Genomic DNA, 140,834 nt, shown 5'->3' with positions numbered 1-140,834 from the left:
TCAAAGTCAAGAAACAAGTCTAAAGTCTGCAATTACTGTAAGAAAAAGGGACACATCAAAATTGATTGTTACAAGTTGAAAAACAAACAGAAAAGAGAAGCAGAAAAATTTGAGAATGCAGCAGAGGTTGGAGTTGCAAAAGATGAGTCCTATGATTATGTTTTATCTATTAATATTGACAGATCCAAGGATGAATGGATTTTAGATTCGGGTTGCTCCTACCACATGTGTCCTTACAGGGACTGGTTCTACACCTATGAGCAGATTGATGGTGGAGTTGTCTTGATGGGGAACAATGCTCCATGCAAGACTGTTGGGATAGGTTCAATTCGAATTAAAATGCATGATGGCATAGTGAGGACATTGACACAGGTTAGACATGTTCCTAACTTGAAGAAGAATCTCATCTCCCTAGGCACCCTTGAAGCCAATGGGTGCAAGTATTCAGCTGAAGGTGGAGTTCTCAGAGTTTGTAGAGGTGCTCTTGTTTTGATGAAAGCCAAAAGGTCCAGTACTTTGTACACTTTGATGGGCACTACAGTTACAGGTGCAGCAGCTGCTGCATCCCCTTCTATGTCAGAATCAGAAGTCACTAAACTTTGGCATATGAGTGAAAAGGGAATGACTATGTTGAGCAAGAGAGGCTTGCTTTGTGGTCAGAGTACAGGTAAGATGGATTTTTGTGAGCATTGAATCTTTGGGAAGCAGAAGAAAGTCAGCTTTCAAACAGCAATTCACAGAACCAAGGCTACTCTGGATTATATTCATTCTGATCTTTGGGGTCCTGCCCGTGTTCCTTCTAAAGGTGGTGCCCGGTATTTTCTAACTTTTATTGGTGATTATTGTAGAAAAGTTTGGGTGTTTATGCTTAAACATAAAGATGAAGTGTTCAGGCAATTCAAACAGTGGAAGGTTTTGATTGAAAAACAAACTGGAAAGAAAATTAAAAGGCTGAGGACAGATAATGGGCTTGAATTTTGCTCTGGTGAGTTTAATGAGTTTTGTAAAAATGAAGGTATCGTCAGGCACCGTACAGTGAAATACACTCTACAGCAAAATGGAGTGGCAGAGAGGATGAACAGAACTCTTTTAGAAAGAGCCCGTTGTATGTTGTCAAATGCAGGTCTTAGCAAAAACTTTTGGGCAGAGGCAGTGTCTACAGCTTGTTATTTAGTGAACCGTTCTCCAGCTACAGCCATTGCATGCAAGACTCCAGAAGAGATGTGGTCAGGTGATCCTCCTGATTATTCTGATTTGAAAATTTTTGGATGTCCTGCTTATGTTCATGTTAATGATGGTAAATTAAATCCAAAAGCTAAAAAGTGCATTTTTTTTGGTTATGCATCAGGGGTGGAAGGATACAGGTTTTGGTGTCCTGATCCTAAATCTTCTAAATTTTTGATTGAGAGAAATGTTATTTTTGATGAATCTGCAATGTTATCTCCTAGAGAGGAGAAAGTTGTTTCATCTGATGCAGGTCCTTCAGGTAATAGCATGAAACAGGTGGAGTTTGAAAGCGGTGGTTCTACTATTGTGAAGCATTCTTCCCAGCAACAACAGCAGATGACAGATTCAGCTCAGGTAGAGGAAACTCCACAAATGCAGCAGTTTTCTCTAGCTAGAGATAGGCAGAGAAGAGATATTAGACTACCTCAGAGATATGCAGATATGGTTGCTTATGCATTGTCAATTGCAGAGGAAACACTTGATGCTAATGAGCCTTCTGGGTATTCAGAGGCTATATCTCGTGAGGATTCAGCTCAGTGGATAGTTGCTATGCAGGAAGAGATTGAGTCTCTCCTGAGAAATAAAACTTGGGAGTTAGTGAAGGCTCCTAAAGGAAAGAAGATAGTTGGCTGTAAATGGGTCTTCAAGAAGAAAGAACGTATTCCAGATGTTGAAGATGCTAGATTCAAGGCACGGTTGGTTGCAAAGGGCTACAGTCAAGTAGAAGGTATTGATTATAATGATATCTTCTCACCTGTTGTGAAACATAGTTCTATTCGTGTTTTACTAGCATTAGTTGCTTCTCATAACTTGGAGTTAGAGCAAATGGATGTAAAAACAGCCTTTCTGCATGGTGAACTTGAAGAGCAGATTTATATGCAGCAACCTGAAGGTTTCCAAGTTGAAGAAAAAGAGGACCATGTTTGTTTACTAAAAAAATCATTATATGGTTTGAAGCAATCTCCTAGACAATGGTATAGGAGATTTGATACCTTTATGACACAACATGGATACTCTAGGAGCAGTTTTGACAGTTGTGTCTACTTCAAAAAACTGTCAGGTAATTTTGTTATTTATCTGTTGTTATATGTTGATGATATGTTGATTGCAGCAGCAGATATTTTTGAGATCAATCAGCTGAAAGCTTTACTCAGCAGTGAGTTTGAAATGAAAGACTTAGGAGCAACAAAGAAAATTCTTGGGATGGAGATCCAAAGGAACAGAGGTGCAGGTAAATTATTTCTGACACAGACCAGTTATGTTCAGAAAGTTCTTCAGAGATTTGACATGTGGGATGCCAAATCAGTTTCTACACCACTTGCTGCTCACTTCAAACTTTCAGCTTCTTTATCACCTCAGTCCACAGATGAAAAGGTGTATATGTCACGTGTTCCATACTCCAGTGCAGTTGGCTCTTTGATGTATGCTATGGTCTGTACCAGACCAGATATTTCACAAGCAATCAGTGTTGTGAGTAGATATATGTCAAATCCTGGTAAAGTACATTGGCAGGCAGTGAAATGGATTTTCAGGTATTTGAAAGGTACTGTTAACACTTGTTTGGAGTTTGACAGGAACGGTGATGTTTTGTCTGTATATGTTGATTCAGACTTTGCAGGAGATCTTGATAGAAGGAGATCTCTTACTGGTTATATTTTCTCAGTTGGTGGTTGTGCTGTTAGTTGGAAAGCTACACTTCAGCCTACAGTTGCATTATCTACTACAGAAGCAGAGTTTATGGCAGCAACAGAGGCAGTGAAGGAAGCTATGTGGTTAAGAGGCTTATTTGGAGAACTTAGTTTGGAACAGAAAGAGACTATTATATATTGTGATAGTCAGAGTGCTATTCATCTCACTAAAGATCAGATGTTTCATGAGAGAACGAAGCACATTGATGTAAGGTACCATTTCATTCGAAAAGTCATTGCACAGGGTAATATTGTTGTGAAGAAAATTGGTACTGAAGACAATCCAGCTGACATGCTGACAAAATCTCTTCCAGTGGCTAAGTTCAAACATTTCTTGGACTTGGTTGGAGTCTACAGCACTTGAGGATATCCTTCGAGATTTTGGAGGAGATGAGAATTTTCTACTATTATTTTTGTGAGAATTTAAGTTTGAGGAGATCGATCAACATTGTGGAGAACATTAGTATTGACCAAGCCAAAGGTGGAGATTTGTCAGGTTGACTCGGCCAACAGAGCAGTCTCCCCTTTCCGTTTCTGTCCACGATTTTGGTTGTCAGGTTGACTCGGCCAACAGAGCAGTCTCCCATTTCCGTTTCTGCCCACGATTTTGGTGGGGCCTCTCTTTTGGCAATGCAGCGGGATTTCATTTTCAGCGAGATTTTCTTTCCCCACACGCGGGTCTCTCTTTTGGCAATGCAACGGGATTTTCTTTTTTTTTAATTCTTTCAAGAGATATTCTTCCTCTCATTCTGCTAATATATTTTTCACGAGAGAAAGAATTAAAAGGAGAGAAAGAGAGAGATTAAAAAAAAGCTTTTCTTTTGATGTACTATTGATTCTTACATAGTGAAAATTTTTCGCCTCCGCCCGTGGACGTAGGAGTATCTTTTTGATCTCCGAACCACATAAATCTGTGTGTTCTTCTTCTTCCTTATATTTTTTTTTTTTCGTTCTGTATTGAAGGTGCGATTCTGGTGTCCATTTGTACCAGTGACATTATTATTTGTGTTTGTGTGCGAGTTTATCCCAACATAGTTGTTATTACATAACTTAATTGTCACCAAGTTCCACATAGATATATGGACATAAAGAACTATAACGTTAAAACATAAGATCCGAGACATCCAAGTTCCCAAGAACAGGCCACAATCAACCTCCCTCAGAGTGTTATTCGCTGCTATCAGAGCTGGACTCGACGTCGGCGTTGTCCAGCACGTAGCGCCGGCAGAGCGGGCATGTAGTCGCGCTATCATACCACTTCGTTATGCAATCCCAATGGTAGCGGTGGCCACAGTGCGGAATACCGATCACACTGCCTTCTTGAAATCTCTCGAGACAGATGCTGCAGCTTTCGTCGGAGCTCGCTTCGGCGGCCGTGACCCAAACCCGTCGGAGAAATCCCAACTCCAACATCCACGCGAAGTTGCTTTGAGAAATACACTCGTCGATGTCGGCAATCACCGTTTTGTATCTTCTGTCCAGCCACTCAGGCAATGCATAGCTTCCGCCGGGGGGAAATCTGAGGGCTTGGCGGCCAACCATCCCCAAGTATCTTATTACTTCCACTGCTTGCTGGTCCACGGCTTCACTCGTTATCCTGTGGTTCTCATGTAAATGATCTAACATGAAAGAACGCTTATCATTGAGCATTAGCTTCAAAGTAGCCACGTAGAGCAGGTAGGTTCTCCTATCCATATATCCTTTTGCGTTTTTCTTTCTTGTATGATCTGAAATTAAAGGAGTTCAGGGCAGAAGTAGTACTGGATGAAAGAAAGCCTATGCTTGCTCGTCGTAGTTTATATTCCTGCAACTGATCAAGAAAGAAGAATATTGTGTGAAAAAGAATAGAATATAATTAATTGCTATGGGTTCTTGTTTTATTTTTATTTATTTTTTTTTGTTAAAAAATTAATAGTTGAATATAGAACGCACAAAAAAAAAAAAAAAAGTGAAACATTTTTGTTTAACCTATATACGTAATATATACATAAGAAAACATATGATAATCATCTTGACCTTGCGAAAAGTAGAGGCTAATATGTTCATCTCGTAGCTCGAAAGGAACAGCGGAATCTTCTTCGATGAGGTTTGAACACATGCAGTGATTATTCGGTCTGTATGTCATTATGTATGTAGGTATCTTCATCAACAAAAAAAAAAAAAAAAAAGTATGTAGGTATGTACATCATGGGCAGACGCATACAAAATCTAAATCTAAAATCACGGCACATGCAAATATATTTTGTACGTTCTTTTGGTTCCATAATAATTATTTGGAGTATTTAATGTTATATAATGTCATCTAAGCATGGCACTCCATGCAACCTGGCTGTACTTTGTCTCCAGCTAATTCACCTCCCCGTGAGGAAGATAAATTTATAATGACGGATTAATGCATGGAGCCATCGAGGGAAGGAGAATTTAAATATTAGATTTAGTAGGGATTAACGTTCCAATGTGCCAGCAAAGAACCTTCATACAAGATAAGACGCGTTATCTGCACCAAGTTTCTCCACAGTAATAAAGGACTTCACATAATTTCACAATACATAGAATAAAAGTACCGTAGCTGCAAGGTTGTGGGATGACACATTATCATTTTATCTCATTTGTTAATCGATGGATCAACAATTTAACATAAGTGATGACTTGCTAGGATGGTATTGTCCATAGCATGATGGATGGCTAGTAAATAATATGCATCGTGTATATGTATAACCCATGCCCATGTGCACATTTTTTGGTTAGCATGGGTCCTTTAGGGTACCCGTGATGCACTGTACAGTACGATACATCGCACGCACCATCCATTGCATGATGGATGGCTGCAGGTGGCCGCATTTAATCCCATGCAGTTGCTCATTGTGTGATGGATGGCGTGCGTTGTGCACCATATACCACATAGCAAAAGATCTGTGCTTTTTTTTTGCTGATCTTATATTCTGCAATGGACCATCCATGCGATGCACCACACACTACAATGCACCATAGAGGATCCATGCTTTTGTCTCTTACTCGTTCAGCAAAAAGATAGAGGTCGTACTAGCACTCCCTACAACTCTACGAAGTGAGTTGGATATACATGGAAAGTGGGAATCAATCCCTTCTGGTCAACAAGTATAAATATTATTTCAATATTTTTAAAAGCTCCTCATTTATCATTTTTTTTCTCCTCCTTTTTTTAAGAAGAATAAGAGAAATGACATCTAAATCAAATCAAGAAGTCAAGCAGAGAGAAAGATACCAACCAACATATATCAATCATATTCAATACCCAAGAAAGTCAAGCATAGAGAAAGAAACTTATGGCTAAAACTAAATCAGATCAAGATATATATCTATATCCATATTTATTTTATTTGATGAATACAAATATAAATATAGATATTAGTTGGATATAAAAATTCATATTCATATTTATTTTAAATGGATATAGGTATAAATTGGATAGTGAAAATATGGACATAAATATGAATATAAATTGGATAACTAAATTTTATGGCCATATAGTAAAAAATATTACTAAATGAATGGCAAATTAAGCTAGTATCATATTAATGGAGTCATTTTTTTTCCTCAAAAATTTGTGAGTGTTATATAAAATTAAATAGAATTTCAAATAAAATGAAAATTTGGATATGCATATGAGATAATTATCTATCCAAATTCATATTCATTTTCCTTGATGAATTATAGATATAGATATTAATCTAATATTCAATTTTTTTCTATATTTGGATAGATTCGGATACAAAAATAGATCGATATGGATATTATCTAATCCACTTTCAGTCCTATATATATGATCTAGATCTTCTATTATTTTGTTTTGATATAATCTTTTGCATCACTCAGAGAGATTTAGTAGGGATTTTTTTGTGAATCTATGAATATGAAATAAAAATTTTGCCCCCCACTCCCCCCCCCCCCCTCCTCTTTAAGGAAGGACTAAGATGTGATTTATACCTCTTTTAGGGGACTTTTGAGGGGATGCACACCAACACTCCCTGTTTATCTTGATTCTTACATTATATGTCTTTTTTCCCAACTTTTTGAGAGTCTTAATTAAGGAAATTATGGATAGTTTTGGCCTAAAAGCAACTACATTAGCAACAACAACAAAAAAAAAAAACACTCCTTTGTGTATCCTCATATACTTATAAATGAAATACTTAATGAAAATTTTGGAATTCCTCAAAAATTATTATTTTTTGAACAATCACTTTTACAAAAGATTAAGGTCCAAGGGTTTAGTGTAGAATTGATATAAATAACCAGCCATAAAAAAGGAAGAAACAAAATACTAGAATCTATCTCCTCTTCATCAATTTGTATGGAGACCGGAGGGGGCCAGTTCTCAAGGTTGGCTATCTAACTACTACATAGATAGCTGGCCTATGCTTCAACAAATTTAATGAATTCCAATCATCGATTTCCACATAAAATATGGAGCTTGCTCAAATCATATATTGTTCATACAGGAGGCGATCAAATCGACTTCAAGAATTTGCCCGAACCAGTCTCCTGTTACAAATTGATGAGGATCCTAATCTATGATGATTTGCATATGTAGAAATAATTAATAGAAATACTTACAAAATATTGTCGATAACCCTAGAAGAGCGAGCATACATAGAAGAAAGAAGAAGATGGGGTTGCATCGTCCAAAACCTTATAGTGGAAATTGTGCACATAAGATAATGGACCAAGGACCTTATTTAAAGGATTCGAACATTTATGATATTTGAACAATATCTAACGCAATCTTATAGGTTATATAGTTATTAAATTAGCAAGAGAAAAATCCAAAAAAAAAAAGTTAAATACACATAAGCCAGCTGTCAATATAGTAAGTGCTGATGGAATAGAAAAGCAATACAAACAAAATTGGCTAGCGATATATGGACCACCGTTAAGAGGTTTAAACACAAGAAACATGAACCAATGACACCAATATTTTCATTTTATGTTAAACATCAATTAATTGACTAATGAAGAGAAAAAAATAAATCAATGAGAACAAAGAGAAAAATGCAAATGTAGCTCAGTATATAGATTAGTAGGTTCTGTAACATTATTGATCCCTGTTCTATATGCACTTATGTGTTGAATATTTTAGTAACAAACTATTTTACTATTTAGGTTGGGCTTGTCATTTGCAATTAACCAAGTGGAATACGTTTAACCGGGGGTAGGGTGTTGTTAATGTTGGTATATTTAAGCGTATTTATTGTAACCAGAACAAAAATATTTAATTTAGAAATATTTTGTTTCTACGATAGATAAGAAACTAATGGGAAAGGTATTGCAACAATCTCTTGTTTCATCTTGAAATACATTCTATTAATTTATTTTATTTTTTGAAAAAAAAAAAGGTGGAACCCTATGGGTTCCATTCTATCTATTGTCTTGTAGTTATCAAAGGTGAAAATTGCTTCATTTTAACTAACTTATTAAGTTTATCAAATTATGCAAGTTTATGGCCCTCTCAAAGCCACTTGAACAATCCACATGGGTTCAAAATCTTGCACTCAACTTGGTAGTTCGCAGGGGTGAAAGTGGTATAGATATTATCCGTTCAAATTGATCTTCGCATCTGAATCAATCTGGATATGAATAAAAATTTGATGATTCACCTAATATCCATATTCTTATTTATATCCGTTAGAGAAAATATGATATGGATTTGGATAGATAACTATCCGATTTGTATCCAAATATCCAAATTTACACAATACCTTATATAGTTTTATATAACATTTGTTAATTTTTTTTAAAAGAATACAATCATATAAAAATATTATTAACTTGATTTATCATCTATTTAGTAATATCTTTGATATTGTAGTCATAAAATTTAATTATCTAAGCAATATCTGTAATTATATCATATTTTTAATATCTAAATTATATCCATATTCATTTAAAATAAATATGGATAAAAATTTTTGCATTCGAATAATATCCGTATCTATATTTATATTCATCAAACAAAACAAATATAGATATGGATATGGTGGTATCTGATTCATATCTAATTTGATTTCAATCCTGGTACTTCAGCTTGACTTGGCAATATTTGGATCATAAGAATCATAGATCGAGTTATGTTGATAAATACATAAACAGCTAGCTAGCTAGCTATACAGACGGATGGATCAATCACAGATAATTGAATAAATAAATAAAAGTGTACACGTTGGCCAGTGTCCTGAGCGAGCTTTCACCCAAGACCCAGCTAGTGGTCCATGGAGGTAAATTAATCCGAAAAGGGCAGTGGAGGCCAAATTCTGGAGCCATGGAAAGAAATTTCGGAGCTGCAAGTGGCCGGTATATGCTGGTTCTGCGTATGGATCAACAGTCTTTAACAAACAAAGACAGGAAGACAGTGCATGAGTTGCGCTTCAAAACCATAACATAAATATGAGACCACCTTTTCGCCACTTCAAAACGCTGCAACAAAGAGACTTGAGTCGAACACCAATTGCGCTATATTATTATCGCAAACAGAAAGAAAAATCAAGTCTAACTCCAAACAAGAACAGCCTATAAATCTCGTCGCCGGAGCGCACGCAAACCAAATCAATCAGAGTCGTCGTCGTCGGAGCTTGGCAAGACACGGCGTCGGCACGCCGGGCATGAAAGGCTTCCCATGCACCACCCAATCCCTCATGAAATCTGGGTGGAAACGGTGGCGACACCGCATCGCAGCGGCAACCGTGCTCGGCTCGAACTCCACATCGCATACCTCACAAGGATCGATTCTGTCTGCTTCTTCTTCGCCAATCCAAAGCTCTTCCAAATATCCGCAATCTAGTAGCCGCAAGAAGCTGGTTTCCCAACTTTGCACCAGGTTGATGATGACGTTCTTATATTTTTGGACCAGCCATGGTGCATGGAAACTCACAGGCTAGAGTGGCCCCCTTGAAGGCTGAGAGCAATTCGTCTGATGGTCATCAGGTCCAGAATTAAATCCATTGTTTGCCAACCCAGGCCGTGGCATCATCATCGTCGACAGCATAAGTTGCAAAGCCATGCATCCAGATGAGTTGGATTATCAAAATAGCCAAGAATTGGATGAAGCCTTGTATGTCCTGTAATTGAATAAAACTCTAAGTAATCAAGTATTCAGTATTTTTAAAAATACACAGCAATTGAAACCTGGGATAGCCTATGGGTTATGCGCAAATAACCAGCCATAACCGGTTTCCATGAGAAGGAATCAGGACCACTTCTTCTACAATGAGTGGTTAAAATGATTTGAAAAATTATCCTATATAGATCTTAGGAAGAACCTAAGCAATAATCAACCATCATACCAACTATTAAATTAATTCTCATATAAACATGGATAGATACATATATCATGTATTGTTAACATTCTCTATCTAATTATTATTATTCTACCAATGGGAAAACATAAAATAACCATTGATTAATGTAGGAAAGGAAGACAGATGTTCGATTTAGCAAACAAAAGAGCTTCGCTAAGCATGGAAAAGTTTTATAATCTAAACACAGTAAGCTTCGTTACAAACACAAATAATGCGCTGTAGAAAGTATGATTTTCACAAAACACCAAATATGGTATGGCCCGATGAAATATAGAAAAAGGCAGGTATAATATTCATATGCAGAATAATGGGGTAATGCATCATGCTCAGTTTTTTTCACCAGAAGATCATGTCACCAGTATAATTTCTTCAATACTATATAATTTTAAGTTTACTCTCTAATTTATCATGCAGAGTCTTTCAGCATATCTCACGCACCACATATACATAGAAAGAAGAAATTCCTGATACAAGTATCCGCCTAAGATTTATTCTTTAATCCATGGAGACACATATCAATAACTCTTGTATTTTGCTTCAAGAGATTGATTTGTGTCCCCAAAAAAGTGTAACTAGCTATTCGATAACTTGATGGAAAAAACAAAATTTTGCCTTTAAGAATATGAAATAAAAATTTTATCGCTTCATGACAACCCTAGACTCTAGTCTATAGCTTTTGGGGCTATAACTTTGCATCAAAAGTTGCCTTGATTTATAAAAAAATCAAAACAAGGCAAAAGTAGTATAGTAGTAAAGCACCGCCACCAAGGTTTGAAATTTAGATGTCCACAAAGAGCAGGGTCTTAGTAGCAGGACTCCAAGTATTGGAAATGAATGAAATACTTCGTGAATACATCAAAGAACCCTAAGTTTTCACAAGAAAATACTTTTCGAAAAGAATGCAATGTTAGAGTTTAGTTTGGAAGTTTAAATCAGCAATCAATGGAAGGAAAACCAAAATATACAAGCAATCGATGAAAATTCTTCTAAAAGATTATAGTAAACTTATGGGAGACACTATCTATGACGCACATACATAAAGAGGATAGGGTGGAGATGGGAGAGAGATGCATCTTACATTCCTATAAACTATTCAAGATAAACTATCCATTCAAGATAATGAATTATAGAAGCGTATATTTAAAAGGTTCGTGTATTAATAGAAATGGCTGTCCTTATCCCCATATCTTAGATTTTTTTTTTTTTAATGAGCATTAACAAAGTTGAAAAAGAAACTTTGAAAAAAAAGGTTAAAAACAAATGAGCCAGGTAAGCATGTGTCAATAAAATAAATTAGAAAATAAAATAAAATTGACTAAACAAATATTACCTATGGTACGATACGTGAGATATGGACTCATGATGTAATCATTTCCACAAGTATCCAATATAAGAAATAAGGAAATGTAATTTAACATGGATAAAAAGTTATGTGCAACAAATATTATGCCTCTATAGGCTAAATCTAACATTACCAAACTTTTTGTTTGTGAGTTTCCCAAATAACTATTAAGGTTTTGCATATATACCTTTGCACATATATATAGCTATTGCATATTTATTATCTGAAAATTATTATTTTTATACATGTATACATCCATATATACTTATACTTGACTATATTTAAGTAGATAAATTATATCCAATAATTTGGATTATGGATCAAAATCTTTATCATTCAATCTAATCATGATCAGATCTGAGTAGAGGTCCATTCAGATTCAACCAAATCTAGTGTATCCTATTTTTTTGCATGGATGTCCCTCCTATTCAATTTTTGACTTATGGTACAAAGAAATAATCATGTTGAGTATCATTTTATGCCAATATATATAAGTTGGTTTACTTTGAAACATATTTATTTAAGAAAGTAAATTGTAAAAGTTTATGGGAACAAAAACTTATGATTTAAGTTGAGTTTCGTACAGACCTAATCTGAGATTATGAAACTTAAAATTAGATCTCATTAGATCTACTATTAATTTTGAGAAATTGCTTTTCTGAAAGAAGTACAGAGTCGTTATGAAAAAGAAAAAATTAAAATTTTGGAGCTATATCAATGTGGAGCTTTCTTTTTCGGTTCTTTGGGCCTATAAGTGAGATACAATCACAGATATGAAAAATTATGCATAATGGATGAAAATTATAGTAGAATCAGAAGTTTAGAATGCAGGGGGAATTTGCAAAAAGTTCAAGAACAATTTGAATGCTTATTTATTTTAAATGAAGTACCAAAGACAAAAAAAGCCAATTACACATTAAAAAATGAGGTGGAAAAAGGAAACTTTACATTTATTTTCAAATTCAATGTCCTGAGTGTCACAAAAAAAAAGTCAAAATCATGTATTTTTTCTGCAAATTTCGTTAGCACATCAAACAATCCATAAGTCAACACGATATTTTTTTTACCACTGGCTATTAATTTGGTATAAGTTGATGAATATGAAAGAGATCTCTATCATATATTCAGTGATTTAAATCTTTATCTTACAAAATATAATTCCCCTTTTTTTTTTTGTTATTTTGAATTTCCCTTCAACCCTTTTCGATGGATAAAAACATTTTCTAATACCAAACATAGATCTTGTTTCATTTAGGTATCTAAATGTCTCAGAATCGTGGCTTTTTTTCCTTCGGAGTACGAGGACCGCAAAAGGTTTGCGAAACCGGCAAACGGCTCATACAAGTATTGGCAAGAAATGATCCTTCCGCGAGCAATACTTCGGTGCCGGCTTTGCACTTAAACCAATTTGAAAGAAATCCAGGTTTAATATTCGGGTAGGCTCGTGGTTGGAGTCCAATAATGTCGATAAAGAACGGCATGTGGTCCAACTTAGTCTGAAATTGTCACATTCAGACCCAGCCCACATGACAAAGCCCATTAACACCCACATGGTTCCCCAAGAATTGGTCTAACAATGAAACGTGATTTAATTAGGTTTTTTAGCAAGAGAAATTTTTTGTGTACCGTGGGTGGTGTAGAAAATTCGATATGGAGTATACCGCTCTATGTGATTAATCCATATATTCAATGCATATTTAATATATGCAGTTCTGCTTTTTCGTTTAAAAATTTTGTATGACAAAAATATCCCTATTCTTTGGAAAAAACTTATAACATCTTATGGTATATTGTGACTTTCTATACGCAGAATGTCATAATATAACTCAAAAAATTATGACATCTTGTAGCATATTAAGATATCGTATATCATATTATGACTTTCTGCATGCAGAATGTCATAATATAGAAAGAATATTTTTGTCCAACCACTTTCCAATGCGAATTTAATGTCTGCAATTTTACTTTTTCGTTTAAAAATTTTGAATGACGAAAATGTTCCTTTTCTTTGAAAAAAATTATGACATCTTGTGGTATATTATAGCATCCTGCATCAAAATTATAGCTTTCTGTATGCAGAATGCCATAATATGGACATAAGATATCATAATTTTTTTTCAAAGAGTAGGGTATGTTCGCTACTCAAAATTTTTAAATAAAAAAATAGAACTGTAAGCATTAAATATGCATTAGAAAATAATGGCTACATGAATCAATTACATAAAGCAGTGCACTCCACGTCGGATTTTCTACACTGCCCATGGTGCACAAAAAATTTTTCTTTGTGGCAATGATCTGGGTAAAGACTGGCTTGATTTGACTTCTATCGAGCATGATCACAAGTTTGGTGCTCAGGATCAAAAATTCAGTTAGCTAAAATATAGAGAATTTGAAACTTATTTGAAAACAATTTTAAGATTTAATAAAATTTTTAAAATAAAACAGCCAAACCAAATGATAAATTATTATTTCAATGTATTTTTGGGTAAAGTCATATTTATTCTTTTAAAAACATACAATTCATTAAAACCAACAAAAAGATAGCAGCACCATAGTGTTTCTTAAATATGTCCTTGCATAATATAAAATTATGAATAATTTAATAATTCTTGATTAATTTGATAACTTGAGAATACTTCCAATTACTCAGCCAGGAACACGATAGAGAATTCTTCAATAACATGGAGATCATGGTAATGATACATTTGGGTAGTCTGGGAAGGGATAGCAGGGGGAGTGAGGAATGAGCAGTTATTTTTAAGTTTATCCCCAGTATCTAATTATGAAACTAAAATATTATGAGATAGGATCTATGGTGTGTGCCATGAGCATTTTCTAGTTCTTTTCTTTTGTACATAATAACTTCTTGCTTCTCTTAATAAATAGGGGAGAGAGCCCTATTTCCTCCATTTATGCTAGAGAGAGATCACCAAACCAAAACAAACATGTAAACTTTAAAATCAAATTATAGGGATGAAAATCCTTCTAAAATGCATTAAAATATAAATCTTGATCAGTATATCAACATAAACAAAATCCCACAATGTTCTGTCCATCACATTTACAACACTCTCCAATCCAAGATTTAAAAAATAATAATAATAAAAAATCAAAAACCTCAAAAGCCTCGTACCTTCCTAGCTCACGAGCAGTGATCACGGCAGCCTCGCAAGTCAGATAAGAGGCAACCACAAAAGCGAAAGAGAAAAACAATGAGCAAAAGAAAATAAGGAGCCAACCCTGCCTTGTGATCAAACCAAGTCTACACGAGAAGCCATTAGTTATCACCTCACAAGAACATTGGATGATGGACAATTAAAGGCTATACTCTTGATGGTCCTGGCACAGCTCCTTCCTTAGCTTCTGAGAGAACAATTGGCAGGCGTCCATGCTGAGATCAACGGCTGCTGATAGTGCTATAAATAGTGCCACATCAGCCATACAGGAAACATGTTGCGCCCCAACCTGAACCGTTGGTTTGCTTACCTTTCCCTCCCCTTCTACGATGGATCCCATCACGAATCCCCCAACAGACGGCCAGGATCTCGATATGCCGTCACCAATGACGCCCGGAGCGATGCAAAACTGACCACCTTTGCGGACGCTCAAGGAGGACTCGGCGATCGGGATCCCGCCGGTGGGCCCGGAGTCGGTGACGAGCTCAAACCTGTAGCCCAAAGCGTCGACGGGGCCCCGCTCTCGCCAGGCCTCAAGCCGGCCCCATGGCTTCCAGTTGGGGGTCGAACCGGAGAAGCCGGTGGGCTGGAGGATGAGCCAAGCTCCCGCGTTGGACCGGGAAACCCGGTCCGAGCCCGGGGAGGGGACGAATGGGGTGACCATGGACGCGGCCGCCACTGGGGAGCCTGAGAGATCGTGGATCGTGACCGTCCATCCCTTGCGCTGCTCCCGCCTTAGATGATTTCTTTCGCTCCCGAACGAGCTAAACCAGCCTTTGATGGTGCTGTTGTTGGAGGAATTGGACGGCAGTGATCTGTGAATGATTTGGAGCGATTTAGAAAGGAATGTTCGATCGATATGTTTGATATCGAATTGATGTTCATGCAATCAAGTTCTTGATGAAGTATATTAGAACAGCATAATGAAACAATGCAATCAATAACACAAGGTTGAGACTCCCATAACGTTTTTTTCTTGCAAAACTTTGGTGAAGATTTGTAGAGATTTTAACTCACAAGCAATGCTAGCATTCCTCTTTTTTATTTTTCTGATGATACAAATCCTAGTATTACTAAGTGAAACTTTTTCTTCAACTTGATAGGTCAACCATAGGAGAGTTTCTGAAGTCCGAAATATAAGAGTAACACTTGATTAACACTTTCACGTCAGAATGAAAATATTTTTCAGAGGTTATGAACCTCTGTAATCTCAATTTCACAAAAAATAAAATAAACAAATAAATTTCAACCTGCTTTACATCAATTAAATTTTTCACACTTTGGTCACAGCAATAAATATAATTATATCCAACAACTGTATATTTGCATAGGATAAACAGATAGTAGTCATTATAGTGTTCCTTATGCATTTGCCATCGTGATTCTCGTAATATTTTTACTAACTTTTCACGGTAATAATCATATAGTTGATAGATTCTAATTTTTTAACAACAACATATTTATGGTGGCCTTGTGTGCATGTTCAGAGGCATATATTTGATTGCTAATAAAAAAACATGTTGTATTCCACCAAAAAAACGCAAACATATTGTATAACTAGAGGCATGTCACTGGAATAACATCTTCAGTAACACGCAGGAATATTTATAATTTGCTGCAACTTGTCCTATAGTTATCTTGATAATTAATCAATTCAAAATTTTGATTATATGTCGAATAATCACTATAAAACATAAAGCTCTCAAATCTCAATGTCTACGGTATCAGCTGTAACCTTGTAAACTCTAGCCCACCATGTGCTCAACCTGGCATCTTGCACACATCAACCTGTCACCTGCTTGCCCTCAGAAAAATACTTTTTTAAGAAAATGAATCGATCCTGGTTCCTGATCATAAGTATTCTGATGATAAGTGACGCATGACAACAAAGCTTACTATGCGAAGTGGAGGCGATTCTCACTGTCTTGTTTCTTTTTCTCTGAAAAAAATTCCAGTATATTGGCATTATTATATTTTAATGATATCTTTAGGTTTCTTATTTTTCTTTTGAAAATAAAATTATATTAATTTGTAATTTCAGCCTCGTTTTGCCCTTGCTATTAGAGTATGATTGTGAATATTACTGTTAGAAAATCAACTCTTATCAGAAAACTTTTAAAAAAATTTTGGTAATATAAATATGATGATTTAAGTTATTCAAGAAAAGATATATCCGTAACAATCAGAAAATACAAAATGACAAAACTTAGTAGGAAGATCAGCTGAAAATGTCCAGAAAGTAGATCACATATAATTTGCCACATGTGATGTCATCCAATCGTCAATTACTATCCGCTTTTCTATAAACAATACAAGATGTGAAAAGATAGTAATGATCGCAATAACCTCCAACAATCCGAAGAAGATGAAACCTATTCTCCTCAGCAGACAAATCCATAAACCATCTGATGACTATTAAAGAATCACCCTCCTACCATATTTGAAATTCTTGTAATATATATATATATATATATATATATATATATACACAGCGTAATCCCTCCCATACTGCCTGCAACTTTACATCATACATGAGGAAACTTTAAAACCTTTCATCCCTCACGATTTGAATAGTCTCCTATCAGATTTCCTCAGAAAGAGTTGGATGTATTTGGTGATTTTGTTGAAACTAAAAGCTTTCATTCTAAACGACTAAGGCCATTTTCGGCGAAAAAAAGATTCAAATCATACGACAGTTAGCAGCTTAAATATCCAGAAAATAGACATCTAGATTACGCGCGGCTGCTAAGCAAAAGCTGTTTCCTCGCCACGTTGACCTTACTAGAGATCACATAACCTGATAACCTAGATGTTTCTTCGATTCGCCACTAAATAAAAGTATAAAAGTTTGGAAAAAGCAAAAAAAGGGTATAATATTGTTAGGCTCACCCGGATCCGGTGTTCCGCCGGCGGTCGGCAGAGAAGCGGCAGCTGAAAACCGGTTGCCGAAGGCACCCGCTGTGTCCGCCGCCTTTCCCCTGTACCTGGTACACCACCGGGCTGCACTCCGGCTCGCCCCCGAACTGGAACACGAACCGGGGGTCCGGCTCGGACCGAACAACCAGGTGGAGCCGGGCCGCGGACCGGCCGCCTCCCACGCTCACCCACCCGCTCTGCATCACCATCGCCCTCACCGGAGCCGCCTCAAGGTCCACCCCGACCCGCAGTCGGCCCAGCAGACGGCCGGCGCTGAACCCGCACGTGCTCCCTGTCCGGCCGGCATAGACCGAGACGACGAGGCTCGCCGGCTTGCCAGAGAACTTCTGGAGGGCGGCCGGGTCGAGGCTGAAGACGACTGGGGCGGCGGAGACGGTGGAGGGGGTCTCCGTCGGGGTGGCGGAGGCGGCGGCGGCGGCGGCAGTAGTGGAGGGGTCGGAGGAGGAGGGGGTGGCGAGGGGGAGAGGGGCAGTTTGGGTAGAGGAGGGATGGTCTTGGAGTTGGATGGTACAGAAACACGGGGTGGTTGTAGGATGGACGCCCGGACCGGCTGGCTTGGACACCGTCGGTAGCTTTAGAGCGAGGGACTCCACGATGAGCCTAGCGAAGGGGCAAGGATCCATATCTTTCTATCTTCCTCTCCCCCTCTCTCTCTCTCTCTCTCTCTCTCTAGGGGAGGAAGGTTCCTCTCTCTTTCTCAAAGGGAGAGAAGGAAGGATATGAGTTAGAGGTTAGTGTTGTTGATGCCGTGGGGGAATTAAAGCAGTCATTTTTTTCGCCTTGGGAGGTTTCAAATGGAGCTGATGCATGATATATTGACGGGCCTGTTCCTTATGTTTTGTTTCAGCAAGTGTGTGGACACATACGATACAAAATGAGCGTGTTATATTGCTATATAAGAGAGCACTAATGGAAGACAGACCAGCACACTCGAAGACCCAGAAGCCACCCTTTTTAATTTCCGCCAGTGGGCCCAAAAGCATAGGTGTGGGTCCACCAGCGAGATTGGTGGTTTGTCGAACTTTTCCTAAAACCAGCACGAAGCAGATACGTTTCAAGTTACGACCGACAGGTACGCATCCTTGGACTCGAGCTACGTGGCGGAGTTTCATTTGTTAAGATGCAAAGCTTATAGCATGTTAATAAAGCCAGCAGTGGATGCATCAGTTATATATTTTTATATCATGATTTTGGGTAAGATTGAAGAGATCCAAACAATCAGCTCCGCTGTTGCATGATAAGCAGAACAACAGAATTTGTATACCATGGATGACACATGATTACGACCATTTTAAAAGTTTCAAGGAGCGAGAAAGAAATGGATGATTCTGGGGTACATATAATACATATTAATGGGGGCAAAATAAAGGAGAAATGAGAAAGAGATGGGACGGAAGAGGGGATTCGGCTAGGCTGGATATGGTCGGTATGGGTGCTGTCACGGGCCCACAAACAGCTGGATCCTGGCTGTGTCCAACATGTGAACATGTCCACATACGACGACATGCGGGGCGACATCGAATGGTTATCCGTTGTGTGGTGGACTGCAGAGAATGCTTAATATCCTGGCTAGCATCATCATCAATCGCCCCTCTTTTCCCTGAACGGGAAATTTGGGCGCTTTGATATCATCTGATTTGCTTTCTGGATGATGGGTTGGCGGCGGGTTGTGTGAATGGGATTACACCTTGCCATCCCACTGCATCCACCTAGCCCTTCAGCGCAGCTCGGGGCAAGTCAGACTCGGAAAGATTCCAGATATTGATGGTGGTTGTGCTTATTTTATGGACTTTGATATTTTGACCGCATGTATTTAGTAGTACTGGATAGAATTTAGAAAGATAAATAATACCACCAGAGAAAGAGAAGGTTATTGGTGTGGAAGATGTAAAGTACTTGACCTGCCGGATTATATTTAGAAAGATTAAAACTATTCGTGAAGCGGGTAACACTGATTAGGTTGGTTTAGAAAATTAAGTTGGTTGTAGTACTGCTGGACGACTGTTGTGAAGTTGGTCTGCTCTTATATGTTTGTTGAGAATAAATGATGACAACCCCTACGCATATCTGTTATAATTAATTATTCCTTTTCAGCAAGACCAACTTACATGGATACTGATTCATGATTTCAGTTCTCAATATACCACCAACTGGGGTCAACTTTAGCCCATATATTTAATCAGAGTCAGCTGATAGTTTCAAAACATAAGGATACATGATTATTACGTCTCGGACATTAAAAGATATATATTACATATATGTGTTTCAATGTTGATATCCAGGGGTGATAGCAATCGCACTTAATTCGAATTTTCCTATACAATGGTGTTATGAAGAAAGTGAATTGAAACTGATGCTTTTTGAACTATTTGGTGATGCACTGCACTGCAGGCCAAACATCGCTCTCATTTTGGAAAAGCATGGGATGCATGGTACGTTGGTCTGAGCACACCCTTCCAAGCTGACAGTGCATGCATGATATGCATCTGTGTGCTCTGAAGACTCGCAATACAGCGACTCATGATGCACCGGTCATGTATGAGGACAGACGACCGAGTGAGCATTGAATCTAAACTGTTCTCATTGAGGAGTTACTAGAAATATCCAAAGAATTAATAAATTTTGTATACCCATTAAAGACATTATAACATGGTGATAAGTAATTAGCTTCCACATGATTTAATGCCCTAGCTTCCTTCCATCTTAGGCGCTCACTAATGAATTTGGACGAGTCATTCTGGGTAGCTAGACTCCATGAAGACTCTGAATGTACATCCGTTGATGCATCTTTTCCACCGCTTCAGACCCAATTAACAAGGACAAGTTGATAGGTGCAACACCATCAGGCCCTCGAGTACAAAGAAGGGACGAAAAATGCTAATACAATGAAAACCCTCATTAACAACGCTAAGGAAGCAAAATGAGCACCCAATAGCTAATTGAAATTAGGAAGGAAAAGACGTGCTCGTATTGTGGATACCCTACAAGCAGAAACTTTCAGGATTTTTTTTTTTTTTTTAATTACAATAACATTTCGGGTTCTTTGCAAGATTGTTTTTTGATTTATTAATCTCCTAAAATCCAAACCATAAGCTTTTTATTAAAAAATAAATCCGATCCGACCCGCATAATCGATGTGATTAATACGTCAAATCAAGATAAATAGATACAATAAGTTTAAATTGGGTTAAGTAGGTCTTGAATGAGATTAATGTGTCAAATTAATTAAATAGACTTCAAATGGATTAAATGGATATTAAAAATGATTAAACGGACCGGATTATGATCTGGGCTAACTACTAAATTATTGAAATAGGTTAAATGGATCAAAAATCTAAACCTAAATTCAATGCATTTAATAAAGAGATCCAACAAGATTTATTTGTTTATGTTCCAAATCTATTTATGTAAATCTAAATATATTTAAAGCAAATTGATTTTTAGTTATTTTGATGGACCAGATCATAAAGTACCGCGCCTTATCATGGACACCGTAAGTCAAATATCACTCCATATTCTTTCTTGAAGAAGAGTTTAACAGCCTGGTAGTCTTCTAAATTATGTTCTAACATCCCACCAACAGCTTTTAGTATGATTAGGGTTTGCCTTTCAAGCTTATTCAAGCCAAATTTCCCATGTAGCCATGCAATACCCTTGAGTTCATGTCCCATTCCATCATTACTTGTACCATTCTAAGAGACTTATTTTGGAAGATTAGAGTGCCCCTGATTTAAGAATAGAAATGAGATCCTTCAACTGCATCATTTTTTTTGATTGAATGGGAGGTTGGTCCACCCGTCGCTTTATTTGCAGAGTCACATTCACATAGTGGGTTGATGATCACGTTTCGAGTCCCGTGAGCGTGACTACCGCCGGCCCAAACCCGTTGCTGACGAGAACAGGGACTGCGAAGGGGTGCAGGAAGGTGCAGAAACTAGGGCCGTTAAAAGTTGACGCACAACTTATTCAGAAGCTGATTGACTAATAACCTTGTCCAGAAAAAGCCGGTCGATCGAGGCAACCGTTTGGCCCTAGGTTTTCGATGGCGCTGCATGCGTCTTCCACCTTCGTCTTGTCCTATCATGTTACTTCTCTAAATATCTATGGGTTTGTCGAGTACGTGTGTGTTCTTTATTGCTGCGAGACTCAAAATCTGAGATTGAAGCAGGACAAAAAAAATTGAGCTGAAAGTCGGTAGCAGTTCGATCTGCAACGTCTTCGAAAAAAACCTACAAAATAAGTCAAAAATCACATAAAGATCCTCCGATTCTTAATCCTTCAATGCTTAGTCAGTCTTAAACCTGAGAACAGTAGGTGCAAAAGAGTAGTAGAGCACAAGAAGAGGGTTCAATAGAACTAAAGAAATTAGACTGAGTAGAAACTAGAGTCCTTGTTCAAGAACTGACAAAATTTTTACTGACATAATCTCATTTTAATTTTAGAATTAAGATTTAGAATTTACCATCGGAAGATCCTGACCCTCTATTTTTAGAGGAATTAATGAGGCTGTTACAAAATTTGTTAGACCGTTAAAGAAGTTTATTAGGCCATTAGAGCCAGCTGTAAGTGAGCTATAGTATGCTATATGTGTTAGCTAAAAGTGAGATCATACTTAGCTGCATCCACCAGCTATATATGATATCGTGGCCAGCTGTCCACGTGGCAAACAAGCTAGAATATAACTGGAAGGTAGTTATGGCTGAGCTGGATGACAGCTATCGGATAACTATCCGTACTACTGGTGGCACGTCGGTAACAGACCGATGTAGAAAGACTGATATCAATAAATATCTGAGCTGGGCACCATACCTTTGGTGCCAATAATCAGACCGGTTGACAATCGAAGTCAATACACTTTGAAAGATCGGTAAATAACCGAGGTAAATGTCCAGCTTACTAGCAGTTACTGGATTAAGCTGTCTTAGCAGATAATATTGGAGAGGTAAGTCGGACATGAGCGGACGTAACCCGAAAGTGTCATTAACTCAGATAATGATCAATTGCTACGTATCCAGATGATGATGATCTCAATTTATATATATATATATATATATATAATGCATCCAAAAAAACTGTCATCATTATTAACATCCTCCGTTGCAGTGATTCTCCTACCATTAGATTGAGCATTCTAGCCTACTTGCTGGCCTTTTCAAGCATGCATCTTCCAGTATTGCAATTCCATGGGCATCGCAGGTCATGCATTACATTTTTTGGCTCAATCTTTTACTTCTGGTCAAGATGGAATAACATACAACTCCTGCAACTCCAGTGGTTTCCTTCCTTCGACGGCAGCATGTAACAATTCGTAGATCCAGTCTGATGTACAATCAACTCAACATCCATGGAATCCTATGTGTCTCGTTTCAACTAACAAATAGAAAAATTTGTTATTAAGGCCTAGCAGAGATCTGGGTCCACAAGTGAGTGTGCCCATGTGAGTGCATGGGCTATCCAATTCATCGCACATGGAGTCCATACCTCCTCGCTTGACTGATTTGGTCCATGTGGGGTGATATCCCTTTTGATACGAGGCCGGCGTTGTAGTTTGTTCTCTATCGCTGATTTCGGCGTCGGAGCATGCATGGGTTTGGTCCCTTCCACTACCACCAACTACGAGAAACATGTGCAACCCGCAAATCGGATAAATGTTGTCAAGCCAAGGGCACGTGCAATCATTTGGGGACAACTAGAGGACATCCCAAGTGGAGTGTGCTCTTGGGAATCTGTTTTAGCTGTAGGCACTCATCTTCATGTGAAAACTTCATCAACACTAATTTTGGCACTTGGAATTTGTAATTCTAGCGATCTCTATCTTGCAAGAGAAATGAGCTGGTCATATACCTGATAATATAATGAGAAAGAAGCGCATCTCTTGGGAATCGTGCATGTTACAATGTAAAGTATGGGGAAAGCAAATTGGGTGATACCCCAGCAATTGCACGCATCTGCCATCCAGGAGGTGGTTTATTATATTTTTCTATCTATGATGTTTTCCCAAGAATTTAACATGCATTATTCTTGCATCAAATTTTTTAGAGTAATTGTAATGTTTCAATTTTATAATCCTAAAACCAAAAAGGGTGATTATTGTGGATTATTTGTATGCTATTACATTTTGATCACGAGCATTTGACACAATTAAATGTTCAATATAATGACACTAAAAGAGCATGGCCAAGTGGAACGACCTTGCTCTTTGAATTTCTTTCAAGGTTATAAGATATTTGGAGAACCAAATATTCCAAGCAGGACTGAAGTTGTGCAACAACCAGTCCATATTTTGCCCTCAAAAACCACCTCCCAGCAATATCATCAGAAATATTCTTTTTGCTTTAATTTTATCTCTTTTGGTACAACTTTTTCCTTTAATAATTCGCCTCGCCTTCTTTCAAAAAAGAAATATTGGAGAATTAAAAATGAACTTCAACAGATATTTCTTGGGGAGGAAATCAGCTTATAAATTGGGTTACTTGCAAGCTAGGGTTTAAGATGTATAGATGAGTGGATTGATTTGACCATACTGTCTGATGCTCTTTCTGATCTTGTAAAGGCAGCCAGCCATGGTTGCACCTTCATTATATTTTGATTTTGTTGGGACCTATTCCGCTTATTGACCCAAAAATATATATGTTGATGAGTGGATGGAGCAAGAGATAGACTACCTTATCGAATAAAATCAGGTATACGCAGAATAATGCTAGGATTCGATGCATGCAACTAGTGCTTGGGGTACGTGGAGTAAGTGGAATTTTTGAGAGAAAGAAGGTGTAAATTGCTCTATTCTTTGGCCCGATAAAGAATTTCTATTATTTGTGTTACTTTTAAGTACACTTGCAGTACCATAATTTGATCCATCTTTTGCTTTCGCATCCCGCAAGTGACTAATAATAGAAGAAAAAGAAATATATCCATTACTTATCCGAATGGCAGTAGATGGACTAATCAGTCCCCAATTGCTACGTGTATGTTCCAGCTAGCAGGCTCTCTGCTGTTCTAACATTTGTCATAGCCCTAAACTAATGATAGGTGGCATAATATAACTAAAAGTGTTGTGTTCGGGTGCCATTAGTGGGGATTAGTACTTGAATTTCCAATTAGTGTTTGAGATTGTGATTAATTGCTAGATGTAGCCTCTAGAGCAGTCCTACTCTCCATCGTAGGTGAGGTATTATTACATTGGGTTTGTCTAGGATCAATTTTATGATGTTTTCTTGACCAAAGAGGCCTTTTTCGTGTGAACGGTCACCTCTATCTCGAAACTAAGTGGGAGTATCTGAAATGCCCTCGAAGATGCTATCTCCAGAATGATTGGCCACATGAGAGATGAGTTGATCCGCTGTACCGTTCGTCCCATGAAGCCTTTATTTACAAGATGATGAATTTGACATGACCAACCACATGCGACCTTCAATACATAAATTGTCTATGAGAACTTGATCATCGATTTTTTTTGCACAACTTCTGTTTTTAGATTCTCTAGCACAAAATCTTTTATTAGAATGTGCTTTACATAATTACACAATATAAATATATACAAAAAAGTTAGGGTGCCTATCCTCTCACACCTAGCGGATCACATGATATGATTGGCTGAAACAAGGTTGAATCAAGTTAATTATTATTATATGCTTAATTTTATTCCTAAATTATCTTTCTCAGGGCAGCACTCATGCCCTAAAACATCCCTTATCCATGCTTACTACTTTTCTTTCTTTCAATTCTCGATCTGATCACTACATTTCTCTCATACATAACAAAAACACACACGCAAACATGCATGCAAACTAATCTATGAAAGATCTTAATAACTAATCAATTGATACTAAAGCTTAAGTTTTTGGACTCTAATAGCAAGTTAACATGATGTTAGAGTTTAAATTACTGAAGATCTTGATTTTTTAAAGAATCAGACTGTCAAATGTGCTGCTTCGAACTCTACATGACTGAGCATCAATCTCTTTGGGAGTCATCATGAAGGCTACTAAGCCAGCAAGTTGAGTTTCAATAGATAAATTCCATTGAAGTAGAATAATTTAAGCATGATAAGACGCAAATGCCTATCGTTAACAATAGCATACTCTGAATCATGGCTAACCTATACAAAACTTTTTGATCATATTTGTACCATCGGAATGCAGGTCAACTTCTTATGTCAAAGCCAACGCGCGCGCATAAAAGCCTCCTATGGAATAGGGGAGGACTTGGAGTCGGTCTCCTCCTGCAACTGGAACAAGAAAAACCCTTGTTTTTTGTTTGCCTTTTTATCAGATTTGGGCCATTTTGGATATTAGGTCGATCAACAGATGTGGCCTGGTTTAAGTGATAGGCGGGCCAAAGGACCGGCCCTCACTTTTTAAGTGTTACTAATGATCCACATGCCAACCGCACCAATAAATATATGGAAAACTCTTTGTGCACCACAAGCGATGTAACAAATCTAACATAAAAAGTACCATCTTATTTGATTAGTCCACATAGTCCCGCATATATTTAATGTCTGCAGTTTTATTTTTTCGTTTAAAATTTTGAATGACGAAAATACTCACGTTCTTTGTCAAAATTATGACATCCTACATTCAGAAAGTCATAATTTTTGTTCACAGGATATCATAATATAATGTAAGATGTTATAATATGTATAAGATATTATAATTTTTTCTAAAAAATAGGAGTACTTTCATCATTCAAAATTTTCAAATAAAAAAATAAAGCTACAGGTATTAAATGCGCACTGAAAAGTGGTTAGACAAAAATGTCCCTTCTATATTATGATATTCTAGACCATATTATGATATCTTGCATGCAAAAAGTTATAATTCAACACAGGATGTCATAAAATACACATGATATCATAATTTTTTAAGCCGTATTATGATATTCTGCTTATAGAAAATTATAATATATCACAGCATATCATAATTTTTTTCAAAAAAATAAGATATTTTCATCATACAAAATTTTAAATGAAAAAGCAGAATTACAAATATTAAATATATGTTAGAAAGCGATGACTACATGGACCAATCACATAAAATGATATGCTTCATATAAAAATTTCTATGCCACTCATGCTGTATAAAATTTTTTTCTAAATATATAGTTGTTGGGTATAAAATACCCACAGCCGAAACCCCCAGCGGAATCGACGACGGAACAGAACGGTTCCGCCCGGACTCCTACGGGAGCCGGGCTCCGCCTCCAACATCAGCTGCAGAACAGCTCCGCCCGGACTCCTACGGGAGCCGGGTTCCGCCTCCAACATCAACTGCAGAACGGCTCCGCCCGGACTCCTACGGGAGCCGGGCTCCGCCTCCAACATCAGCTGCAGAACGGCTCCGCCCGGACTCTTACGGGAGCCGGGCTCCGCCTCCAACATCAGCTGCAGAACGGCTCCGCCCGGACTCCTACGGGAGCCGGGCTCCGCCTCCAACATCAGCTGCAGAACAGCTCCGCCCGGACTCCTACGGGAGCCGGGCTCCGCCTCGGTATCAATTGCTGGTAAGCTCCGTTCGGACTCCTACGGGAGCCGGACTTCACCTTTAACTTTGATTGCAGAACAGCTCTGCCCGGACTCCTACGGGAGCCGGGCTCCGCCTCCAACATCAGCTCCGCCCGGACTCCTACGGGAGCCGGGCTCCGCCTCGGTATCAATTGCTGGTAAGCTCCGTCCGGACTCCTACGGGAGCCGAACTTCACCTTTAACTTTGATTGCAGAACAGCTCCGCCCGGACTCCTACGGGAGCCGGGCTCCACCTCCAACATCAGCTCCGCCCGGACTCCTACGGGAGCCGGGCTCCGCCTCGGTATCAACTGCTGGTAATCTCCGCCCGGACTCCTACGGGAGCCGGGCTCCGCCTCCAACATCAGCTGCAGAACGGCTCCGCCCGGACTCCTACGGGAGCCGGGCTCCGCCTCGGTATCAATTGCTGGTAAGCTCCGTCCGGACTCCTACGGGAGCCGGACTTCACCTTTAACTTTGATAGCAGGCGGCTCCGCCCGGACTCCTACGGGAGTCGGGCTCCGCCTCCAACATCAGCTCCGCCCGGACTCCTACGGGAGCCGGGCTCCGCCTCGATATCAACTGCTGGTAAGCTCCGTCCGGACTCCTACGGGAGCCGGACTTCACCTTTAACTTGCAAAGGACTCCGCCCGGACTCCTACGGGAGTCGGACCCCGCCCGCAGCTTCAGCTCTGGGAGGGTTCCGCCCGGACTCCCACGGAAGTCGGACTCCACCCACGACCCCAACCGACAGGAGGACCCCTCCCAGACTTCTACAGAGGCCGGACTCCGACCGCCGCCAAGCTTCAATCAACAGGTCCGCACCCCCTTGCAGGTCACAATAACAACCATGATCCTGTTCCACTTCCTGTAGCGGATTCCGTGCGGCTCCATCACCCCCTGCGGCGGACCCATTATTCTCTGACAGGCTGTGTCAACGGCCACGATTCTGCTCCACTCCCTGCGGCAGGTGCCGCGCGACTCCACTACTCTCTGACAGCTAGCGGCCACGGACGCCGCTCCACTACCTGCAACTGGCTCTACGTGGCAGGCCGTAACAATAGCCACGTGTCTACTCCACTATCCTTCACAATCAATTCCTCTGACCATGGGCGGCCCACTACCAGACGGTTACAAATGTCGCCATCAATCCGTTGTCTCCTCCGCCTATAAAAGGGAGACCCAGATACGTTATTCTCCAAGCTCATTTCTTATCTCAAAACTCTGCTAAATTCTTCGTTCGAGCACTCCATTCTTGTTGAGGCAGAGAACTGACTTGAGCATCGGAGGGTCTTGCCGGAGCAACCCCACCTCCGGTTTAGACTTCCCTTGCAGGTCCCGGCGGTGACCGCGGCTTCTCCGACTCCAGCTTCTCCGGCGCAAGCAGATTTTTGCACCAACAATAGTCATCACTCCAAAAGGCATTAGCGCTTCAAAGAGAGTCCATGTGGCATATAGAAAGAAAACAAAACCATATTTTTCATCACGGAGCATGATTTTCTAACATTTTTCAAAGTATAACAAATTTATGGCACCCTACACCAGCTAAGTACTTATTATTTGGGGTAGTTTGAATACATATTTGCACTTTGCAGCCAACTTTTACCTAACCAAAACTTTATTTTTAGTTAAAAAAATAGAATAAGTCTAATACAATAAAATTTAAACATTTTTGTTTGGATAGTTGTGACAGTTCAATTGACGCATACGACTCAAACTAATAATAGTAATCAATAAATCATAAGAAATTCAAATATGATTTATTGAGCATGCATGTAATTATAACTATTAAGTTTGTCGGATATATAATATTTCACATGTACTTTAAATTGCTTTTTAATCACCGCAACCATAATGACTCGATGCTATAATTTGTTATAATTTATTCCAGCATAGAGGGATAACTTAGCCTTAGCCTGCTATTATGGTGTTCACATTTTCAAAAACTAGTTTTCTCTAATGCCAAGTACGTCGGTAACTGAACGATAACCAAGGAGAGAATTCGCACACAATGCGAGTTACAGGAGTTTTAATTCACGCAAAACTTCTCAGATACTCTTCCGCCGTCACGTAATTGTGGTCAGGATAAAGCTCGCTGCTGTCGACACCAAGGGGGCCTTCCACCACAAAATCCAAATCACCGAGATAAAATATCTGGTACGTATGCGCCACCCCGACTTGACAATATGGAGACACATAGAAAGAACAAGCTAAACCCACAACCAATCTTTCCATGAAGCGTCCCACGGCTTGTCTGGCCGGGTGTACCATAAATAAGGTCCCTTCTGATTCATGAGAAATTAGTCTATGCATCGCATGCACCACATAACCAATTTCATGACCAGTCATTTCCATGGTCTCCACTCATGAAGTGCTCGATCATCTTGATGTATTGATACAGAAATGAATGACTATGATGCACAGTATGCATAATTATATGGTGCATGCGATGTAAGAAATATTTAATGATCTTTAGATTCAGACTCCCAGAAAACATGGATCTCCTATGGTGCGCTAGTGGCATCACATAGTATATATACTGTGGATGGCCGCAATCAAAGGATGAACAGCCATCAAACAGCGCACATGGCAATGTATCGCATGGCCTGTGTTCGTATATGTGCTGTTTGATAGCCATCCATCCTCTAATGGTGGCCATCATGAATACGCTGTAGCCTAACCACTAATATAAACAATAACGGAGCTATTTTGGTGTCATCGGACTGTTGACTGCTAAGCTAACATCACATGGCAAGTGAACATAGCAAAACGATGAGACTGATCAGTGTCCATGGTGGAAAGCCATTCCTCCGCTGAGAGAAATGTCATCTGGAGCTCTTGGCCTATAATCCTCTCCCATGTCTTGACAACTTCCATCTGAGTGAGGATGTTGGCCGGAGGACGGACGAAGAGGACCTTGTTTAAAGTTCGGGGGTCATCGACAGCTAGCATTGCATACATCGCTTTGTCCTCCTCGGCGACCCATATACATTTCTTGTCCCCATGGCCATGGATGTTGACACGCTCCCTCTTGGGCATGTAGGTGGCGAGTTGAGCTAGACCTGCAAGGAAGATGCTGGCAAAGCAGTTGGCCGAGACATACGTGTGGGGGATGTTAGCCTTCTCGATGGCTCGCCGGATGACACGCTTCTCTACAAATGTGCGATCGCCCGGGGAGATTGCATGCTCCATGCGGTCCACGTCCATGCCGAACTCCGAAGGGAGGAACCTCTGTACGTCGCCAATATTTTGTGTCGCCTTGATTTCGAAAATAAAAATGTACGTATAGCATCTTTTACGAGATGACAGTGAGGACAAATGGCCATATTACCAAACACAAACTCTAAAAACATGATCACCGATACGTGAACCCATTCATTTGGTCGAGACGGTCTCATCTTATTTGGTCTATGAAAACTTTTCACGAAGCTATATTGTGGTAAAGTCCAACTCCATTAGTGGAGAATCCAAGTTGCGGCAAATTTTCATCAGGCCTACTCAGCCTGCCCAAGCTCATCCGGTTTTAGATGGGCCGGGGACCTTATGTTCAAGCTTGGCAGGCTGAATCGGACCAACATTTCAGCTAGCTCTAGCAACAAAAAAAAACTGGCCTAAGTTCAGTATGAACCATTATTTAAATACACACACACACATACATACATACATACATACATACATATATATATATATATATATATATATATATATATATATGTGTGTGTGTGTGTGTGTGTGTGTGTGTGTGTACACACACATATACATGCATACATACATACATACACACATATACATACATACATACAAACACACGCGCGCGTGCGCGCGTGTGTATATATATATATATATATATATATATATATATATATATATATATATAAGCAAAAATCGAGAGAAAATAGATCAATAATTTAAATTGTCCATGTAAGCAGCAAATTCTCACCTACGAATACCATTTGGATCAAAATAAATCTTAAGTATGCTATGTGAAAATAGAGAGAGAGGGTATGAAACATTAAAAGCATCTTAAAAGCACTTATTAAAAATAGAGAGAAAAAATGAAAAGTAATTAAAGGATTGAACTAAAGTCCACTCATGTGAATTAAATTATATTACGAAAGCATTATGTTATTACACTCTTGCAATCAATGGTGTAGCCAGGATTTCATCCTGAGGGTTTAATGTACAAATTAAAATAAATAAATAAATAAATAAATAAATACAAACTTAATAACATCATATTAAGTGAAAGCAAATTTAAGTACATTAATATAGTTATCCTCGATAAGTTTTCATTTTTTGAAACCTATCCATGATGACATCATTAGAAATATCCCTAAATACATCTCTTTCTATACAAGTAATCATACAATCATTCATGAATTCATCTCCCATCCAGTTCCTCAAGTCATTCTTGATAAATTTCATTGTAGAGAATGCTCTTTCCACAGTTGCTGTGGCACAGCAACTGATAGAATCAATGCAAATTTCACAAGCAAATACACATGATGATAAGTCAAATGCTTCTTTGTCTCAACTAATTTCTTAGGAAGTTTACCAAGTCCTTTCAGCTTAAAAAATCTATCATCATGGCAGCTTACATCAATAATATAATTCTAAAATTGAATTCGAAGTTCCACTATACATTCTACTATACATTCTCCAAAATCATTCGAATACAATTTGGTCAATCTTAATATCTTCTTTCAATTAATGTTGGAGAACTTGTCAACTGAATTTAAACTAGCCACACCAAAAAGCAAATCAGTGTTCACCTCATTAAAGCGGCTATTAAGCTCCTGAAATTATCAATCAATAACTTTATAAAATATTTCAACATGAAAATGATGCGACCTTTTATGTTCAGAAACTCTACGTTTTAATCTCCCTTTAAGAATATGCAACTCATCCATGCTAGGAATCAAAATATCATATTTCATGCAAAATGAAAAAGCTACATCAAAGAGATCTTCCCATCCATCTTCTCTTACCTCTTGCAACCGAACTTTTGCCATCTTAACAAGTGTGATGGCATTCACAATATCCTGTTCTTTCTTCTACAAGGTTATAGTTAACTCATTTATGATACTCAAAATCTCTATCATCAAGTGCAACAAGAAAGTAAAATCAAATGTCTGACAAAAATCAAGATAGTCCCTGCACTTTAAAACTATCATCAAGGTCATGGGCATCACTAGCAATGTTATCAAGCACATCAATCAATGATCCAAATATAGCATTGAAATTGGCAAGAGATTTATAATGGGATCCCCAACAAGTGTCACCAGCTCTTTTAAGACCAAGCTGTTGATTTAATCCCCGTCCAATTTTAAGCTCACCCGCATGTAATGCCTCTTAAAGTTTTTTTGCTTGATCTTCTTGAATATCTTCTTTGTATTTAAAAGAAACTCCTAACACATTCAACACATTAGCAACCAAACAAAAAAGCCAATTAACATCCTCTTTTTTTTTTTTTTGCAACGGCAACAAGTGTCAATTAGAGCTGATTGGCAAAGCAATGAATCGAATAAGCTGATGAAGCCTCTCTTTAAATGAAAGTTTTAAGGCCATTAAGCTCACCTTGCATGTTAGTCGCTCCATTATAACATTGTCCATGTATATACGATGGACTTAGTGAATACTTAGAAAGTAAAAAATCAACTAATTTTTTCAAAGATAAAGCAGAAGTATCACGAACACGAATAATTCCAATGAACCTCTCCATCACGGCCCCCTTCTATTAACATACCACAAAGCAAGAGTTATTTGCTTTTTATGTGGCACATCACAAGATTCATCCATAAGTATACCAAAGTAATCTTCACCAAGGTCCTCAACAATAGCCTTAATTGTTTTTGTTGCATATACATTTACAATATCTTTTTGAATTTCAGGTGACCTCATTTGTTTATTTTTTGGAGCATTTTTCAATACCAAACTTGCCGCACTTTCAACACGATCTATAGACCATACCAAAATTTCACGAAATTCTCTTTATTTAAGGACTTTTCACTTTCATCATGACCATGAAATGCCAATCCTTGACACAAAAGTAATCTCACAACATCAACCGATGCAATTAAGAGAATTCGATACTCCAACTTAGCCTTATTGGATTGCTTATCAAGAATAGTTTGAATAGATTGCTTCTATCATACCAAATCTTCATAATTCTTAACTATTTGGTTATAAGTACTATTAAACCCACCAACATCCTTGGCAAACTTATTCTTTTTATGTCAATTCCTAAACTCGATGCTAGTAAATAAGTCTCTTTCACCTTCCTTCTTGAATAAATAACAACATAAGCAAAATGCCGTATCCTTTTTTATGCTATACTCCAACCAATTAGCATGTTCATCAAATCATTCTTTCTGAAAATAGTGATTATATCCAAAAATATTTGTTTGAGGAAAACCATGACTTCTAGGTTGACAAGGGCTATTTTGTATATATGCTCTCCTCGCTTCATCATGATTATTTGGATGATAACATAAAATTGAATTTTTTTATTCGGATCAAACATTAAAGCATTTAAATCAACTCCTCGATTTTATCTTTGAAAAGATTGTGATTATGGTTGTAATTGTGGTTGTGGTTGTAGTTGTAAAGTATTGCCACTAGATGAATTTCTCAATTGATTATCATTTTCTTGAATAAGAGATAAAGTTTGAGATGATGAACTAGATGGAGTAAATACATATGATATTTTTTTATAGTATTTTTTTATTTAAAAATTAAAAAAAAATTAAAATTTTATTAATTTTTAACACAATATAAATAATACAAATAAATAAAAAATACATAAAAATATAAAGTACACATCAAAATTCAACTTCACAATCACAAATCACTATTGACATTAATCAATCCAATATTTACCATCACAACAATAACAACTAATAATCAGACTAGCAACATTCCAAATGCAATTCAATATTCAATTAATCATTAATTTACCACTCAATTAAATAAAAAAAAAGAGATTGAGAAATTTGTAATTACATCACAATGTGAAATTAGAATAACTAGTTGAAGTTGAACTCCAATTGAAATGAATAAAGATTTGCAAATTAAAATATAAATATTTTAAAAATTTAAATTGTAAAAAAAAGAAAGAACAAATCTTTGTGATTCGGAGATGAACAGTCGCTGTTCCGCGGATGTGCGGCTATGAAAGGGAAAAAAAAAGATCGTGGACATGCAGCTGGAAAAGAAAAACACCTAAAAAGAAGGGGCTACTAGCATGGGTTTAAAGGCTAAAAAGAGGGGGTTTCCACTGGGCCCATGAAAACTTTGAATTAAGTTACATATTAAACTACAGAGGCTTGGGTAGGTATTGTAATTTGTACCAAAATTGAGGGTTCAATTGAACCCCCAACTCTAAATGTCACTCCGCCCACTTATGTTTAATATCTACAGGGCCTTGAGAGTTAGGTGGGTACTGTAATTTACACCAAAAATTGGGGGTTCAATTGAACCCCCAACTCTAAACGTGGCTCCGCCCCTGCTTGTAATAAAAGCCCACTCATGTATGTGACCGAGAATATGGATTGATACTAAGAATTTAGATGGTTGTTATTTTGTTATGGATTTATCGTTTTGAATCCAATGAATTTATTGTTGATAATGATTAGATATTATTTAGAAAAAAAAATTTATTATTAATGATATATAATACTTATCAATATTTATTTTAAAATTATTTTTTATTTTTTATTAAAATTAATAATTAATTTTAATAAATAATAAATTATATGATCTAAAATTCATGCGCAACGGACATGATATATTGCTAAGAATCCCATTCCATATTATACATAACACACGCACGTCATCCCCTCTCTCACCACTATCATGTCATCTGCTTTCTGTGTCACCACCATCGTGTCATCCCGCTCCCTCTCTCGCCACCACAATGATCTGAAAAGTTCGAGGCTCGGCCTGATGAGTGAAGCTACCAAGCTCAGGCCTAATAAGTTACCTCGAAGCTTGGGCTCAGAGTAATATTTTTCTTGAAAAATTCTTTGTACACCGCTCGTGGTGTAAAAAAATCAGATGGGGAGCGTATCACTTCGTCTTATTAAGCCACATAATCACTTTCTAATACATATTTAATATTTATAATTTTATTTTTTTATTTAAAATTTTGAACGATAAAAATATTTTTTTTAAAAAAAATTATCATATCTTATATCAATATTGTGGCATTCTGCATTGAAATTATAACTTTCTATATGATGTCATAATTTTTTCATAGAATATTATAAAGAAAGAAGGACATTTTCATCATTAAAAAATTTTCATAAATTTTTTAATTTTTTATCATTCAAAATTTTAAATAAAAAAGTAGAACTGCGGGTATTAAATGTATGTTGAAAAATGATGATTGTATGGTCCAATTGGATGAAGCGGTGTGCTTCACCTCAGATTTTCTACACCATAGACGTACAAAGAATTTCTCTTTTTGTTTTGGACTGAATTTTTAATTTATGTATGAGGCTATGCATGGCCCGAATGCGGTCCGGCCTGCCCAATAACGGGTCTACTTTCAGGTAGCCAACCTGGGGCTCCAAGTCTGCCACGGTCTCGTTGGGCTCCTTGGCCTTCTGTGGTTGGGGAGCTCCCTTCTTTGAACCTCCTCAATTCCTTTCTTCTTCTTTTTTTTTTTTTCTTCTCTCTTCTTCTTGATTCTTGATTTTCTTCTCTCTTCTCACTAACTCTTTCTCTTTTCTCTCTCTCTCCCTACCCCCCTGTTCTCTTGTGCCGAGGAGTGGCCCTTGTTCTCTCTCTCCCCGGCTCCTGCTCCTCTTCATCTCCACCACCCTTGCCTGCTCTCCCTCCCCTCTCTTCTTTACCATTATTTTCCCGTCTCCTCCCTCACAACCCCCCTCCCTATTTTCCTCTCCTTTTTTTCCATGGCTCTGTTTTTTTCTTGTCACGCCCCGAACCCAACACCGGGTCGGATACGTGATGGCGCACACTCCTTAGAGCAAGCCCTAAAGAATATGCAAGGCCAAAATAAATTATTACAATTTTAACATCCATAACAATTCATTTCAACAATAATTCGTAAAATCTTGTATAACTATAAATTAAATTTCTTCAATTCTCTGATCAGATACTATGACACTCTATTTATCCTTCTGCTCACCCATAAATCCAAATCATAACCAATCAAAAGCATCCTGTAACTCTGAGAAGAAAAAGAAAGATGAAGGGGTGTGAGCTTTACAGCCCAGTAAGAATTTCCATATCACACTGATATAGTAATATAATTTGAAAATAAGAATAAACAATAAAATATAAAATCTCATGTTCAATGTCCAGAATAATGCAAACATCCATAAATTTTCTGTCTTGTTAAAATAGATGCATCATCATATGTTAACAGGTAAAACACTTTTGTTCAACAATTATTTCATGTCTTATCTTTCATTTCTCTTTTTCATAATCACATGACTTTTAACCTTTTCTTTCTGGTTCTGGACTATCCAAGTCTATACCTCAGTCATCATCCGAATCAATTTCTACATAAAAGCCTTTCAAGACTGTCCCAAAATGAGCTCCTGACCGACTGTCCCTCGTATGAAAGTCCGTGAGAGACTGTCCCAGGCATAAGCTCCTGGCGGGCTGTCCTAGACATGAGCTCTTGACCGGCTGATCCACCTGTAAGCCAGTGGGGGCTGTCCCAGACATAAGCTCCTGACGGGCTGTCCCAGGCATGAGCTCCTGGCCGGTTGTTCCACATGACAAGGCTAGTCCATACCATATATCTCTTTCTTTTCATTTAATCATTATGTGTTGATTTCATCAAATCAATTCTGCTTGCATTATGATCAATTCAGATATGTCATATCCATATAATCATGCCATCAATCTCTGATACATATATATTGACATAACATACTCATGCTCAAAATCAAATAACAGTATCTCAGGTATAATAAATTCATCGATCTCAAATCCGACGATACAAAACCAATGATGCAAGACCAACAGTAAAATAGCATATATATAATAGTGATCATGTACAGGGATTCTTACCTTTATCGGTGACTAATCCAAGCACAGAAATCAATGTTCTTCTTTGATTTATGAATTTCACAAATAAGATATTCCACTCGACATCTTATGCAGACAATCATATCTCTTCATGATCCTGATCAAATATAAAAATCATATATAGAGAAAATTATCGATAATCGATCTTAATAACACAAATCTAGGATTTCTCCTAGGATTATCTAAAACTGAGATTCGTCTAAGTATCTAGACCCTCCATTGGTCCACAAGACTTTTAGAGAGAAAAAATCCATGAAGAGAGAGAAAATTCTAGAGAGAGAAAGTAGAGAGAGAAAGTGGAGAGAGAATTTTTGTATCCTTCAGATGAGGCAATCATGATCGAGATCATCAGAGGTCCTATCAGGATGACTCAATATGAATAAAATGTTATAAATTTCGAATAGGATCGGGCTGAGATCAGATCTACCGCATGAATTTTGGAGCAAACTCAAATCATCATTTTTTTATTTTAAATTTATCCTAGGATCCATGATGAAATCAAAGAGAGAAAGACACTAGAGAGATAAAATCCATAAAGAGAGAGAAAAAGGTCTAGAGAGAGAATCTAGAGAGAGAAATTAGAGAGAGAAGGTAGAGAGAGGAGAGAGGAAAGAGGAAGAGAAAGGAGAGAGAGAAAATTCTCTCTTTCTTTTTTTTCTATTTTCTTTTTCTCTTTCTCTTTTTCTTTTTTTTTTTTTCCTTTCTTTTCCTTTTTCCTTCTTCTCTTTTTCTTCTTTCTTTTTCCTTTCCCTCGTCCAAAACAGGGGCATCGTCTCCCTCCATCTCCTCTCACCCTCATGCGGCCAAGGAGGGCCGACCCCGGCCACCCTCCGACAGCAGCCAACGACGATGCATCCACAGCCTTGGTGACAGCCCTAACGGTGGCTGTTGCCGGTGGCACACAAGGAAGAAAAAAAAATAAGAAAAATAGGGATGGCCCTGTTCTTCTTCAATTCGACGGCTTGCCGTCAGTTGCCAATAAAAGAAGGATGCCTAGGAAGGAAGAAGAGTAGGAAAGGAGCTTACCTTGCTCCAACGGTCGAGAAGAATTCCGACGACCTCCTTTTTCCCCATCTAAGAACTCACGGATCCTCTTGAAAAAATCCCTCAAATTTCTTAAAATCTCTTCAAAATACCTTTTGTAGATACCTAAAGAAGGGAAGAAGGGTTTATAAGGAAGATTTCCTACCTTTACTCGGACTCCATGGGTCCGATTTCACCGAAGTCGGAGGGAAAAAAGACTCCGGTTAGGAGTCTTCCTCTTCCTCCCGTCGGCTCTGTTTCAGGCTTCTCCAAATTTCGCCAGGCCCAAGAGCCCTATGGGCTGGGTCGTGACATTACTCCCTCTTTCTTTGATCTCTTTCTTCCACTGTCTCCTTCCTCTTTCTTTCTCCGGTACCTTCCCCTTTCTGCCTCTCTCGATAGCATCTCTTCCTCCTCATTCCTCGGTTTGAACCTCTTCTCCTTCTTTCATGGTTTTCCCATATGATTTAAGCCCTTGAAGATTTTTTTCTTTTTCATATGATTTAAGCCCTGATTGTCCCTCTAAAACACACACACACACACACACAAAGAAATGTTTTTCCTGGCCCTTCCTACGGTGGAGAGCCACTTACTTCCCTTTGCTTCCCCTTCCTGACTAGACTGTGAGACTCTGACCGTCATCCTCGTGGTCACGAGACTTACGACACGAAGAGAAGAAAAAAATCCGGTACACCTATATCCCGTAAATACACCAACTCTGACCTCGCATCAAACATGAAGAACCTAAGCGTGGGATAGTTTAGGAACCTTAATGGTGCCAACTTCCTCGATGGCTTCGATGAGCTTGAGTTGTTCCATGATGCAGCTACCCCCGACCGCCGACACCACCACGTCCACTTGCTTCAGTGCTGAAACCATGCTCTCATGATCTTCCAATGAAGCCTACAAACAGTAACAGTCAGCTACGACAAACTTATAGGAGACATTGAAGTCAACGAGTCTGAACTTGACTTGAAGAAGATGAGCCCCTTCCATTTTGAACTCCATGAACATCTGACAACTCCCACGATTGGAGATATTCTCTGGCCAGAAGAGGACAAATGTGGGATGGCCTAGGTCCATGCTGGCCTTCACCAGCCATCTCCCAATTTTCCCAGTTGCTCCAAGGATCAAAACCCTGTCCTTTCCCTCCATAGCCAGCACCCAGAGAAGAGTTCTCTATTATTCTATCAAGATGAAGGATATGATTATTAAAGGAAATTAAACTACAGAGCTATAATTGTCTGCGATTGTTGAAAGATCACATCAACTTTTACCCCAAAAAAAGGAAAAAATCACATCAACCACCACAATTATAGTGATGTCCCCACCATTCCTGTTGAATGAATGATATTTTCAATTTTGCACGTGGTCTTATGTGCCACTTGCTGCTATACCTCTCTAGCCACCATTACTTTCCCCTTTGGTGGTTATCCATAGAGATCGATGATGTGATGATTATCCAAGCGTGACCGCTCTCTATGGTGCCACAAAGAATCCGAACTACAGATTAATAAACAGGTTTTCTTCTCTTTTCTTTTACTTTTCTCTCTTTTATCTGAAAAATAATGTCATTTTAATTTTGTCGGAAGGGCTACTTTTTTGTAATAAGGGTCATTCAAAAGGCAACCGTTTGGTTTGGGCGCCCTAGGTTTTCAATGGCGTTACGTCTTCCGACTTTGTCTTGCCCGACCGCCTTACTTCTGCAACTGTGGATTTGTCGAGTACGTGTTCGTCCTGCCCTTCAGCTGCATCAATAATTCATATGTTGATTTGCCCTTTGAGTTAATTACCCAGGATTTCACCAGGTGTAATGCATCCAGGAAAACCGCCGTCATTAACATCCTCCATTGCAGTGATTCTGCTAAGCATTCGAGCCTGCTTGCTGGGTTTTTCCAGCATGCATCTTCCATCACTGCACTTCAGTATTGCATTTCCATCGGCATCGTAGGTGATGCATTACTTTTCTTTGGCTCAATTTCTACTGCTGGTCAGGAAGGAATAATATACGACTCCTGGAACTATAGTGGTTTAATTTCCTTCCTTCGACGGTTTTCTTTCACGTCACACAGCATATAACAATTTCTAGATCCAGTCCGATGTACAGTCCAACTCAATGTCCATTAAATCCGATGTCCCGTGGCAACTAAGAAATGGAACAGAAAACCAAGAGCAGAGATCCGGGTCCACAGGAGAGTGTACCCATGTGAGTGTTTGGTCCACTCCATTTCATTGCCCATGGAGTCCATACCTCCTCGCTTGACCGATTTGGTCCATGTTGGGTGATATCCCTTTTGATGCGAAGCCGGCATTGTAGTTTGTTCTCTATTGCTGATTTCGGCATCCGAGCATGCATGGGTTTGGTCCCTTCAAGCCACCAGCTACGAGAAACATGTGCATCCCCGCAAATCGGATAAATGTGGCCAAGCCAAGGGCACGTGGTATTTATTATTCGGGACAACCAGAGGGCTTGTGTTCTTGGAAATTTGTTTTAGCTATAGGCACCGCTCATCTTCATGTGAAAACTCCATCAACATTGCACACCAATTTGGCACTTGGAATTTGTAAAATTTTCTACTAATTACTTGGTAATTCTAGTGCGTTCTATCTTGCAAGGGAACAGAACATGTCACATTCCTGATATAATAATGAAAAAGAAGCACATATCTTGGGAATCGTGCATGATCCAATATTGAGGGAAAGCAAACTGGGTGATAACCCAGCAAGTGCATGCTTTTGCCATTTAGGAGGTGGTTTACTTTTCTATCTATGATGTTTTCCCAAGAATTTGACATGCATAATTCTGGCATCAAATTTTTAGAAACTGTGATGTTTCAACTATATCACTCTACAACAAAAGAGGGTGATTATTGTGGATTTGTATGCCATTACATTTTGATGAGCATTTGAGACAAGATGTTCAATATAATGACACTAAAAGAGCGTGACCAAATGATCGACCATGGTCTATGAATTTCTTGCATGGTTAAATATATCTGGAGAACCAAATATTCCAAACAGGACTGAAGTACGACAACTAATGATAGGTGGCATAATATAACTGAGAGTGTTGTCTTCCGGTGAAGGCCCAGTCCACCGGGGACTAGTTCAATTTTCAATATGTGCTTGAGATTGTGACTCATTGCTAGATGTAGCCTCTGAAGCAGTCCTAGTCTCCATCGTAGGCGAGGGATTATATGAGCTGTGTCTAGGATCGACTTTAGAATATTTCTTGACCAAAGAAGCTTTTTATCATCATCATCATCATCAAACAACAATCTAGCATTTATACAACTAGAGCCGTCAAAAAACAAATACCTCGAATCCAAGAGGGAGTATATGAAATATTCTCCTAGATAAGATCTTCAAAACAATCGGTCATATAGGAGGCAACTCGATCTGCTATACTATTTACCTCAAAAAACCTTCATTTACAAGATGATAAATTTGATGACAACAACTACATGCAACCTTCAATACACAAACTGTTGATGAGAGCTTAATTTGATCAATAGGTTTTTCTTCTTTTTTTTTTTTTCGTAAATTCTGTTTGTAGGATCTCCAGCACAAGATTTTTTTTATTAGAATATGCTTCACATAATTACACGATACATGAGTATATAGAAAAAAGCCAGGTTGCCAACTTGGCCTCTCACACCCATACCGCATCACATGATATGATCGGCTGACGCCAAGTTGAATCAAGTTATTGTTATATGCTCAATTTTATTCCTAAATCATGTTTCTCAATGCAGCCCTCATGCGCTAAAATATCACTTTTCTATTCTTGCTGCTTTCTTTTCTTCCAATTCTCACTCTCCGTACATTTCTCTCACACATAACAAAAGCACACACAAACACGCATGCAAACTAATCTATGAAAGGGCTTTATAACTAATCAGTCTAATAGCTACTTAATATGGTGTTGGAGTTTGAATTATTAAAGATCTTAATTTTTTAATTAATTGGACCTTCAAATGTATTGCTTTGATCTCCACGTGACTGAGAATCAAGCTTTTCGAGAGTCATAATGGAGACTGCCACGCCAACAAGTTGAGTTTCAACAGACAAGTTAAATTCCAGAAGTAGAATAATATAAGCATGGTATAGTTTAATAGATGCCACTAGCTAACAATAGCAAACACTGAACCATGACTAACCCATACATAACTTATTGATCATATATATATATACTATCAGATAAACTTATTATCTAAATAAATTTAAAAAAACATCATAATAAATTTAATAATTACATATAAAATTTTATTGAAAATATTTTTATCAAGTATAAATTATCATTGTTGTGGCCAGTCCCCTGTCGTCTGTCACCGATGAAGAGCACCTGCAAAACAAAATCCTCACAGATCGAAATTATGTCCCGTGGAGACCCTCCGATGCTTAAGTCAGCAGGGAGCTGGTGAACAGTAGATAATGAGTAATCGAAATGGCAGGGTATTATCCCAGAATTGTCTTCCCGTGCTGTTTATTTATCTCCTTTTTATAGATGATTCTGGTACAACCATCGAACACGTGGTCCCACTTTTTATGGCGCTAAATTATCGAACCATAATAATGGAGTTAATGAATTATTTATGCCCACAAATGACCGTGACACGTAATCGATAACCGTTTATAACGGTTAGGTATGTTTAGAAGATAGGCCGACTATATGTCAATAACAGTGATAAGTCGGTTGTCTTGGAGACCCGAATAAGCATCGGTGGATTCTCTGATATGCCGATGATCTTCGATTGGAGGTTAACCGAGTTGTTCTTTGTTGGTTGATAATAGCCGACTGTCGATCAGTCAACTGATTGTGAGTCAGCGTAATGTGTTCATTTGATCGATGTAGAGTCGGAATCGGGGTTCGGTTGAATTGTCTCAACAGTTGCCCCCCACTCTCAAGTCCAAGGTGGTCCGACGTGTATATTATCACGTGGTCTGTCATGTTGGACGAAGGAAGTCGTCACGTGTTGCCTCGAGCCCCGATTCAGCTACTAGCCTTTATAATTTTTGGAATACGAAAGATCTCCGATCGTTTTGCTGTTTCGATAACTATGAAATCATTATTGGTCTGTCATTTTGATAAAATAATTCGGTGTCCAGGACATCCGGATGATTTGATTCTGACTAGTAGATCTTGACTACGTGTCCAAACATCATTGAGTCGGAGCTGTTCATACAGATAACAGTGAGGTGGCATGATCAGGAGCAGGTGCGTCGAACCGTCCGATTAATGGTCGGTCTGGATGTTGCCACATGTCATTATCTGATAAGATTCAGATTTGATCGATTTCATCTAGACCGTTGAGGGATCCTATATATATAGAGTCACTTTCAGTCAAATTTTACTTTTGCATTTGTCTGCATCCTCTGCAACGGAAGCTTCTACTGCCCCAGTACCAGGAGTTTTTTCGAGTATTCTTCTTCGCATCTTCTTTGACTTTTGAGTCAAGTTTTCTTGTCCTTCTCCTTTGGTCCTTCTCCCCTTTGGGTTTTTGCTTTAAGATTTTTTTCTCTAGTTTTCCATCTTTATGGCTTGGGCTTCTTCTTCTTGGGATAGTCGGTCAGAGAATCTGACTGACGACTCTCCTTCGAGTCCGGAAGTGGAGGCTTCTTCTCTATCCAGACCTAATGTTGAACAGCTCCGGGAGCAGTATCATATCCCGGAGCAGTATCAACTCTTTGCTCCTGGTGCGGACGGTCGGGTTAACTCTCCTCCTCCAGGCCAGATTGTATTTTATGTCTAAGATCTTCGGGCCGATCTTTGATTTTCGATTCTGAAGTTCGTCTGGAATCATCCTGACTATTATGATCTCTGTCTTGCTCAGCTGGCTTCGAATTTCATCCAGCTGATCATCAGTTTTACTTTGTTATGTCAGCTCATACCGATTGAGCCTCGTCCTTCTCTCTTTCGAACTTTTTTCGTCCTTCATTCTCATCCTAAGGTCAAAGATTGGTGGTTTTTCAACCCAAAAAAATGTCTTTCTTTCATCACCGATCTTCCATCGTCCATTCATGAATGGAAGAATCAATTTTTCTTTATTTCTTCTCCTTTTTTCTGGAGCTTTCTTTCGTGCTGAAGTGATCCAAGGACCGACCCCAATGAGAATAGTCAAGTGGAGATCGACGATCGAAAAGATTTTCATCGACTGAAGGATATAACAGTTTCACCATAGCGAGAGCTAATGATCGAATAAGCTCTCTACGATGTCGGACTTAGTTCGATCATCTCCTTAGGTATAGCATAGTTGACTACTTTCATTTTTTACTTTTGTTTGTTTCTGAACTGTACTGATTTCTTTGTTCTGATTGCAGCTATGCAGCCGAGGGTATGAGTGTCGGCTGCTGATATTCGTCAGTATGCTGTCAAGAAGAAGGCAGCATCTAAAGCTGGACCCTCCCGACCGGCGAAGAAGGGTCGGATAGTTACTCCATCTGCACCGATGAGAGAATCTAACATTCTGTCGGAGTCGGTTTTCAAGCCAATTTTGGCATTGTCGAGGCCGACAATGCTCCTTGAGGTGCCGTCCACTGAAGATAGGACGACAGGAGAAGATGGAGCTACAGTAGTACCATCAGTAGCTCCATCAATAGAAGTTCGGACTGAGGTGGAAGTCGCGGTCGAGCCAGAATAATCCATGGCTACTCCAGCTGTTCTGGCGGTGGAACATTCTTGGGTGCAATCGAGCGCCAACTTCCCTGCGTTCTCAAGCGCGGGGCAGCCAATAGGAGATCGAGAGAAGATGCCGGCGACTTCGGTAGATGATGGGTCATCGGTGGGCCATCCCGTTCTTTTTGACGTCAGAATTTTTGAGGGAGAGTCGGCCTTGGCCAATCCGGCAATGGCCAAACGGCTCATCCAGGTTGCTCTTCTTCCGACTGATCGGGAGAACAAGAAGAACAAGACGGTCATTGAAACATTTTCTTCCTTCTACCCAATGATACTCGGGGTAAGTTCTTCAACATATCTTTTTTTTTTATCTGATCTGACTTATCTTCTGCTTTCAGTTGGCGCACGATATACACGATCTGGTGGTGAACTACCGGAAGATTGCTAACTTTCGTTGGTCCTGGATGGACAAAATGGCGGCCGCCAATGCTGAGAAGACGGCTACCCTTGAACAACTTCAGGCGGTAACTGAGCAGGAGACGAAGCTTCAGGAAGAAGTCTCCCATTTGACCATCGATCTACAATCTTTTAGAGTCGAACTTGAGTCGACTTGCCAAAATATCGTCTCTTGAGTCATGGATCAAGAGCAAAAAATACTCCATCCATCGGCTTCGACGAGAAAGGGATGGGTGCATTGATGAACTTGAAGTTGAACATGAAAGATATCGGACCATCTTGGAAAGGTTGGCACTGGCCGATGCTGAGTTGGCCACCGTAAGAGCTGACGCAAAGTTAGCAAAAGTTGAAGCAGAGTCGGCAAGAAAAGCTCTGAATCAAGCCGTCAAAAACTTCAAGAACTTGAAAGAGTTCAAGGAAGAAATCCTCAAAGATGAGTTCGCCTCTTACTGCATCGAGTACGAGGACGGTCGAGATGAGATCGAAAAGTTATATCCAGATCGGGACTTGAGCAGCATCATCCCTCCCGCATCGGAAGATGAAGCTGCCGAAGAAGGGGCTGCACTGATTGAAGATGAAGCACCGACTACACCAGAAGCTGTTCCGATCGTCAAAGCTGCACCAGAGCAAGAAGACGAAGACAACAACTGATGATCGGTGTAACATTTTTACTTTTTTTTGTAATTAGAAACTTTTGTAATCGAAGTTCGATCTAATTTTATAATTTTTTTTCAATGAATGAAAGAAAATTTTTCAAAGTGCAGATTCTTTTTTTCCTTGTGTATACTTTCATTGTCGTAGAATTATAGTCATATAGTCGAATATCAATCAGCAAGTCGAACATTTGGTAGTAATCATAAGATTTATTCGTTAGTCGAATATTAATTAACATACTTTATTTTTTAAGTATTTGAATAAACGGTGATAAGTCAAATATCTTTTGACCGATCATAGTCATGTCAGTATGTCTAATTATTTGATAATCGGTGGTAAGCCGAATATCCTTCTACTGATCGTGGTCAAATCGATATAGTTCGAATTCAATCTGGATCGTGTTGGCATAGTATTCTGCTTAGTTAAAACTAAGTCGGTATAAATAGTCATTTGACTAGAGTTAGCTTTTATAGTGGAAAGCCAATATATAGTCGGTACTGAAATACAGTCGTTTTATCGGCTTTTACAGTAAAAGTTGAGATATAGTCGATGTGTCAGTTTTTACAGTGAAAAATTGAAATATAGTTGATAGGAATTGACCGTCCATTCATCAATTTAACATCACTTGGTAGTCGGCTGAAACTTTTATTATTCTGAAATTCAATGTTTCATTCTGAGTACTGTACATATGAATAATTTTATTGATGATACATTTATTTCTTCAAGAGTTTTCAGTCGATATGCGTCTGGTCTAAGTGTTTCAATTACTCTATAGGATCTTTTCCAATTTGGAGATAATTTTTCAAAGTCCAAAGGCTTTGAGACTTCTGCCTTTCTTAGGATCAGGTCTCCGGGACGGAAGATCTTCAGCCTAACTTTTGCATTATAGTACCAAGCTACCTTTTGTTGATATGCTATCATTCGAACTTGAGTTTGTTGTCGGACTTCTGAAAGTAGATCTAGATCGACTCTTCAACATTCTGAATTACTCGGCTCATTATATTGTTTCACCCTTGCTGATGGTAATTCGATCTCAAGTGGGATCATCGCTTCTGTTTCATAAGTCAGATTGAATGACGATTCTTTCATTGGTATGCGAGGAGTCGTTCGATATGTCCATAAAACTGGATATAGCTCTTCCACTCAGAGGTCTTTAGCTTCATTCAGTCTAATTTTGAGTCCATACAGGATTGTTCGATTTGTCACTTCCACTTCACCGTTGGATTGTGGATGGCCGACTAATGTGAATTTGTGTGTAATATAGAATTTCACACATAACTCTTTGAAATTCTGATTGTCAAATTATCGATCATTGTCAGTGATAATGGTGTGTGGTAGATCGATTCTGCATATGATTGATTTCTGAATGAAGTCTTCCATCTTACTTTCAGTGATTTGTGTCAGAGGTTCAGCTTCCATCCATTTGGTGAAGTAATCAATGGCAACCATAATAAACTTTCTCTAACCAAATATCGGAGGGAAACAACCAAGAATGTCAATTCTCCATTGTGCGAAGGATCTGGTACAATAATTGATGTCAACTGACTGACCGTTGGTATTGTATATTTGCATATTTCTAATATTGTTCATATCTTCAGACAAGTTCAGCTGTATCTTTCTTCATGGTGGGCTAGTAATATCCTTCTCGTAAGACCTTGTTAGCCAAAGATTTGCCCCCCAAGTGATTTTCACAAATTCTTTCATGAACTTCTCTAAGTGTATAGTCGGCATCTATCTGTCCCAAATACTTCAGTAAGGGGAGAGAGAACGACCTCTTATATAGTTGGTCATTCATCAAAATGTATTGCGAGGCCGTCCATCTGAGTCATTTGGCTTCTGAGGGATCCGTAGGTAGAGTTCCATCAGTTAAGTACTAGATAATCAAATCCATCCAGTTTAGTTCATCATTGATTTGTAGCACTTCTTCAACTTTATCAATACTCGACTGTACAAGGCATTCGACGAATGTCCAACCCAGCGAGTTGAAAGAAGTGGTTGCGAGTCGCAAAAGTGCATCGAGTATTTTCTATTCTTGAGATGTGAAAGATCTCAAAGTATCTTAAAGTCAACGTAAGATCTTTCACATTTTGAAGATACTTCATCATAACATAGTCTCGAGCTTCAAATTTGTCCTTAACCTATCCAGCATTCAACTGTGAGTCGGTGAAGACCTTCAGACTGTCAATGTCAAGCTCCTTAGTAATTTTTAAGCCGGATAAGAGTGCTTCATATTTGGCTTGGTTATTTGAAGCTTTGAAGTTGAATCGAAGGACATATTCAGTTATAACCCCTTCAAAATTGGTGAGGATGAGACCAGCTCCACTGTCCTATGTATTAGATGCTCCATTAATATGTAGCACTCATACTGACGTTAAGTTGGGCTCCAGAGTTGTAGCTTGCTTTATTTTGTCGTTGGATTCATCCTCAGGATTATTGTCTGGAATTGTACACTCGATGATGAAGTCGGTCAAAATTTGTACCTTCATCGATGGATGTGGATGATATTATATATTAAATTCACTGAATTTTATCGTCTACTTTGTCATTCGATCAGAAATATTAAGTCGGTATAAAATTATCTTCAACGACTGATCTGTCAAGACAACGATAGAATGTGCTTGAAAGTATGGGCAAAGTCATTGTGATGATATGATTAAAGCGTAGATCATCTTCTCCGCTCTTGAATATCTTACTTCAACATTGTGAAGAACCTTGCTAGTGTAGTAGATTGATCGTTGAATTCGATTCTCATCTTTCTGGACAAGTATCGAATTGACTGCTTCCGTCAAAGTCGCCAAGTAGAGTACAAAATTTTTTCGATTTTTGATTCTGTAAGTAATGGTGGAGACGTCAGATATCTTTTTAGATCTTCAAAGGATTGTCGGCACTCATCTAACCATGAGAAATCTTTTGCTTGCCTCAAAGTTTTGAAGAAGGGCAAGCATCTTTCTGTCGACTTTGATATGAATCGGCTGAGTGTGGCAATCCTTCCATTAAGCTGCTATATCTCTTTTTTGGAGCTTGGATGCTTCATATTGATGATAGTCTTTATTTTTTTAAGATTGACCTTGATTCCTTGCTGTGACACAAGAAATTCAAAAAAAATTTTAAAAGTTATCCCGAATGTGCACTTAGTCGGATTCAACTTCATTTGATGTCATCGAAGTGTGCTGAAGGCTTCTTTCAGATTTTTTCTTTCAAATTTTGAATATGATCAGTAGTTTGAGAACTTTTCACCAGCATGTCATCCACATAAACTTTCATATTTCGTCCAATCTGTGCCTTGAAGATTTTGTTAACTAGCCGTTGATATGTGGCTCTGGTATTTTTTAAACCGAAAGGTATAATTTTATAACAGTAGATACCTTTGTCGGTTATGAAGGCTGTGTTCTCCTCATCTTCAGGTGCCATCCGAATCTGATTATAATCGGCAAAGACATCCATGAAGCTCAGAAGTTGGTGTCTAGAAGTTGGTGTCTAGAAGTTGCATCAACCAGTTGATCAATTTTTGACAGAGAAAAACTGTCCTTCGGATAAACTTCGTTTAGATTTGTGTAGTCGATGTAGATTCTCTACTTTTTATTAGCTTTTCTCATCATTACTACATTGACGAGCCAATCGAGATAATTAGCTTCCCTGATGAAGCCAGTTGCAAGAAGCTTGTCGTCTTCTTCATTGATGACCTTCAACCTTTTAGGTGCAAAAAATTTTTTCTTTTATCTCACCGGCTTAAATTTTGGATCAATGTTTAGTTGATGGGTTATTACCTCCGAAGGAATGCCTGGCATGTTAGTAGCCAACCAACAAAAATATCGATATTTGCTTTGAGTAGATTTATTAGTTGTTGTCGCTCTGGATCAGGCAACTGCGATCTAATTTGGACCGTCTTTTTAGAATCTTCTTCTTTTAGTGAGATGAAAATCAGTTACTCAGTTGGTTCACCTCTTTCTTCATTTTCTTTTTGATCTAATTTATCAATGCACAAAAAATCTTCAGGTTGATTATTTTGTGTGAAAACTAGAAAGCAATGTCGGACAAGTTGTTGATCTTCACGCATCTCTACGACTCTATTTTTTATCAAAAATCAGACTAGCAGATGATATGTCGAGACTACTGCTCTCAAAGTATTAAGTCCAGATCGTCCGAGTATGGCATTATAAGTTGAAGAAACTCGAATAATCATAAATGTTAAGAGAATAGTACTCTATCATAGATCTGTTTCGACAGTTAGTGGAAGATTTATTTCTCCTTCCACGATAACTGCATCCCCAGTGAAACCGATCAATGACATCGAAACTCTTCTGAGTTGATCCGTCGGTAGTCGCATTCGGGAGAAAGTCGAGTAAAACAAAACATCCGTCGAACTTCCATTATCCACTAAATTTTTTTTTACATCATAGTTTGCTATCATTGCCGAGACAACGACAGCATCATCATGGGGAGTTTATATTCTCCGAACATCATCTTTCGAAAAAGTAATTACATTGTCGAGTCATCGCTTCTTCATCGACTCTTCTTCGAAAGTTGCCCTCCAGTTCTTCTATCGCCTAGAGATTATGTTGATTACTCCCACCGTTGGTTAATTGTTATCTCCTCAGCTTGCGGCTGAGGTTGTTGATCGATGGGAGATTGAATCAAACGATCACGTCAGAATTTTTCGAGGTAGCCTCATCGAATCAAGGCCTCTATCTTATCGCTGAACTAGATACACTGTTCGGTATCGTGACCATGATCAAGATGGAACCAACAGTACTTTTTCCTGTCTCGACTCCTCGATGGCGTTTTCATTGGTGGGGGGTATCGTAGGTACTCCTCTCCTTCAATCTCCATCAAGATCTACGCATAGAGAGCAAAAATAGGAGTATAGAAGTCATACCTGCCGTAACTGTTTGGCTTCAGACTCCGTCATCGAGGTGAAGCTCGTTTATTAATAATCGGCCTACTTGATTCGATCAGAGCTTCACTTTTCTTTTGTTTCTTCTTTTGACCTTTTTCGTCTGCCTGACGTCGGTCAAAAGCAGCTTCATCTGCACAAATGTACTTGTACGCGCACTTCAAAAATTCAGCATAGGTCCGAGGAAGAGTTTTATCTAGAGAGTAGATAAATCTCGATCCCCTCAGATCCCTCTTCATAGCCGATATGGCCATATCTTCATTGATGTCTCTGATCTCAAGTGTGGCTGCATTGAAACGAGTCACAAAGTCCCTCAACATCTCTGTCTTACCTTGCTTGACAGAGAAGAGACTGTCTGATATTCATGGCGGCCTTTGACTAGTGCTGAAGTGGGCCACGAAAGAATGCTCAAGCTGCTCGAAAAAGTTAATGCTTTCCAACTGAAGACCGAAATACCATGCTCGAGCAGCCTTCCGAAGAGTTATCGGAAAGTCAATACATAAGAGGGTGCCAGTTGCCCCCTAGATCATCATGAGAGCCTTATAGCTCTCAAAGTGATCGATCGAATCAATGGAGCCGTCGTATGGCTCCATCTGTGACATCTTGAATTGAGAGAAAATTGGTTCATCCAGGATGCGTCGAAAGAGAGGCTGGGTAGTGTGGAAGTCGTAGTCATTGAAAAACTTCCGACCTTTCATCTAAAGTCGAGCAAACTGACGATCAATCTCTTTGAACTTGCGTTCGTAGTCGTCAAGTCACCGTTGCTAGAAAACTCCAGGGGTGAAACCCCCTGAAAAGCTCGAAGAGGGAGAAGCAGAAGGTGTCCGCAGTCATTTCTCCTTTTTGATACTATGTGCACGAGAAAGAGAGAGAGAACACCGCAAATGATGGGTGGCATGATGGGAATACCAAGAATGTGATTGTCCGTCTCGATGAGAATATCGAGATGATCGCTGCTCTAGATATGAGGAGGGCAAGCACCTTGGTGGATGGAGACTGTGCCTAGATGGCACTGATTGAGCCACCGGCTGCTCCACCGATGGCTGCTACTGCTACTGGGTTTGCTGCTGCTGAAGGCTTTGGACCGTCTCTATCAAAACCTTCATTTGCTGCATGAGTGCAGCAATCTGTGCGTCTGTGATGACCACAGGATGTGAAGAACTGGACTCTGCCACTGGAGATGAGGGAGGAACATCTTCCCGATAGGAAGACTGCCTCGCCGATTCAGTCGAGCATGGAGCTCTAATTTTCGATATGGTTGATTATAGTTTTCTCCTACCTGGCACGTCAATCTGTTGCGGCCAATCTCCTGTTGTCTGTCGTCGATGAAGAATACCTGCAAAATAAAGTCCTCACAGATCGAAATTGTGTTCGGTGGGACCCTCCGATGCTTAAGTCAACAGGGAGTTGGTGAACAATAGATAATGAGTAATCAAAATGGTAGGGTATTAGTCCAGAATTATCTTTCTGTGGTGTTCATTTACCTCCTTTTTATAGATGATTCTAGTGTAACCATCGAGCATGTGGTCCTACTTTTTATGGTACTAAATTATCGGACTATAATCATAGAGTTAATGGGTTGTTTATGTCTACTAATGATCGTGACACGTAATCGATAAATGTTTATAATGGTTAGGTGTATTGAGAAGATAAGTTGATTATATGTCGGTAATAATAGTAAGTCGGTGGTCTTGGAGACTTGAATAAGCATCGGTCAGTAACTCTGATATACCAATGGTCTTCGGTTGAAGATTAACTGAGTTGTCCTTTATTGGTTGATAATAACCGACCGTCGATCGATCAATTGATTATGAGTCAGCGTAATGTGTTCATTTGACCGATGTAGAGTCGAAATCGGAGGTCAGTTGAATTGTCCTAACAATCATTATTCGAGAATTTATCAAATATCAATCTCCCATGGTATTTGTTTTACTTTTTGTCTTCAAAAAATAAATATGATGTCCATTATTTTTTTACCATCTCTCTCTTTCATGTTCAATACCAAACATGATAATCTGACATGGGATTCATTTTTCTATACCAGATTATCCCTAACCAAATGAATCCTAAGAGTCAATTGTGCATCCATATCTATATAAATAATATAAAAATACAAAATAACAAATAATTAATATTAAAATAAATACAAATATCATGAAATTGCATACCAACTATCTGATGGAATTCAAATAATTTACGTACATACATACAAATATGTGTGTGTGGAAGGATTTATAGATGGTTGAGGCTATTGTTTCCTGACCTCTAACGAAATTGTCAAGTAGCTAGAGTTAGTCTCCTCCAAATTGAACAGGGGAAACTTTGTTAGCTTTTTCTCTCAATTTTAAGTTATTTTTTATATTAGGTCAGTCAATGGACGTTGACTTAACCTACTTTAAGTATTAGGCTTCCCAAAAGATCAAGCCTCACAATAAATCATTCATCTTTAAAAGACTATTTGCATGGTTGGATCCAAAATTTTATAGGATTCATGGCTCAACTATCAAACATACAGAATTATAAACTAGATTGAATCTTTTTTATAACTATCAGGACCATCTTTTAAATGGATTGACTCTTTTAAATGGACTGACTCGCATCTCATAAGGAGAGAAAAATGACCTCAATAGATAATATTTTTCTCTCTACGGAATTCTGACCAACTCACTGGGAAAATGATCCTAAATAGTAATAAAATAAGCTTAATCTAGTCATAATTCTATATTTTTTTATGATTGAACTTTGAATTTCATAAGATTTTGAATCTAACTATCCAACTAAATCCTAAATATTACTAATGATCCAAATGCCAACCGCACAGATTAATAGTTCTCTCCAGTCTAAGAGGCTCTAGAGACAGCCCACATAGTGTAGAAAGAAAACAAAACCATATTATCCAGCTAACAGTGGGTGCCAAGCGTGATTCCAACATTTCTCAGGAGCATAGTAAATTTATGACACCCTACCAGCTAAGTAATTAATATTTTTGGTAGTTTGAATACATAGTTGCACTTTGTAGCCAACTTTCTGCTAACCAAAACTTTATTTTTAGTAAAAATGGAATAAATCTAGTGTGACAAAATAAATTTTGGTAGTTTTAACAATTTAATTGAGGCATACAACTCATACTAAAAATAGCATAAACCCAAATATGATTTATTGAGCATACAATTTTAACTATTAAGTTTATTGGATACATGACATGTTTTTCCCATGTACTTCAAATTGCCTTTCAATCACTTCAAGTACAATGATTCGATACTATTTATATAATTTATTCCAACGTAGAGGATAACTTAGGCTGAACCCGGAGATCTTATGGTGTTCACATTTTCGAAAACCAATCATCTCTAAAGAACATTTAGAACATCAGTAACCGAACGATAACCAAGGAGAGAATTCGCACAGAATGCCAAGTGCAGGAGTTTTAATTCACGCGAAACGCCTCAGATACTCTTCCACCGTCACGTACTTGTGGTCAGGATACAGCTTGCTGCTGTCGACACCACGAGGGCCTTCCACCTTAAAATCCAAATCACCGAGATAAAATATCTGGTACATATGCGCCACCGCAATTTGCTCATATAGCGGCACCCCTGCAAAGAAGAACAAGATAAAACCTTGATCACAGCCAGTCTTCCCATGAAGCGTCCAAAGGCTTGCCTAGGGTGAATCAAGAAATTATTTCACCAAACTGCATGCACCGGGTCACCCATATTCCTATGGGCCTCGCTGATCAAGCACTCATCTCAATGTACCACCACAAAAATGAGCAGCCATGATATGCAACATACTTAACCATGTACCGCACACAGTGAAGAGAATAAGTACAGGCTCCAAAGGAATATGCTCTAGCTTAACCTACTGCCAATATAAGCAATACTGGATTTATTTAAGTGTCACAAGATTGTCAGACTGTTGAGCGTGGGTTCTCTGTAATATATATGATGCATCGCATGATGGATGGCTGCTCATGACCATGCATGGCATGCATCGCACATCATACAATCGGCAGAATGCGTAATACATTGCTCCGTATGATGCACCATAGAGAATCCGCACCCCAGACTGCTAGGCTAACAATTCACATGGCTAGTAACCATAGCAAAATAATGAAACTACTCACTGTCCATGGTGGAAAGCCATTCCTCTGCTGAGAGAAATGTCTTTTGGAGCTCTTTGCCTATAATCCTCTCCCATATCTTGACAACTTCCATCTGAGTGAGGATGTTGGCCGGAGGACGGACGTAGAGGACCTTGTTTAAAGTTCGGGGGTCATCGATGGCAAGTATTGCATACATCGCTACGTCCTCCTCGGCGACCCATGTACATTTCTTGTCCCCATGGCCATGGATGTTGACACGGTCCCTCTTGGGCATGAAGGTGGCGAGTTGAGCTAGACCTGCAAGGAAGATGCCGGCAAAGCAGTTGGCCGAAACGTACGTGTGGGGGATGTTAGCCTTCTCAATGGCTCGCCGGATAACACGCTTCTCTACAAATGTGCGATCGCCCGGGGAGATTGCATGTTCCATGCGGTCCACGTCCATGCCGAACTCCGAAGGGAGGAACCTCTGTAAGTTGCCAACATTTCGTATCACCTTGATTACGAAAATAAAAAAGTACGTGTAGCATCTTTTACTAGATGACAGTGAGGACAAATGACCATATTACAACACACAAACTATAAAAATATGATCACCGATATATGAACCTATTCATTTGGTCGAGATGGCCTCATCTTATTTGGTCTATGAAAAGTTTTCACGTAGCTAAGTTGTGGCACAGTCCAACTTCATTAGTTGAGGATCCAAATTGCGGCAAACTTTCACCAGACCTACTCAAAAGCTGGGTGGCCTACCCAGCCCGTCCAAGCCCTTTGGATGGGCCGAGATCTGATTTTCTTTTGTTTGTCAGCTCAATGGGCTGGATTGGACCACAAAATTCAGCCCGTTCTTCAAACGCGCCGAGCTCCGGTTTACATTGATCTGACCCAAGCTAAATCCAAACATATTATTTAAATTAATAAATATATTATATATAACTAATACACATCATATATATATATATATATATATATATATATATATATATATATATATATATATATATATATATATATATATATATATATATTAAAAAAATAAAAATAAATAAATTCTAATAATATTTGAACAATTTAGATAAATACCACATAACTATCCAACTATTGTGAGGAGAGTGAAAAAGATAAAAAAGATATATAACTAATGCACATCATATATATATATATATATATATATATATATATATATATATATATATATATATATATATTAAAAAAATAAAAATAAATAATTTTTAATAATATTTGAACAGTTTAGATAAATATCACGTAACTATCCAACTATTATACGGAGAGTGAAAAAGAATTAAAAAAAAATACAGAGAGTGAGGGAGAAAAAAAAAAAAAGAAAGAGGGAGGAGGTAATTAAAAAAAAAAGAAAAGAAAAAGAAAGAAAAATGAAGAAGAAGGAGGAGGAGGAGGGAGCTCTATGAGCGTCAATCACTGTCTGTTTTACCACCTTTCCCTTTCGAGAAAATATTAGGTAGTATGGTCCTACATACTACGGTTACAAGCAAAGACAATAAGAACTTAATACTTAAATTGATTCTCATTAAATATATAATTATATAATTATGATTATGTAATAATTTGTAACGACCCAGAAAAAAAAAAAAAAAAAAAAAAAAAAAAAAACAGAGGAGGAGGAAGACTCCTAGCCGGAGTCTTCTTCCTTCACGATTCCGGCAAAATCGGACTCAAAGAGTCCGGCTAGGGTAGGAAACCTCCAGTATAAAGATCCCCCGTCCTCTCTTAGGAAACTACAACAAAAATTTTGAGGAAAATCGAGGTATTTGAGAAATTTTCTCAAAGGATACCGTGGATGGTTGATCGGAAGAAAAGGGGGTTCGCCGGAGCTCTTCTCAACCGCCGGAGCAAGGTAAGCCCCTCCCCTTCTTCCTCTCCCTCTTCCCTTTCTCCCCTGGCCCAAAGCCTCGCCGCCGGCCACCGTTTTTGCCGAAAATCAGTCGCGAAAGAATCCCCTGTTTTCTGATTTTTTTTCTTTGTTTTTGCCGCCGTCCTCCTCTTCGCCGCCGGCCGAACCCCATCGCCGCTGTTGTCGGATCTCCGGCCAAGCTGCCGGAGCCCGAGCCACCGGGGGGGGGGGACCTCACGGTCCTCCCCTGTTTCAGCCAATGGTGGCCGCGGGAAGAAAAGAAGAAAGGAAGAAGAAGAAGAAAAGAAAAAGAAAAGAAAAAGGAAAAAGAAAAAGAAAAGAAAAAGGAAAAAGAAAAAAAAAGAATAGAAAAAGGAAAAAGAAAAAGAATAAAAAAAATAAAATAAAATAAAATAAAATAAGAAGAAGAAGAAGAGAGAGAATTTTCCTCTCTCTCCTTTCTCTCTTCTTTCTCTCTCTTTTCTCTCTCCTCTCTCTACCTTCTCTCTCTATATTTTCTCTCTCTAGATTCTCTCTCTAGACTTTTCTCTCTCTTTATGGATTTTGTCTCTCTGGGATCTTTTCTTCTTCTCTGATTGCATTATGAACCCTAGAATAAACTTGAAGATGAAAATAAGATGATCTGAGGTTGCTCCGAAATTCGTGCAGTAGATCTGATCCCAGTTCGATCCTATTCAAAATTTGTAACACTTGATTCATATTGAGTTACCCTGATAGGACCTCTGATGATCTCGATCATGAGTGCCTCATCGGAAGGATACGAAAGTTTCTCTCTCCACTTTCTCTCTCTACTTTCTCTCTCTAGAATTTTCTCTCTCTTCATGGATTTTCTCTCTCTAGAAGTCTTATGGATCAGTGGAGGATCCAGATACTTAGGTAAATCCTAATTTTGGTTAATCCTAAGAGAGATCCTAGATTTGTGTTATCAGATCGATTATCGGTAATTTTCTCCATATATGTGATTTTTATATTGATCAGGGTTATGAAGAGATGATTGTCTGCATATGATATCGAGTGGAATATCTTGTTAGAGAAATTCATAAATCAAAGAAGAACATTGATTTCTGTGTTTGGATCAGTCACCGGTAAAGGTAAGAATCCCTGTACATGATCACTATTATATATGCTATTTTACTATTGGTCTTGCATCGTTGGTTTTGCATTATCGGATTTGAGATCGATGAATTTATTATATCTGAGATACTGTTATTTGATTTTGAGCATGAGTATGTTATGTCAATATATATGTATCAGAGATTGATGGCATGATTATATGGATATGACATATCTGAATTGATCATAATGCAAGACAGAATTGATTGATGAAATCAACACATAATGATTAAATGAAAAGAAAGAGATATATGGTATGGACTAGCCTTGTCATGTGGAACAGCCGGCTAGGAGCTTATGCCTGGGACAGCCCGCCAGGAGCTTATGCCTGGGACAGCCCCCACTGGCTTACAGGTGGATCAGCCGGCCAGGAGCTCATGCCTGGGACAGTCCGCCAGGAGCTTATGCCTGGGACAGCCTCTCACGGGCTTTGGTACGTGGGACAGCCGGCCAGGAGCTCATCCTGGGACAGTCTTGAAAGACTTTTTAAATGGATTCGATCCGGATGATGACTGAGGTATAGACTTGGATAGTCCAGAGCCAGAAGGAAACTGTTAAAAATCATGTGATTATGAAAGGAGAAATGAAAGATAAGATATGAAATAATTGTTGAACAAAAGTATTTTACCTGTTAACATATGATGATGCATCTATTTTGACAAGACAGAAAATTTATGAATGTTTGCATTATTTTGGACATTGAACATGAGATTTTATATTTTATTGCTTATCCTTATTTTCAGACTATATTACTATATCAATGTGATATGGGAATTCTTACTGGGCTGTAAAGCTCACACCCCTTCATCTTTCTTTTCTTCTCAGAGTTACAAGATGTCCATGGTTGGCTATGGTATGGATTTGTGAGTGAGCGGATGCATAGATAGAGTACCGTTGATACTTGATCCGAGGATTGAAGGAATGTTAATTGTAATTATACAAAATTTTATGAATTATTGTTGAAATTAATTGTTATGGATGTTAAGGTTGTAATATTTATTTTTGGCCTTGCATATTCTTTAGGGCTTGCTCTAAGGAGTGTGCGGCCATCACGTATCCGACCCGGGTGTTGGGTTCGGGGCGTGACAGAATGGTATCAGAGCATAGGATATGATCGTTAGGGATTATGATATGAGTGATTAGAATATTACAGAGTAATATCAGAGCTTAGGTTATGATCATTGGAGATTACAATATAAATGATTTGGATGTGATAGAATAATATCAAAGCTTAGGTTTAAGATCACTAGAGATTATGAAGAGATATTAAAACTTTATGTAAGATCAGTAGGATGTGACAGAGTGGCATCTGAGCTTAGAGCTTAGGTTACGTTCATTTGGAGACAATGATATAAGTGATTAGGATATGACAGAATAGTACTAGAGCCAAGTTTAAGATCACTAGGGATTGTCATATAAGTGATATCAAAACTTTGGGATTATAATCACTAAAGTATGATTGATAATATCAGAGTTTAAGATTTTGATCATTAAAGGTATGATAAAATGATATTAGAGTTTAGGTTATGATCACTAGAAAATATGATTTAAGTGGTATTTGAGTTTAAGGTTATAATTATTCAGAATTGTAATTCTAGTGATATCTGAACTTAGGTTATGATCATGAGGAACACGATAGATATGAAAGAGAAGATTTAATATTTAGATTTCGAATCAATAGATATTAAGATGGAATTTATGCATAAGTGGCATATGTTATCTATAATAAAATTGACGAGTTATATCTTGGATTTCAATTAGTAAGGTTGACCTAAGTATGAAAAGAGTTGACCTTGGAATGAAGTGGGAGGTATTGATAAGTTATGTTGAGAATACTAGATGATTTAATGATTGAAGATCATGATACTTTTCTAATTTCGATGATAATTATCTGATGCGTTATGAATTTTGGACTTATCAAAAGAAAGTTAATTAGGGTATGATCTAAGAAGAAATTTCATCATATGAGAGAGAAATATTTTTGAACACTGAACCTATAAGAGGTCATATATGAAACCCAATCTTAGATGAAAAAAAAAAAATATATATATATATATATATATATACTTGAATTTTATTATGAGAATATGAGATACACATCTTGATGAAATTTTTAGTTACTCAAAATATCATATTCTGAATATGATTCTTTGATCTTTCAAGTTGCATTGAATTTCAAGTCAATAGTTTATTTTTTAAGTGGATCAAAAGTCTTTTGATATTGTTGTTAAATTAAATAAGAAAATTTATTTTGTCAGAGTATGATATACAGGTTATGATGAAATCTTTAATAATTCGTATTATTATCTTTGGATTAGATTTTTTTTTTATGACTGTTGAAGATGATGAAGTGTATTAATTATTCAAGTCAAAGTTTGGATTTTTAAATTGATCTAAGACATCTTACTAGTGTTAAAGTTTGAATGACTTATACAAGGGACAAGATTTTGTATGGATTTATTGATTAATATTAAGGATTGTGATGAAGAGAACTCTATAAGAAATAATCAAGTTGATTCTACTCATGAGGATGTTGGCTTGAGTTCTTTTAGTTGTCAAGTTAGAATTAATTCTTTTAAAAAGAAAGATTGATTTAGAAATTATCTAAATGATTGTAAGATAAATCTAAGGTTAACTCTAATTGATTCTAGATATGTTGGATTCTTGAAGAGTGATGAAACTTATGCAATGATTTCAAACACAGAAAGTGGGTCAAGATTTAATTTTTATATACTATACCCGAAGGTAGTAAAGATAAAGAAACTTAAAATTTTATCCTAAGTTTTATCTGAAATTTGAAGGTTGGATCTATCTTGGATCGATCTAACATATAAGGATATTTTTATCTTTGATATAATTATATAATTTGATAAACCAAGATCAGAGTGCGCAGCAAAAGCATGGTGGGTTAAATTGATTAGAAATATTAATTCTTTGATTCTGAAGATATTATGGAATACATTAGTTGTTAATAAAGAATAATTTTAATCTGATCATAGTCGGATAATTTTTGTTAGTAGATTGTTTCATTATAGATAATGCCAAAAATTTTAGATATCTCAAGTTTATTAATAGCTTGATAGTTCTGATATTAGTTCAAATTTAGAATGTCCTGACATAGATCTCATATTTTTTTTTAAATTTAATATTGTTACTCAAACTGATATAGAAGATTGAGATTTTTCTTAAGATGAGAGTCTATATATAAAATTTGTTGGAAAATCAAGTGAAGAAAGAAATCGATGATGGTAAAGAGTGCTCGATGTTTGATCTTTATTTATCAGGGGTAGTATGAGATAATTATGAATTTCGAGTGAAATGTATTAGACAAATAACGGTGGTATATTAATACAAGTTTAAAATGTTACAGTTCTTCAAAAAGTTGAGAAATCAATAAGAAGGGATGAGTTTGAGATTTCAAATAATTTTTGTTATAACAAGATCATGAGAAATAAAAGACATTATTGTAAGCTTGAGAATGACATGAAGAATGTATACTTTGAAATAGATATTTCAAACGACATAACCTAATTTCGAGGACGAAATTATTTTAAGGAGGGGAGAATGTAACGACCCAGAAAAAAAAAAAAAAAAAAAAAAAAAACAGAGGAGGAGGAAGACTCCTAGCCGGAGTCTTCTTCCTTCACGATTCCGGCAAAATCGGACTCAAAGAGTCCGGCTAGGGTAGGAAACCTCCAGTATAAAGATCCCCCGTCCTCTCTTAGGAAACTACAACAAAAATTTTGAGGAAAATCGAGGTATTTGAGAAATTTTCTCAAAGGATACCGTGGATGGTTGATCGGAAGAAAAGGGGGTTCGCCGGAGCTCTTCTCAACCGCCGGAGCAAGGTAAGCCCCTCCCCTTCTTCCTCTCCCTCTTCCCTTTCTCCCCTGGCCCAAAGCCTCGCCGCCGGCCACCGTTTTTGCCGAAAATCAGTCGCGAAAGAATCCCCTGTTTTCTGATTTTTTTTCTTTGTTTTTGCCGCCGTCCTCCTCTTCGCCGCCGGCCGAACCCCATCGCCGCTGTTGTCGGATCTCCGGCCAAGCTGCCGGAGCCCGAGCCACCGGGGGGGGGGGACCTCACGGTCCTCCCCTGTTTCAGCCAATGGTGGCCGCGGGAAGAAAAGAAGAAAGGAAGAAGAAGAAGAAAAGAAAAAGAAAAGAAAAAGGAAAAAGAAAAAGAAAAGAAAAAGGAAAAAGAAAAAAAAAGAATAGAAAAAGGAAAAAGAAAAAGAATAAAAAAAATAAAATAAAATAAAATAAAATAAGAAGAAGAAGAAGAGAGAGAATTTTCCTCTCTCTCCTTTCTCTCTTCTTTCTCTCTCTTTTCTCTCTCCTCTCTCTACCTTCTCTCTCTATATTTTCTCTCTCTAGATTCTCTCTCTAGACTTTTCTCTCTCTTTATGGATTTTGTCTCTCTGGGATCTTTTCTTCTTCTCTGATTGCATTATGAACCCTAGAATAAACTTGAAGATGAAAATAAGATGATCTGAGGTTGCTCCGAAATTCGTGCAGTAGATCTGATCCCAGTTCGATCCTATTCAAAATTTGTAACACTTGATTCATATTGAGTTACCCTGATAGGACCTCTGATGATCTCGATCATGAGTGCCTCATCGGAAGGATACGAAAGTTTCTCTCTCCACTTTCTCTCTCTACTTTCTCTCTCTAGAATTTTCTCTCTCTTCATGGATTTTCTCTCTCTAGAAGTCTTATGGATCAGTGGAGGATCCAGATACTTAGGTAAATCCTAATTTTGGTTAATCCTAAGAGAGATCCTAGATTTGTGTTATCAGATCGATTATCGGTAATTTTCTCCATATATGTGATTTTTATATTGATCAGGGTTATGAAGAGATGATTGTCTGCATATGATATCGAGTGGAATATCTTGTTAGAGAAATTCATAAATCAAAGAAGAACATTGATTTCTGTGTTTGGATCAGTCACCGGTAAAGGTAAGAATCCCTGTACATGATCACTATTATATATGCTATTTTACTATTGGTCTTGCATCGTTGGTTTTGCATTATCGGATTTGAGATCGATGAATTTATTATATCTGAGATACTGTTATTTGATTTTGAGCATGAGTATGTTATGTCAATATATATGTATCAGAGATTGATGGCATGATTATATGGATATGACATATCTGAATTGATCATAATGCAAGACAGAATTGATTGATGAAATCAACACATAATGATTAAATGAAAAGAAAGAGATATATGGTATGGACTAGCCTTGTCATGTGGAACAGCCGGCCAGGAGCTTATGCCTGGGACAGCCCGCCAGGAGCTTATGCCTGGGACAGCCCCCACTGGCTTACAGGTGGATCAGCCGGCCAGGAGCTCATGCCTGGGACAGCCCGCCAGGAGCTTATGCCTGGGACAGCCTCTCACGGGCTTTGGTACGTGGGACAGCCGGCCAGGAGCTCATCCTGGGACAGTCTTGAAAGACTTTTTAAATGGATTCGATCCGGATGATGACTGAGGTATAGACTTGGATAGTCCAGAGCCAGAAGGAAACTGTTAAAAATCATGTGATTATGAAAGGAGAAATGAAAGATAAGATATGAAATAATTGTTGAACAAAAGTATTTTACCTGTTAACATATGATGATGCATCTATTTTGACAAGACAGAAAATTTATGAATGTTTGCATTATTTTGGACATTGAACATTGGATTTTATATTTTATTGCTTATCCTTATTTTCAGACTATATTACTATATCAATGTGATATGGGAATTCTTACTGGGCTGTAAAGCTCACACCCCTTCATCTTTCTTTTCTTCTCAGAGTTACAAGATGTCCATGGTTGGCTATGGTATGGATTTGTGAGTGAGCGGATGCATAGATAGAGTACCGTTGATACTTGATCCGAGGATTGAAGGAATGTTAATTGTAATTATACAAAATTTTATGAATTATTGTTGAAATTAATTGTTATGGATGTTAAGGTTGTAATATTTATTTTTGGCCTTGCATATTCTTTAGGGCTTGCTCTAAGGAGTGTGCGGCCATCACGTATCCGACCCGGGTGTTGGGTTCGGGGCGTGACATAATTTCTCTCTAGAAAGATAAGATTTTCGCATGCTACTTTAAAGTCATTATGTCAGCAGAAGACTTGGAAACCTGCAACCATACTTTTCCCTACTACAAGCTCCCTCGGATGCCCTTCTGCATTCGCTGTTCTCCTGTCAACTAGGTGGATTTTTAAGTGCACCAAGGGAAAACATATATGACGGGGCCCACCCCGAGTCCCCTAGGTCTTTATTTCTGGTGGGAGGACTCCGGCGTTATGGTGGCTAGCGGGGTGTCGGGCATGTCCTCGATCTCCGCCACCTCCTCCACCAGCTTGGATGGATCCGCCTTAGAATCGTAGCGTTGGATCACCAGCACCGACGCCGACGTCGAGAACTCCGAGCACACTAGGTAGCTTCCTACGGGACCTAGCTCCTCGCAGTCCGTCCGCTAGCTCCACGAGCCGCAGCACCCCGGACTGCAGCGACCTCCCCACCAGAAAGAGGCTGCACCACCCCAAAGCCTCGATGGTCCCCATGACTTCCGCTCGCTCCGCCACCGCCTGCTCTTCGTAGTTGACGGGCGATATGGGTGCGGGTTTGAAGCCTTCTGCTGACGTAATGGCTTTAAAGCAACACGTGGAAATCTTATCTTTGCAGAGAGAAATTGTTGGGTAACCATAGTTAAGCATGAGTATGTATTTAACGAAAATCAACTAACGTGTTAAACACTCATTGTCTTTGTCTATAATCACTATTATCCGATTATTTATAAAAGAAATAATAGTTAGATCATCGTTGCCTACCACGTTTCTGAAACATACCACACGTACCTACACGCATGCATTAAAATATTAAAAAAATAAAAATAAATAAATTTTAAAAATATTTAAACAATTTTGATAAACATCACATAATTTTTTAAAATTTATTTATTTTTATTTTTTTAATATTTTAATATATATATATATATATATAAATACGTACGATATGTTTCGAAAACTTGACTGATGATAATAATTCGGTCATATTTTTTTTTCATGATGATCAAATACGTACGATATATTTCGAAAACGTGACAAACGACGATGATTCGATCGTATCTTTTTCTTCTCTCTCCTTCTCCTCTCTCTCTCTCTCTCTCTCTCTCTTCCCCTCCCTCCGCCTTGCCGGGCCCCAAGCTGTTCTCCCCTTGCCTGCTCCCCCTCCCTCTCTCGTCTCCCCTTGCCTGCTCCCCCTCCCTCTCTCTCTCTCCCCCTCCCTGTCTCCTCTCCCCTTTCCTGCTCCCCCTCCCTCTCTCCTCTCCCCTCTCTTCTTTACCATTCTCTCTCTCTATAGATCTTTTCTTTTTCCCTGTTTTCATCTCCTTTTTTTTTTTTTTCCCATGACTCTGCTTTTTTTCTCCCTCTTCCTCTCTTTCTGATCTCTTTCTTCCACTGCCTTCCCCCTCTTTCTTTCTCCTGTACCTCCCCCTTTCTGCCTCTCTCTCCTCATCCTCGTTGCTTGGTTTGAGCCTCTTCTCCTCCTTTCATGGTTTCCCACACGATTTTAAGCCCTTTTACCATATTTTTCATATGATTTAAGCCCTGATTGCGACTCTATTATATTTATAAAAAAGAAAAAAGATAAGAAATGTTTCCCCTGGCCTCTCCCTACGGTTGAGGGCCGCTTACTTCCTTGGCTTCCCCTTCCTGAGACTAGATTGTGAGATTCTATTTGACTGTCTTCCAGCTCGTGGTCACGACACCAAAAAAAAAAAAAAATCCTGCCCAAGCTCTGCACCACCTATAACACATAAATACACCGACTCTAACCTCGCATCAAACATGAAGAAGCCAAGCGTGGGATAGTTTAGGAACCTTAATGGTGCCAACTTCCTTGATGGCTTCGATGAGCTGGAGCTGTTCCACGATAACCCTGACCGCCGACACCACCACGTCCACTTGCTTCAGTGCTGAAACCAGGCTCTCACGATCTTCCAAAGAAGCCTACAAGCAGGAAAACTCAGCAACAACAAACTTAAAGGAGACATTAAAGTCAACGAGTCTGAACTTAACCTGAAGAAGATGAGCCCCTTCCATTTTGAACTCCATGAACATCTGACAATTCTCCCGATTGGAGACATTCTCCGGCCGGAAGAGGACGAAAGTGGGATGGCCCAGGGCTATGCTGGCCTTCACCAGCCTTCTCCCTATGTACCCAGTTGCTCCAAGGATCAAAACCCTGTCCTTCCCCTCCATCGCCAGCGCTCAGAGAAGACTTCTCTATCACTCCATCAAGGACCAAGGATGTAATGATCATTTACCAAAAAGAAACAGGACAAATGGTAGAATTGGCAAGGCGAACCTTTAGTGTTTGTAGTTGTTGAACGGTCACATCAACCAGCAAAATAATAGTGATGTCCCTACCTTCCTCTTGGATTATGCCTTCAGAAATACGCAGCGCCTTTGGCACCGCACGGTATTGTACGTCTTTGAAAAGCTACCATTATTACACCAAAAAAAAAAATGCTACCATTCGAATCTCCGCGACAAATGACAGGCAATCCGTATCCAGCATTGGTAGGATAAAAAAATTATTCATTGAAGCAGATCCACGTCATTTTTTTTTGATCAGTTCAGCACCGATAAGGATTTGGATTGTATCTTTCATACCAAAGAATGATCGCATTTTGCATGGCTTTCAAAACGAGACATCACCTTTGTGATCCGTGCTGCAGATTGAACGAATAGTTTGCCATGCTTTGAAAGTCGTATCAAACGTGATCCAATGGATGGCAATGCGAAAGAAGATCAATTTTCTTGCGCGCGAAAAATACAACCCGAACCCACGTCGACAGGTATTGGGGGAGGGAAAGGTGAATTGTCGATGGAAAAAAAAGAAAAAGAACCAATCGTGACTTTTGCGATTAAACCAGTGGAGGTCGAACCGTCGGGGGTCTCAAGCCACCCGACTGGGCTCTCCAGCTCGAAAAAATATTAGTTGCAACGGTGAAATCACAGTAAAAATATAATATATTAATAAAAATTTTTATATTTTATTAATTATTATATATTTTATTAATTTTTATAAACAATATTTTATATTATTTTTTATATTTTATTTTTTTAATTATAAATTGATTTATTACAACACTGACATAATATTACTGTTGCAACGAAACCTCCAATTCAGTGTTGAAGCCGATGCTATTCTCCAACCGAAAGTTGAGATGTGGAGGGATTGTGGCGCATCATAATGACAATGGTGTCGTCGATCGCGGTAGTGGCTCAAGTCACAACCATCGAGGGAGGAAAAGAGAGGAAGGGATGAAAGAAAAAATCACAAGGAGGAGATATATATATATATATACCAGTTGGTCCACACCACTAGCTCCATCGTCATGATGTCCAACCCTGGCTAGAAGGTGCTCACAATGGCGACAATGTTAGAGTCATTCGGCCCCAACATCGGCAAGTTGGCACCCTCGAATGCATCATGGATCTCTTTTCGGGCATGACCAAAGATAAGGAGGGACCTCAGTGGTCGGCATCCGAATGTGGAGTCCGTTGAAACAAGCTTGATCTCAGGGGATAATAGGAAGATCACCAACAATGCCATCATATAAAAGCCATCATGCAATTCAATGAAGATCTCTTTTGGATCTCAAAGTAACTATTCTTAATTGGATTAGGATTTGATTTTTTTTTTGTTACAGTCAATTTTGATTTAATTGAAAATTAAATAAAATATTAAAAAAAATCAATTTAATTAAAATTTTATCTCCTCTATTGAGGCAACTAATCCCACACGTCTCAAGAGCCAGCGCCCCTCCTTTGCTCTTTGCATGAGATTTTTCTCATGCTAAGAGGAAACACATGCCGCCCCTTTTTCTCCTTTTATAGTTTGGCGTGAAATAGGAATCTTATGAGACTGGCGCCGCCCCTTTTTCTCCTTTTATAATTTGGCGTAAAATAGGAATCTTTTGAGATTGGTATTCTCTTTCTTCCTTGCGCCAAAACTCTTCCACGCACATCTAGCCTCATGCAGCCCTTTTCTCCCTTCCATTTGATTTTGGGCGTTGGGTTCCCCATGTACTCACACACACATACAAAATTGGGCCAACAGCCAGTGGTCCTTGGTCATGGTCGGCGCGGGGCACGAGGCATATGATCTTTCTGTTCTTTTGGACCTCACAACGACCTTGGAGATCGGGCCACCGCAGTGGTGAGGCTTGTATAGTAGAGGACAGCAGGGAGAGGGAGAAAAGGATCAAACGGGAAGGGAGAGCGACAGGGGGGACGGTGGGTTCCACAGCACATGGTACTTCTTTTGCCCAGGGAGGGGAATTGGAGGTGAGGAGAGAGAGAGAGAGAGGAGGGAGGTTGGGAAAGGATTTCATTGGATGGCATTTTTTTATTTCATTTCCAACCAAAAAAATTATAATTTCCATTTTTCCACAGGTGAATTATCTTTTCCTCCACCAAAATTTGGTTGAATTAGTCTAAAAATAATGTGATAGATCTAATTCAACTAATAAATTTTTAAATGATATGATGGCTATCAATCACGTTAGGCGCAAAAAAAACATACTACATAAGGTTCCATATAATAAATTTTTAAATGATAGATTTTCTCTTCTTTTACTTTACTCTCTTTTGTCCCAAAGCTGATACCACTTTTTGCAATAAGGGTCATTTTGGAGACTCCTGTATGAACTATATGATGCATCATAGGTTCCATATAATAGGCCGCAGCCAATCAACCTAGGGATTCTTTTCGTATGAGATATTTTTTAAAAAATAAAATTATATTACTCATAAATCAAAAAATAATATCTTTTCATAAATTTTTGACCGCACCATACATAGATAATTATGAATGTATAGAACTTATCATCTCTAGTTGATCCCCAAATTTTAGGAGATCTGAATTTGAAAAATTCATGCATCATATATTTAGTCAAAAGTTCGGATCTCGTCCAGTCCGCTCTGGGAACCAGTTCTCGGATCATGATTGTTCATGATCAGAGGCTGCGATTAGATGAACTGACCGACACATTGCTCTATGAATGGCATGGGGCCATAGCACCAACCACAAACAGTTGTAATTGGAGAACTTATTCTCTCCAATCATCAACCAGAGAGTACCCCAATTCCTACATCAACTAGAAGCAACATTACATGAAGTTTGAGGGAAGGCCCTGCTTCACCAGGAGAGAAGATGGGTTCAGCAAGACAATAGAGGTAGGATTCAAGGTTTAGACTCTCGATAAAGAGCCTTCACAAGCCCAGTACTAGGCAGCCACCCATGGTGAAGCACCACCATCCACCCTGTTCCCCCTCCTTGCCCTACGATGAAACTTGATCAAGCAGGACGCTACTCGAAGCAAGCTGGCTTCGCATTCATGGGCCATTTAAGAGAACGAAATGTGATGATTCTCTTTAAAAAGATTTATGAATAACAAAATTTTTTGTGCACCACAGATGGCGTAGAAAATCTGACGTTCACGTAACCATGATTTTCCAATACGTATTTAATACTTATAATTTTATTTTTTTATTTAAAATTTTTAAATGATAAAAATACTTCAGATCTGTAGAATAAAATTATGACATCTTATGCCCATATTATGACATCCTGCATACAGGAGATCATAATTTTGATGCAGAATATCATAATTTGTTTAAAAGAATAAAAATATTTTTATCATTTAAATTTTTAAATGAAAAAAAGTAACTGCAGGAATTAAATATTTGTTGGAAAGTGATTAGACAAAAATACATCTTCTATATTATGACATCCTGGACCATATTATGACATCCTACGTATAGAAAATCATAATTTGACGCAGGATGTCATAATATACCACAGGATATCATAATTTTTTGGACCATGTTCTAACATCCTACGTATGGAAAGTCATAATATACGATAGGATGTCATAATTTTTTTAAAAAAATAAAAATATTTTTTTTATGTAAAATTTTTAAATGAAAAAATAAAATTATGAATATTAAATATATATTAAAAAATAATAATTATGTGAATCAATCATAAAAAGTGATGTGCTTCGCATCAAAGTTTCTACGCAGCTCGCAATGCACAAAGAATTTCTCTTCACGGACATCATGAAAACCATTTAATGGGTACCTTCCATTCATGCGAGAGCCTCCCATTGCTCTCTGAACAAGCTTTGCGATGGGTGATCGTACGTAAGAGCGCGTGATACCAAATAATCATATTTGATCATGACTCCCAAAGCATAATCGAACAATTAGGTGCACGTGAAAGAAGCCAATGGTCTTACACATGAAAGAGCCAACCCGACCCGTCTAACAGCAAAGCCGGTTTAGCCAACAGTCACAATACTACTCAAACTTGCAATTCAAAGGGATTCGGGTTGTATCTCTCACATGAAAGAAGGATTCATCTTCCTTCACGTGAATCCACAGTTTCATCACACAATGACCATACGGAGCCGAGGTGTACCCCACCAAGAAGAGGGAAAAGGAGAGGTGGGAGAGGGGGGGAGAGAGAGAGAGGGGTGGGAGCTTACAAAGAAAAGGGAGAGGGAGAAGAAGAGGGAAGAAAGAGATAGAGAAATAGAGGGAAGGAGAGAGACAAAGGGAATTCCTTGTCAATGGAATAGCCAAAGTTCCAAACCCGAACCTTATAATTGTCAATCAAGACCGGAGATAATTGCGAGGGCTTTCATAGCATCATTTGAGGACAATGACATCGTCTTCAATATCAACTGACGGTGATCACGTCGTCTTTGGTTATGTTCGAGGGCCACGACGTCTATTGGCAACGAAGAGAGAGGAGAGAGCGAGAGGGAGGGAGAGCAATCGGGTAGTTCAACGAAGACTTTTGAGGGTTTTTATAAGCGAAACATCCGTTTAGTTTGGTATGGACCGAACCATCCAGTTTGAATGGATTCAGTAAACACTACATGGGATAATCTGGTAACTACCCTTTTTTTTTGGTAAATTGGTGTAAAGACTGAAACAGAGAACAATTTGCATTCCAAGCTCATCCTGTACCTTGTCATGTAACACATTATTCCATTTCTATTTAAAATCTGTTACCACCAAGATGCAAGAACTTGGGAGGGTGTGTGCTGTGCCAAAACCCGGTGGAAATAGTAGATCATTTGTTTTTTGAATGCTCTTTTTTCACCAGAATCTGGAGATCAATTTGCGCCTTAACTGGAGTGCTTCAATCTCATGTCTCTTTTAAAGGATTTTGCCTCGAATGGAGAAGATGTAACTTCACCAAGTCTATCCAGCCGGCTGTGCTAATGTTAATTCCATTTCCAGCAATCAACCAGGCTTGTTGGAAAGAACGAATGCTTTGATATTCTGGAACAAGCACGCCTCTGTCAATATTGTGGCTGCTGAAAGAATCCACCTTTTCAACCTGTGGTCAAATCTTTGCAAACAGAAACTACTGCTGGAACGTCGAAGTATATGGCTCGAAATTAAAAGGCTGCTTGAATACCTGAATGGCATTTGATTGTTTATGGTTTCTGCTCCTCTGTTCTTCAATGCTACGCTCAAAACCATGCTGGCAGGAGGCATACAGTTCATGGTTGATCAAAGCTAAGAGGAACCAGCGGTGCTGCTTTAAATCTATACGGTTGCTCTGTCTTGACCTCACAGGAGTTTTTCATATCTACCTGCTTTGTGCTCTGTTACTTTTGATTCCTTTCTCTTCTGCACTGTGTAAATAGTGCTTAACCCATAATAAAAGCAGGGTGGCTCTAAAACCTCCTTTATTTTATCAAAAAAGAAAAAATCCCTCTGCACCCCTCAACTTGAGTCTCTCTTTTATTCTTACTCCCACTCGCAAGATCCCGCATCTATCCCCTTCCCACCAACAGATTAGGACCTCCCAACTCAGAAGGCAAGCAAAACACTTTTGTACCCTTAAAATACCTCTATTTCTTCAAGTTTAATTTTAAACTTAAAAACAGAATGCCCGTCCAGAATGGAATCAATTGAAGACGCCTTGAAGTTTATCTTTCCTCATCCAAAATTTTGTTTTATTTTATTTTAGAAATACATGAAATTATTTTATTTCAATGAATAATATTTTTTTTGGCCGGAAACTAGACTGATATCCATTACCATCATTAGCAGCGACTCTTTATGGTGACCAGTGACAAGAAATCGGGGAATCAGGCATCCTGCAGTTTCCCCGCTTGTTTGGAGTCACTAGGTCGAGAGCAACTGGTGCAATGGTTTGAATGATCAAACCGCTTCCACAGGCAGTTCAAGATTTTTTGAATAAAGAAAACCAGCATCATCCTATTATTTCTCGGCTCTGCAGGTAGAGCAACCTAGAAAGAACATCAAAAACATTCCCTGAAGAAAAAATCTATAAAAATCAACAAGATCCTGGAAGTTCACATGAAACTTACTCTAGACAACATAGATATTATAGGAGTGTATAAAACAAACCAAATCTGGAGCATGTTTTTTATATCTAAATAATCACCTATGATAGCAATCCACATTTTCAACGAATTCAAGAAGGCTTAGACATTGCATACAGCAACAAAAAGTATAGAAAAGTCAATCCACATACATTACGGGAACAACCAATTCAAAGGTTTTTAGGTATCACGTTTATTTTTCAAGTCACAATGCCATCACAAAACATAGAGTCTGATTAGCAGACTCCCCCAATAAGAATCCACAAGATACAAACTGACTTTGCCCCAACATTGCAATGCAATACAGATGCATGTCCATGTCAAAGAACACAAACACAAAAAAGAGTATAAAATTTCCAAGACCACATACCAAACCTAAAAACCCTGATCAACGAGATAATCACCAAGCCTCTCAATGATCATGTTGCACTGTCCAGGTGTCATTGGCTCATCATAAATGCCTATAATCAAAGCCATATTGGTTTTCTTGATGGTAACACCCCCAGAACCCTGCAGGCAATTGGAGAATCAGATCCACAGTCAGGGGATCATCTAAATCAGTATCATTGATATTTCCTGGTGGACCAAGATAAGTAATATGAAGTACAAGGCTAGAGGCTCTTTCCACCGTCATAAATTTGGTGTAAGACAGTCAAAGTAGATAACCATCATTAAAAGTATTTTTTTTTAAAAAAAAAGACAATCAATACAAAAATGCAAAGCTTCCACCAATCACCTCGACAGTTGAGATGCAAATACAACAGCTCTAACTTATAAAAACGTTATATATAGCAGGCAAGCATTTTGAGAAGAAAGAATATGTCATGGGTCTTAAAAGGTGTTTTTGCAATGTCCTGTACATGTGCATTAGTCTATTACTAGCAAACAATTGAGCTATTAATCTCCGGCATTTAAACAATACCTATGACATGTTGAAATTACAAATAGATGGTCTCATGTGTGAAAAATATTAATTGAGAAGGAATTATCCAGTTACCTTTTTGCCTCGAATAACAGCCCCTGCTTCACCTTGGATCACCATGTATTTTGTATTCCCAAGGTATAGACCAGTCGGTGCAAGAGATCCAGGTTCCGCAAAGTCATTCATAATGCCAGATATCTCTTCAGGTTTGACCTACAATGATGGATTAAAGAAAACATGAGAAATATACAGAGAAACACCTAGGTGAGAATATGCTTGTGCATGATTGAGCCAATACACCTGATTTGGTTAACTAAGTGCCATGTATAATGGGGGAAGTGGAATGGCAGTACTGTATAAGGCCTCGAGTTTCAAAAATGCACATAGAGAGAGAGAGAGAGAGAGAGAGAGAGAGAGAGAGAGATGCTTTATGTGAAGTGAACATCTATCAAGTAGATCGATGCATAACATACGTGCAAAACAAATTTAGATATCCTAACAATGACTGCACAACACCAGATAAACTGAACTAGCAGCACACCAAAATGTCTCTAACTAACTGGCAATAAAAAGCATTTAGCAAGCTGTAGCATAGTGTATCTTATTAACTTTCTACCCTAACATGAGGAATTTCACCTGCATTGAATGCAAACAAGTATGCCATACACGGAAACATACCCAAGTGATAATAGAAATGATACAACACAAGTCAAATTAAGCACTATGACATGAACTCTCAAATAATCATATGGGGCATGTCTATCAATGTCACAACAAGAGATGAATCCATTGCCAACAGATCTTCCATGTCCATACATTATAATCTTAGAAGAAATTTAGTAAAACAATATACTATGACTAATAAAACAAGAAAATATAAGTCTATATCATGAAAAACAAACATTAGGGAAAAAGAATATGGTGGTAGGGCTAAAAGCCTACTATTATAATTGCCAGCAAAATTTAAAATTCCTGGATCAAACAGGTCTATTACTATGACTGCCAATGATGTTGGAATCCTGGATCAAATCCGTTGCAAAATTCAGGCTCATCATTATTGCTAGATATGAAATTACAAATTTGATGAGGCTGATAGTAATTGAAACAATAAAGAGAACAGCATTGAAACGGACTTTTCTTCACAGATAGTTAATTTCTACAGATAGAAGTTCAAGTAATCATAAATAGATATGACCTGAGGTATCTATTGATGGTAAATAGAACACTAAAGGAAAAAGTTATGTGGAGAGGAGAGGAGAATAGGCCTATAGATGGGATTTAGGCCAAAACTAGGACAGGCCTTTAGAAGAAAACAGGCTGAACAGGCTAACAGGCCCAATTCCTATAGGACATCCAGCCCAATTCTGCTGGATTTCCCAAGCAGGCCCTAAAACATATCATTCCACCACTCACTATTACAACCTTGCCTAAAAGGTTAATCAGCAATAAGTTCCCACACTTTTCTGTAAGGCTTTAAGAGATTACCATATGGCATCTTAGATTACAAAATTTTGGCAACCAGACAAGGACCAGAGTTACCATTCTGATTTCAAGAACCTTAGGTCCAGCACTACATGTGCTTCAAAATTGATTTTAAGCTAGATGCCAAAGCTGGCAAATACTAGTGTGGAGACATGATCATGAAATAAATTTATCCAAGAGAGAGACAGCACCCCTTTCAAATAACTCTTCAGCAACAAGACTGATAAACTCAAGACACTTTGATTCTGGATCATCCATATAATCATAAGGGCACCATAATTATGGAAACCACATTCATCATACCTGCCTAGAAAGCTGTTAAAAAGAAATAATCAGCTGCTTCAAGTAGTCATTCACTTCAATGTTTATCAACTCCTTGTTCTATTTAGGCTTAGGGCATGAATTATATAGCTAAATGATAAATCCTATTGTAGCAGTGTTCTTTTCAACTACCATTAATAGCTCAAAACAGGTAGTTTTGAAAGCACCAACTTACCACCATGGTTGGGTCTTTGTTTAAGGGTTCAAATAATACCACAGTCAATTGAATGCACAAAAAGGCCCATCACATAAAGTGTTGACAAAACCATATCTAAGAAACCTCCTATGAACCTATGCAAACTACGCAACTTGATGGTATTATCACCAGAAACTTGCAAATAATTGATGCGAATTAAGATGGGCGGAGTGCAAAAAATGAGCACAATACATGTCAATCCACGGTCCCAAATTGGCAACCCATCCACAAGAGCACATGGATATATTTCCACATATATTACAGGTAGACATATGATGTGAATTAAGATGGACGGTGTGCAAAAAATGAGCACAATACATGTCAATCCAGGGTCCCAAATTGGCAACCCATCCACAAGAGCGCACGGATATATTTCCACATATATTACAGGTAGACATATGATGTAGCATGCAGTTAGTTAGTACACAAACTGATGCATCTTATCTTTATTACTTAATTTTGTGCCTTTTTCTATCTCTGAATTAATAACAGCAATCACAATTTTCCAATGCTAAACCTGAGATTCTGGAATTCATTTTGTCTAAATTAAAAATATTTTATGATTTCCTTGATAAGCTTATTTTCCAGATATGCTAAGTACATCAAAACAACTTGTTTTAACCAATGTTATATTGGCCTGAAGCTGCAGAGAGGTAATTAGAGGTGATTAGAGGTACATCATTGGTTTAGATTGAAACTTGCTTTCTTAACATTTGAGTTATTATAGCCTACATTTGATGTTTCAAAACTTTAATGATTTTCAGATTTTTTATTTTTATAGGCTTTCTCCATTGGTGTTTGTTGTTTAGGCAAAAAAACTGGATCAGGCTAAAAATTTCAACAGTTTTAGTGTATCTCCCTGTCCAGCTATTTTAGTCCCACATCGGAAGTGTAAATGCAAGTGGTCTTGCATTTATCACTTCGCTAACTTTTGGATCTCAATTGGGCTTGTAGATTTTGGGCCAAAGACCACATTCATGCAGCCATCTTCGCTTGGATATGCATGAATGGCAGCATGGTCCAACAAGTTGCACATCTGAGACACACTCTTATCTTCCTTCTTTGGCCAATTTTCTTACTTGGATTATTTCCCGAGATAGCTGCAAGTTTGATGAGCAACTAGCCATGGAGGCCTACTGTTGGCATCCCTTTTCATCAGCCAGAAAGACATGCATCCCTGGCCGGATCACGCAATCCCATGGGCATGCCATCATTATCTAAAACCAAAAAGGGATAAACATGGTAGCATGTGTCCTAACACCTTGAGCTTCAAGGACTTTCACTACCAAGTTACTACCTTCTCGGAGAATGAGAAGGAGATAGCCGAGGCTACAGCCTACAGATCTAAGCTAAGAACTATGAGCTAAGGATAAACTAAGATAAATAAAGCTAAATAAAGGTAACTGCAAAGATAAGTAAAGATAAACAATAAATGTTTGATTGGCCCAAAGGTTCCTTTCCCGCACTACATTCTAGTATTAGTACAATATATCCTGCACGGTCAAATAACCACATCCACTCATCTAATGGTTCCAGTAGCTTAGTTGTCATCTTGCTCGATCAATTTTGGGTACCTGGTTTGGGATACCTTGATCATTGCTTTGTTCCAGTGCTACCATGTGGTCGCACACATGTGCATCCTCGGATGTCATCATCAATTAGGATGTGGTGTGGACACCTATATCCTTGGTTGTTGGTATAAGCTAGTCATTAGCCATATACAACAGTTAATTCCAAACTATTACTGTCCAGCTAATTCCACAAGGCTCCACAAGAGCCCAATATGAGTGCTTGGGAATTACTAGATTGAACCACTATATAAACAGCCTAGATCCAAGTTTCCCTATGAGAGAAGCTATTCTCCTTATGTTCCAAGTGTTGTTGCACTCAACCTATGATACAGCTCTCCTATTTTCTCCTCTCCTCTCTCTCTCTCTCTCTCTCTCTCTCTCTCTCTCTCTCTCTATCCTCATTTTCTTACTATGAATTTATCCTTTCCTTTTATCATTTTGAGGCATTCTGATCAATCTCTTTCAAGTATATCAAGGGAGTTACCAAGCCATCCGCTACCACATGCTTGTGCTGCACTTGGAGGCTTCCTGGACCAAATTGGAGATCACTTGTACCTTGAGAGTTTACTCACCAATATAGTAACAATATTCTCCAAACCATGCAAAAAATCTTTATTTATTCTCGATGCTACACTTGCTACAATTTTTTTGGCAAAAAAGTTAATTTAGAATTATTTAATTATTCGTGAATTATACATGGACTTTACAATTTACTACAAGCTGTTCATGACTAATTTAAGAAATATGCCTTTCAATGTAATAATACCATATTCTGGCCTGCATAGTTGCTTATCATTATTGTTTGCCTATCATCAAGTAAATAAATTTGTCTGATTTTAGAAAGTCTATATTTTTATTATTTTATTCCTATTTTTCGTGGTCTAAATTTTTGACTAGGTTGCTGGATTTCTTTTCCAAACTCCAAATTTTTACCTCTAGGCTAATTGTTCCCCTATACCGAAGTTGTGAGTATGATCAAACAACTTGCACAAAAGGAGAAAATATAGCTCTTAGAGCAATACCCATCACGCCACAGATTCAAGCATGTCTATCACTTTTCCTTATCTTACATATTTTATTTTGCAAACAATTTGTTACAAAATCCTTTTTTTTTCAAAGCACAATTTCTGTACTTTCTATATACATGACCAACAGCATATATAAACAACCAGCAGATCCTGAGGATTTGTGCTAACAGTCCAGCACTGCAACCAGTGGATCTAGACATTTGATCTCTAAATCCTTTACATCATCCACTTGACAAGAGCATTATGCAATATGGACCCTGAGGTCTCAGTGCAAGCTTTCGGAAATGGCTTAGTTGGCCATTCCTCTACCCCTTGGCATCAGCACTAAGCCTCACTACCATGGTTATGCATAAGAGGTAATAATTAGCAATCATGATAGTCTTATGCATTGTGATCTCAAAGAAAATGCCGAAGCAAAGTATTCTGTTCTAACTAATCATCACTTTGACTGCCACAATAACATAACCAGATTATTGTTCAAACAGCTCTTGTAGTATAAAAAACCATCATTTAGTGGACTCTTGTGAACTTGCCTCTAGCATGAGAAGACCTTCATTGGACTCCTCTCATTTTGGAACTCTATGGAATTACTGAAGCCAATATACCATTTTATGTCATCCCCTGCAAGGTAAGTATAGCTCGCTTTACCTTCAACGCACCTAGTATTTATGTGATTACACTAAGGGGAAAATACTGATCAAGAAAACCATCAAACTGGATCACCTTGCTATCATAAAGCAACATGCATCGTCACAGGGGGAGGCCCAAGACTCTGTTTCCAACACTAAGGTGCTGTCAATGGAGGATCACTGTTGCAAATCTTTGACACTTCATTAAACTAGCCCTGAAACTAGTATTGATTGCCAAACTTACTCAAGGCAGTTATTTTGACACAGTTCCCGAAAACTTGAGCGACTATAGCATAGAAAATGCTCTCAACCTTCCATTAGACGTTGACTCGAGCGTTACCTCAAGCTTAACCTCTAATTCCAAACCGCGATCTTCAATGGTTTATTGGAGATGATTTCCACGAACCATGGTGCAGGATTCTTGATCAAAGAAAAAAAAAAATCAAAGATTTTTCTCTCAATATGTATAAGGCCACACATTAGAAAACCACTCTGATACCAATTTGATAGGATCCAGGATCAACATTGACGGTATAAAAATATTTTTTTTACAAAAAAAGGAAAATGAGAGATAGTTTCATTCCACGACAAAATAAGAATTTTTTTTAAAAAAAAAAAAAAAGAAAAATAAAGAGCAGACTAAGCGGCACTAAACTAAGAAATCAAAATCAAGAAACAATGAATTTTACAGGAAACTCCAACAGAGATAACAGAACACATCAGAAATCTTTGATAGATCCATCTAAGATAAACCCAAGAAATTTAAAAAAAAAAATCCGATCCCTAGCCATGACACAAGACTGTAACAAAAGATCCGGATCAAGTAGCACTGGTAGATCAACAACAGATTCAATAGAAATTTTAGCACGATCTAGGTGAGGAATTCCGATCCATCAGTCAAACCCTAGCTGGATACCTGGGGGAAGCTCTCGCTCTGGGCCCAGACGCTGCCGTCGTGGCCGAGGATGGCGGCAGCCGTGAGCCGCTGGCCATCGATCTCGCACATCAGATGATCGTCGACGTACGTCTGCCACGACATCCTCTCTCCCTCCCTCCCTCCCTCCCTCCCTCTCTCTCTCTCTCTCACCGCCCTGGACTCTGCGTCGCGAGCACGCCAAAATGGCTCACTGTTATTAAGCCCTTCCTTTATAGCCCAGACTCGGAGGAGAAGGCGTCCGAAATCCAGCCAGATCAGTAATGCGGTGGGAGCCCAACGAAATAAAAAACTAGGGTACTAATTAGGTACTAGCCACATGGCGTCATGTCATTCGTCACAGTTTGGCGTTATGGTTTAATGACCAATGTTCGTGAAGCGTAAGCATAGAGATGTTTGTTATGTGCGAGATTGGGGCCTCGAAGCATTCCGCGTAGTTAGGCTAAGACCGCCGTCAAGTCCGCGGAGAGGACATCCAGAACGAGTGACAGCAACGACACAGCTCTCACTGGTGGGGATAAGGGCCCACCAACTAGATTCCCCCATCGAGAAAACGATGTCTGTCCGCGTTACGTACACGGGCGGCCCCCGTCACGATCAGGAGCTCAGGGGAAAATCCGATATAACGGCCGTTACATGATTTTTCGTTTTTTTTTTTTTTTTTCCTTTTTGCCGGCTTATACAACGCTAGCATTCTCTGGCCCCTGCAATGTACATGAGAAAATGAATGAGTGTGATCTCCTATTAAATTAATAGATTTTCTATTATTACATACCCAAAAAATTATTATTATTCAAGTAATATGATAAGTTAAAATTCCATACCAGCTTGAAAAAAAAATGTTTTTGATGACAGGGAGCTAAGCAAATAACATTGTATGTAATTTGTTAGATTGCATCTTTTATGGAATGAGATGGATGCTTGAAGCCACTATTGTTGAATTAAAAGTTAAACTACTTTGACTGGCATTGCTAGGTGGAGTAAACAGAAATCAATTATGGACCTATCTACCCTATCCTTTCTTTCTCTATGGGGTGATTGGTTGATACGTGAGACGGTATTGATCTATAAAAGGAGAATTTACAAAGAATTGGGACAGAGATCATTTTGACATCACCACAAGAATTTTGTCATTTATAGGGTCATAAAACTTCGAGTGTTTTATGTAAGCACACACGATCAAATGCTGAAGACAGACATGATTAAAGAATCACCAAATGAAGAAGTGCCAACTTGCTAACATCAATCAAGACGATAAACAAAGGATGCTCTATCTCAGGGTACTTGGAATTTCTCTTTAAGAAAAAAGAGATTTATTAGTTCCATACTAGATGTTATCCCATTTTTTGGAGTACTAAACTGGTGAATGGAGCGGTGATATGGCAGAGACCTCTAGCATTTTTCCCATCTCGTTGCTAATTGGCTAGTAAGTCACAAGCATGGCTTAACAGTTGATACCATTGGGGGCTTGACATTCATAGAAGGATACCAGTTGATATAAGCTCTCTCACTACAGCAGATGCATCCAAAATGAGGAATATGTACTCTTCTTTTAAACAAAAAACCCAAAAAAGGGATAGATTTTCCCATTTCATTTTGCAAGAATGCAAGAAACTACTTGTATACGTAACCATTGGCTACAAATGTGCAATGAACCACGGTAATGCAAATGGTTTGGCGCTAACTACATGAAACACGAGGGACTGATATGAAACTCATACCGAGAGCCTGGCAACATAGAACGAGCGAACTCGGTCATTTCTGAAACACAGAAATTTATCAACAGAACTCTTGACCCTTCAAGTTGTCGGCCCGACATAGCTCTCCACAAAAAGAAGCTCGAGACTGCTACTAAAATCATAATTAACGGTATTATTAACCCCAATAGAAAAGACAAAGACCCATTCCACCAGTCAGAGATAGCAGATTATGTCATGCTAGGAGCTTCAGAAAACCTTCTGAAAGGATCGAAGATGGATGTTTACATGCATGCAATTTTCAAATTTAATAAAAAGCCATGTACTGCTTTTATTCCCTTTGCCAATTCACCCCAAGAAGTAACATCGCACCGAACCATAGCCAGGCAACTTGAATAAGCGTAAATTTTGAAAGGGTGCCAAAGGAATTGCTTGCTTATAAAGTAAGAAGAGCATATATACCAAGACCATCATGCACTGATGGCAATATACTTTTGTGATAAGCCTGCTAAGGCAAAAACAATCGCAAGAAGGAATACACATAAAGAATCTGAGAGGGGATCAAAACAAACAACTCAAATACACCAACAATCCAGAATGTTCACAAGATTATTACCCAAGACAAATGCTGAAAAAACCCAGGATTCCGGTCATGCTCAAAACCGAGGAAACCAACAATCCCGTAAGATAGTTTGAAGGCAGGCACACAATGACTCAAACTATAGGCCCTGATCAATGAGGTAGTCACCCAATCTCTCCACAACCATGTTGCACTGGCCTGGAGTCATGGGCTCGTCGTAGATGCCAAAGATAAGTGCTTGGTTGGTCTTCTTTATGGTAATGCCCCCTGACCCCTGCAAAAGAGATTTTAGAAGACACTAATTTAAAAACAAGGTGAAAAATAAACAACAAACACTACTTATATAGAACAAGGGTAATATGGGGTGCAACACAATCATTGTGAAGCTAATGGAAGTGTGATCATCAATCATTGCTTCAAATGAGAAAATTCTGTTTTCTATTTTACTCCACTAAAATGCCAGTGTTAATTTTCCAATGATTAGATTTTTCAAAAAACTGCAATATATTAGAAAATATTAACATGAGCATCCCTGTTTCAAAGATGCCTACCTATAAAGACAGATAAGATTATGTTATAGAAAATGGATTATGAAGGAGGTGATGATGATTGCTGTGATCATAGCAACACTATCCAGATCATTATGTCTTTGCAGGCACGAGCGACAAGGAAAATGCCTTCCAAAAGTAGTACCATGAAGCTCAGAAAGAAGGCATTAAAAAAGGAGACAATAATTTGAAAATTAATATAGCAAATATAATACCAAAATCAACAATAATGGTGAGATAAAAGACCCTATATATATATATATATATATAATATTAAGTCAGAAACTTGAAAAGACCACGGAAAATGGAGAAAACAAACAAGTTAGGAAACATAGGAAAAGTACACCCAAGTCTAGGGCTAGACTTATGAGTTATGACTGCTAAGGATGTCTAAAGAGAGCATTTACATTTGTGGGGAGATGTAGAAGTCTAATAGCAAAAGCTGCAGAAGCATGATCCCAAATTAAAGTAAGCTGCACATGTTCTATGAACAACTTGGATAAGCATCAAGGAAGCTATATTGCAATTCAATATCCCACTGCATGGCTCAAATATAAATACCATACAATCACTATGTGCTATGTATCTTAAATAAGTTGTCATGACAACTCTTGAACATGAAAAAGTTCCCTAGAAAAACATGGTAAGATTTGTTAAGGTGTAAAATTCAAGCCACAAAGGATATGTAGGGCCAATGCCCTGGAGCATTTGTATGGAAAGATGCCAGCCTGGTGGAAACTTGTTCATGAATTTCAATTATTATCAGCATCTATAAGCGTATACAACCTCTTTGAGACATGGAACTATTAATATGCCAGGATGAAGGATGGAAGACATTGCAACTCCATATACAACAGTTCCCCTAGCATAAGGTTGTGAGGGTAAACCCTTACTAGAATATCACCAAATGAGAGGGGGAAAAGGGGGTGGGGTACAGGGGAGGGGCAATCAATTTCAAAAGCAGTGTAAAGAGAAAAGTCTAGGATTGGTAGAAAGCATTTTGACTAAGCACAAAGCAGAACTAGCTCTGGGATCACGACAATCCCAAAATGCTAGTTCTGCTTAAACAAAAATTTTGGGATCATAACATATTTTGGCAATCCTATACTTTATATATTTTAGGATCATGACAATCTTAAAATGTCTGATGGAAAACATGTGTTCATTGTTGCAGCAAACAAAAATTAGAGGGTCACAAGTCTATATCCAGCCTATAAAACGTGCTTTTCTTTCTCCCCCTTTTGGGAATTCTGCAGCTATGCTACAGCTCCTTCATTATGGTCGTCGCAAACATATAGCTGACACTGGCCCCTGAAAGAGCAACTGATTAACATTTAAGCACACGTGCACGGAATAAGCATTTGTTTCGCAATAGTAAATATTAATATCTACCTCTTTGGATAATCATCAAATGATGCACATTGATTGATATTTTGAAGATAAAACCACAAGAACTAGAATATCAAAGGAATTCAGCAATCAATGTAATTAAAATAAAAGATGGACATGGAAGTACCATAAAAATTGAAAGGCAATTATAAAAGCGAGATGAATAAAGATATAAATGCATGAAAATTGAAAGTGTAGAAAACATCTGGAAAAAGCCTCTTCCATTGTCCAGTTAACAGGGCATCAGACAAACAGCAGAGCATTTTAAACACTAAAACAAGCATGACTCATTTGTTAAAGAGTCATCCCACAGCAAGGACATTTGGCTTGCCTTGCAGCATTTTTGACCAATTGGATGGAAAATTTAAACAATATGCGACTTTCTACGAAATTCCAGCACATATACTAGCGTCTCTTATATTGAACAAGCATCAAAAAAGATAAAGCCAAACATGGCAACTTAAACCAACTCTAAGAAGAAACGAGGTCTAAAATGAGGATTTTGCAGCAGCAGCAGTGCATCATTAATGGTAGTGAGGAGTGTTAAGGATCTCAGGAAGCTGCAGAGGCAGCAATGCAAAAGGTGAAAGCAACCAAAAAAAAAAAAGGAAGGGGGGGGGGAGGGGGTAAGAAAAAGGATAAATGAGAAACAAAATGACCATCTTCAGTGAAACGTCTGTAGTTTTGCAGTGTTAATAAATTCAGTCGAACAACCTTGGCATCAATGACTTGAAAAAAAAGGCAAGATATAAATAGAACCAAGAAAATTCAATCCAACATCAACTTCTACACCAAATGAAACAACCTCTAAGCCACCAAAACAAGAAACCACACATAAAATTTATGTATAATTTTACATAAAATGTATGCCTTTGGCCTGTTTTGGTTGGTTGGGCCACATGGACTCACCTGCCACTTTTTTCTCTTCTTTTCCTTCATCTTTATTTTTGCCCGATCTCCTTTTTCACTTTTTAATTTTTTTCTCTGTACTCATTTCTTTTCTAATGAAATATGTGGCAGTCTCTTCCACTTTTTCACTCAAAAAAAATGTCAGGGGTATCAGATTTCTACTACCTTGATTATTTATTTGCATTAAGAATGGGTTAAGGTGGGAATATTTTTTTTTTTGTTAATTATAAGATCCGCTAAAAAGCACATACATCAACACATTTAAGAGGTGGGTGGATGCTCATTGGATTGCTTCTTGGCTTTTCCTTAGGTGAACAGTTTCAGAAAAAACACATAAACAAGTGATCCACATACTCCTCAAGGAAGCATATAAGAAAGAAAGTGTTCACCTTCTTTCCACGGATAACAGCTCCAGGTTCACCTTGGATTACCATATATTTTGTTGACCCAAGATATAAGCCAGTGGGAGCAAGGGATCCCGGTTCAGCAAAATCATTCATTATATTAGTGATCTCCTCAGGCTTGAACTACACACATGCAACAAGAAAAAGAAATTTCCCTCTTTATCAATGGAAGATAAAGAACACAGTAAAAAGGAGAACACTATTGAACGGCCATATACAAATTAGCAGAAAAACAAAACTAACACAACATCTTGAAGCAATAAATGTTTGTTGCAGCTGGAGAGGCAACAAGAAGCATCCATAATAATCAATAACAGAACACCAGAAAATCATATGATATAAAATTATTTCTCAATATAACAAATCACAATGAAGATATAAAAAATTTCTTTTTATAAAAATCAAATAGAGAGAAGGCGCAGTCACCATATTGCACGAGGTGATCTCATTGGATAACAAATCAACAAGAGGGGAAGTAACAGGCGATGCTGCAGCAGACTTTGGAGTTTATCAACTATCATGCCCAAGCCAAAAGTCAGGCAAAGCTTCCCAGATTACAGAAACTTGTATGGAGAACTGCTCCAAACAATGCAAAAGCAATGGTATCCACATAGATAGAACTTTAAACCATAAATTTGATCTAGATGTTCATGTCCCCGTCTTTAATTTTCCTTTCCCAAAGGAGAATAATTATGCCAACTACTGTGCATAAATACACCACTCAGGAGTGTTGATACGTATATATACAATAGATGATTCTCCTTCCTCAATTCTGTTGACATGCTAAAACTGACATTCAGTGAGCTTCACTAATGAATAAACAAACTTGTAAAAATGCCGATTACAGGAAATCAATCCACATTGTATCCTTTGCATCAGATCGACATGCTATATATGTTGTTTGAAACCTGCAACTTGCAATCAGGTCATATGCAGCACCATTTAACTTCAACATATGTGATATCTATAATCATCAAATAAAATACTGAAGAATTAATGATCAGAGAGAGAGAGAGAGAGAGAGAAGAAAATTGCACAGTTACAAAAACTTTAACAGAAACCTAAAATTCAAGAAGAAAGATTAAAATAGATTCGAACAATGAGATATAATCAAACTAAGAATGTCATAGAACCATATTTTTTAAAACAACACCCCTTAACAACAGAATAAAATAATAAATGCTGCCAGCAAAAAGTTCTTAATTTCTAAATGCATAAATCGCTATGTATATAATAGAGAATTATTCTTAGAATGCAACTTCTCATCTGTATCAGCCACAATGTTTGCCACATTGCCATATACAATCACGTCAACCGTCGGAAACCAAATCAACCAATCCAAGCATTGCATGCAAAATCTAAAATTACAGTTCCATCCGCATTGCCGAAACCATCACATTGAAACCATATGCATGCAGAACCGAAACTGATCATATTAATCAAAATCATTGCATGCAAAGAAATCGTGAATCGAAACCAAACAAGATTTATTCGATCCATCGGAAAACGATGATGGGAAACAAAAAAGAAAAACAAAGAAAAAGAAAAAAAAAAAACGAACGCGTCGAAATCCAATGCACATGGGATCAATCCTGTTGTGGATGCGAGCCATCGGAGCCGACTGATCTTCGGCAACCGGCTCTGCGATGTCTTCGGCTTCCGCCCTGGTGGAGAGACCATCCGACGCTGGTCTGGCCGTCTCCTCCGCAGCTGGGGCCTCCGACCCTGGCAGAATCATGTTGCTAAGGTCAAGTTCGGGGTACAAGCTCCGAACGGCTTCCCGGGCATCTTCGTACCCGACTTGGTACGAGAGGTAGCCGCTCTCGAGGAGCTCTTCGCGGTACTCCTCTGAGTCCCGGAAGACCTCGACCGCCCGACCCAAAGCCACCTTCGCCGACTCTGATTCGGCTTTGGCAACGTCTGCGTCGGCCTGAGCGGCGGCATGGCCCTCTTCAGCCTTGGCGAGGTTCTCGAGACTCGCCCGAAGTTGCTCGCGCTCGCCCTCCAACTCTTTGCCGACGCTATCTCGCTCGTGTCGGAGCCGACGGATGGTCCGGGACTTCTTGGCCGCGTCATCCTTCGCCGACTTGAGCTCCGACTCCAGCGACGCCTTGGCCTCCTTGAGTCCGGAGATCTCCTCCGAAAATCGGGAGACCTCCCCCTCGAGTCGGTTCTCCCGGTCGACCGACTGTTGAAATTGGTCGAGAAGGACGGCCTTCTCGGCTTCGAGGCCCGCGACCTTATCTCTCCAGGCCGCGCGCATGTCCCCAAACTTCCGATATCCGGCCTCCAGCTCGGATATGTTGAAGACCAGCTGCACAAAAAAGAGCCGACTGTTAGTAAGCCGAACTTGCGATGCTACGATTAAAAACAGAAGGAAGGGGAAGGCATGACAAAGACAAGAGCTCAGCGATCGAGAATCACTGGGTCGGCAAGGCGTTCTTCCCGTCGGGAAGAAGCCTCCCCGCCCCCACCGGCGGCGGAGCCTAGCTCTCCGCACCCCGCAGTAACCACGGAGGCCCAGATTGCGGCCATCGTGCGGCAGATGACCGTGCTGACCGACGCAGTCAAAAGCCTCCAGCAACAACCGGCGGCCCGACCTATGCCTTCCAGGAGCAGCCGCCGACGGTCGCGCCGACCCCTGCCGCCTCCAGGCGAGCACTCCCAACAGCGCTCCCACGGGGAGGAGGAGGGTCGACCTCGGCGCGACGACCGACGGTCCCAGCGGCCCTCTCCTTCCCCGTTGGAACGGGCGAGGAAGGAAAAGCGGCCGCGCACACCGTCGGCCTCTCTTTCAGAGTCTTCCGGAGGCTCCACTCCCGGGGTCTCCCAGCATCGACGAGCGGACGACTACGAGCGACGGTTCGAGGAGATCGACCGCCGACTCGCCCAACTGCAGATGGACGGCCAGAAGTCTTCGAACGACGTCGACTTCCAGACCGCCCAGCCTCTCTCTCGACTGGTCCTCGATGAGCCGATTCCCAGTCGGTTCAAAATGCCGAACGTGGAGCCATATGATGGCTCCACCGACCCGGTCGACCACCTCGAGAGCTATAAAGCTCTCATGACAATTCAAGGGGCAACCGACGCTCTTTTTTGCATCGGTTTCCCCGCCACACTTCGCAAGGCTGCCAGGGCTTGGTACTCCGGTCTTCGATCGGGCAGTATCCATTCCTTCGCGCAGCTCGAGCACTCGTTCGTGGCCCATTTCAGCACCAGCCGAAAGCCGCCGCGAACGTCGGATAGCCTTTTCTCCCTCAAGCAGGGGGAAAACGAGACGCTCCGACACTTCGTGGCGCGATTCAACGCTGCCACGCTCGAGGTCCGGGACCTCAACGAGGACATGGCGGTTTCAGCCATGAAGAGGGGTCTGAGGTCGTCCCGATTTACCTATTCTCTGGACAAGACCCTCCCCCGAACATACGCCGAGCTATTGGAGCGCGCATACAAGTATATGCGCGCGGACGAAGGAGCGTCCGACCGACGCTTGGTCGAGCCCAGGGGTCCGAAGGAGAAACGAAGAAAAGGTCGGGAGCCCGCCGAACCAAGCAGGCCCCCGGCCGGTAGTCGGCTTTCTCCACCTCGACAGATCCAAAAATCACCCGGCCGACAGACTCCGAGGTCGGTGCGTCCCAGGTATGACTCCTACACTCCCCTCTCCGCTCCTCGTGCGCAGATCTTGATGGAGATCGAAGGGAAAGAATACCTGCGACGGCCTCCGCCTCTGAAGGCAAAGGGCCTCGACCATCGGAAGTACTGCCGGTTCCATCGGAGCCACGGCCACGACACCGAGCGGTGCATCCAGTTGAAGGATGAGATCGAAAATCTCATCCGCCGGGGGTATCTCGGCAAGTTTCGAAAGGGACCACCGGCCCAACCGACTGAAGAGGCGCCGACTAACCAGCCGACGGCTGGAGTCATCAATATGATCTCCAAGCGGCTGGGATCGGGGACATCTACAGGGGGGGAGCCGACGAAAAGGCCGCGCCCGGACGACGTGATTACCTTCTCGGAAGACGACGTTCGGGGCATCCAGACTCCCCACGACGACGCTGTTGTTGTGTCGGCGACAATAGCCAATTATGATGTAAAACGAATCTTTGTTGATAATGGAAGTTCGACGAATGTTTTGTTTTACTCGACCTTCTCCCGAATGCGACTACCGACTGATCGACTTAGTAGGGTCTCCACGCCCTTGATCGGCTTTGCCGGAGACACCGTCACGACAGAAGGAGAAATCACCCTGCCGGTGACGGTCGGTACCGAACCACGGCAAAGCACGGTCTCCCTCATCTTCGCGGTCGTCCAAGTCCCTTCGGCCTACAATGCCATACTCGGGCGACCCGGACTGAACGCTCTCAGGGCGATCGTCTCGACGTACCATCTCCTTGTTCGATTCCCGACCAGAAACGGGGTCGGGGAGATGCGCGGAGATCAACAGCTCGCCCGACGATGCTTTCAAATCTCCGCCCAAAGCAACGAGACAAAGGATCCCCTGACAATCGACAAACTGGATCACCGGGAGGAGGAAGAGCGGGGTTCGCCGGCCGAACAGCTCGAGGCGATCCCGATAGGAGGAAATCCCGACAGAAAAGTTTGGGTCGGGTCTCAATTGCCCGACGCCGAACGCCACCGACTGGCGGAGCTCTTGACGGCCAACGCCGACATATTCGCATGGTCGGCAGCAGATATGTCGGGCATCCCTCCGGAAACAATGACTCACCGACTCAACATCGATCCGACGATGAAACCGGTGAGGCAGAAGAAAAGGTCCTTCGCCCCAGAAAGGCAGAAGGCCATTGACGAAGAAGTGGACAAGCTGCTCGAAGCGGGCTTCATTCGCGAATCCACGTATCCCGATTGGCTCGCCAATGTCGTCATGGTCAAGAAAGCCAACGGGAAGTGGAGGATCTGTATCGATTACACCGACCTCAACCGAGCATGCCCGAAGGATAGCTTTCCACTCCCAAAGATCGACCAGCTGGTGGATGCGACGTCCGGATTTCGACTGCTCAGCTTCATGGACGCCTTCGCCGGGTACAATCAGATCCGGATGGCGCCTGAAGACGAGGAGCACACCGCGTTCGTGACCCCCAAGGGCCTCTACTGTTACAGGGTGATGCCCTTCGGATTGAAGAACGCCGGTGCCACCTACCAGCGACTCGTCAATAAGGTCTTCAAAGACCAGATCGGCCGCAACATGGAAGTGTATGTGGACGACATGCTGGTAAAGAGCACGCAGATCCCGGACCATGTTCAGGATCTCGAGGAGACCTTCCGCACCCTTCGACGACACCGAATGAAGCTCAACCCGACCAAATGTGCCTTCGGGGTGACCTCGGGGAAGTTTCTCGGATTCCTCGTTTCTCAGAGAGGGATCGAGGCCAACCCTGAGAAGATAAAGGCGATCCTCGACATGCGTCATCCGAACACCAAGAAGGAGGTCCAACAACTGAATGGAAGAATCGTCGCTCTTAGCCGATTCATTTCCCGATCAGCTGAAAGGTGCCTCCCGTTCTTCAAGACCCTGCGCCAGGCGAGCGGTTTCTCTTGGTCGGATGAGTGTGAACAGGCCTTTGAAGACCTGAAAAGGTACTTGGCTTCCCCGCCGCTGCTCGTAAAGCCGCAGATCGGGGAGACCTTGTATCTCTACTTGGCCACATCTTCTGAGGCGATCAGCTCGGTGCTCGTTCGGGAAAACGAGTGCCGAACCCATCAGCCCATCTACTACACCAGCAGGGTCCTCCACGGCGCCGAAGCCAGATACTCGGAGACGGAAAAGATGGTTTTCGCCCTGACCGTCTCCGCGCAACGGCTCCGACCATACTTCCAGGCCCACGCCATCGTGGTACTCACCAACCAGCCCCTGAGGGCCGTACTGCGTCGACCCGACACATCCGGACGACTCGCTAAGTGGGCAATGAAGCTTAGCGAGTTCGACATTCAGTACCGACCGAGGCCTGCCTTGAAGGCCCAGGTCTTGGCCGACTTTATCGCTGAATGCCCGACGACCGACCGAAGGTCGGGAGCCGAATGCCCGGGACGAGAGTCGGTCTCTGAGCCAGACCCGATCTCCACCTGGGTACTTCACATCGACGGAGCCTCCAACGCTCAGGGAAGCGGGGCCGGGCTCCTGCTCACGAATTCGGATGGGGTAGTCACCGAGTACGCCCTCCGGTTCGACTTCAAGGCCTCCAACAATCAAGCCGAATACGAGGCACTCCTCGCGGGCTTGAGGATGGCGAGGGAACTGGGCGTCGACAGCCTCCGGGCATTCTCCGACTCTCAGCTGATCGTGGGGCAGGTCAAGGGCGACTTCGAGGCGCGAGATCCGACCATGATCAAGTATCTTCAGAAGGTAAAGGATCTCGTGGCCCGCTTCGGGCATTTCGAGATCTCCCACATCCCCAGGACGGAGAACGCCCGTGCCGACGCTCTCTCCAGATTGGCAACGTCGGCCTATGATTCTTTGGGTCGGACGTTTGTCGAAAACCTCCAGCAGCCGAGCACCGATCGGGTCGAAGAAGTGCAGCAGCTAACGTCCGAACCAAGTTGGATGGACCCGATCGTCCGGTACTCGTCCGACGGGACCAGTCCCGAAGACCCCACGGAGGCCAAGCGACTCCGATGGTCGGCGTCGCAATACGTGATCATGGACGGCCGACTCTACAAGAGGTCGTTCTCCCTCCCCCTGCTCAGGTGCTTGGGACCGACCGACGCTGACTACGCCCTCCGAGAGGTTCACGAAGGAATTTGTGGGAATCACTTGGGGGGCAAGTCCTTAGCCTTCAAGGTCTTACGACAGGGCTACTACTGGCCGACCATGAGGAAGGATGCGGCAGAGTTGGTCCGAAGGTGCGAGCCATGTCAGAAGTATGCCAATATTCAGCACCAACCGGCCAGCCAAATTGCTCCCATTGTCGCTCCATGGCCCTTCGCTCAGTGGGGAGTCGATATTCTCGGCCCCTTCCCACCGGCGTCGGGCCAAAGGAAGTTCATCGTTGTCGCCATCGACTACTTCACGAAATGGGTCGAGGCCGAGCCATTGGCGCAGATCACCGAGCGGAAGATGGAGGACTTCGTCCAAAAGTCCATCATCTTCAGGTTCGGATTGCCGCACACCATCATCACCGACAACGGACGGCAATTCGACAATCGAGACTTCAAGGACTTCTGCGCCAGGTTCCACATCCATCATCGACTAACTTCAGTCGGGCACCCACAGTCCAACGGCGAGGTTGAGGTGACGAACCGAACCTTGCTCCATGGACTCAAGACCCGACTGAACGAAGCCAAAAGTCTCTGGGTCGACGAGCTGGGCTCCGTCCTATGGGCTTACCGAATCTTTGTTGATAATGGAAGTTCGACGAATGTTTTGTTTTACTCGACCTTCTCCCGAATGCGACTACCGACTGATCGACTTAGTAGGGTCTCCACGCCCTTGATCGGCTTTGCCGGAGACACCGTCACGACAGAAGGAGAAATCACCCTGCCGGTGACGGTCGGTACCGAACCACGGCAAAGCACGGTCTCCCTCATCTTCGCGGTCGTCCGAGTCCCTTCGGCCTACAATGCCATACTCGGGCGACCCGGACTGAACGCTCTCAGGGCGATCGTCTCGACGTACCATCTCCTTGTTCGATTCCCGACCAGAAACGGGGTCGGGGAGATGCGCGGAGATCAACAGCTCGCCCGACGATGCTTTCAAATCTCCGCCCAAAGCAACGAGACAAAGGATCCCCTGACAATCGACAAACTGGATCACCGGGAGGAGGAAGAGCGGGGTTCGCCGGCCGAACAGCTCGAGGCGATCCCGATAGGAGGAAATCCCGACAGAAAAGTTTGGGTCGGGTCTCAATTGCCCGACGCCGAACGCCACCGACTGGCGGAGCTCTTGACGGCCAACGCCGACATATTCGCATGGTCGGCAGCAGATATGTCGGGCATCCCTCCGGAAACAATGACTCACCGACTCAACATCGATCCGACGATGAAACCGGTGAGGCAGAAGAAAAGGTCCTTCGCCCCAGAAAGGCAGAAGGCCATTGACGAAGAAGTGGACAAGCTGCTCGAAGCGGGCTTCATTCGCGAATCCACGTATCCCGATTGGCTCGCCAATGTCGTCATGGTCAAGAAAGCCAACGGGAAGTGGAGGATCTGTATCGATTACACCGACCTCAACCGAGCATGCCCGAAGGATAGCTTTCCACTCCCAAAGATCGACCAGCTGGTGGATGCGACGTCCGGATTTCGACTGCTCAGCTTCATGGACGCCTTCGCCGGGTACAATCAGATCCGGATGGCGTCTGAAGACGAGGAGCACACCGCGTTCGTGACCCCCAAGGGCCTCTACTGTTACAGGGTGATGCCCTTCGGATTGAAGAACGCCGGTGCCACCTACCAGCGACTCGTCAATAAGGTCTTCAAAGACCAGATCGGCCGCAACATGGAAGTGTATGTGGACGACATGCTGGTAAAGAGCACGCAGATCCCGGACCATGTTCAGGATCTCGAGGAGACCTTCCGCACCCTTCGACGACACCGAATGAAGCTCAACCCGACCAAATGTGCCTTCGGGGTGACCTCGGGGAAGTTTCTCGGATTCCTCGTTTCTCAGAGAGGGATCGAGGCCAACCCTGAGAAGTTAAAGGCGATCCTCGACATGCGTCATCCGAACACCAAGAAGGAGGTCCAACAACTGAATGGAAGAATCGTCGCTCTTAGCCGATTCATTTCCCGATCAGCTGAAAGGTGCCTCCCGTTCTTCAAGACCCTGCGCCAGGCGAGCGGTTTCTCTTGGTCGGATGAGTGTGAACAGGCCTTTGAAGACCTGAAAAGGTACTTGGCTTCCCCGCCGCTGCTCGTAAAGCCGCAGATCGGGGAGACCTTGTATCTCTACTTGGCCACATCTTCTGAGGCGATCAGCTCGGTGCTCGTTCGGGAAAACGAGTGCCGAACCCATCAGCCCATCTACTACACCAGCAGGGTCCTCCACGGCGCCGAAGCCAGATACTCGGAGACGGAAAAGATGGTTTTCGCCCTGACCGTCTCCGCGCAACGGCTCCGACCATACTTCCAGGCCCACGCCATCGTGGTACTCACCAACCAGCCCCTGAGGGCCGTACTGCGTCGACCCGACACATCCGGACGACTCGCTAAGTGGGCAATGAAGCTTAGCGAGTTCGACATTCAGTACCGACCGAGGCCTGCCTTGAAGGCCCAGGTCTTGGCCGACTTTATCGCTGAATGCCCGACGACCGACCGAAGGTCGGGAGCCGAATGCCCGGGACGAGAGTCGGTCTCTGAGCCAGACCCGATCTCCACCTGGGTACTTCACATCGACGGAGCCTCCAACGCTCAGGGAAGCGGGGCCGGGCTCCTGCTCACGAATTCGGATGGGGTAGTCACCGAGTACGCCCTCCGGTTCGACTTCAAGGCCTCCAACAATCAAGCCGAATACGAGGCACTCCTCGCGGGCTTGAGGATGGCGAGGGAACTGGGCGTCGACAGCCTCCGGGCATTCTCCGACTCTCAGCTGATCGTGGGGCAGGTCAAGGGCGACTTCGAGGCGCGAGATCCGACCATGATCAAGTATCTTCAGAAGGTAAAGGATCTCGTGGCCCGCTTCGGGCATTTCGAGATCTCCCACATCCCCAGGACGGAGAACGCCCGTGCCGACGCTCTCTCCAGATTGGCAACGTCGGCCTATGATTCTTTGGGTCGGACGTTTGTCGAAAACCTCCAGCAGCCGAGCACCGATCGGGTCGAAGAAGTGCAGCAGCTAACGTCCGAACCAAGTTGGATGGACCCGATCGTCCGGTACTTGTCCGACGGGACCAGTCCCGAAGACCCCACGGAGGCCAAGCGACTCCGATGGTCGGCGTCGCAATACGTGATCATGGACGGCCGACTCTACAAGAGGTCGTTCTCCCTCCCCCTGCTCAGGTGCTTGGGACCGACCGACGCTGACTACGCCCTCCGAGAGGTTCACGAAGGAATTTGTGGGAATCACTTGGGGGGCAAGTCCTTAGCCTTCAAGGTCTTACGACAGGGCTACTACTGGCCGACCATGAGGAAGGATGCGGCAGAGTTGGTCCGAAGGTGCGAGCCATGTCAGAAGTATGCCAATATTCAGCACCAACCGGCCAGCCAAATTGCTCCCATTGTCGCTCCATGGCCCTTCGCTCAGTGGGGAGTCGATATTCTCGGCCCCTTCCCACCGGCGTCGGGCCAAAGGAAGTTCATCGTTGTCGCCATCGACTACTTCACGAAATGGGTCGAGGCCGAGCCATTGGCGCAGATCACCGAGCGGAAGATGGAGGACTTCGTCCAAAAGTCCATCATCTTCAGGTTCGGATTGCCGCACACCATCATCACCGACAACGGACGGCAATTCGACAATCGAGACTTCAAGGACTTCTGCGCCAGGTTCCACATCCATCATCGACTAACTTCAGTCGGGCACCCACAGTCCAACGGCGAGGTTGAGGTGACGAACCGAACCTTGCTCCATGGACTCAAGACCCGACTGAACGAAGCCAAAAGTCTCTGGGTCGACGAGCTGGGCTCCGTCCTATGGGCTTACCGAACGACCCCCCGTGTCCCGACCGGAGAGTCGCCGTTCAGTTTGGCCTACGGGACAGAAGCTGTGATCCCGCTCGAGATTGGCCTGCCGTCTTCAAGGGTCGAGCAGCACCACGAGCCGGACAACTCCGAAAGTCGGAGGGCCCGACCGGCTGTCGGCCCGACTGACCGTCTCCGACTGAAAGCCGGGAGTGACCGACTAACGGACGCTACTGACGGCTTTCCAATGGCCCAATCGCCGACTGGAGGTATGTCGGGCGTATCTCTCCCGATTGACCGGACCCAGAGGCCGACTCACATGAAACTCGCCGACTGACGGAGGAACCCGACGCCACTCTGCTGGCCACCGACTAAGGGTCGGCCGTCTCCTCCCATCGCCGTACAGCCGCCGGACCTTGTCAGCTCTGACACGGACATGCGGCACAGTTCCCCAGGGGCATTGTCCCGCCGAGAGCGAAGTCAACCCTGGTGATTAGACGGCCACACGGCGACATGACATTTTCACGGCGGCTCTGACAGTCTACAGTGAGTTGACAGTTCCTCACTCGTCCGCGCCATTGATAACGGCGCCATACCGTGCTCCACTATATATACCGGGGAAGGCAACAGTGCAAGGGGTCGATCCGCCCGTCTCTCCCACATACGCAGGCTCGCCTCTCTCTCTCTCTCCCTCTCAGAGCTCTCTGTCTGCATTTCACTGTTGCCCAGTCACCTCTCTGACTTGACCGTCGGAGGGTCCCCACCGGAGCCGCCTCCGGTCAGTGCGGACTTCCTTTTGCAGGTGCACGCTTCCCGGCGATCGGGCGACGAGGCGATTGGCCGCAACAGATTGGCGCGCCAGGTCGTCCCCGGAGGTGGAGGCTTCTTCACTTTCGGGGCCGAACGTTGATCGGCTCCGGGAGCAGTACTGCGTCCCGGAGCAGATTCGGCTGTTCGCCCCTGGCGCCGATGGTCGGGTTAATAGCCCGCCCGAGGGTCAGGTGGCCTTCTATCTGGAGGATCTCCGGGCCGGCCTTCGATTCCCGATTCCGGAGTTCGTCCGGAACGTTCTGGACTATTACGGGTTATGCCCGGCACAACTTGCGCCGAACTCAGTTCGGCTGATAGTCAGCTTCGCCCTCCTGTGTCGGCTTTTGCCGACCGAACCTCGGATCTCTCTTTTCCGAGTTTTCTTTGTCCTCCGCCCTCACCCTAAAGCCCGAGGGTGGTGGTACTTCATTCCTCGGAAAGGGCTCTCTTTCATTACTGGTCTTCCAACATCCATTCACGGATGGAAGAACCAGTTCTTCTTCACGTCGTCTTCTGCCCCTTGGGGGTTTCCAGTCCGTTGGGGGAACCCCCGAACCGATCCAAATGAGAACAGTCGGGTGGAGGCCGATGATCGGGAGGACTTCCATCGGCTAAAGGATATCTCGGTGCCGAAGCAGAGCGAGCTCGTCACCGAGCAGGCCTTGTACGACGCCGGCCTTAGCCCGGTCCCCCGTTTAGGTCGGTTTGCATTCTCCCGACATCTTCATTTTCTTTTCTGTCTTCTTCTTTAGCTCTAACCTTTCGTCGTCTTTTTCAGATATGCCGCCGAGGACGCGACTGTCGGCAGCCGACATACGTCAGCACGCCGTGAGGAAGAGGCCGGCGGCAGGTGCCGGACCGTCGCAGCCTCCCAAGAGGCCCCGCGCGGTTCCGCCGAGCGAACCAGCCGGGTCGGAGGCGGAGCCGGTGATCGCACTGTCGGTGCCGACAGTGCTTGTTGATGTCCCGTCCGAGGGACCGTCAGTCGGGGGAGCTGCTTCGCCCGACCGTCGAGCGGCTGACTCTGCCGGGGGCACGCCGACCGCCCAGCAGATTTCGGAGGTTCGGGAGGGAGTCCGCGAACCTGAGCTGCCGACGCATGCCACCGCCGCGCCGTCTGCCGAGACTCGGTCGGGCTCGAGCTTGCCGTCTATCTCCGACGTCAGGGCCTGGGCGGCAAGCCGAGGTAAGGCCCCAATGGCGTCGGGTGACGAAGGTCGGTCGGCGGGCGGGTCGGCCGACTTTCCGCTTCCCGAGGGTGCGTCGGGCCTGGCCAACCACGACTTGGCCAGGAGACTATGCCAAGCACTCCTCCTTCCCGCCGACATCGAAGCGATGAAGAACCAGCGTGTCTCCGACATGCTGTCGTCCTTCTATCCGATGATGATTCGGGTAAGCTCCCCTTCCCTCTGTTTTTAATCGTAGCATCGCAAGTTCGGCTTACTAACAGTCGGCTCTTTTTTGTGCAGCTGGTCTTCAACATATCCGAGCTGGAGGCCGGATATCGGAAGTTTGGGGACATGCGCGCGGCCTGGAGAGATAAGGTCGCGGGCCTCGAAGCCGAGAAGGCCGTCCTTCTCGACCAATTTCAACAGTCGGTCGACCGGGAGAACCGACTCGAGGGGGAGGTCTCCCGATTTTCGGAGGAGATCTCCGGACTCAAGGAGGCCAAGGCGTCGCTGGAGTCGGAGCTCAAGTCGGCGAAGGATGACGCGGCCAAGAAGTCCCGGACCATCCGTCGGCTCCGACACGAGCGAGATAGCGTCGGCAAAGAGTTGGAGGGCGAGCGCGAGCAACTTCGGGCGAGTCTCGAGAACCTCGCCAAGGCTGAAGAGGGCCATGCCGCCGCTCAGGCCGACGCAGACGTTGCCAAAGCCGAATCAGAGTCGGCGAAGGTGGCTTTGGGTCGGGCGGTCGAGGTCTTCCGGGACTCAGAGGAGTACCGCGAAGAGCTCCTCGAGAGCGGCTACCTCTCGTACCAAGTCGGGTACGAAGATGCCCGGGAAGCCGTTCGGAGCTTGTACCCCGAACTTGACCTTAGCAACATGATTCTGCCAGGGTCGGAGGCCCCAGCTGCGGAGGAGACGGCCAGACCAGCGTCGGATGGTCTCTCCACCAGGGCGGAAGCCGAAGACATCGCAGAGCCGGTTGCCGAAGATCAGTCGGCTCCGATGGCTGAAGTCGGAGCAGACCTTCCGACCAACTCGCATCGTCGTCCAATGGAGGACGTCGACTCCGATGATTAGTCGGTTTTATTTTGTCTTCTGTTTTTCTTTGGATTGTAATCGGGCTCCGGCCTTTACCTTGTAGACTTTCCTTTGTTTATGGAAAAAATTTCTTTAAGTCTTGAATGAATTCTTCTTTTGCCTTCTCCCCCTGTTTGCAATGCCAAACATGTCTGCAATGTCGAACGTTAGTCGCTGACTTAGTCAAGTCACCAACTTGCATAAGTCGATAGGGCTTCAGCAACTTGTTCAGCCCCGAGAGTAAAATGTGTCCCGACTTTAGGTCGGGTTCCGACAGTCGAAGTCGGTGCCCCCATACCCCTGCGTCGGGTTCGATGTCTTCCGGCGTCCGGTGGTAAGCCGAATGGCGTTCAGCCGGCCGTTGGTCGGCTGGCAAGTCGTAGATGCGACAAAGGTCGCGTCGTGTGATAGACGGTGGTAAGCCGAACATCCTTCGACCGGCCGTAGCTCGGTCGGAAGTCGCGACAATAGTCGCGTGGGCTTTTTGCCTTTCTTCGGTCGGGGCCCGATCGGCCTGTCGGCCGACGGATTCTGCCCGAAAATTCGACCGTAGAGGGAGCATGAACTCCCGTTCATAAGAGTCCGTCGGCCCTTTGTGGAGGTCCGACAAGTCGTCGAAGGAGGATTGACTCCCGTCGTTGTAGATGCATCGGTCCGTGTAAGGGGCCGATGTGTCGTTGGTGCCAGATCCGCGTCGGGGCTGAGCGCCAACCGGTAGTGGAAGAGTTAGAACTCCAATTTTTCAAACTGAAGATGTATTCCGACAATTGAATTACAGAATTCACTGGCAATACAGCTTCAAGTTGTCGGCGTTCCAAGTCCGGGGAATGGTTTTTCCTTCAAGGGTTTCCAGCCGATAGGCTCTCGGCCCGAAGGTGTCAGCAACCCTGTAGGGTCCTTCCCAGTTGGGAGCCAACTTCCCTTGGTCCAAGGGCTTCGACACCTCCGCTTTCCTCAACACTAGGTCGCCAGGCCTGAAGAGCTTTGGTCTGACCTTGGCGTTGTAGTACCGGGCGACCCTCTGTCGGTATGAGGCCATTCGGATTTGAGCCTCATTTCGCAGTTCGGGGAGAAGGTCTAGGTCGGCCCTCCGACTTTCGGAGTTGTCCGGCTCGTGGTGCTGCTCGACCCTTGAAGACGGCAGGCCAATCTCGAGCGGGATCACAGCTTCTGTCCCGTAGGCCAAACTGAACGGCGACTCTCCGGTCGGGACACGGGGGGTCGTTCGGTAAGCCCATAGGACGGAGCCCAGCTCGTCGACCCAGAGACTTTTGGCTTCGTTCAGTCGGGTCTTGAGTCCATGGAGCAAGGTTCGGTTCGTCACCTCAACCTCGCCGTTGGACTGTGGGTGCCCGACTGAAGTTAGTCGATGATGGATGTGGAACCTGGCGCAGAAGTCCTTGAAGTCTCGATTGTCGAATTGCCGTCCGTTGTCGGTGATGATGGTGTGCGGCAATCCGAACCTGAAGATGATGGACTTTTGGACGAAGTCCTCCATCTTCCGCTCGGTGATCTGCGCCAATGGCTCGGCCTCGACCCATTTCGTGAAGTAGTCGATGGCGACAACGATGAACTTCCTTTGGCCCGACGCCGGTGGGAAGGGGCCGAGAATATCGACTCCCCACTGAGCGAAGGGCCATGGAGCGACAATGGGAGCAATTTGGCTGGCCGGTTGGTGCTGAATATTGGCATACTTCTGACATGGCTCGCACCTTCGGACCAACTCTGCCGCATCCTTCCTCATGGTCGGCCAGTAGTAGCCCTGTCGTAAGACCTTGAAGGCTAAGGACTTGCCCCCCAAGTGATTCCCACAAATTCCTTCGTGAACCTCTCGGAGGGCGTAGTCAGCGTCGGTCGGTCCCAAGCACCTGAGCAGGGGGAGGGAGAACGACCTCTTGTAGAGTCGGCCGTCCATGATCACGTATTGCGACGCCGACCATCGGAGTCGCTTGGCCTCCGTGGGGTCTTCAGGACTGGTCCCGTCGGACAAGTACCGGACGATCGGGTCCATCCAACTTGGTTCGGACGTTAGCTGCTGCACTTCTTCGACCCGATCGGTGCTCGGCTGCTGGAGGTTTTCGACAAACGTCCGACCCAAAGAATCATAGGCCGACGTTGCCAATCTGGAGAGAGCGTCGGCACGGGCGTTCTCCGTCCTGGGGATGTGGGAGATCTCGAAATGCCCGAAGCGGGCCACGAGATCCTTTACCTTCTGAAGATACTTGATCATGGTCGGATCTCGCGCCTCGAAGTCGCCCTTGACCTGCCCCACGATCAGCTGAGAGTCGGAGAATGCCCGGAGGCTGTCGACGCCCAGTTCCCTCGCCATCCTCAAGCCCGCGAGGAGTGCCTCGTATTCGGCTTGATTGTTGGAGGCCTTGAAGTCGAACCGGAGGGCGTACTCGGTGACTACCCCATCCGAATTCGTGAGCAGGAGCCCGGCCCCGCTTCCCTGAGCGTTGGAGGCTCCGTCGATGTGAAGTACCCAGGTGGAGATCGGGTCTGGCTCAGAGACCGACTCTCGTCCCGGGCATTCGGCTCCCGACCTTCGGTCGGTCGTCGGGCATTCAGCGATAAAGTCGGCCAAGACCTGGGCCTTCAAGGCAGGCCTCGGTCGGTACTGAATGTCGAACTCGCTAAGCTTCATTGCCCACTTAGCGAGTCGTCCGGATGTGTCGGGTCGACGCAGTACGGCCCTCAGGGGCATACTTCTGACATGGCCCGCATCTTCAGTTTGAAAAATTGGAGTTCTAACTCTTCCACTACCGGTTGGCGCTCAGCCCCGACGCGGATCTGGCACCAACGACACATCGGCCCCTTACACGGACCGATGCATCTACAACGACGGGAGTCAATCCTCCTTCGACGACTTGTCGGACCTCCACAAAGGGCCGACGGACTCTTATGAACGGGAGTTCATGCTCCCTCTACGGTCGAATTTTCGGGCAGAATCCGTCGGCCGACAGGCCGATCGGGCCCCGACCGAAGAAAGGCAAAAAGCCCACGCGACTATTGTCGCGACTTCCGACCGAGCTACGGCCGGTCGAAGGATGTTCGGCTTACCACCGTCTATCACACGACGCGACCTTTGTCGCATCTACGACTTGCCAGCCGACCAACGGCCGGCTGAACGCCATTCGGCTTACCACCGGACGCCGGAAGACATCGAACCCGACGCAGGGGTATGGGGGCACCGACTTCGACTGTCGGAACCCGACCTAAAGTCGGGACACATTTTACTCTCGGGGCTGAACAAGTTGCTGAAGCCCTATCGACTTATGCAAGTTGGTGACTTGACTAAGTCAGCGACTAACGTTCGACATTGCAGACATGTTTGGCATTGCAAACAGGGGGAGAAGGCAAAAGAAGAATTCATTCAAGACTTAAAGAAATTTTTTCCATAAACAAAGGAAAGTCTACAAGGTAAAGGCCGGAGCCCGATTACAATCCAAAGAAAAACAGAAGACAAAATAAAACCGACTAATCATCGGAGTCGACGTCCTCCATTGGACGACGATGCGAGTTGGTCGGAAGGTCTGCTCCGACTTCAGCCATCGGAGCCGACTGATCTTCGGCAACCGGCTCTGCGATGTCTTCGGCTTCCGCCCTGGTGGAGAGACCATCCGACGCTGGTCTGGCCGTCTCCTCCGCAGCTGGGGCCTCCGACCCTGGCAGAATCATGTTGCTAAGGTCAAGTTCGGGGTACAAGCTCCGAACGGCTTCCCGGGCATCTTCGTACCCGACTTGGTACGAGAGGTAGCCGCTCTCGAGGAGCTCTTCGCGGTACTCCTCTGAGTCCCGGAAGACCTCGACCGCCCGACCCAAAGCCACCTTCGCCGACTCTGATTCGGCTTTGGCAACGTCTGCGTCGGCCTGAGCGGCGGCATGGCCCTCTTCAGCCTTGGCGAGGTTCTCGAGACTCGCCCGAAGTTGCTCGCGCTCGCCCTCCAACTCTTTGCCGACGCTATCTCGCTCGTGTCGGAGCCGACGGATGGTCCGGGACTTCTTGGCCGCGTCATCCTTCGCCGACTTGAGCTCCGACTCCAGCGACGCCTTGGCCTCCTTGAGTCCGGAGATCTCCTCCGAAAATCGGGAGACCTCCCCCTCGAGTCGGTTCTCCCGGTCGACCGACTGTTGAAATTGGTCGAGAAGGACGGCCTTCTCGGCTTCGAGGCCCGCGACCTTATCTCTCCAGGCCGCGCGCATGTCCCCAAACTTCCGATATCCGGCCTCCAGCTCGGATATGTTGAAGACCAGCTGCACAAAAAAGAGCCGACTGTTAGTAAGCCGAACTTGCGATGCTACGATTAAAAACAGAGGGAAGGGGAGCTTACCCGAATCATCATCGGATAGAAGGACGACAGCATGTCGGAGACACGCTGGTTCTTCATCGCTTCGATGTCGGCGGGAAGGAGGAGTGCTTGGCATAGTCTCCTGGCCAAGTCGTGGTTGGCCAGGCCCGACGCACCCTCGGGAAGCGGAAAGTCGGCCGACCCGCCCGCCGACCGACCTTCGTCACCCGACGCCATTGGGGCCTTACCTCGGCTTGCCGCCCAGGCCCTGACGTCGGAGATAGACGGCAAGCTCGAGCCCGACCGAGTCTCGGCAGACGGCGCGGCGGTGGCATGCGTCGGCAGCTCAGGTTCGCGGACTCCCTCCCGAACCTCCGAAATCTGCTGGGCGGTCGGCGTGCCCCCGGCAGAGTCAGCCGCTCGACGGTCGGGCGAAGCAGCTCCCCCGACTGACGGTCCCTCGGACGGGACATCAACAAGCACTGTCGGCACCGACAGTGCGATCACCGGCTCCGCCTCCGACCCGGCTGGTTCGCTCGGCGGAACCGCGCGGGGCCTCTTGGGAGGCTGCGACGGTCCGGCACCTGCCGCCGGCCTCTTCCTCACGGCGTGCTGACGTATGTCGGCTGCCGACAGTCGCGTCCTCGGCGGCATATCTGAAAAAGACGACGAAAGGTTAGAGCTAAAGAAGAAGACAGAAAAGAAAATGAAGATGTCGGGAGAATGCAAACCGACCTAAACGGGGGACCGGGCTAAGGCCGGCGTCGTACAAGGCCTGCTCGGTGACGAGCTCGCTCTGCTTCGGCACCGAGATATCCTTTAGCCGATGGAAGTCCTCCCGATCATCGGCCTCCACCCGACTGTTCTCATTTGGATCGGTTCGGGGGTTCCCCCAACGGACTGGAAACCCCCAAGGGGCAGAAGACGACGTGAAGAAGAACTGGTTCTTCCATCCGTGAATGGATGTTGGAAGACCAGTAATGAAAGAGAGCCCTTTCCGAGGAATGAAGTACCACCACCCTCGGGCTTTAGGGTGAGGGCGGAGGACAAAGAAAACTCGGAAAAGAGAGATCCGAGGTTCGGTCGGCAAAAGCCGACACAGGAGGGCGAAGCTGACTATCAGCCGAACTGAGTTCGGCGCAAGTTGTGCCGGGCATAACCCGTAATAGTCCAGAACGTTCCGGACGAACTCCGGAATCGGGAATCGAAGGCCGGCCCGGAGATCCTCCAGATAGAAGGCCACCTGACCCTCGGGCGGGCTATTAACCCGACCATCGGCGCCAGGGGCGAACAGCCGAATCTGCTCCGGGACGCAGTACTGCTCCCGGAGCCGATCAACGTTCGGCCCCGAAAGTGAAGAAGCCTCCACCTCCGGGGACGACCGAGTGTCTTCGGTCGGCTCTCCCGACCGACTACCTCGTGGGGACGTCCTAGCCATGAGCTCAAAGAAATGGCAAGGAAGAAAGGAAAAAGAAAGAGGGGGGAAGGCTACTCTAGCCCTTGGAAGGAAAGAGTCGCAAGTGGGAGACAAAGCGGAGAAGTACCTGGAGCGAAGGCTCAAGCGGGCAGAGTCTCGACTGTAAAAATGAGAGGGGTAAAAAACCATGTGGGGGTAACTTTGTATATATAGTGCTCCCCAACGGTCGAGATGAAGGCACGCACAGCAAAGACTCCCCAGATTTCGCCGCGTGGCATCATCAGGGCCGTCCAACGGTCCGACGGTTCGACGCACCCTCCTTCAGATCGTGCCACGTCGCCTCCATCCGCTCCACCGAACGCGAACCGACGGCCACACGCCACGTGTCGCGGCGGGACGCGACGTTTTGACTTCCCGACGGGACGCGACGTTTGAAGTTCCCGAGGGGACGGCGGGAATGACGGTTCCACTTCCTGATGGGACACGACGGTTCCACTTCCCGATGGGACACGACACCTGGCACCGGTTTTATCGCTGACACCGGCGGGACATCCGGCACGGCGGGACGTCCGGCGCCGACCGACACCTGATGCTGATGGGACGAGACGTCCGGCGCCGACTGGATGTCGGGCGCCGGTAAACCTCTCGACATTTACAGGGCGCCGGACACCGTATCAATCGGCGGTACGGTCGGATCCTCGCGTACGACAAATCCACTCCTAGTCGCCAGCTCATCACCCGACTTAGGAGTGGAGGGGGGCAACTGTTGGGGGATACCCACCGACCGACCGACCGACTATCGGAGGGCCCGACCGGCTGTCGGCCCGACTGACCGTCTCCGACTGAAAGCCGGGAGTGACCGACTAACGGACGCTACTGACGGCTTTCCAATGGCCCAATCGCCGACTGGAGGTATGTCGGGCGTATCTCTCCCGATTGACCGGACCCAGAGGCCGACTCACATGAAACTCGCCGACTGACGGAGGAACCCGACGCCACTCTGCTGGCCACCGACTAAGGGTCGGCCGTCTCCTCCCATCGCCGTACAGCCGCCGGACCTTGTCAGCTCTGACACGGACATGCGGCACAGTTCCCCAGGGGCATTGTCCCGCCGAGAGCGAAGTCAACCCTGGTGATTAGACGGCCACACGGCGACATGACATTTTCACGGCGGCTCTGACAGTCTACAGTGAGTTGACAGTTCCTCACTCGTCCGCGCCATTGATAACGGCGCCATACCGTGCTCCACTATATATACCGGGGAAGGCAACAGTGCAAGGGGTCGATCCGCCCGTCTCTCCCACATACGCAGGCTCGCCTCTCTCTCTCTCTCCCTCTCAGAGCTCTCTGTCTGCATTTCACTGTTGCCCAGTCACCTCTCTGACTTGACCGTCGGAGGGTCCCCACCGGAGCCGCCTCCGGTCAGTGCGGACTTCCTTTTGCAGGTGCACGCTTCCCGGCGATCGGGCGACGAGGCGATTGGCCGCAACAAATCCAATCCGCCACCCTCACGCGGATCAAATGCCTTCGGAATCCAGATGGAATCGGATCTATATAAAACCTCAAAGAACGGAAAGAAAGCTAAGATTCAGTGATGTCGGAAAGAATTATACCTGAGGGAACGATGAGCTCTGAGCCCAGACGCTGCCATCGTGCCCGACGATTGCAGCGGCGGTAAGGTGCTGGCCGTCGATCTCGCACATTAGGTGCTCCTCGACGTACGTTTGCCACGACATCTTCTCTCCCTCGCTTTCTCACTTCTCCTCTCTCTCTCGCCTGCTCTGGCGCTCTCTCTTTTCTGCTCGCGGGCTTGGCTTCGGTACGGGTTCTCGGTTTTTGTAACGGATGGTTTCGTGGAAGAGTGGGGTGGGGCGGGGGGCTAAATAGTGCGAGAAATGTGAAGCGCTCTCTGGTACTTCAACCACCCATTCAACCCGATCGAATAAGCGCCCTTCAAGTCCGGCTTTAATAAAGGGTTACGTTTCGCCCACCCATTTTCCCCCAATTACGAACGAGTCCCACCTCTTCCCGATCGGCTTCTGATGTGAAGCCAATACAGGAGCCTATTCTGTATCGTCTCGTAGATCAACGGCCGAGATTGAATTGATTGGACGTAGTGGTGGGACCATGACAAGATTTGTGGGTGTGATGATGAGACCAAACCAGATTGGTACGACCGGGGCCACACCAGCATGGCCGAAAGGCCGCGGACAGCGGTGTTTTGCGTTACAAGTAACCGGTCACGTTATGTGGACCCCGGACCAGATACGACTGGAAGTGGGAATCTCCATTGGCTAAGTCTTGGAGGACCTAGCTCTACGCTTTCCCAGCGGCCGTTGTTTCAAGCTCAGAGATATAGACAGCGCAATAACGTGACATAATTATATTGTTATATGTGTAATAATTTTGCCAAATCATGCTGCCTTCGCGCAGTATGTTTATTATAAAGAGCAATAATGGCCATCATAACAACCGCTGTCATTTTTTCTGATAAATTAAATATATTAAATCAGAATAAATATATCCATGAACATCAAAAAAAATAAAATATTTAATAATTCAGAATAACAATCTGATACAACCGCCCATAAAATAGACCCGTATAATTAGCAATTTATTTTACCACCTAATTTACAGTATTATTAATTTTCTATAAATATATTTTATTTCTTAAGATTAAAAATTTACTTTCATCCTCACACACCGCCCACTTCATTGTAAAGCTCAATAAACCTTATAACAATAATGGCCTAATTCTACTGGCAAGATTTTGTTGACCAGCACGCGCGAACAAGCGGAAATAGCCGCCCAATTCGCAAGGCGCTGCTACAAAGCCATCAGCGGGTTGGATGATATATGTACATGATATTTGCCGTGCCTAAAAATTCTTCGTGCACCGCCTGTCGGGTAAAAAACATGACGCAGAGCATATCATTTTATTTTATTAGATTACATAGTTAATATTTTTTAATATATATTTAATATTTATAATTTTATTTTTTTATTTAAATTTTTTTAAAAAATATTTTTTAAAAAATTATGATATTTTTTTATAAAAATTATGATGTTCTTTTTATTTCGAAAAAATTATGATATTACATGTTAATATTATGATATCCTACATTAAAATTATGATTTTCTGTAAGAATATCATAATTCTATAAAAAATAGATATCATAATTTTTATAAAATATTATAATTTTATAAAAAAATATTATAATTTTTTTAAAAAATTATAATCATAATTTTAAAAAAAATTATTAAAAAAATATTTTTATCATTCAAAATTTTAAATAAAAAATTAAAATTATAAATATTAAATATATATTAAAAAATTATAACTGTTGGTGCAAAAATCCGCTTACGCTGGAGAAGCTGGAGTCGCGGTCGCCGCCGGGACCTACAAAAGAAGTCTAAACCGGAGGTGGGGTTGCTCCAGCAAGACCCTCCGACGCTCAAGTCAGTTCTCTGCCTCAACAAGAATGGAGTGCTCGAACAGAAATTTTAGCAGAGTTTTTAGGTAAAAACGAGAGCTTATAGAATAACGTATCTAGGATTCCCCCTTTTATAGGCGGAGGGGGCGACAAACTGATGGCGATGCCTGTAACCGTCTGGCAGTGGGCCGCCAATAGTCAGAAAAAGTTTGTTGCGGAGAGTAGTGGGGTGGATCCGTGGCTATTATCGGAGCGTGCCACGTGGAGTCTGCCACGAGAAGCGGAGCGGCGTCCGTTGTCGCGACTTGCCAGAGGATAGAAGAATCGCGCGGTATCCGTCGCAGAAAGTGGAGCAGGACCGTGGCCATTATTACGGCCTGCCAGGGAGTGATGGAGCCACGTGGAATCCGTCGCAGAAGGTGGAGCAGGATCGTGGAGTGATGGAGCCGCGTGGAATCTGCCGTAGGGAATGGAGCAGAATCGCGGCTGTTACTGTGGCGCGCCAGGGGGTGAAGGTCTGCCGGCTGAAGTCCGGCTGGAGTGTCTGGCGGAGAGAGGTAGTTAGCCATCTGTCCGAGAGGAGCTCAAAATCTGGCTTTCGCAAGAGTTCGGATGGAGTCTTCCTTCAGTCACAGCCGGGGGTGGAGTCCGGCTCCCGTAGGGATCTGGGCGGAGTTTCCTTGCTGTTGGAGTCCGGCTCCCTTAGGAGTCCGGACGCAGCTCACTGGCAGTCGAAATCGAGGACGAGGCCCGGCTCACGTAGGAGTCCGGGCGGAGCCTACTTGCAGTCAGAGTCATGGGCGGAGTCCGGCTCCCATAGGAGTCCGGGCGAAGTCTGCCTGCAGCCGTTGGAGTTGAGGACGGAGTCCGACTCCCATAGAAATCCGGACGGAGTCTTCCTGTAATTAAAGTCGGGGGCGAAGTCCGGCTCCTGTAGGAGTCCGGGCGGAGCTTACCAGCAGTTGGAGTTGGTGACGGAGCCCGGCTCCCGTAGGAGTCCAGGCGGAGTCTTCCTGCAGTTGAAGTCGGGGACGAAGCCCGGCTCCCGTAGGAGTCCGGGCGGAGTCTTCCAGCAGTTGAAATCGGGGACGAAGCCCGGCTCCCGTAGGAGTCCGGACGGAGTCTTCCCGCAGTTGAAGTCGGGGATGGAGCCCGGCTCCCGTAGGAGTCCGGGCGTAGCTTACCAGTAGCTAGAGTTGGTGATGGAGCCCGGCTCCCGTAGGAGTCCGGGCGAAGCTTACCAACAACTGGAGTTGGTGATGGAGCCCGGCTCCCGTAGGAGTCCGGGCGGAGCTTACCAGCGGCTGGAGTTGGTGATGGATCCCGGCTCCCGTAGGAGTCCGGACGGAGTCTTCCTGCAGTCGAAAGTCGGAGGGGACCTGCAAGGGTCAACCCCGCTGAGAACTTCGGCTGAGGGTATTTTATATCCAACACCAGTCCCCCACTTTCGAGTTTGAATTTTGAATGAAGGAAGTACAGAGAGGTCGTCGCAGCCGAAGTTCTCCCCCTGACGTCCGCGCGCAACCATCCTCAGATATGTTGGCATTTAATGCGCACATGTCGAAGCCCTTTTTCTGATTAGGACGACCCGAAGAGTCTTTTCGGAACTCCCATCGGGACGTGATCCCAAGCGTCGTGCCATAAAAGTTTGCGAACAGTCAACCCCAGGGAGCGGCGAATGGGACACGCGGGACATGTGGTGAGCACCGATTGGCCAGGGACACTCGCCACCATAATGGCGCTAGGCTCCATTGCCTATTTAAACCCCCCACCCTTCCTCGGGGGGCTTCACTTCGCCAAAGGGACGACATCTTCCTTTCGCCAGAGAGCTTAGCCACTCAGCCACTCCATCGGTGCTCCTTCCAACTCCGAGCATCCTTTGCACTGGTTTTTGCCATCTTCGACGGCTCTCCGCCATTTCCAGTCCCCCGATTCTCTTTAAGGGGTTCTCCCGCCAGGACCTCCGCCCTGGAGGCCAATCTCAAGAGGATGCCACGGTCTTGGAAGGGTGCAAGGAGGAGAACAGCAGTCTGCGAGCTCTCCGGTCGTGCCGCTGTGGGTTCCCGTCGCTTTAAAGGGGGCTCGAGGGAGAATCCCTTCAACAACAGGGGTTTAATAACGGGGACAACCGGTGAAGGCATTCCACCTGAGACTTTCGGAGTAGCTGATCGGGGCGACACCAATCAAGGGGGCAGAGTCGTCGTCACAAGCTGTGGCGGGATCCTTGATGTCGTCGGAGCCGAGGGACCAGAAGCGGTCGGCGCCGACGGTGGGGCAGTAAAACTTGTTGCGGGGACAGTGGAAGTAGCGCATGCCGATCTTGCCGGAAAGCCTAGGACGGCGGTTGTCATGGGGCATTCCGTGATGGTGCATATCTCCGACGCCATTGCTGTCCCCGGGGTAACCCCGGTTCTTCTTGAAACAGGTCGTCGTCGCCATTGCCGTTGCCTTTGCTGCCTCCTGAACTCTATCCCATTCTTTTCCCCCTAGGGTTGGGATTTCGGAGATGGAGCGGGAGAAAGCCGAGCATGTTTATCACACGCATCAGAAAATGTGGTTGGACAGAACCGGGAAGAGAAGTTTACAGCCTGAAGTGGCCTCCGGTGTATCTCTTCCAAGTCGTGTATCCGAGCCTTGTAATAGTGTATTCATTTCTGGCCCTCCAGGTCTTGTAACGTACATCTTGTTGATTGAAAAATGAGAAGGAGACTTTATTACCTCGTCCGCACTTTGCGTCGAATTATTGTCTGCCGAACTTCTTTCCTTTGCCATTGTCGTTGTTGCATTCCCTTTTTTCCTTTTCTCTTTTCTTTTTCTTCTCTTTTTTTTTTTTTTGACGTCGTCCTTAGGTTACCGGTAGTTGCCATGCCGGCTCGCCTTTTAGTTATCCCTTTCCTTCAACCTCAATGGCTCTATAATGCATACGAGAAGGTAATTTTCCATTACCTTTTTTACTCATATGTTGAATTGTCGTTTGCCAAGCTTCTTTTCAGTCTTTGTGTCGTTCAGAGATACCCGATTGCTATCGTATCGACCCATCTTTTTCGTCCGTGACCGCAGAGTCGTCAGGGGCCATTCGGGTTTGGTGCCCCCATGAGGGCTCCAGCTCAGAGGTCTGAGCTTCTGTCACCCTGAGGAAGTTGTCTTACCTTGGGCTTGTGTTGAAAGCTTCCTTGAAAGCTGGGGTTCTTGATGAGAGCCCCAGTCCTTGCCGAGATAGGGTTCTCTGCATCTTGGACGCTGTTTATTTTTCATTCGTCGCTGACGTGACCCATCGCCTTCATTTTTCTTTTTCGCTTGGAATTTTTCCTCCGCTCTTGGCGAGGCTACGGGAGTTCGGCTCCCGTAAGCAAAGTCGGGGCGAAGTTTTGGCTCCCGTGGGAGTCCGGGCGGAGTCTTCCTGCAGTTGGGGCAGGAGGCAGAGTCCGGCCCCCGTAGGAGTCCGGGCGGAGTCTACCTGCAGTCAAGGTCAGGGATGAAGTCCGGCTCCCGTAGGAGTCCGAACGAAATTTTATTGCGAGGGGGCCGTTGGGGAAAGTCTCCCCCCCTTTTTCTCTTCTGGTCTTTGAACGACCAGACTTTTAATTGATGCCGGGACGAGGTTCTTCCTCCATTCCTGTCGTAACAGGTTTTAGCTCTGGTTAGGACGAGGTCCTCCTCTTGTCTCTAGCGCGGCCGTGGGCGTACATATGGGCGTTGCTGGGCCCTTCCCACCTTCCGACCTAAAGAGAGCCGGGCCTTCGACTTTGCTCGAGTTAGGGCGAGGTTCTCCTTCTGTCCCTAACAGGGCTGTGGGGGCGCGTATAGGCATTACAGGGCCTCTCCCCCCATCCGGTCTAAAGGGAACCGGGCCTTCGACTTTGTTCAAGTTAGGGCGAGGTTCTCCTTCTATCCCTAACAGGGCTATGGGGGCGCGTATGGGCGTTGCAGGGCCTCTCCCCGCATCCAGTCTAAAGGAAACTGGGCCTTCGACTTTGCTCAAGTTAGGACGAGGTTCTCCTCCTGTCCCTAACAGGGCTGTAGGGGCGCATATGGGCGTTGCAGGGCCTCTCCCCCCATCCGGTCTAAAGGAAACCGGGCTTTCGACTTTGCTCAAGTTAGGGCGAGGTTCTCCTCCTGTCCCTAACAGGGCTGTGGGGGCGCATATGGGCGTTGCAGGGCCTCTCCCCCCATCCGGTCTAAAGGGAACCGGGCCTTCGACTTTGCTCAAGTTAAGGCGAGGTTCTCCTCCTGTCCCTAACAGGACTGTGGGGGCGCATATGGGCGTTGCAGGGCCTCTCCCCCCATCCGGTCTAAAGGGAACCGGACCTTCGACTTTGCTCAAGTTAGGGTGAGGTTCTCCTCCTGTCCCTAAAAGGGCTGTGGGGGCGCATATGGCCGTTGCAGGGCCTCTCCCCCCATCCAGTCTAAAGGGAACCGGGCCTTCGATTTTGTCGAGACGAGGTTCCCTTCCCGCTTCTGATACAATTTGTTTGGATTGTCCTGTAGATGTAGGATAGTACCAAAGACATGCAGATATACAACTTTTAATTAAAATGAAGTTATTGGTAGTACATCCGTAGGTTTTTCGAGCTCCATGGTCGAGGAAGCTCTGCTCCTCCTTGAGGCCCTCCGATGATGGCGTCGATGGTCCCAATTGGAGGCCGATCTCCGGACTGCTCCTCCCTCCTTGGCGGTTCAGGTTGCGGTAGGGCCCTTGGCCGATCTTCTCTACCCTTAGGCCGACGTCGGATGAACCTGTCGAGTCGACTTCACCGGATGAGCTCCTCGATCTCATCTCGGAGCTGGATGCATTCCTCCGTGTCGTGGCCGTGGTCGCAGTGGTAGAGACAGAACTTGTTGGGGTTGCGCTTCTCGGGGTGTGTGCGCATCCTCTCTGGCCTAGGGAGCTGCTCCCTGACCTCCATCAGTACCTGGGTCTTCGAGGCATTGAGGGGGGCGTAGTTGCGGAATCTTTTCGGTGGAGAATCCCGTCGAATCCCGCGATCCGAACTTCTCTGCCTACGTACCCGGGGTGGAGTATGGGCACGCTTGTGCCTAGGAGGGGATCGAGAACGCGGCCGAGCTTCTCTCGATCTTTTTTTGACTGCGGGCTTACTCGAGTTTTCTGCCTGCCACTCTTTCGCGGTCTCCTCATCCTTCATTTTGAAGGCTTCTTCCGCTCGGGCGTACCCTTCAGCCCGAGCCAACAAATCAGCAAAGTCCCTGGGGTACTTCTTCTCCAGGGAGAACAAGAGGTCATTCTTCTGAAGACCGCCCTTCAGAGCGGCCATTGCTACAAATTGGTCCAAATTCCGGACCTCCAGCGCTGCGACATTGAAGCGGTTGATGTAGGCCCGAATGGACTCCCCCTCCCCCTGCCTGACATTCATGAGGGACTCCGAGCCCTTCCGGGGGCGCCGGCTGCTGACAAAATGGGCCACGAATTAGTGGCTCATTTGATCGAAGGAAAAGATGGTACCCGACTTCAGAGCCGAGTACTAGTTTCTCACCGCTCCTTTCAAGGTGGATGGGAAGGCTCGGTATAGAATGGCGTCGGGAGTGCCATGAAGCAGCATCATCGTCCGGAAGGCTTTCAGATGATCAATCGAGTCCGAAGTCCCGTCGTAGCTTTCGAACTGGGGGAGTTTGAAGTTTGGCGGGATCGGTTCCTGCATGATCATTTGAGAAAAGGGAGGGTCAGTGCAAATATCCTCACCATAAGCGAGGGGAGCGTGGCGGAGTTCTTCGATCCGCCAGTTCATCTCTTGGAGTCTCCGGTCCAGAAAATCCTCTCGACTTCGGGTCTCGAGGGTCCTCTGACAGAACGGAGGCAGGGATCTTCCAGGGGTGCAGTCGTGATCCGATTGAGGGCTCTCCACCCTCGGGTTCGTTTTTCCAGGAAAGACGGGATGGCTGGCCCAAGTGGCCCGCCCCACCGTCGGATTTTAGTGTTCCGGTGACACCCTTTCCAGGCGCACTGATGCTTGCGGTTGCTGCTGCTGCTGCATGGCCTGTACGGCCTCAGTGAGACCTCTGACCTGCTGCGCCAGCAGATCAAATTGCTCCGCGCCGACCGCCGTCGCCGGAGGAGGAGGAGGAGGCTGGAAAATTGGAGGTGAGGTCGGAGCTTGAGATCTGGCCGTGGAGGCCGTGGATCGTCGTGTGGATGCCTTGCGGGGAGGCATCAGGCAAAGACCAAGTAGAGGAGGGAAGAGAGGACGCCGGAAAAGATGCCCGGAGGCGGTCCCGTTGAGTGCTCCTTTAAGAACAAGGGTACTGCAAAGACACAGCCCCTTCCTCTATCGTCAATCCTGTTGGTGCAAAAATTCGCTTACGCCGGAGAAGCTGGAGTCACGGTCGCCACCGGGACCTGCAAAAGAAGTCTAAACCGGAGGTGGGATTGCTCCGGTAAGATCCTCCGACGCTCAAGTCAATTCTCTGCCTCAACAAGAATGGAGTGCTCGAACGAAAATTTTAGCAGAGTTTTTAGGTAAAAATGAGAGCTTATAGAATAACGTATCTGGGGTTCCCTCTTTTATAGGCGGAGGGGGCGACAAACTGATGGCGATGCCTGTAACCGTCTGGCAGTGGGCCGCCCATAGTCAGAAAAAGTTTGTTGCGGAGAGTAGTGGGGTGGACCCGTGGCTATTACCGGGGCGTGCCACGTGGAGTCTGCCATGAGAAGTGGAGCGGCGTTCGTTGTCGCAACTTGCCAGAGGATAGAAGAATCGCGCGGTATCCGTCGCAGGAAGTGGAGCAGGACCGTGGCCATTATTACGGCCTGCCAGGGAGTGATGGAGCTGCGTGGAATCCATCGCAGAAGGTGGAGCAAGGTCGTGGAGTGATGGAGCCGCGTGGAATCTGCCGCATGGAATGGAGCAGAATCGCGGCTGTTACTGCGGTGCGCCAGGGGGTGAAGGTCTGCCGGCTGAAGTCCGACTGGAGTGTCTGACGGAGAGAGGTAGTTAGCTATCTGTCCGAGAGGAGCTCAGAATCTGGCTTTCGCAAGAGTTCGGATGGAGTCTTCCTTCAGTCACAGTCGGGGGTGGAGTCCGGCTCCCGTAGGGATCTGGGCGGAGTTTCCTTGCTGTTGGAGTCCGGCTCCCTTAGGAGTTCGGAGCAGCTCACTGGCAGTCGAAATCGAGGATGAGGCCCGGCTCACGTAGGAGTCCGGATGGAGCCTACTTGCAGTCAGAGTCGCGGGCGAAGTTCGGCTCCCGTAGGAGTCCGGGCGAAGTCTGCCTGTAGCCGTTGGAGTTGAGGATGGAGCCCGACTCCCGTAGGAATCCGGGCAGAGTCTTCCTGCAATTAAAGTCGGGAGCGAAGTCCGACTCCCGTAGGAGTCCGGGCGGAGCTTACCAGCAGTTGGAGTTGGTGACGGAGCCCGACTCCCGTAGGAGTCCGGGCGGAGTCTTCCTGCAGTTGAAGTCGGGGACGAAGTCCGGCTCCCGTAGGAGTCCGGATGGAGTCTTCTCGCAGTTGAAGTCGGAGACGAAGCCTGGCTCCCGTAGGAGTCCGGGTGGAGTCTTCCCGCCGTTGAAGTCGGGGACGGAGCCTGACTCCCGTAGGAGTCCGGGCGTAGCTTACCAGCAGCTGGAGTTGGTGATGGAGCCCGGCTCCCGTAGGAGTCCGGGCGGAGCTTACCAGCAGCTGGAGTTGGTGATGGAACCCGGCTCCCGTAGGAGTCCGGGTGGAGCTTACCAACGGCTGGAGTTGGTGATGTAGTCCGGCTCTCGTAGGAGTCCGGGCGGAGTCTTCCTGCAGTCGAAAGTCGGAGGGGACTTGCAAGGGTCAACCCCGCTGAGAACTTCGGCTGAGGGTATTTTATACCCAACACCAGTCCCCCTACTTCCGAGTTTGAATTTCGAATGAAGGAAGTACAGAGAGGTCGTCGCAGCCAAAGTTCTCCCCCTGACGCCCGCACGCAACCGTCCTCAGATATGTTGGCATTTAATGCGCGCATGCCAAAGCCCTTTTTTCGATTAGGGCGATCCGAAGAGTCTTTTCGGAACTCCCATCGGGACGTGATCCCAAGCATCGTGCCATAAAAGTTTGCGAACAGTCAACCCCAGGTAGCGGTGAATGGGACATGCGGGACACGTGGTGAGCACCGGTTGGCCTAGGGACACTCACCACCATAATGGCGCTAGGCTCCGTTGCCTATTTAAACCCCCCACCCTTCCTCGGGGGGCTTCACTTCGCCAGAGGGACAACATCTTCCTTTCGCCAGAGAGCTTAGCCACTCAGCCACTCCATCGGTACCCCTTCCGACTCCGAGTGTCCTTTGCGCCGGTTTTTACCATCTTCGCCGGCTCTCTGCCATTTTCAGTCCCCCGATTCTCTTTAAGGGGTTCCCCCGCCAGGACCTCCGCCCTGGAGGCCAATCTCAAGAGGATGACACGGTCTTGGAAGGGTGCAAGGAGGAGAACAGCAGTCTACGAGCTCTCCGATCGTGCCGCTGTGGGTTTCCGTCGCTTTAAAGGGGACTCGAGGGAGAATCCCTTCAACAACAGGGGTTTGATAACGGGGACAACCGGTAAAGGCGTTCCACCTGAGAATTTTAAAGTAGCTGATCGGGGCGACACCGATCAAGGGGGCAGAGTCGTCGTCACAAGTTGTGGCGGGATCCTTGATGTCGTCAGAGCCGAGGGACCAGAAGCGGTCGGCGCCGACGGTGGGGCAGTAAAACTTGTTGCGGGGACGGTGGAAGTAGCGCATACCGACCTTGCCGGAACGCCTAGGACGGCGGTTGTCATGGGGCATTCGGTGATGGCGCATATCTCCGACGCCATTGCTGTCCCCAGGGTAACCCCGGTTCTTCTTGAAACAGGTCGTCGTCGCCGCTGCCGTTGCCTTTGCTGCCTCCTGAACTCTATCCCATTCTTTTCCTCCTAGGGTTGGGATTCCGGAGATGGAGCAGAAGAAAGCCGAGCATGTTTATCACACGCACCGAAAAATGCAGTTGGACAGAACCGGGAAGAGAAGTTTACAGCCTGAAGTGGCCTCCGGTGTATCTCTTCCAAGTCGTGTATCCGAGCTTTGTATTAGTGTATTCTTTTCTGGCCCTCCGGGTCTTGTAACGTACATCTTGTTGATTGAAAAATGAGAAGGAGACTTTATTACCTCGTCCACACTTTGCATCGAATTGTTGTCTGCCGAACTTCTTTCCTTTGCCATTGTCATTGTTGTATTCCCTTTTTCCCTTTTCTCTTTTCTTTTTCTTCTCTTTTTTTTTTTTTTGACGTCGTCTTTAGGTTACCGGTGGTTGCCATGCTGGCTCGCCTTTTAGTTATCCCTTTCCTTCAACCTCAATGGCTCTATAATGCATACGAGAAGGTAATTTTTCATTACCTTTTTTACTCATGTGTTGAATTGTTGTTTGCCGAGCTTCTTTTCGGCCTTTGTGTCGTTCAGAGGTACCCGGTTGCTATCGTATCGACCCATCTTTTTCGTCCGTGGCCGCAGAGTCGTCAGGGGCCATTCGGGTTTGGTGCCCCCATCAGGGCTCGAGCTCGGAGGTCTGAGCTTCTGTCACCCTGAGGAAGTTGTCTTACCTTAGGCTTGTGTTGAAAGCTTCCTTGAAAGCTGGGGTTCTTGATGAGAGCCCCAGTCCTTGCCGAGATAGAGTTCTCTGCATCTTGGACACTGTTTGTTTTCCATTCGTCGCTGACGTGACCCATCGCCTTTCTTTTTCTTTTTTGCTTGGAATTTTTCCTCCACTCTTGGCGAGGCTACGAAAGTTCGGCTCCCGTAAGCGAAGTCGGGGCGAAGTTTTGGCTCCCGTGGGAGTCCGGGCGGAGTCTTCCTGCAGTTGGGGCAGGAGGCGGAGTCCGGCCCCCGTAGGAGTTCGGGCGGAGTCTACCTGCAGTCAAGGTCAGGGACGAAGTCCGGCTCCCGTAGGAGTCCGGACGGAATTTTATTGCGAGGGGGCCGTTGGGGAAAGTCCCCCCCTTTTTCTCTTCTGGTCTTTGAACGACCAGACTTTTAATTGATGCCGGGACGAGGTTCTTCCCCCATTCCTGTCGTAACAGGTTTCAGCTCTGGTTAGAACGAGGTCCTCCTCTTGTCTCTAGCGCGGCCGTGGGCGTACATATGGGCGTTGCTGGGCCCTTCCCACCTTCCGGCCTAAAGAGAGCCGGGCCTTCGACTTTGCTCGAGTTAGGACGAGGTTCTCCTTCTGTCCCTAACAGGGCTGTGGGGGCGCGTATGGGCATTGCAGGGCCTCTCCCTCCATCCGGTCTAAAGGGAACCGGACCTTCGACTTTGCTCAAGTTAGGGCGAGGTTCTCCTTCTGTCCCTAACAGGGCTGTGGGGGCGCGTATGGGCGTTGCAGGGCCTCTCCCCCCATCCGGTCTAAAGGAAACCGGGCCTTCGACTTTGCTCAAGTTAGAGCGAGGTTCTCCTCCTGTCCCTAACAGGGCTGTGGGGGCGCATATGGGCGTTGCAGGATCTCTCCCCCCATCCGGTCTAAAGGGAACCGGGCCTTCGACTTTGCTCAAGTTAGGGCGAGGTTCTCCTCCTGTCCCTAATAGGACTGTGGGGGCGCATATGGGCGTTGCAGGGCCTCTCCCCTCATCCGGTCTAAGGGAACTGGGCCTTCGACTTTGCTCAAGTTAGGGCGAGGTTCTCCTCCTGTCCCTAACAGGGCTGTGGGGGCGCATATGGGCGTTGCAGGGCCTCTCCCCCCATCCGATCTAAAGGAAACTGGGCCTTCGACTTTACTCAAGTTAGGGCGAGGTTCTCCTCCTGTCCCTAACAGGGCTGTGGGGGCGTATATGGGCTTTACAGGGCCTCTCCCTCCATCCGGTCTAAAGGGAACCGGGCCTTCGATTTTGTCGAGACGAGGTTCCCTTCCCGCTTCTGATACAATTTGTTTGGATTGTCCTGTAGATGTAGGATAGTGCCAAAGACATGCAGATATACAACTTTTAATTAAAATGAAATTATTGGTAGTACATCCGTAGGTTTTCCGAGCTCCATGGTCGTGGAAGCTCTGCTCCTCCTTGAGAACTTCCGGTGATGGCGTCGATGGTCCCAATTGGAGGCCGATCTCCGGACTGCTCCTCCCTCCTTGGCGGTTCAGGTTGCGGTAGGGCCCTTGGTCGATCTTCTCTACCCTCAGGCCGGCGTCGGATGAACCTGTCGAGTCGACTTCGTCGGATGAGCTCCTCGATCTCGTCTCGGAGCTAGATGCATTCCTCCGTGTCGTGGCCGTGGTCGCGGTGGTAGAGACAGAACTTGTTGGGGTTGCGCTTCCCTGGGTGTGTGCGCATCCTCTCTGGCTTAGGGAGCTGCTCCCTGACCTCCATCGGTACTTGGGTCTTCGAGGCATTGAGGGGGGCGTAGTTGCGGAATCTTCCCGGTGGAGAACCCCGCCGAACCCCACGATCCGAACTTCTCTGCCTATGTACCCGGGACGGAGTATGGGCACACTTGTGCCTAGGAGGGGATCGAGAACGCGGCCGAGCTTCTCTCGACCTTTTTTCGACTGCGGGCTTACTCGAGTCTCCCGCCTGTCGCTCTTTCGCGGTCTCCTCATCCTTCATTTTGAAGGCTTCTTCCATTCGGGCGTACCCTTCAGCCCGAGCCAACAAATCAGCAAAGTCCCTGGGGTACTTCTTCTCCAAGGAGAACAAGAGGTCATTCTTCTGAAGACCGCCCTTCAGAGCGGCCAATGCTACAGATTGGTCCAAATTTCGGACCTCCAGCGCTGCGACATTGAAGCGGTTGATGTAGGCCCGAATGGACTCCCCCTCCCTCTGCCTGACATTCATGAGGGACTCCGAGCCCTTCCGGGTGCGCCGGCTGCTGACAAAATGGACCACGAATTAGTGGCTCATTTGATCGAAGAAAAAGATGGTACCCGACTTCAGAGCCGAGTACCAGTTTCTCACCGCTCCCTTCAAGGTGGATGAGAAGGCTTGGCATAGAATGGCGTCGGGAGCGCCATGAAGCAGCATCATCGTCCGGAAGGCTTCCAGATGATCAACCGGATCCGAAGTCCCGTCGTAGCTTTCGAACTGGGGGAGCTTGAAGTTTGGCGGGATCGGTTCCTGCATGATCATTTGAGAAAAGGGAGGGTCAGTGCAAATATCCTCACCATAAGCGGGGGGAGCGTGGTGGAGTTCTTCGATCCGTCGGTTCATCTCTTGGAGTCTCCGGTCCAGGAAATCCTCTCGACTTCGGGTCTCGAGGGTCCTCTGGCAGAATGGAGGCAGGGATCTTCCAAGGGTGGAGTCGTGATCCGATTGAGGGCTCTCCACCCTCGGGTTCATTTTCCCAGGAAAGACGAGATGGCTGGCCCAAGTGGCCCGCCCCACCACCGGATTCTGGTGTTCTAGTGATACCCTTTCCAGGCGCACTGATGCTTGCGGCTGCTGCTGCTGCTGCATGGCCTCAGTGAGGCCTCTGACCTGCTGCGCCAGCAGATCAAATTGCTCCGCACCGACCGCCGTCGCCGGAGGAGGAGGAGGCTGGGAAACTGGAGGTGAGGTCGGAGCCTGAGATCTGGCCGCGGAGGCCGTGAATCGTCGTGTGGACGCCTTGCGGGGAGGCATCGGGCAAAGACCAAGTAGAGGAGGGAGGAGAGGACGCCGAAAAAGATGCCCGGAGACGGTTCCGTTGAGCGCTTCTTTAAGTATAAGGGTACTGCGAAGACACAGCCCCTTCCTCTAGCGCCAATCCTTTTGGTGCAAAAATCCGCTTACGCCGGAGAAGCTGGAGTCGCGATCGCCGCCGGGACCTGCAAAAGAAGTCTAAACCGGAGGTGGGGTTGCTCCGGCAAGACCCTCCGACGCTCAAGTCAGTTCTCTGCCTCAACAAGAATGGAGTGCTCGAATGAAAATTTTAGCAGAGTTTTTAGTTAAAAACAAGAGCTTATAGAATAACGTATCTGGGGTTCCCCCTTTTATAGGCGGAGGGGGTGACAAACTGATGGCGATGCCTGTAACCGTCTGGCAGTGGGCCGCCCATAGTCAGGAAAAGTTTGTTGCGAAGAGTAGTGGGGTGGATCCGTGGCTATTATCGGGGCGTGCCACGTGGAGTCTGCCACGAGAAGCGGAGCGGCGTTCGTTGTCGCGACTTGCCAGAGGATAGAAGAATCGCGTGGTATCCGTCGCAGGAAGTGGAGCAGGACCGTGGCCATTATTACGGCCTGCCAGGGAGTGATGGAGCCGCGTGGAATCCGTCGCAGAAGGTGGAGCAGGGTTGTGGAGTGATGGAGCCGCGTGGAATCTGCCGCATGGAATGGAGCAGAATCGCGGCTGTTACTGCGGCGCGCCAGGGGGTGAAGGTCTGCCGGCTGAAGTCCGGCTGGAGTGTCTGGCGGAGAGAGGTAGTTAGCCATCTGTCCGAGAGGAGCTCGGAATCCGGCTTTCGCAGGAGTTCGGATGGAGTCTTCCTTCAGTCACAGCCGGGGGTGGAGTCCGACTCCCGTAGGGATCTGGGCGGAGTTTCCTTGCTGTTGGAGTCCGGCTCCCTTAGGAGTCCGGATGCAGCTCACTGGCAGTCGAAATCGAGGACGAGGCCCGGCTCATGTAGGAGTCCGGGCGGAGCCTACTTGCAGTCGGAGTCGCGGGCGGAGTCCGGCTCCCGTAGGAGTCCGGGCGAAATCTGCCTGCAGCCGTTGGAGTTGAGGACAGAGCCCGGCTCCCGTAGGAATCCGGGCGGAGTCTTCCTGCAATTAAAGTCGGGGGCGAAGTCCGGCTCCCGTAGGATTCCGGGCGGAGCTTACCAGTAGTTGGAGTTGGTGACGGAGCCCGGCTCCCGTAGGAGTCCGGACGGAGTCTTCCTGCAGTTGAAGTCGGGGACGAAGTCCGGCTCCCGTAGGAGTCCGGGCGGAGCCTTCCCGCAGTTGAAGTCGGGGACGGAGCCCGGCTCCTGTAGGAGTCCGGGCGTAGCTTACCAACAGCTGGAGTTGGTGATGAAGCCCGGCTCCCGTAAGAGTCCGGGCGGAGCTTACCAGCGACTGGAGTTGGTGATGGAGCCCGACTCCCGTAGGAGTCCGGACGGAGTCTTCCTGCAATCGAAAATCGAAGGAGACCTGCAAGGATCAACCCCGTTGAGAACTTCGACTGAGGATATTTTATACCCAACAATAACTATATGATCCAATAAGACGAAATGATATACTCTACATCAAATTTTTTTCACTGCAAACGGTGCACAAAGAATTTCTCTTGCATGACCTATATATATATATATATATATATATATATATATATATATATATATATATATATATATATATATATTCTCCCTCTTTTTGTTTTTGCGAAGGGTGGCAGGAAGAATGGGCCGAAGGCAGCAATCAACACCACGGTGCGTCAGGTACTGCTGCAGTAAAAATGGAAAGCCGGAGTGATATTAAGTAATTCAGAAACTTTATATTTCTTAACGTTTTATGGTTCCACATCAGGGACCGCTTCTGCCATTTCTCCCAGTTCCTCCTACCCAAAAACAACACTAAAAATAAAAAAATCATTCTCAAACATTTCCTCTCCCTTTGTGGACTCAATCGAATTATTTCGCATTTTTACCTGAAAATTTGACAGATATTGGCTGGAATCTATGGCCAAGTTGGGCTTTCAAGCAAAACATGCTTGTAAATTTTTGACAGGATACACAAGTAAAAAAAATTCTTCCCAACATCAAAAAATATTTAATTTGGAATAGAGAACAATCATACTTATTTGGCCAGATACTTTCCTGTAAGATAAAGATGCAGATGCCAGGAGATCGAATTAATTTGACTCAGCTATGGTCAGGGATCATAAAAATATCTCGATCCATAACATTTCTGTAAAAACAACACTTTTTCCTCGCTTCCTAATTTGCTTGAGCTGCAAGAAAATTTTCAATTGCTCACTGAACTGCAGAATTTTTTTTCCTTTCACTTACAACTTGAACCTAAAAGGACGTTCCAGAACAGGCTACATCAAGCATAACATAACTCGTGCACACCTAGGATGACCCGGTCATCTATTTAACCTATAGCTTCGCCCCCGGAAGGCCACGCCAGCAGTCGTATCATTAGGCCTCGCGGAGGAAAAGGCTGGAGATCGTATTGCCCACCGAGCAACTACTCTGTGTCTGTAAAACAAAACAGTCAAGGTCCTCACGAAAGAAATGCCTTCTTTGCTTCACTAGATAAGGTGATTGCAATGGAGTACACAACCATATATTCCTGAATTAAATGGTCTAGTCCACTTTGAAATCAACTTAAAATTATTTCAACCAAAATTATGCATAGAAATATTGTACCATACAAGGAAAACTCCCTTTTTTTGGTAGAAAACTCGTTTTCAAAAAACAAGACCAAGCAGTTTTATAACACCTTATAGGCAGCTATCACAGCATCAAACTGACTTGGTAAATTGAGGGACCATTGCTTGGATGAAGATTAGGTTCTGAAAGCTCGTAAATGTTGAACTTACAACAGCCTCTTTGGATGGCCAACCAGGTTATTTATGTGATATCCCCCAAGCTGAGTGGGAACGCGTGAAAGGAAAGGCACAGGGCTCAAGAACTGTAGGGATCACGAGACTCCATAGACCCTGCATTCAGAAAATTTTTGGGTACCAAGAATCATCAGTTCATTTCTAATTCCTTTCACCTCTCTTCCTTTCCCTAGCAAAACCTCTAACCAGCATGGGGAGATATCTTATGGGTTGGGTGATTGAACATCCAAACAGGCCCAATTGTTAAGAATAATGCATTTGACTGCCGATAGAAGTTTCAGACAAATGCATGGGGACCTAAGCACATCCAAGCAACAGCACATAAATACAAATAACCGGTAGATTGACAAGAGGCAGGTGAAAACCCCACACTGATAAAACACAGAAATAGAGGTAAAAAGTGCATCATAATGACATGAAAAAGGATACACCCAATTAGGAGTCTTCAGAATATTTTTTCCACCAGCAAGAGGATGCAACACCGTTAGGAAGTAGTACAGATGCCCAGCGACAATTCCCAGTAAGTCAGGCATAAGTGGTGAACCAAAGATAACATCCAGAGAAAGCATCACCCATGGTAGATAAAATGCCTACAGAAGAAAGTAAAGGACATACAAATATGAGGACTCCTGAAAAATTTTAGGGGAAGCAAGAATTACTGAAGTTAGCATACCTTTAGCGTAACGAGGCCATATATGTTGATCTGGGCATCTGGAAACTCTCTACTCCAAACATAGAGAAGCATAAAGACCAGTGAAATCCCTAAGAAAGGGGACCACAAAGGAGGGATGGCAGACAAAGCCTACAATTTTTAAGTATCAAGATAACAAGAAAAGGTTAGCTCGCTTGTTGAGGTATATTTCTATGATTGCAAGCACCCAATATTACAAATAAAATGAATTAATTACAAGAGATGATGGTAGAGAAAGAGGCTATTCAAAAGGAAGATCTCACTTACCAACAATGAGAATGCTCCAAACATCATCATCCATAAAAAGTCTGCAGTACGCTTATCGAAAGGACCTCTCTCCAACTGTACTCCATATCTTGCTCTACAAGCCAAATACATTTATGATCAAAAGTCACATGAACAATAGTTTTGTTAAAACTCCCACATCTGCTAAAATCACATAATAAAACTGGAAGTATACCCAGAAGCTTACATCATGAGAAGACGAATTCCAAAGTTGATTGAAAATTTACCAAGGAAGAAAAAGTTTGTGAGCAACCTCCACACCTGCAAATAAAGTCAAATTTAGTTCAGAATTATTTGAAGTATTCTCACAGAGATCTTGATTCTCTAGTGTGAAATATTATGCATCCCCATAAGGGAATGTGGAAATGTGGGATAGAATGAGATTGAGTCAGAGAACTCTGTCTCAAGCCCAAGACAGGCCCAGGCCAAAGCTGGCTGCAGAGAATTGGATAAGTTTTCAGGTTGGGTTGGTCCTGGACCAGGCCAAGTTCATGTTCAGCAAGTTGCCAAGTTTACATGCCCAGACCTGCTCAGAATTCTCTCTCTCTCTCTCTCTCTCCCCCCCCCGGCGCCAAAAAACAACAACCCCCCTCTCTGTGGCTCGGGCAACAGAGCCTGAGCCTTACTTTTTCAAGTTGGGTCACTCAGGCTGAACACGGCAGTCCACCCCACTGACAGCCCTACAGTTATGTTATTAGAGTTCAACATTTAATATATATCTGGTGTTTAACATACCAAGAGATGGGAGCCAAGAAAGATACAAAGACCAACCATCAATTTGCTGGTGTCAACATATCCTAAAAAATTCTAAAAGATTAAATAAAGATGACCTTCTGGAGGATGTGACAAGCCAACATGAAAGTTTCATAGCAGGGGATATTCTAGATCAACTTAAAAAATCATCAAACAGCCTATGAGTATTTGGGAAAAAAACTTTTGATCTCAAAGATAATATGAAATGGGAGTTCGCATCTAAATTTGTAGGCACAATCGGGATTATGAAGGGACATCAATATATCAGGGGACTGCAATTACTTCAAAAATAAAAAAGGTTGCAACCAGCAAGTACATGAGAGAGGCCACCAATCTTGATATACATATACTCCGTGGTACTCCTGGCAATAGGTCAAGTCCAAGGCTTAGGATTGCATGTCCATTTACACTTCTTTCTTCACCTTTTGCCCAAACTCCATGTTAGGATTTGACGCCTCGAGATTCAGCCCACATTGAGCCCACAGCGAGGTTCGCGGCGAAAAACGGAGTCCAACGAGACCAAGATCACCTGAATCGGAGCTCGGATGGAGGAAATACGAGCTTTTGAAGTCGGCACGAGAATCGAGGCGGCGGCGGAACGCCGGCGACCGGCGGCGGGCGGCGGGCGGCAGCGGCGAGCGAGACGCGCGACCCAGGCCCGCGCGAGCGAGGGGCCCGCGGCCCAGCCAGGCGCGCGGCCCAGGCCTGCGCGCGCGGGCCGGCCCAGGCCAGCGGCCTGCTGGCCCCCTTGCCTCGGTCCACCGCGGACCGGGCGGTCCACGGCGCGGCCTGTGGACCGCGTGGGCGTTTCCCACGCGTTTCTCGCGGTCCACGGCACTATTCCGTGAACCGGAGCGCGATCCGACGGCCCAGGAGGCTCTCGATTTTGATCGGACGGTCTGGGACGTGATTTGGGTTGATTAAGGAGTCCTAATCACGATCTAAGTCGTGATTAAGGTCTATAAAACCCTGTGATGAAACAGAGAGGGTGTGGATTCGGTTTTTGCACCGTACGAAGTCCGTACGAGTCCGATTGAAGAGAGAGAGGCGGGCGTGCTGTGAGAGGAGCAGGAGGCTCCTGGGCAGCGGTCGCCAGGCTCTTCAGAGGTTCAGGGGGGTCTTCAAGAGAGAGAGAGCTTTTGTGAGGGGAACTTCAGGTGAGAGAGAATTGGGTGTACAAGGGTTGAGGGTGAGGTCTCCTCTTGTAAAATTTCTTTTTCATAATGAAGTTTGCATGCCCCGTGGAGGTGAGCCCTTTTGTGGCTGATCCACGTATTTTGATTGTTTTTCCTTTTGTTTTGTTTCTTCTTTCTTCCTGCTGCATCGCGTGGTACTGAAAGGATCTTGGGAGGTGGTGTCCTGGCCAGACATCCACCCAACAAGTGGTATCAGAGCAAGGCGGTACAAGGACGCAGATTGCAGTGGTGGTGAGCAAGACTGAAGATGGAGAAGACAGGAACAATCAAGATGGAGATCAACAAGTTTGATGGTAAGAGCAATTTCTCCTTGTGGCAGGCAAGGGTGAAGGACGTGCTCATCCAACAGGGGTTGATCGATGCTCTCTTGTGCGATGAGAAGCCGACCACCATGGAGGTGCGGGATTGGAAACGGCTACAGATGCAGGCGGTGAGTACCATCCGCATGTACCTGGCGGATGAGGTGGTGATCCATGTGCTGAGCGAGACTTCCCCGACGGTGCTGTGGTCGAAGCTCGAGGAGTTGTACATGGCGAAGTCTCTCACCAACACTCTTTTCCTCTGGAGGCAGTTTTACCAACTGCGGATGACTAAGGGACAGAGCGTGCAGGAGCATTTGAGCCACTTCCAGAAGATCCTCACCGACCTTCTCAGCGTTGGCGAAAACGTTGAGGAGAAGACCACGGCGCTGGTTTTGCTGGCGTCGCTTCCCTCTTCGTATGAGTCCTTGGTGACTGCTCTTCTAGTGGGGAAGAGCACTATCAAGATGGACGAGGTCACCGCGGCGATACTCCAGAATGAGGTTCTCAGGAGGGAGAACCCAGCTTCGAGCTCAGGTGGCGATAGCTCAGCTTTGGTGGCTTCTGGAGGTGCAGGAGGCGGTAGACGGAGCGACAGGAGATCGCAACGAGGGCGGTCTAAGTCCAGGAGGGACTTGAGCAAAACCAGGTGTTACCGGTGTGAGGAGTTGGGGCATCTAGCCAGAGATTGCCCTCAACTGAAAAATCGGACGGTGGCTGCTGTAGCGACGGCCGGCAGTGATTTAGATGGAGATGTCTTTGAGATATCTGACGAGGTATCTACTTCTTCCCAGCAGTGGATATTAGATTCTGCATGCCCCTATCATGTGTGTTGCAGAGAGGAGCAGTTTGACTCCCTGAAGAACAGTGAGGGCACTGTATATCTGCCGGATGGATCGAGCTGTGCGATCAGAGGCATTGAGACGGTCAGCTGGAGGACACATGACGGTGCAGTGAGGAGATTGGGGGAGGTCCGATACATACCCGATTTCAGACGGAATCTTATCTCACTTAGCAGACTGGATTCGAGAGGCTACAGGATGGTAGCTGGTGGAGGAATCCTGAAGATGCTACGCGGCAATAGGATTGTGCTGGAGGGGAAGAAGGGGAGCAGAGGACATTATTACCTGGTAGGGAGCCCAGTGCGAGGTGGAGCATCGGGAGCCAGGTGGAGCCCAGAGCGAGGTGGAGATCCAGGAGGTGGATCGGGCACGAGACAGGAGATTCGGGAGGACGAGAGGCGACGTCGCAAGATGAGATTCCTATTGCCGCAGGATGATGCCCCGAGCAGGTCTCAGGTCAGGAGGAGCATAGCATACGACGGAGATGGGATCGAGCAGCCTAGCTCGACTCCCATGTTTGTCCATCCATGATCAGCAGGTGATTGTCCCAGGGCATGGGGGCGAGGAGATCCAGAAGCTCTCGGAGTTTGGAGGAGGCCGAATATCGAGTCGAGATGGAGATTGTTAGGATTTGACACCTCGAGATTCAGCCCACATTGAGCCCACAGCGAGGTTCGCGGCGAAAAACGGAGTCCAACGAGACCAAGATCATCTGAATCGGAGCTCGGATGGAGGAGATACGAGCTTTTGAAGTCGGCACGAGAATCGAGGCGGCGGCAGACCGCCAGCGGGCGGCAGCGGCGCGGCCGCAGGCGGCGGCGTGCGGGACGCGCGACCCAGGCCCGCTCGGGCGGGGGGCCCGCGGCCCAAGCGGGCGTGCGGCCCAGCCGGGCGCGCGGCCCAGGCGCGCGCAGGCCCGCGCGCGGGCCGGCCCAGGCCAGCGACCTGCTGGCCCCCTTGCCTCGGTCCACCATAGACTGGGCGGTCCACGACGCGGCCTGTGGACCGCGTGGGCGTTTCCCACGCGTTTCTCGCGGTCCACGGCACTATTCCATGGACCGAAGCGCGATCCGACGGCCCAGGAGGCTCCCGATTTTGATCGGGCGGTCTAGGACGTGATTTGGGTTGATTAAGGAGTCCTAATCACGATCTAAGTCGTGATTAAGGTCTATAAAACCCTGTGATGAAACAGAGAGGGTGTGAATTCAGTTTTTGCGCCGTACGAAGTCCGCACGAGTCCGATTGAAGAGAGAGAGGCGGGCGTGCTGTGAGAGAAGGAGCAGGAGGCTCCTGGACAGCGATCGCCAGGCTCTTCAGGGGTTCAGGGGGGTCTTCAAGAGAGAGAGAGCTTTTATGAGGAGAACTTCAGGTGAGAGAGAATTGGGTGTACAAGGATTGAGGGTGAGGTCTCTTCTTGTAAAATTTCTTTTTCATAGTGAAGTTTGCATGCCCCGTGGAGGTGAGCCCTTTTGTGGCTGATCCACGTATTTTGATTGTTTTTCCTTTTGTTTTGTTTCTTCTTTCTTCCTGCTGCATCGCGTGGTACTGAAAGGATCTTGGGAGGTGGTGTCCTGGCCAGACATCCACCCAACACTCCATGAAGTCCTCCATTGTACATGACTCCATTAATTCTTGGGAAGATTCTGTATTGTCCGCCTTCTCCCTACCTAGCTCCAATCATCCTTTAGCCTCTTCTACATCCACAACCAACTAGTGCCCCCCTATATTCCAACCTAGTGTCTTCAAAATCCTTATATCACCAATATTCTCCTCCACTCCCCCATTCTTGATTCCTTCTGTTTTATCTTCTTCCTATCCTTTCCTACCCTGATGACTGCAAGGTCCCTTCACCTCCTGGACAACTTATATATGCATCATACCAAATACAAGCCAAAGAAGATTCTATAGACAAGATCTCATATTTCACTCCCTTGAGTCATCCTTACCACAGGCACAATAATTTAAAGGCTAGAGAAAGAGAAGTTGGCACATCATATATTTAGCAATGATGGAATCAAGAGGATGAGCCTTGGTGCAACAATAATGTTGCTCCATGATAACCTGGAAGTGATGAGTTTAAAACTCACAAAATAAAAGGGGGCCTCTCTATGTGCAGGGGTAAGGCTGCATAATCTAACTCTCCAAACCCCTCTATGGTGGAAGCCTCATGTACTGAGACACTTTTTGGTAAGGATAGAATCAGCTCTATATTATTAATTATACAGACATAAAGGGGCATTCAGTAAGTGGAATGCTTGTTGCATTGGATGAGTAATGCAGCATTGTGCACATTGGCTTAAGGTTGATCCAACTGAAGTTAAGCTGTATGAAGGCAACCTACAAGTATGGGATTATTTTTCACCAATTCAGAGGCTTAAACTAAAGGTGGAAAAGCTTCAACACAACTAAGCATATTTCTAGAGGCACATCAAAAAACTTCATATGCTAATTGAAAAGTGATGATAAGGGACTCAACATAGAAGGTCACCTAGCTCATTAGTGAGATAGTTGCACTAGTGCACACCGCCCTAAGAATATTAATTTTACCTTTAATACATGCATACATAGAAAAAAAATAAGTGCATCTTTACCAATTTTGTGAAGGTCCATGATTTTATTGGTCATAGACTCGGGCAACAATGTGATCATTCATCCAAGAATATGGGAAAAAACTGTAAAGAATAAGGGCACTCTCTTGTAACATGAGTTGCAAGAAGGCAATGGATGCTCTTGTTGCATGTTGAGAAAGACAATGATGCAAGGAGATTTCGTTGGTTGACATATATAAGATACTTTGATGACTGACCACAGCCATAACAACAAGTGACATGTACCACTGCATTCACCATGATGTCAAACCCGACAAGGACAATTGCCATTTCTATGTTGCACACTATACTTTTTCCTTCGGCCTTGGAATAATTGGTCAATGAAGCAGGTTTCAGCATGCTAAATGAGGATTGGTCAGCAAATGATCCTAATACTGCATTTCAAATTGCCTTGTAAATTGGGCCCTGTTATTATAATGGCCAATGTTACTCGAAGAATTTAAGGGAACCCAGCTACTGACCAATGTTGCAAGAATCTCAATAAGATTGCTTGGCACAATGTAGACCTTGTGTATATCTTTCATCAGATGATCATGATATGCCTAGTTATTTGAAAAGAGAAAACAAATGCATAAATCCAATATCAGCCGAGATAGATTTATATTCTTTCATTACACAACTCTTGTTTGACTAAAGGCAATAAAACAACATAATTTTCAGAAAATTGTCTTCACAAAGTCTCCCATATGTATAATGATGACTTTTTAGCACTCCAAAGGGAATGATATGTACAAACGAGCAAAATTAAAATGACGATTAAAATGAATAATAGACTACCAACTAGTAACAGGTTGCCCAGCAGGCAAAATAATAAAGATTAGTACCATGAAAAAGACTGTTACTTAAACTTGATAAACTTGTTCATACATGTTACGTCAATGCCAGTTGTTATAGAACAAAAACATTAAAGTAGAACAGATTCCTTAACAGACTATCCAATAGTATAAGGGGGAAGAAAACCTCCTTAGGGTAAAAAGAAAGATTGAGGACGGTACCTGAAAACGTGAAACTACAAAAGGATAGAATAGTGCAATACTTTCAGGAGAAAGTATTCCTAACTGATATGCCGCTGTGGTCAGCAAACACAGCGTCCCATATGCCTTGCTGATTGGTGGAAGAGAATTATAGAATCTGAATTTAAAAAAACCATCACAAAGTACAGCAAAGTTACCGAACCAAACAGTAAACCAAACTATAGCAAATCTCAAGCATCAATCTAATTAAATTCCAAGAGAGAGAGACTCTCTTCGGGCATATAATATTCAATATTAAAAACACATCTATTGAAAATGTACACCACTGGTTCCTGAAACAAGCCATGAAATATGCTTCTTTTCAAGTCAGATAATTTATGCAGCTTGAGTTACTCGGTGCAGGCACTAAACCATAATGAAAGGTTTTAAGAAACGCGCCCAACATATAAAGAAAGAGAACATCACTACACATTGGTACAAATTTTAAATCCTTCAAGATCAAATATTAGCACAAGTTAGGAGACTCCTCAGATTCTGAAAATTACTTTTAAAAGCAAGCCACATTTGTTCTAGAACCAGAAAGGGAGGTTTTGCATTCATCGACATGAATTAAATAAAATAATTATATCACTAGCCCTCAATGGTGATTATACGCAAAAACAAACCCTAAAGAACAACAGGAACCCTCCCAATTCCCAACACAAACGAACCTTTGCTTTTTCTTTGGCAACACGGATCAAATTTCATCCAAAAGATTAGCATCAAAACCCCAGCCAAGAACTAAATCCAACTAATTTTTAAGAATAACAAACCCCGTGACCTACAACTCCATATTAACAGCATCTCAAAGACTTCGAAGACAAGTTCGCCAAAAAAAAAAAAAAAAAACAGCCTCCCCAGAAATACTTTTCAATTAGCCAAAGATATCAACAACAAACCAATTTTTTCCACAAAAATTGGTAGCCAAAGATGTCGACAAAGAAACCAAGAAATCTTCGAAGAAGAAATATAAGAAAAATTAGAATAAGTAATGAAGTTACTCCGCGGGCGTAGACATCGCCCCAAGTCGAAGAGAGACGTTAGATCCGGAATTGCCCTTATCGATCGATGGGGACACGGAGACGGAGACGGAGACGGAGACGGAGAGAAAAGCCAAGAAAAGTTGGAGAGAAGGAAGGGAAGAACAGCATATGTTCGACCGGAGAGGCGTGAGATAAGAAGGTCTTGGAACTCCTGGAACACCCGATTCTTGGCTGATTCGCACGTGCCACCATCGAGCCTCGTTGGACGGTTTTGTGACGTGGCGGGTCACTGACGACCGCTCGATGATCTAATCCAACGGTGTGGGATAGCCTGCGGTCATTCTTTACATTTCTCTCCAAGGGAACTAGTTTGCGCTAAAAGCCTAAAACATCCTCTCTCTCTCTCTCTCTAGGGACTTGGGCTGCAGTCCGGACAAGCTACAACATCGGATTCGTTCAACCCAATCCCCTCTTAAATTCAAGTTAGGCCTTGTTATAATCAAAGAAGACGGGGTTTGATCAGATTAATTAGATTACATTAGGCTGCATAAATAATTTAAAATGAAAAAAAATCAAACATGTTTCCTAGTTACTAGGTTACTATTAGATTGATAGGGATCTTAGAGAAGTATACTTCTGCGATTCTATGACTCAATAGACTAAAATATGATTAAATTAAATAATATGCATTTCACATCCCAACTTTGTGTGGAATTATGTTGAAGAAAAGCTAGAAAAACAAAATTGCCTAGAGTAGAATTGTACATGGCATATACAATACTTTGTGTCAACTAATTAAAACTCTCTCATCAGGTTCGGGCTAGATACTTTCTTAGGTGCCACATTAGAAATTTGAACATCCTAACTAGATCGATAGGATCACAGGCATTCTACATATCAAAACTTCATCCAAAAAATTATAATAATTATGAAAAAGAAAAAAACTGATAGCAAAAAAATTCTGTAGGATTTACATGGACAAGCATGGCCCTGCAAGAAAAGTGTAGCTTCTAAAAGAAGGCTAGCTAAAGTGGAACAGTTTATTACCTGGCCAATGGATACTCCAAGTTTTTTTTCATTCCATAACCAATTCACAGAATTCAAAAGTCTTTTTGAAGGATCAACAAAGACAAGGTCCCAAAAAATATCTAAAATGAAACTATTCTAACCAGCACGTTAACAGAGAATGAATATACATACATATGGATATATACCACCATGAGACACATAAGATAATTTTTCCTTCTTAAGACAGCCTCCTTCCCCATCTATACATCCATTCATCTCAAGCAAAAATCCTCCCCCGAGCTGATCAGGACTTCAGGCAATCCCTATAACGGGAACAAGCGAGAGTAACAACATAAACAGCAGGACTTCCATAATCTTCTTCTGGATACCACCTTGTGCTCTTGATGGAACAACAGCTGATGTTGTAGAATTTCCACGGCTCAACTTCCTGTGAGCGTGCAAGTAAAGACCATTTCAGTAAAGGAGTTTGTACGGTTTGATCCACTGAATGGCAGGAAGGGATTAGTATATACATACCTTGAGGTTGCATAAATGCAATTGTCATAACCTGCAGACAAATAAATGTATCGAGGAATGATCATGTGACAAAAGATGGAAAGGAAAAACAATTGATCATTCTTTGAGAATCAAAAAATGGTGCTGTAATGGCATTATATGTTCTAGTAGTGGTGAAAATTTCAGAAATTAAGCCTCATGAAGATAGATAGCTTTCAGGCTTAGAAACCTTCTCAAGAGGCATCAAATAAATAGTAAAATTAAATACTAATCAAACCTCTTGGTCCTTTTTTTTTTCTTTCTTTCTTTCCATTTTTGGCTGGGAGAGCTCGGTGCAGCAGCCCTAAATATTGGTATGAATTGACTGACAAGGGTCAGTGGTATCTTCCAGGCAAAAGGAGGATCCACCTTCCCTCGCACAATTCCACCATTGGATCATCCACTTGTTGCTTTGAGATCTGCGCAAGTGGATGAATAATGAAGTTCAGAGCGCTCTGAGATCAGTGTGGTGGGTGATCCAACAGTGGATTTGCATGAAGGAAGATGAATCCTTCTTTCATGCGAAAGATACGACCCCGATGCGAGCAACAAAGGTTAGCCTAGGATAACTTGAACCGGTAGAATAGAGGGGAACAAATGATCAATAGAAACATGTAAGAGCTACGTACAACTTTAAATTTGATTTAGTCAACCATCAACCAGGGGCAGAGTATGTGAGCTGCTGCAAAATGGAGGATGTTAGAATCCAGATTGATTTTGTCATTAAGTTGTCAAGAGCATAATATGGAATGTTGAGGAAGCCAGCACTAATCACACTAATCAATATATATGTGTTAGTCAATCTGAGAGATATTTAAAAAAATGCAAAAGAATTCATTCCATCTTACTAATGTAAAAAAAAAAGGTTCATGGCAAAATTACCAGCCATATCATTGCAAGGCTTTCTGTGGTTTTCGAAATTAAATATAAGGCAATTATCAAAAAACTTATTTTCCATTAGTTTCAATTTGATTTTTGAATTGTAACAAACAGAGAAGCTTGCATGCCAGAATGTGATATAAAATGGGAATTCACCTAAACTACATGGCGACAGTTCAATTTCTTTTCTTTGTATAAGCCTGATCTTTAGCAAGATCATGACATTCAACGATCTTGTCATCTTCTCCTTGACCCTTAAATCCCTAAAGCCACTTTCCCAACAAGGCCAGGCTTGTGTCCTGATGTATAGTGATCCAATCCCTTCCACCATTAACGGACTTCTAGAGATACTCCCTGCCTAGCCAAGTGATGGATGTCCTTTATGCATGCCATTATGACCTCTCCAATCTGCATCCTAATGGAAGGGTGGACAACTTAAGGGCAACCATACTGCAAAAAGGTAAGAGTTCTCCTTTCCACCAACTTTTTCTGCCTTTCTAGTCTCTACTTACCATGGTGCCCTGATCACATATACCCTACTTATTAAGCTACAAAATAGACACTAGTTATCACATTTTCCTGGTCATAGAGATCGAACAAGGTGGCTTAGGGAATGGATAATTTCTGATCGGGTTGTGCAAGGCATGTTATTGTGCTAACAGCCTAACACAAGGGATCATTTGAGATTCACCTTGAACTTTGAATAGGTTTCAGAAGTAAATGTTTTCGAAGGCTCAAGACTATTGGTTATTGGACTTCATACAAAGGCTCAACCATTGAAAAATCCTGATTGCACTAAGGTATCTGCTTGGAACTGGATTAAATGCCAAATCAGGTGTCCATATGGAAGTCATCACATCAAGCATAATGTGGTTTGTTGTGGCAAGCATAGGCACGTGATAATGGAAACAGTTGGAATGGTTCTGATGATACACCTGTAAAAGTGTATGCAATATCAATGATGCAGGATCAGCCACGGTGGTAAACAGGGGGCACCAAACAATAGCAGACACTGGCAGATCATGAACATGGGCAGTGCACATGTCCAAGGTATACCCTCATAATTTTGCTGAATTTTTCATGAATATTGAATGGCAAAGTCAAGTCTTATTGTTTGCAGATCAAAGTCTAGCAGGTTTTGCATGATACATCATCCATAAAAGTTTAATTTCATCAGTAGATATTGTACAACATATGCATGTACAATCTAGGTGGTGTTCTCACAACATTACTTTGTCATTGTGTTATAGGTTGTTGGATCACATAATAGACATTCTATAATGGGAGATCAAAAATGGCATTTATGTTTCCTAAGTTTAACACCATGAGCATTACTCCATATCATGGCACAATTTCGTGTCGCACATCCACCAATACTAGAAAGTTTAGGAAATTTCTGATAATAGAAATAACTAATATTTTGGTATTTAATATTATCGTTAATTCATTATAGAATGAGGATTATTCTACTTGTTGGAAAACAAAATCAGACTTATCCATCCATGCTAGAGGTGAGATGCAAAATGACATGAAATGCAAGAAGGATAATTGTATGAATTCGAGAAAATTCCATAAGTTGCATTAAAGACCTTGGAACAAAGATATTTCCATTATTTCATATTTCACTCAGCATGTTATAAGATAGGCATGCTTACTTGGATCTTTTGTGGTCCTCACCCCTGTACCTCCAAAGCTACAAGCAACATCAGTAGCCCCATTCTGCTGATAATAGCTATTAAAAGCATAGGACGCATGAGAAACCAAGGTATCCGGTTGATAACAAGGCTGGCTAGGCTGAATCGCTGAACAATCAACATTTCCAGGACCACAAGCCCAATCCAAGGCATTTTGCAAATCCAGTTCTGAAGCATTGGTTGAAGCAACACACCATGTCCCATTAGAACTCGTCATGTTTCCCCCTGTAATGACATCCACATTCCCTCTGCCAGTCAAGTCAAGACTATAGATGCTAGTTCGGTCAGGGTAGAACAGCCCCCAATTCCTCTCTGATTCCAGCCCAGGCTTCCTATTCTCATTGAACAACGAAAATATATAGACATCAATCTCCTCCCCAGGCTTTGCTGGAGTCCCCGTATCATTGATGACATGGCGAATAAGATTGGTGTTGTAAGTCTGAGCATTATCCGTAGTTGCAGCAGTTTCTTTGGCAGAGCCCTTGTTAGGCCACCCTGATTCAGTAACCATAACCTCCAAAGTCCTGAAATTTAGAGCCATAAGCGCGAAGAAGACAGCATCCAGCTGAGCATCAAACATGTTAGTGTAAACCAAACCCGTATTTGGATCAATGACATCTGAAGAGGAAGATGAGAACAGTGCGTAACTCAAAGAGACATTGCTCGGGGAGTCTCTATAAGCATAATAAGGATAGAGATCCACCATGAATGGGGATTCGTTTTCCACGAGAAACTCCAGCATTGGTCTCAAAAAGAAAGCATAGCTGCTGTTGAAAGCCCCGGCAGATGGTGGAAAGGATCTCGACAAAACTCCAAGCGAATGAGTACTCGACACTTTGATCTTTTTATGTAACCCGACCTTCTTCAGAGCAGTTTGAACATTGGTCATGGCCGGCACGACAAGTGCAGAGACATTGATACGGCTTTCAGTAACCTCGGCTCCTACCGTAATGTAAGGGATCATGGTCGCCGGGTAGTAGGGAAGGATGCTGTTCTTAAGCCAAGTGTCAACATTGGACTGGTACTGAGAGAAGGCAAGCAAGTCCGAGTTCGGGACCCCAATCATGAGCTCCACGCCGGTGTTGGCGAAGGCCTTGATAACCTGGATGTTGGAGTCATAGATTCTAACGTACTTGATCGAGTGAAGCCTGACCAGTTGCGCAACTTTGTCAGGTGTCGGGAGGTCATCGGCATTCCGGCCATAGCAGACGCCGATTTTGCCCCCACTGCAAAGCCCTGTCACAGGAGTAGGGAGTTATGTATGCTCTCGAGACTCATGAAATGAAATAACAGTAAGAAACTATCGAATCTTCTACAAAAGAAATGAAATGCTCGAATGCATTGCTTGATGACCGATCCCTGATGAGCACTGGTAGTTCTTGACATATTAAATGCTTATACGAGAAATGCTTGTAAGTTATCTGATCGAGAAAAGTAATACAAGAACGAAACTGTTAAGCACTCTATCGGGGCTAAATGGCTAATAAGTCCTCAAAACCTCTAGATACAAGCATCTGGACTAAAGAAACCGGTTACAAGACAAACTTTTGATCCTCTTGTTACAAAACCCAAAAGAGAAAAAAGGAAGTGCATTGCTTGATGAGTGCTGACTTCGTGGTACACTCAATGCTTTATACAGAAAAATGGTAATGAAATCTCCAATCAAGAAATGATAGCACTAAAAATTCAAACTTTGATCATGACCAGAAAAAAGCTGACAGAAATTTATGGGTAACGTTTAATTGCAAGTCACTGAGCCCCTTTACTCTCTGAAACTGCAAAATTGTGGAAAATAAAGAAGAAACATATATTGAACGAAGAAAAGAGAGGGTGAAGCCTACTCACCAGGGAAGAGCAAAAGGAACAGCAGAGGGATCACAAGGAGTTCTCTCGCCATGAAGAAGCTAAGATGGCCAGCTTTAGATTTCCTCCAAAGCTTCCCAAAATGCTCCCGCTCTTCCTCCTCGAATAAAATCTCTTCTACCATCCTCTTCCCCGAATATCTCTCTCATACGTGAGAAGAATTTCCAACCATTGGCTTTGCAGTCGGAGAAGAAGCCGCTCGTCAGGTGTTCAGTGGAAAATGCGTACGGTTTATCTGGCTGGCGTGGGCGGGTTGTATCTTTCGCACGAAAGAATGATTCACCTTTATGCACCGTTGGATCGCGCAATAGCAGCTATGAGATTTGCGCAGGCAGATGAAGGGCGGAATTCCGATTGCTCTACGATCTGTGCGAGGCATGATCTAACGGTTGCTGTCGGGAAAAAAAGACCGATCATTCTTTCGCCCGAAATATACAACCCGAACCAGCTAAGAGCGGGCGCCGGACTTAAGTAGGTTTTATAAAATTGTGTTTTATTAAAGGGTTTGAATTCCGGAATGGTAGGGTTGAGATCCGATGAGGGCAGACATGCATCCCTTCGACACCCTTGCCCCCTCCACGGGCAAAGAAAATAAAGCAGGCGTTGTCCTTTTGCATTTGGATTTGGAATTGCGTTTTCTATTTAGGAAACCGGCTCGGTGGTATCAGAAGGTGGCAAAAAGCCAAGCTGGTCCCACCCGCTGCCACCACTGGAGACGTGAGATTGACGGCCATGTGAAATAACTTATGATATGGTGACTAGGTGGACGGCAGTAACAAGCACCGACTCTTCTAGCTACATGCATGCTTTTGATGAGCATATCTGCAGGCAGAGATTTTTGTGAGCAAGTTTGGCGTTTTGCACCTATACCTGTAGCAGCTAGTCTTAGGACGGCATCATTGCTTCACGGGGATGTACTGAAGGCTACCTTCGCACTACACGTGCTATCGGGTCGGTTTGGTTCGTATTTTTCTAATTCCAAATCTAAGCACTTGAGATTTCAGGTCTAATTTTTATCCGCAAAGCCGATGTTCGCTGGCTGATGTTAGAGTTGCAAATATACGTTGCCTATGGACAATGATAGATATCTGAATTCCTGTGCATGGATGAAATCTCTTTCATCATTTTTCCTTTCTATACTATCACAGTCCATTTTAAAAATAGCGAGACGATTTTTTTACAGTTTCAGCTGCCGAGTTAGCTTCAAAATAGAAAGTCCTCCCGCTGCGTTCTTCCCAAATGTACCAATGTGCAACGACGAGGAGGGAAGGTACAGATTTGTTTCGATATATGGCAGATCGGTTGCCTACTCAGTCATTCGAGAGAACGTGGATTTTGTTTGGCAATTGAGAGAGGTGATTTGCTTAGTTGAGAGATCCAGATACATGAGCAGTTGAGCAGTTGAGGAGCAGGTCATCGACTGTTACTCTGAAGATATTTGGTTAGAGAGAATAGGGGTCTGAAATCGAAATCGAAATAAATGATTTTCATTTCAATCGTTTGGTTGGAAAGAGTCCCATTTCGATTTCGATTTCGAGATGGAATGGGAATGGATCAATCTATATAGAACTTGTTGCGGCCAATCGCCTCGTCGTCCGATCGTCGGGGAACGTGCACCTGCAAAAACGAGAAGTCCACACTGACCGGAGGCGGCTCCGGCGGGGATCCTCCGACGGTCAAATCAGAGAGGTGACTGGACAACAGTGAAATGAAGACAGAGAGCTCGATCGAGAGAGAGAGGGAGAGAGGGAGAGGAGCGAGCCTGTGAGAAGTGGGGGGAGCCGATCCCTTACACTGTTGCCTTCCCCGATTTATATAGTGGAGCACGGTATGGCGCCGTCATTAATGGCGCAGACAAGTGAGGAACTGTCAACTCACTGTAGACTATCAGAGTCGCCGTGAAAGTGTCACGTCGCCGTGGGGCTGTCAAATCACCAGGGTTGACAATGCCCTCAGCGGGACAATGCCCCTAGGTGGCAGCGCCGCATGCCGCTGTCAGAACTGACAAGGTCCAACGGTTGTACGACGATCAGAGGAGTCGACCGACCCTAGGTCGGTAGCCAGCTGAGTGGCGTCGGGCTCCTCCGTTGGTCGGCGAGTCTTATGTGAGTCGGCCGCCAGACCTCTCGGTTCAGTCGGTCGGGAAGGGTGCGCCCGACATATCCTCAGTCGGTCGTAAGCCGATGATGGGCCGGTGATGGCGTCAGTCGGTCAGTCCGACTGTCAATCGGTCGGTTCCTCCGGCCGTAAGTCGGTCGGTCGGTCCGACTGTCGATCGGTCGGTCGGTTCCTCCGGCCATCGGTCGGTCGGTCGGTGGGTATTCCCCAACAGTTTTCCCCCTCCACTCCTGAGTCGGATGGTGAGCTGGCGGATGCTTTTACTTGGGCAGCAATCCCGGGCGACTAGGAGTGGATTCGTCGTATGCAAAGATTCGACCGTACCGCTGGTTGATACGGTGTCAGGCGTCTCATAAATGCCAAGCGATTTGCTGGCGTCTGACGTTTAGTCGGTGTCAGACGTCTCGTCCCATCGGCGTCAGGTGTCATGTCGGCGTCGGACGCCCCGCCGCATCGGTCGTCCCGCTGGTGTTAGTGATAATGCCGGCGTCAGACATCCCATCCCATCGGGAAGGGGAACCGCCATTCCCGCCGTCCCTTCGGGGATACCAAACGTCGCGGCCTTCACGCCACGTGGCGTGCGGCCACTGGGGCAGGTTCGGTGGAGCGGATGGAGGTGAGGTGGCACGATCTGAAGGCAGGTGCGTCGAACCGTCGGACCGACGGACGGCCCGGATGATGCCACGCGACAAGATTTGGGAAGTCTTCGTCGGCCGTGCCTTCATCTCGACCGTTGGGGGCGACTATATATACAGAGTTACCCC

The 140,834-nt window shown here is 43.8% G+C and overlaps 7 protein-coding genes across 12 annotated transcripts; all 7 read right to left on the bottom strand.

The window, feature by feature from the left end:
* Nucleotides 1–14,563: 14,563 nt before the first annotated feature.
* On the bottom strand, nt 14,564–18,582 carry LOC105040251 (uncharacterized). Its single transcript, XM_073252862.1, has 2 exons — nt 17,657–18,582; nt 14,564–15,582 (listed from the first exon to the last, which is right to left on the bottom strand). Exons 1-2 carry the CDS (start codon nt 18,325–18,327, stop codon nt 14,907–14,909), a joined length of 1,347 nt encoding a protein of 448 aa, XP_073108963.1. The 5' UTR covers nt 18,328–18,582; the 3' UTR covers nt 14,564–14,906.
* An 11,357-nt stretch (nt 18,583–29,939) lies between these two features.
* On the bottom strand, nt 29,940–39,446 carry LOC105041891 (bifunctional pinoresinol-lariciresinol reductase 1-like). Its single transcript, XM_073251264.1, has 3 exons — nt 39,264–39,446; nt 39,060–39,194; nt 29,940–30,437 (listed from the first exon to the last, which is right to left on the bottom strand). The coding sequence occupies exons 1-3, from the start codon at nt 39,444–39,446 to the stop codon at nt 29,940–29,942; spliced, it is 816 nt and encodes a 271-aa protein (XP_073107365.1).
* A 14,604-nt stretch (nt 39,447–54,050) lies between these two features.
* Nucleotides 54,051–66,377, bottom strand: LOC105040244 (bifunctional pinoresinol-lariciresinol reductase 2). 2 transcript variants are annotated; one of them, XM_010916683.2, is made up of 4 exons: nt 66,109–66,377; nt 65,911–66,039; nt 55,038–55,509; nt 54,051–54,507 (listed from the first exon to the last, which is right to left on the bottom strand). In XM_010916683.2, the coding sequence occupies exons 1-4, from the start codon at nt 66,289–66,291 to the stop codon at nt 54,344–54,346; spliced, it is 948 nt and encodes a 315-aa protein (XP_010914985.1). In that variant the 5' UTR covers nt 66,292–66,377; the 3' UTR covers nt 54,051–54,343. The 2 variants fall into 2 exon arrangements, with proteins under 2 accessions (XP_010914985.1, XP_010914993.1); XM_010916691.2 differs by having other exon boundaries at nt 55,038–55,482; nt 66,109–66,376.
* Nucleotides 66,378–72,599: 6,222 nt separating this feature from the next.
* On the bottom strand, nt 72,600–79,720 carry LOC105040237 (profilin-2). The gene is made up of 3 exons (XM_010916670.3): nt 79,536–79,720; nt 73,468–73,605; nt 72,600–72,980 (listed from the first exon to the last, which is right to left on the bottom strand). Exons 1-3 carry the CDS (start codon nt 79,656–79,658, stop codon nt 72,846–72,848), a joined length of 396 nt encoding a protein of 131 aa, XP_010914972.1. The 5' UTR covers nt 79,659–79,720; the 3' UTR covers nt 72,600–72,845.
* A 1,987-nt stretch (nt 79,721–81,707) lies between these two features.
* Nucleotides 81,708–106,271, bottom strand: LOC105040221 (profilin). The gene is made up of 3 exons (XM_010916650.4): nt 106,022–106,271; nt 85,066–85,203; nt 81,708–82,104 (listed from the first exon to the last, which is right to left on the bottom strand). The coding sequence occupies exons 1-3, from the start codon at nt 106,142–106,144 to the stop codon at nt 81,970–81,972; spliced, it is 396 nt and encodes a 131-aa protein (XP_010914952.1). The 5' UTR covers nt 106,145–106,271; the 3' UTR covers nt 81,708–81,969.
* Nucleotides 106,272–122,526: 16,255 nt separating this feature from the next.
* Nucleotides 122,527–132,138, bottom strand: LOC105040211 (derlin-1). Its single transcript, XM_010916642.4, has 7 exons — nt 131,972–132,138; nt 130,953–131,088; nt 124,446–124,519; nt 124,241–124,334; nt 123,956–124,084; nt 123,712–123,872; nt 122,527–122,914 (listed from the first exon to the last, which is right to left on the bottom strand). The coding sequence occupies exons 1-7, from the start codon at nt 131,986–131,988 to the stop codon at nt 122,800–122,802; spliced, it is 726 nt and encodes a 241-aa protein (XP_010914944.1). The 5' UTR covers nt 131,989–132,138; the 3' UTR covers nt 122,527–122,799.
* An 874-nt stretch (nt 132,139–133,012) lies between these two features.
* On the bottom strand, nt 133,013–138,179 carry LOC105040202 (glucan endo-1,3-beta-glucosidase 13). Of its 5 annotated transcripts, none has more exons than XR_012139179.1 (6): nt 137,935–138,179; nt 136,051–137,325; nt 134,146–134,198; nt 133,755–133,935; nt 133,499–133,529; nt 133,268–133,409 (listed from the first exon to the last, which is right to left on the bottom strand). XR_012139179.1 is itself a non-coding variant. In XM_073252860.1 (5 exons), the coding sequence occupies exons 1-3, from the start codon at nt 138,074–138,076 to the stop codon at nt 134,161–134,163; spliced, it is 1,455 nt and encodes a 484-aa protein (XP_073108961.1). In that variant the 5' UTR covers nt 138,077–138,179; the 3' UTR covers nt 133,013–133,409; nt 133,499–133,529; nt 134,146–134,160. The 5 variants fall into 5 exon arrangements, 3 of the variants coding, with proteins under 3 accessions (XP_073108961.1, XP_073108962.1, XP_010914932.1); XR_012139180.1 differs by having other exon boundaries at nt 134,146–134,195; XM_073252860.1 differs by lacking the exon at nt 133,755–133,935 and having other exon boundaries at nt 133,013–133,409.
* Between the last annotated feature and the right edge of the window lie 2,655 nt (nt 138,180–140,834).

Source organism: Elaeis guineensis, chromosome 2 (genome assembly GCF_000442705.2).
Source record: "Elaeis guineensis isolate ETL-2024a chromosome 2, EG11, whole genome shotgun sequence".
Lineage (NCBI taxonomy): Eukaryota > Viridiplantae > Streptophyta > Magnoliopsida > Arecales > Arecaceae > Elaeis > Elaeis guineensis.
The sequence above is the reverse complement of the archived record's forward strand: the minus strand, read 5'-3'. Positions and strand labels throughout refer to the sequence as shown.

What these genes read in the sequence shown, in the direction of transcription:
- LOC105040244 (XM_010916683.2), bottom strand. Translation starts at nt 66,291, where the DNA reads ATGGAGGGGAAGGACAGGGTTTTGATCCTTGGAGCAACTGGGTACATA. An exon ending in AAGGGGCTCATCTTCTTCAG is followed by an intron (nt 66,040 to 66,108) that starts GTTAAGTTCAGA and finishes TCCTGCTTGTAG; the next exon opens with GCTTCTTTGGAAGATCGTGA. An exon ending in ATGGCTTTCCACCATGGACA is followed by an intron (nt 54,508 to 55,037) that starts GTGAGTAGTTTC and finishes TCTTCTTTGCAG; the next exon opens with GGGTGCCGCTATATGAGCAA.
- LOC105040221 (XM_010916650.4), bottom strand. Translation starts at nt 106,144, where the DNA reads ATGTCGTGGCAAACGTACGTCGAGGAGCACCTAATGTGCGAGATCGAC. An exon ending in AGAGCTCATCGTTCCCTCAG is followed by an intron (nt 85,204 to 106,021) that starts GTATAATTCTTT and finishes GCATGTGTGTAG; the next exon opens with TTCAAGCCTGAGGAGATCAC. An exon ending in CTGTTATCCGTGGAAAGAAG is followed by an intron (nt 82,105 to 85,065) that starts GTGAACACTTTC and finishes TCTCTTTTGCAG; the next exon opens with GGGTCAGGGGGCATTACCAT.
- LOC105040237 (XM_010916670.3), bottom strand. Translation starts at nt 79,658, where the DNA reads ATGTCGTGGCAGACGTACGTCGACGATCATCTGATGTGCGAGATCGAT. An exon ending in AGAGCGAGAGCTTCCCCCAG is followed by an intron (nt 73,606 to 79,535) that starts GTATCCAGCTAG and finishes CCATCATTGTAG; the next exon opens with GTCAAACCTGAAGAGATATC. An exon ending in CTGTTATTCGAGGCAAAAAG is followed by an intron (nt 72,981 to 73,467) that starts GTAACTGGATAA and finishes AATTGCCTGCAG; the next exon opens with GGTTCTGGGGGTGTTACCAT.
- LOC105040211 (XM_010916642.4), bottom strand. An exon ending in GGAATTCGTCTTCTCATGAT is followed by an intron (nt 124,335 to 124,445) that starts GTAAGCTTCTGG and finishes TTTGGCTTGTAG; the next exon opens with AGCAAGATATGGAGTACAGT. An exon ending in ATGGCCTCGTTACGCTAAAG is followed by an intron (nt 123,873 to 123,955) that starts GTATGCTAACTT and finishes TTTCTTCTGTAG; the next exon opens with GCATTTTATCTACCATGGGT.
- LOC105040251 (XM_073252862.1), bottom strand. Translation starts at nt 18,327, where the DNA reads ATGGATCCTTGCCCCTTCGCTAGGCTCATCGTGGAGTCCCTCGCTCTA. An exon ending in CGGCGGAACACCGGATCCGG is followed by an intron (nt 15,583 to 17,656) that starts GTGAGCCTAACA and finishes AATCATTCACAG; the next exon opens with ATCACTGCCGTCCAATTCCT.
- LOC105040202 (XM_010916630.4), bottom strand. Translation starts at nt 138,076, where the DNA reads ATGGTAGAAGAGATTTTATTCGAGGAGGAAGAGCGGGAGCATTTTGGG. An exon ending in GTTCCTTTTGCTCTTCCCTG is followed by an intron (nt 137,326 to 137,934) that starts GTGAGTAGGCTT and finishes CTCCTGTGACAG; the next exon opens with GGCTTTGCAGTGGGGGCAAA. An exon ending in GAGGACCACAAAAGATCCAA is followed by an intron (nt 133,530 to 136,050) that starts GTAAGCATGCCT and finishes ATTTGTCTGCAG; the next exon opens with GTTATGACAATTGCATTTAT.
- LOC105041891 (XM_073251264.1), bottom strand. Translation starts at nt 39,446, where the DNA reads ATGGAGGGAAAGGACAGGGTTTTGATCCTTGGAGCAACTGGGAAAATT. An exon ending in AAGGGGCTCATCTTCTTCAA is followed by an intron (nt 39,195 to 39,263) that starts GTCAAGTTCAGA and finishes TACTGTTTGTAG; the next exon opens with GCTTCATTGGAAGATCATGA. An exon ending in AGGAAGTTGGCACCATTAAG is followed by an intron (nt 30,438 to 39,059) that starts GTTCCTAAACTA and finishes GGCGACGTACAG; the next exon opens with AGGTTCCTCCCTTCGGAGTT.